General features: G+C 40.8%; 3 long non-coding RNA genes and 1 pseudogene across 3 annotated transcripts; 3 read left to right on the top strand and 1 right to left on the bottom strand.

The window, feature by feature from the left end:
• The first annotated feature begins 57,130 nt into the window (after positions 1-57,130).
• On the top strand, positions 57,131-63,345 carry LOC120096225 (uncharacterized). The gene is made up of 3 exons (XR_010056957.1): positions 57,131-57,710; positions 59,520-59,641; positions 61,038-63,345. It is a non-coding gene; the product is annotated as an uncharacterized LOC120096225 (long non-coding RNA).
• Positions 63,346-79,093: 15,748 nt separating this feature from the next.
• Positions 79,094-87,653, top strand: LOC120096224 (uncharacterized). The gene is made up of 2 exons (XR_005492382.2): positions 79,094-79,317; positions 87,199-87,653. It is a non-coding gene; the product is annotated as an uncharacterized LOC120096224 (long non-coding RNA).
• Positions 87,654-90,326: 2,673 nt separating this feature from the next.
• On the top strand, positions 90,327-112,443 carry LOC100911239 (uncharacterized). The gene is made up of 3 exons (XR_358814.5): positions 90,327-91,801; positions 93,796-94,290; positions 105,498-112,443. It is a non-coding gene; the product is annotated as an uncharacterized LOC100911239 (long non-coding RNA).
• Positions 112,444-121,798: 9,355 nt separating this feature from the next.
• LOC134481614 (uncharacterized) lies at positions 121,799-125,267 on the bottom strand (annotated as a pseudogene).
• Positions 125,268-144,179: the final 18,912 nt, after the last annotated feature.

Below are 144,179 nucleotides of genomic sequence, written 5' to 3'. Positions count from 1 at the left end.
CACTGAGGCATGTTTCCTATATGTACCAAAATGCTGGGTCCTCTTTACATATCTGTTCTATTAGATTACTGCAGAAATGAGTCCAATGTTGGGATGAGATGTTAGAGGTTTAATTAAATTTTTGTGGCTACATTATTTTGGGCTACTTCCAAGGCGATTCCTTTCTTGCTTTTTCTATGCTGTAATTTCGATCCTTAATGAAAGGGCACCTAAATTCTTTAAATAAACCTTAATAAAAATCAAAGCACACATTGCATCTCATACAATAATCATGGGAGATTTCAAAATCTCACTCTCATTAATGGACACATCATTGAAACAGAAACTAAACAGAGACATAGAGAAAGTAACATCAGTTATGAATCAAATGTATTTAACAGATATATTTAGAACATTTAATACTAAAACAAAAGAATATAGCTTCTTCAAAGCCCCTCTTGATGTCTTCTGCTCAATTGACCATATAATTGGTCACAAAACAGGCCTCAACATATACAAGAAGATTGAAATAATCCCTTGTCTCCTATCAGATCACCATGGACTAAGGCTGGTCGTCAGTAACAACAAAATGACAGAAACCCAAATACACATGGAAGCTGAATAATGCTCTACTCAATGATCATGCTATCAAGGAAGAAATAAAGAAAATGAAGACTTTTTAGGATTTAATGAAAATGAAGACACAGCATGAACCAACATATATGGCACAGGGAAGAACTGCTAAGAGGAAAACACATACCTAGGAGTGCCTCCAAAAAGAAACTGGATAGAGCATACATACATTACCAGCTTGACAGCACATCTAAAATCTCTAGAACAAAAGGAAGCAAATACTCCCAACAGGAGTACAAGGTTGGATATAATCAAATTAAGCCCTGAAATCAACCACTTAGAAACAAAAAGAACTATACAAGGCATCAACAAAATCAGGAGCTCGGTCTTGAGAAAATCAACAAGACAGATAAACCCTTACTCAGACTAAGGAGAGGCATTGAGATATTGTACAAATTAACAAAAATAGAAATGGAAAAAATAACAACAGACTTTGAGGAAATTAAAAAACAAAATCATCAGATCTTACTACAAAAGCTGATGTTCAAAAAATTAAACTAAAAAATCTGGATGAGAGAGAGCCCCTGGCCAGCACCCCACGAGCAAACCTGAGCCTCGGGACCACAGGTAAGAACAAATTTTCTGCTGCAAGAAAGCTGCCTGGTGAGCTTGGGACACACGGAAGCAGAATTTCTCTAGGACCGGGCACGTTCTGTGTTTACCGGAAGTCCCACACCTGCGGATCCCGGCCCGCAGCAGCTCTCTGCTCCCAGACCCGGTGAGAGAGAGACCCAACCGCCTGGTCAGGTGGGCACTCCTGAGGCTGCAGAGCGGAAGAGACCACCAACACTGCTCACCCCTGCCCACATCCCTGGCCCAAGAGGAAACTGTATAAGGCCTCTGGGCTCCCGTGGGGGAGGGCCCAGGAGCGGCAGGACCCCTGCCAGAGACACCGCCGGACCCTGAAGGAAACAGACCGGATAAACAGTTCTCTGCACCCAAATCCCGTGGGAGGGAGAGCTAAACATTCAGAGAGGCAGACAAGCCTGGGAAACCAGAAGAGACTGCTCCCTGCACACACATCTCGGACGCCAGAGGAAAAAGCCAAAGACGATCTGGAACCCTGGGGCACTGAAGCTCCCGGAAGGGGCGGCACAGGTCTTCCTGGTTGCTGCCGCTGCAGAATGCCCCTGGGCAGCACCCCACGAGCAAACCTGAGCCTCGGGACCACAGGTAAGACCAAATTTTCTGCTGCAAGAAAGCTGCCTGGTGAACTCAAGACGCAGGCCCACAGGAACAGCTGAAAACCTGTAGAGAGGAAAAACTACACGCCCGAAAGCAGAACACTCTGTCCCCATAACTGACTGAAAGAGAGGAAAACAGGTCTACAGCACTCCTGACACACAGGCTTATAGGACAGTCTAGCCACTGTCAGAAATAGCAGAACAAAGTAACACTAGAGATAATCTGATGGCGAGAGGCAAGCGCAGGAACCCAAGCAACAGAAACCAAGACTACATGCCATCATCGGAGCCCAATTCTCCCACCAAAACAAACATGGAATATCCAAACATACCAGAAAAGCAAGATCTAGTTTCAAAATCATATTTGATCATGATGCTGGAGGACTTCAAGAAAGACCTGAACAAACTTAGGGAAGCACAGGAAAACATTAATAAACAATTAAAAGCCTACAGAGAGGAATCGCAAAAATCCCTGAAAGAATTCCAGGAAAACACAATCAAACAGTTGAAGGAATTAAAAATGGAAATAGAAGCAATCAAGAAAGAACACATGGAAACAACCCTGGATATAGAAAACCAAAAGAAGAGACAAGGAGCTGTAGATACAAGCTTCACCAACAGAATACAAGAGATGGAAGAGAGAATCTCAGGAGCAGAAGATTCCATAGAAATCATTGACTCAACTGTCAAAGATAATGTAAAGCGGAAAAAGCTACTGGTCCAAAACATACAGGAAATCCAGGACTCAATGAGAAGATCAAACCTAAGGATAATAGGTATAGAAGAGAGTGAAGACTCCAAGCTCAAAGGACCAGTAAATATCTTCAACAAAATCATAGAAGAAAACTTCCCTAACCTAAAAAAAGAAATACCCATAGACATACAAGAAGCCTACAGAACTCCAAATAGATTGGACCAGAAAAGAAACACCTCCCGTCACATAATTGTCAAAACACCAAACGCACAAAATAAAGAAAGAATATTAAAAGCAGTAAGGAAAAAGGTCAAGTAACATATAAAGGGAGACCTATCAGAATCACACCAGACTTCTCGCCAGAAACTATGAAGGCCAGAAGATCCTGGACTGATGTCATACAGACCCTAAGAGAACACAAATGCCAGCCCAGATTACTGTATCCAGCAAAACTCTCAATTAACATTGATGGAGAAACCAAGATATTCCATGACAAAACCAAATTTACACAATATCTTTCTACAAATCCAGCACTACAAAGGATAATAAATGGTAAAGCCCAACATAAGGAGGCAAGCTATACCCTAGAAGAAGCAAGAAACTAATCGTCTTGGAAACAAAACAAAGAGAATGAAAGCACACAAACATAACCTCACATCCAAATATGAATATAACGGGAAGCAATAATCACTATTCCTTAATATCTCTCAATATCAATGGCCTCAACTCCCCAATAAAAAGACATAGATTAACAAACTGGATACGCAACGAGGACCCTGCATTCTGCTGCCTACAGGAAACACACCTCAGAGACAAAGACAGACACTACCTAAGAGTGAAAGGCTGGAAAACAACTTTCCAAGCAAATGGTCAGAAGAAGCAAGCTGGAGTAGCCATTCTAATACCAAATAAAATCAATTTCCAACTAAAAGTCATCAAAAAAGATAAGGAAGGACACTTCATATTCATCAAAGGAAAAATCCACCAAGATGAACTCTCAATCCTAAATATCTATGCCCCAAATACAAGGGCACCTACATACGTAAAAGAAACCTTACTAAAGCTCAAAACACACATTGCACCTCACACAATAATAGTGGGAGATTTCAACACCCCACTCTCATCAATGGACAGATCATGGAAACAGAAATTAAACAGTGATGTCGACAGACTAAGAGAAGTCATGAGCAAAATGGACTTAACGGATATTTATAGAACATTCTACCCTAAAGCAAAAGGATATACCTTCTTCTCAGCTCCTCATGGTACTTTCTCCAAAATTGACCATATAATTGTTCAAAAAACTGGCCTCAACAGGTACAGAAAGATAGAAATAATCCCATGCGTGCTATCAGACCACCATGGCCTAAAACTGGTCTTCAATAACAATAAGGGAAGAATGCCCACATATACGTGGAAATTGAACAATGCTCTACTCAATGATAACCTGGTCAAGGAAGAAATAAAGAAAAAAAATAAAAACTTTTTAGAATTTAATGAAAATGAAGATACAACATACTCAAACTTATGGGACACAATGAAAGCAGTGCTAAGAGGAAAACTCATTGCGCTGAGTGCCTGCAGAAAGAAACAGGAAAGAGCATATGTCAGCAGCTTGACAGCACACCTAAAAGCTCTAGAACAAAAAGAAGCAAATACACCCAGGAGGAGTAGAAGGCAGGAAATAATCAAACTCAGAGCTGAAATCAACCAAGTAGAAACAAAAAGGACCATAGAAAGAATCAACAGAACCAAAAGTTGGTTCTTTGAGAAAATCAACAAGATAGATAAACCCTTAGCCAGACTAACGAGAGGACACAGAGAGTGCGTCCAAATTAACAAAATCAGAAATGAAAAGGGAGACATAACTACAGATTCAGAGGAAATTCAAAAAATCATCAGATCTTACTATAAAAACCTATATTCAACAAAATTTGAAAATCTTCAGGAAATGGACAATTTCCTAGACAGATACCAGGTATCGAAGTTAAATCAGGAACAGATAAACCAGTTAAACAACCCCATAACACCTAAGGAAATAGAAGCAGTCATTAAAGGTTTCCCAACCAAAAAGAGCCCAGGTCCAGACGGGTTTAGTGCAGAATTCTATCAAACCTTCATAGAAGACCTCATACCAATATTATCCAAACTATTCCACAAAATTGAAACAGATGGAGCCCTACCGAATTCCTTCTACGAAGCCACAATTACTCTTATACCTAAACCACACAAAGACACAACAAAGAAAGAGAACTTCAGACCAATTTCCCTTATGAAAATCGACGCAAAAATACTCAACAAAATTCTGGCAAACCGAATTCAAGAGCACATAAAAACAATCATCCACCATAATCAAGTAGGTTTCATCCCAGGCATGCAGGGATGGTTTAATATACGGAAAACCATCAACGTGATCCATTATATAAACAAACTGAAAGAACAGAACCACATGATCATTTCATTAGATGCTGAGAAAGCATTTGACAAAATTCAACACCCCTTCATGATAAAAGTCCTGGAAAGAATAGGAATTCAAGGCCCATACCTAAACATAGTAAAAGCCATATACAGCAAACCAGTTGCTAACATTAAACTAAATGTAGAGAAACTTGAAGCAATCCCACTAAAATCAGGGACTAGACAAGGCTGCCCACTCTCTCCCTATTTATTCAATATAGTTCTTGAAGTTCTAGCCAGAGCAATCAGACAACAAAAGGAGATCAAAGGGATACAGATCGGAAAAGAAGAGGTCAAAATATCACTATTTGCAGATGACATGATAGTATATTTAAGTGATCCCAAAAGTTCCACCAGAGAACTACTAAAGCTGATAAACAACTTCAGCAAAGTGGCTGGGTATAAAATTAACTCAAATAAATCAGTTGCCTTCCTCTATACAAAAGAGAAACAAGCCGAGAAAGAAATTAGGGAAACGACACCCTTCATAATAGACCCAAATAATATAAAGTACCTCGGTGTGACTTTAACCAAGCAAGTAAAAGATCTGTACAATAAGAACTTCAAGACACTGAGGAAAGAAATTGAAGAAGACCTCAGAAGATGGAAAGATCTCCCATGCTCATGGATTGGCAGGATTAATATGGTAAAAATGGCCATTTTACCAAAAGCAATCTACAGATTCAATGCAATCCCCATCAAAATACCAATCCAATTCTTCAAAGAGTTAGACAGAACAATTTGCAAATTCATCTGGAATAACAAAAAACCCAGGATAGCTAAAGCTATCCTCAACAATAAAAGGACTTCAGGGGGAATCACTATCCCTGAACTCAAGCAGTATTACAGAGCAATAGTGATAAAAACTGCATGGTATTGGTACAGAGACAGACAGATAGACCAATGGAATAGAATTGAAGACCCAGAAATGAACCCACACACCTATGGTCACTTGATTTTTGACAAAGGAGCCAAAACCATCCAATGGAAAAAAGATAGTATTTTCAGCAAATGGTGCTGGTTCAACTGGAGGGCAACATGTAGAAGAATGCAGATCGATCCATCCTTATCACCATGTACAAAGCTTAAGTCCAAGTGGATCAAGGACCTCCACATCAAACCAGACACACTCAAACTAATAGAAGAAAAACTAGGGAAGCATCTGGAACACATGGGCACTGGAAAAAATTTCCTGAACAAAACACCAATGGCTTATGCTCTAAGATCAAGAATCGACAAATGGGATCTCATAAAACTGCAAAGCTTCTGTAAGGGAAAGGACACTGTGGTTAGGACAAAACGGCAACCAACAGATTGGGAAAAGATCTTTACCAATCCTACAACAGATAGAGGCCTTATATCCAAAATATACAAAGAACTCAAGAAGTTAGACCGCAGGGAAACAAATAACCCTATTAAAAAATGGGGTTCAGAGCTAAACAAAGAATTCACAGCTGAGGAATGCCGAATGGCTGAGAAACACCTAAAGAAATGTTCAACATCTTTAGTCATAAGGGAAATGCAAATCAAAACAACCCTGAGATTTCACCTCACACCAGTGCGATTGGCTAAGATCAAAAACTCAGGTGACAGCAGATGCTGGTGAGGATGTGGAGAAAGAGGAACACTTCCATTGTTGGTGGGATTGCAGACTGGTAAAACCATTCTGGAAATCAGTCTGGAGGTTCCTCAGAAAATTGGACATTGAACTGCCCGAGAATCCAGCTATACCTCTCTTGGGCATATACCCAAAAGATGCCTCAACATATAAAAGAGACACATGCTCCACTATGTTCATCGCAGCCTTATTTATAATAGCCAGAAAATGGAAAGAACCCAGATGCCCTTCAACAGAGGAATGGATACAGAAAATGTGGTACATCTACACAATGGAATATTACTCAGCTATCAAAAACAACGAGTTTATGAAATTCATAGGCAAATGTTTGGAACTGGAAAATATCATCCTGAGTGAGCTAACCCAATCACAGAAAGACATACATGGTATGCACTCATTGATAAGTGGCTATTAGCCCAAATGCTTGAATTACCCTAGATCCCTAGAACAAACGAAACTCAAGACGGATGATCAAAATGTGAATGCTTCACTCCTTCTTTAAATGAGGAAAAAGAATACCCTTGGCAGGGAAGGGAGAGGCAAAGATTAAAACAGAGACTGAAGGAACACCCATTCAGAGCCTGCCCCACATGTGGCCCATACATATACAGCCACCCAATTAGACAAGATGGATGAAGCAAAGAAGTGCAGACCGACAGGAGCCGGATGTAGATCACTCCTGAGAGACACAGCCAGAATACAGCAAATATAGAGGCGAATGCCAGCAGCAAACCACTGAACTGAGAATAGGTCCTCTATTGAAGGAATCAGAGAAAGAACTGGAAGAGCTTGAAGGGGCTCGAGACCCCAAAAGTACAACAATGCCAAGCAACCAGAGCTTCCAGGGACTAAGCCACTACCTAAAGACTATACATGGACTGACCCTGGACTCTGACCCCATATGTAGCAATGAATATCCTAGTAAGAGCACCAGTGGAAAGGGAAGCCCTGGGTCCCGCTAAGACTGAACCCCCAGTGAACTATTCTATGGGGGGAGGGCGGCAATGGGGGGAGGGTTGGGAGGGGAACACCCATAAGGAAGGGGAGGGGGGAGGGGGGAGGGGGATGTTTTCCCGGAAACCGGGAAAGGGAATAACACTCGAAATGTATATAAGAAAAACTCAAGTTAATAAAAATAAAATATTTCAGCCACTAGAACTAATAACAAAACAAGTTTAGTAAATGTAAAGATTAATAGCCTTTTAGCAAATGACACTGCCATTGGCGCTTCAGTTTGTGTTAGACCACCTTTCTTCTTTCTGATAAGCACTAATGTAAGCGATGATGCTTTAAATTGTAATAACTCTGATGTAGTCTGTTCTTTAGCTGAATGCGGGGATGGCACCAATGATACCGCAGTGATGGTCAAGATTCCTTCTTGTGTGCCTATCCCTGTGGAAGCAAATCCAGATAATTTTCCCATACTTACTTTAGTAAGAACCAAAGGGATTTTGGTATTATGGCAGCTATAATTTCAGCCATTGTACTATCAGCCGCTGCAGCAACAACAGCCGCGATCGCTATGACTAATAAAGTACAGACAGCTGAGACTATCAATCAGATTGTGGAAAGAACCACAGTGGCATTAGAGATACAAGAAGAATTTAGTGCCCACTTGGCATCTGGCTTTCTATTAGCTAACCAACGAATGGATTTATTTCAAGAACAAATTGAGGCATTATATCATATGACACAGCTGTCCTGTGTTTCCTCCCTTAGAGGCTTATGTATTACTCCTTTGCAATCTAACCTTTCTCAGCATTCTCAACAGAGCAAAGAAATCTCGAATTATCTGAAAGGAAACTGGTCCATGAAAGTGGAGCAATTATCGAGACAATTGCTGATGCAGATTTCTGTCCTTAACAACACTAGAATGGAACCCATCACGTTTGGAGATTTCACCTCGTGAATTACCAATGCTTTCTCCTTTTTTAAAGAATGGGCTGGCATGTTTGCCTGGGGGGCCATTGTCCTCTTGGGATGTGGAGGATGTCTATGGCTTTTTTGCCATTTACAATGAGAGCATGCCAGACACAAAGCGATTGTTTACCAGGCTATGGCTGCCATTGAAAGTGGTGCTTCTCCCAATATATGGCTGGCCTCTTTGAAAAATTAAGAGTTCGCCTTAGATCGTATTTTGTCACTGTCATGTAAAGCCATTGTATCCAGAGACGGGCAACTTTCCTCGGGCTTGAACCAACCTAAGACATGGGGCCCGGTGGCGATAGGGTTACCCAAGGATGGGTAAGTCCGAGTCTTGGAGAGGAACAACCTAAGGCAGGAGCAATGACAATATTGACGGCACACCCAGATCTAGACCAGTCATAGACAGAGGTGGCTACACCCCGTTTGAATATCCGGGCTGGTCAAATGCCCCTCTGCCAAGCTTCTCCCCCAAATTAAACACACACGTATAGCCCAGAACGGTGTGTTACAACATAAGTCATCTCTAGTCATTGGGGTCCAGTCCTAACTGCAAGAGTGGCTCGCCATGGCCGAGCTGGGCACTCTGTGAGGCATGTCTGATCTCTCTCCGACCACTACCTTCACCTAATGGTTTCATTTTTTTTTATAATACAATAAAGGGGGAGTTGTTGGGAGCGGCTAAAGATGGCGCTGACATATAGTGGTCGTTTGTGGTATTACAACCATTATAGCCGTGTCTTTGGCCTTCCTCTGGCATTTACAAGGCCAGGGTGATATGCATGCTAATAAGGTATTTCATACTCCACCAATCCCCAGAGGACAAGTTTACAGCCACTGTCTGTCTTGTATTTAAGGCGAGTGCCTTTGTTCCCCGGGGCCCCCGTATCAAGAATGAGGTGTTCCTGCAATAAAGGCTATTGAGAAGAAAAAAAAAATCTGGATGAAATGTACAATTATCTAGGCAAATACCAAGTGCCAAAGTTCTATAAGGATGAGATAATCATCTTAACAGTCCAATAACTCCTGAAGAAATGGAGCATTAATTAAAAGTATTCGAAACCAAAAAAAAAAAAAATCTCAGGATCAGGTGGGTTAGTGTAGAAATCTATGAGACCTTTTGGAAGACCTAATGCCAGTGGTGTCCAAACTATTCCACAAAATAGAAACAGAAGAAACACTACCCAATTCCTTCCATGAATCCACAATTACTCTTATAGCTAAATCACACAGACCTCCACAAATGGGATCTCATAAAACTGCTAAGCTTCTGCAAGGCAAAGGACTCTGTATAGGACAATACAACAGTCAAACGATTGGGAGAAGCCCTTACCAATCATACATCCTATAGAGGGCTAATATCCAATGTACACAAAATTCAAGAAGGTAGACTTCAGAGAGCTAAATAACCCTCTTTTAAATAGGGTACAGTGCTAAAGGAAAATTCTCAGCTGAGGAATATCGATTTCCTGAGAAGTGCCTAAAACAATGGTCAACCTCGTGAATCATCAGGGAAATGCAAATCAAAACAACCCTGATATTCCACCTCACACCAGTTCGAATGGCTAAGATCAAAAACTCAGTTGACGATTGTGGAAATCAGTCTGGTTGTTCCCCAGAAAATTGTATATTGTTGTAAAAGAGGACTCATTTATACCCCTCCTGGGCATATACCCAAATGATGCTCTAACACATAACAATATTACACTCTACCCTATGTTTATATCAGCGTTATTTATAACAGCCAGAAGCCTCAAAGAACACAGATGCCCTTCAACAGAGGAATGGATAGAGAAAATATGGTATATCTACACAATGGATTACTACTAAGATATCAAAAACAATGTCTTCATGAAATTCATATTTTAAATGGCAAAAATATGGAAGTAGAAAATACCAACTTGAGTGAAGTAACCGAATACCTAAAATATCCAAACATTTTATGCAGTTACTCTTAAGTGTATATTAGCCCAAAAGCTTGCATTACCCAACATAAAACCCACAGACCACATGAAGCTAAAGAAGAAGCATGACCAAAGTGTGCATGCTTCAATCATTCTTAAAAGGGGGAATAGATATACTCATAGGAGGAGATTGGAGATAAGGTTTTGAACAGAGACTGAAGGAATGGGCATTCTGATCCTTCCCCACCTGAGGATATAGGCCACACATTTACAAACACCAAACCTAGACAATGTTGATGAAGCCAAGAAGGGCATGCTTACAGGAGCTTGATATAGCTGTCTCCTGAGAGGCTCAGCCAGAACATGACAAATCCAGAGATGAATGCTAGAAGTAAACCATCGAAATGAGAACAAGGTTCCGGCTGGAGGAGGTAGAGAAAGGATTGAAATAACTGAAGGGGCATGCAACCCCTTAAGAACTAATATGTCCACCAACCGGAGTACCCAGCATTTGAACTAGCACCCAAAGAGTACATGTAGATAGACCCATGTATCCAGCTACATATGTAGCAGAGAGTGACCTTGTTGGGCACCAATGGAAGGAGAAGCATTTGATCCTGCCAAGGCTGAAGCCCCAGTGTTCCGGAATGTCAAGGCTGTGAAGCAGGATGGGATGTGCATTGGGGAGGAAGAATACCCTCATAGAAGAAGAGGGGAGAGGAATGGGATACAGAGTTAATGGATGGAAAACCTAGAAATGTAATAACATTTGAAATCTAAATAAAAACATCTAATTTAACAACCACACCTCAAAAGGAAAGGTTCATCATATTTATTCACATCATACATGCTATGTTATCACTGATAAGTAGATATTGGCCATAAAGTAGATTCACCAGCAATGTGCAAAGCAAATGAACCCTGATATTCCACCTAATACCAGTCAGAATGGCTAAGATCAAAAACTCACGTGAAAACAGGTCCTAGCATGAATGTCGAGAAAGAGTAATACTCCTCCACTGTTGGTGGGATTGCAAGCTGGTATAGCACAGTGAAAATCAGTTTAGAGTTTCCTCAGAACATTGGGCATAGGATTCCTTGAGGACCCAGATATACAACTATTGCACATATGCCTAAAAGATGATCTAATATAAAGTATGGATACATGTTCCACTAAGTTCATAGCAGCATTATTTATAATACCTGGAAGCTCCTAAGAAGACAGATATTCTTCAAAGGAGAAATGGATACAGGAAATGGGTACACTTATACGATGGCATTCTAATCAGCTATTAAAACAAATGACTGCAGAAAAGTTACAGGCAAGTGGATGGGACTTGAAAATATCACCGTGAGTGAGGTAAACCAGTCATAATAGTACATAGATGTTATGTTCTCCGTGATAAGTAGATATTAGCCAAAAAGAAGATTAAACTGTGAATGATACAACCCAAGGACCATATAAAAAACTAATAGAAAGAAGGTCTCCCCAAAATGTAGATGCTACAGCCCAACTCGGAAGGGGGAACGAATTAAATTGTGGGAAGTAGAGTGAGGGAGGCTTAAGGAGTAAGACAGGAAGGAGAGTGAAAAGGGAGGCTAGTTCAGATAGGGGAGAAGATCGGAGAGAAATAGAGTCTGATCAAGGCGACAATCTTATTTTTTCCCAAGGCTGAATTAATACCATAGAAGGGGTAACAGAAACAGGGGGAAATGGGATAAATTTACCCAGGTCAAGGACACAGTACTCATGTGGTCAGATGATGTCAGCAGGATGTTGTTTTTTCAGAAAGGTTACAGGTTTGTCATGTCAAGAGTCAGCAGGATGTTTGTTTCTCAGAAAGGTCACAGGTTTGTCCTATCATTGGTCATCCTGACATGAGATGAATTTCTCAGCAAGGTCACAAATTTGTCCTATCATTACATAATTAGTCAGCAGTATGTTGATTTCTCAGAAAGGTCACAGGTTTGTCATAACACTGGGCTTCATGACTGCCAGATTTGGATTACTCTTCTGCAGCTGGCTGGGGATTTGCCATGAACCCAGTCATACTTAACTCTAACTATACTATTAACATCAATAATGGAGGGTTTTAAGGGTATCACTCCCAACAAAACTCAGACACTATTGCTGATGCAAAAAGAAAAAAAAAAAAGAGCTTACTGAGAGGAGCCAGGTATACCTGACCCCTGAGGTATACTACCCAACTCTGACAAATGCAGATGCAAATGTCCACAGCCAAACTTTGAAATGACCCTGGGAACTCCAAGGAAGAAATTATGGCAAGGACTGTAGGAGTTGAAGGGTTTTGCAAGCCCATCAGAACAACAACATGAACCAACCAGATCCTCAAACCTTCCAATTACTAAACAATGAACAAAGGATTATATATTGGGGGATTAGTGGCCCCAGCTCTGTGTGTAGCAGGGGGATTTTTTTATTGAGAATCACTGGGAGAGGGGAACATGTTGGTCCTATGGAGGCTCATTGACCCAGGGTAGGGGACTGCTAGAGCATTGAGGCAGGCGTGGGTGAACAGTTGGGGAAATATCCTCATAGATTCAAGGGGCAGACATGGAGGGTAAAGGTGCTTGTGGAAATAAAACTTGTAATGGAGATAACATTTAAATGTAAATAAAATTACAAATAAAAATAGAAAAATAATGCTTTTTTAAACATAGTGGAGCACAGTTCCTTATTATATGCTGGATCATTTTTTTGGGTATATGCCCAATATTCCTAGGTCTTCAGGCAAAAGCATTTTCATTTTTCTCTAAGTGACAGATTGATTTCCAAAATGGTTTTATTAGCTTGCAATCCCACACACAATATGTGGGTGGTCCTCTGTTCAACAACATTGTCAGTATCTGCTATCACTTTAGTTTTTCAACTTAGCCATTCTGATTGGTGTGAGGTGGAATCTCAGGATTTAGTTTTGCATTTCCAACACACTAAAATTGATTAACATTTCTTTAGGTGCTTCTTGGCCATTCAAAATTCCTACATTAAGAATTTTTGTTTGGTCCTCCACCCTATTTCTTTTATTTATTTATTTATTTATTTATTTATTTATTTATTTATTTATTTTTTATTTATTTATTTATTTATTTTTTTGGTTTATTAAACTTGACATTTTTTTTAAATTAACTTGAGTATTTCTTATTTACATTTCAAGTGATATTGCCTTTCCCGGTTTACGGGCCAACATCCCCCTAACCCCTCCCTCTCCCCTTCTTTATGGGTGTTCCCTTCCCCATCCTCCCCACATTGATACCCTCCCCCCAACAATCACGTTCACTAGGGGTACAGTCTTAGCATCTACCTCCGGCTCCTGTCTGCTTGAACTACTTTGCTACATCCATTTTGTCTAATTGGGTGGCTGTATATGTATGGGCCACATGTGGAGCAGATTCTGAATGGGTGTTCCTTCTGTCTCTGTTTTAATCTTTGCCTCTCTATTCCCTGCCAAAGGTATTCTTGCATTTGGGCTAATAGCCAATTATCAATGAGTGCATACCATGTGTGTTTTTCTGTGATTGTGTTACCTCACTCAGGATGATATTTTCCAGTTCCAACCATTTGCCTACTAATTTCATAAAGTCATTCTTTTTGATAGCTGAGTAATATTCCTTGGTGTAGATGTACAACATTTTCTGTATCCATTCCTCTGTTGAAGGGCATCTGGGTTCTTTCCCGCTTCTGGCTATTATAAATAAGGCTGCTATGAACATAGTGGAGCACGTGTCTTTTTTATATGTTGGGGCATTTTTGGGTATATGCCCAAGAGAGGTATAGCTGGATCCTCAGGCAGTTCAATGTCCAATTTTTTGAGAAACCTCCAGACTGATTTCCAGAATGGTTGTACCAGTCTGCAATTCCACCAACAATGGAGGAGTATTCCTCTTTCTCCACACCCTCACCAGCATCTGCTGTCACCTGAGGTTTTGATCTTAGCCATTCTCACTGGTGTTAGGTGAAATCTCAGGGTTGTTTTGATTTGCATTTCCGTTATGTCTAAAGATATTGAACATTTCTTTAGGTGTTTCTCAGCCATTTGGCATTCCTCAGCTGTGAATTCTTTGTTTAGCTCTGAACCCCATTTTTTAATAGGGTTATTTGTCTCCCTGCAGTCTAACTTCTTGAGTTCTTTGTATATTTTGGATATAAGGCCTCTATCTGTTGTAAGATTGGTAAAGATCTTTTCCCAATCTGTTGGTTGCCCTTTTGTCCTAACCACAGTGTCCTTTGCCTTACAGAAGCTTTGCAGTTTTATGAGACCCCTTTGACGATTCGTGGTCTTAAAGCACAAGCCATTGGTGTTTTGTTCAGGAAATTTTTTCCAGTGCGCATGTGTTCGAGATGCTGCCCTAGTTTTTCTTCTGTTAGTTTGAGTGTATCTAGTTTGATGTAGAGGTCCTTGATCCACTTGGAGTTAAGCTTTGTACAGGGTGATAAGCATGGATCGATTTGCATTCTTCTACATGTTGACCTCCAATTGAACCAGCAACATTTGCTGAAAATGCTATCTTTATTCCATTGGATTGTTTTTGGCTCCTTTGTCAAAAATCAAGTGCCCATAGGCATATGGGTTCATTTCGGGGTCTCCAATTCTGTTCCATTGGTCTATCTGTCTGTCTCTGTACCAATACCATGCAGTTTTTATTACTATTGCTCTGTAATACTGCTTTAGGTCAGGGATAGTGATTACCCTGGAAGTCCTTTTATTGTTGAGGACAGTTTTAGCTCTCCTGGGTTTTATGTTATTCCAGATGAATTTGCAAATTGTTCTGTCTAACTCTTTGAAGAAATGGATTGGTATTTTGATGGGGAATGCATTGAATCTCTAGATCACTTTTGGTAAAATGGCCATTTTTACTATATTAATCCTGCCAATCCATGAGCATGGGAGATCTTTCCATCATCTGAGGTCTTCTTCAATTTCTTTCTTCAGAGTCTTGAAGTTCTTATTGTACAGATCTTTTATTTGCTTGGTTAAAGTCACACTGAGGTACTTTGTATTATTTGGGTTTATTACGAAGGGTGTCGTTTCCCTAATTTCTTTCTCGGCTTGTTTCTCTTTTGTGCAGAGGAAGGCTACTGATTTATTTGAGTTAATTTTATACCCAGCCACTTTGCTGAACTTGTTTTTCAGCTTTAGTAGTTCTCTGGTGAAACTTTTGGGATCACTTAAATATACTATCATGTCATCTGCAAATAGTGATATTATGACTTCTTCTTTTCCAATCTGTATCCTCTTGACCTCCTTTGGTTGTCTTATGCTCTGGCTAGAAATTCAAGAACTATATTGAATAAGTAGGGAGAGAGTGGGCAGCCTTGTCTAGTCCCTGATTTTAGTGGGATTGCTTCAAGTTTCTCTCCATTTAGTTTAATGTTAGCAACTGGTTTGCTGTATATGGCTTTTACTATGTTTAGGTATGGGCCTTGAATTCCTATTCTTTCCAGGACTTTTATCATGAAGTGGTGTTGAATTTTGTCAAATGCTTTCTCAGCATCTAATGAAATGATCATGTGGTTTTGTTCTTTCAGTTTGTTCATATAATGGATCACATTGATTATTTTCCGTATATTAAACCATCCCTTCATGCCTGGGATGAAGCCTACTTGATCATGGTGGATGATTGTTTTGATGTGCTCTTGGATTCGGTTTGCCAGAATTTTATTGAGTATTTTTTTGTCAATATTCATAAGGGAAATTGGTCTGAAGTTCTCTTTCTTTGTTGGGTCTTTTGTGGTTTAGGTATAAGAGTAATTGTGGCTTCAAAGAAGGAATTTGGTAGTGCTCCATCTGTTTCAATTTTGTGGAATAGTTTGGATTATATTGGTATGAGGTCTTCTATGAAGGTCTGATAGAATTCTGCATTAAACCCGTCTGGACCTGGGCTCTTTTTGGTTGGGAGACCTTTAATGACCATTTCTATTTCCTTAGGAGTTATGGGGTTGTTTAACTGGTTTATCTCTTCCTGATTTAACTTCAGTACCTGGTATCTGTCTAGGAAATTGTCCATTTCCTGAAGATTTTCAAGTTTTGTGGAATATAGTAAGATCTGATGATTTTTTGAATTTCCTCTGAATCTGTAGTTATGTCTCCCTTTTCATTTCTTATTTTGTTAATTTGGAGACACTCTCTGTGTCCCCTCATTAGTCTGGCTAAGGGTTTATCTATCTTGTTGATTTTCTCAAAGAACCTACTTTTGGTTCTGTTGATTCTTTCTATGGTCCTTTTTTTTCTACTTGGTTGATTTCAGCTCTGAGTTTGATTATTTCCATCCTTCTACTACTCCTGGGTGTATTTGCTTCTTTTTGTTCTAGAGCTTTTAGGTGTGCTGTCAAGCTGCTGACATATGCTCTTTCCTGTTTCTTTCGGCAGGCACTCAGCGCTATGAGTTTTCCTCTTAGCACAGCTTTCATTGTGTCCCATAACTTTGGGTATGTGTACCTTCATTTTCATTAAATTCTAAAAAGTCTTTAATTTCTTTTTTTATTTCTTTCTTGACCAGGTTATCATTGAGTAGAGCATTGTTCAGTTTCCACGTATATGTGGGCATTCTTTCCTTATTGTTATTGAAGACCAGCTTTAGGCCGTGGTTGTCTCATAGCACGCATGGGATTATTTCTATCTTTCTGTACCTGTTGAGGCCCGTTTTTTTGACCAAATATATGGTCAATTTTGGAGAAAGTACCATTAGGAGCTGAGAAGAATGTATATCCTTTTGCTTTAGGATAAAATGTTCTATAAATATCTGTTAAGTCTATTTGGTTCATGACTTCTATTAGTCTGTCTATATCTCTGTTTAATTTCTGTTTCCATGATCTGTTCATTGATGAGAGTAGGGTGTTGAAATCTCCTACTATTATTGTGTTAGGTGCAATGTGTGTTTTGAGCTTTAGTAAGGTTTCTTTTTATTATTATTATTAACTTGAGTATTTCTTATTTACATTTCGAGTGTCATTTCCCTTTCCCGATTTCGGGCAAACATCCCCCTAAACCCTCCCCCTCCCCTTCTTTATGGGTGTTCCCCTCCCTGTCCTCCCCCCATGGCCGCCCTCCCCCCAACAATCTAGTTCACTGGGGTTTCAGTCTTAGCAGGACCAAGGGCTTCCCCTTCCACTGGTACTCTTACTAGGAGTAAGATTTGCTTCCTATGAGGTCAGTGTCCAGGGTCAGTCCATGTATAGTCTTTAGGTAGTGGCATAGTCCCTGGAAGTCCTGGTTGCTTAGCATTGTTGTTCATAAGGGGTCTCGAGCCCCTTCGAGCTCTTCCAGTTCTTTCTCTGATTCCTTCAACGGGGTCCTATTCTCAGTTCAATGGTTTGCTGCTGGTATTCGCCTCTGTATTTGCTGTATTCTGGCTGTGTCTATCAGGAGAGATCTACATTCAGCTCCTGTTGGCCTGCACTTCTTTGCTTCATCCATCTTATCTAATTGGATGGTTGGATATGTATGGGCCACATGTGGGGCAGGCTCTGAATGGGTGTTCCTTCTGTCTCTGTTTTAATCTTGCCTCTCTATTCCCTGCAAAGTGTATTCTTGTTCCCCTTTTAAAGAAGGAGTGAAGTATTCACATTTTGATCATCCATCTTGAGTTTCATTTGTTATAGGCATCTAGTGTAATTCAGTCATTTGTGCTAATATCCACTTATCAATGAGTGCATACCATGTGTGTTTTTCTGTGATTGGACTACCTCACTCAGGATGATATTTTCCAGTTCCAACCATTTGCCTACGAATTTCATAAAGTTATTGTTTTTGATAGCTGAGTAATATTCCTTGGTGTAGATGTACCAAATTTTCTGTATCCATTCCTCTTTTGAAGGGCATCTGGGTTCTTTCCAGCTTCTGGCTATTATAAATAAGGCTGCTATGAACATAGGGGAGCACGTGTCTTTTTTATATGTTGGGGCATCTTTTGGGTATATGCCCAGGAGAGGTATAGCTGGTTCCTCAGGCAGTTCAATGTCCAATTTTCTGAGGAACCTCCAGACTGATTTCCAGAATGGTTGTACCAGTCTGCAATCCCACCAACAATGGAGGAATGTTCCTCTTTCTCCACATCCTCGCCAATATTTGCTGTCCCCTGAGTTTTTGATCTTAGCCATTCTCACTGGTGTGAGGTGAAATCTCAGGGTTGTTTTGATTTGCATTTCCCTAAAGATGTTGAACATTTCTTTAGTTTTTTCTCAGCCATTTGGCATTTCTCAGCTGGGAATTCTTTGTTTAGCTCTGAACCCCATTTTTTAATAGGGTTATTTTTCTCCCTGCGGTCTAACTTCTCAAGTTCTTTGTATATTATGGATATAAGGCCTCTATCTGTTGTAGGATTGGTACAGATCTTTTCCCAATCTGTTGGTTGCCATTTTGTCCTCACCACCGTGTCCTTTGCCAGTAAGGTTTCTTTTACGTATGTAAGTTCCCTTGTATTTGGGGCATAGATATTTAGGACTGAGAGTTCATCTTGGTGGATTTTTCCTTTGATGAATATGAAGTGTCTTTCCTTATCTTTTTGATGACTTTTAGTTGAAAATTGACCATTTGCTTGGAAAGTTGTTATCAAGCCTTTCACTCTGAGGTAGTGTCTGTCTTTGTCTCTGAGGTGTGTTTCCTGTAGGCAGCAGAATGCAGGGTCCTCGTTGCATATCCAGTTTGTTAATCTATGTCTTTTTATTGGGGAGTTGAGGCCATTGATGTTGAGAGATATTAAGGAATAGTGATTATTGCTTCCTGTTATATTCATATTTGGATATGAGGTTATGTTTGTGTGCTTTTCTTCTCTTTGTTTTGTTGCCAAGACGATTACTTTCTCGCTCTTCCTAGGGTATACCTTGCCTCCTTATGTTGGGCTTTACCATTTATTATCCTTTGTAGTGCTGGATTTGTAGAAAGATATTGTGTAAATTTGGTTTTGTCATGGAATATCTTGTTTTCTCCATCTATGTTAATTGAGAGTTTTGCAGGATACAGTAACCTGGGCTGGCATTTGTGTTCTCTTAGGGTCTGTATGACATCTGTCCAGGATCTTCTGGCTTTCATAGTCTCTGGCGAAAAGTCTGGTGTGATTCTCATAGGTCTGCCTTTATATGTTACTTGACTTTTTTCCCTTACTGCTTTTAATATTGCTTCTTTATTTTGTGCATTTGGTGTTTTGACTATTATGTGAATGGAGCAGTTTCTTTTCTGGTCCAATCTATTTGGAGTTCTGTAGCCTTCTTGTATGCTTATGGGTATCTCTTTCTTTAGGTTAGGGAAGTTTTCTTCTTTGATTTTTTTGAAGATATTTGCTGGTCCTTTGAGCTGGGAGTCTTCACTCTCTTCTATATCTATTATCCTTAGGTTTGATCTTCTCATTGAGTCCTGGATTTCCTGTATGTTTTGGACCAGTAGCTTTTTCTGCTTTACATTATCTTTGACAGTTGAGTCGATGATTTCTATGGAATCTTCTCCTCCTGAGATTCTCTCTTCTATCTCTTGTATTCTGTTGGTGAAGCTTGTATGTACGGCTCCTTGTCTCTTCTTTTGGTTTCCTATATCCAGGGTTGTTTCCATGTGTTCTTTCTTGATTGCTTATATTTCCATTTTTAATTCCTTCAACTGTTTTATTGTTTTTTCCTGGAATTCTTTCAGGGATTATTGTGATTCCTCTCTGTAGGCTTCTACTTGTTCATTTATGTTTTCCTGTGTTTCTCTAAGGGAGTTCTTCACGTCTTTCTTGAAGTCCTCCAGCATCATGATCAAATATGATTTTGAAACTAGATCTTGCTTTTCGGCTGTGTTTGGATATTCTGTGTTTACTTTGGTGGGAGAATTGGGCTCCGATGATGCCATGTAGTCTTGGTTTCTGTTGCTTGGGTTCCTGTGCTTGCCTCTCGCCATCAAATTATCCCTAGTGTTACTTTGTTCTTCTATTTCTGACAGTGGCTAGACTGTCCTATAAGCCTGTGTGTCAGGGGTGCTGTAGACCTGTTTTCCTGTTTTTCTTTCAGCCAGTTATGGGAACAGAGTGTACTGCTTTCGGGCGTGTAGTTTTTCCTATCTATAGGTCTTCAGCTGTTCCTGTGGGCCTGTGTCCTGATTTCACTAGGCAGGTCACTTGGAGTAGGAAGGTTTGTCTTACCCGTGGTCACGAGGCTCAAGTTTGCTTGTGGGGTGTTGCTTATGAGCTCTCTGTGGGAGATCTGTATGAGATCTGTGCTGCCCTCTCCGGGAGCTTCCGTGCACCAGGGTTCCAGATGGCGTTTGGTGTTTTCCTCTGGAGTCAGAGATGTGGGCCGAGTGTAGACTCTTCTGGTTTCCCAGGCGTGTCTGCCTCTCTGAAGGTTTAGCTCTCCCTCTCATGGGATTTGGGTCCAGAGAACTGTTTATCTGGTCGGTCCCTTCAGGTTCCCACGGTGTCTCAGATGCAGCAGATTTCCTGCTCCTGTGCCCTTATCCAAGAGAACCCAGAGGCCGTATACAGTTTCTTCTTGGGCCAGGGATGTGGGCAGGGGTGGGCAGTGTTGGTGGTCTCTTCCACTCTGCAGTCTCAGAAGTGCCCACCTGTCCAGGTGGTGAGGTCTGTCTCCCAAGGGGTTTGGGAGCAGAGAGCTGCTGCAGGCAGGGATCTGAGGGTTTGGGACTCCTGCTAAAACCAGAAGTGTCCAGTCCTAGAGGAATTTTGCCTCTGTGTGTCCTGAGTTTGCCAGGCAGGTTGCTTGGAGCAGGAAGGTTTGTCTTACCTGTGGTCCTGAGGCTCAAGTTTGCTCGTGGGGTGCTGCCTACGAGCTCTCCATGGGGGCAGAACCAGGAAGATCTGTGCCTCTCTTTCGTTGAGTTTCAGTGCACCAGGGTTCGAGATGGCGTTTGGTGTTTTCCTCTGGAATCAGTAATGTGGGCAGAGTGCAGTCTCTTCTGGTTTCCCAGGCATGTCTGCCTCTCTGAAGGTTTAGCTCTCCCTCCCACAGGATTTGGGTGCAGAGAACTGTTTATCTGGTTGGTCCCTTCAGGTTTCACATGGGACGTGCTGCTCCTATGCCCTTATCTCCAGGACCCAGAGGCCATAAACAGTTTCCTCTTGGGCCAGGGATGTGGGCAGGTGTGGGTAGTGTTGGTGGTTTCTTCCACTCTGCAGTCTCAGGAGTGCCCACCTGTCCAGGCAGTGAGGTCTCTCTCCCACGGGGTTTGGGAGCAGCGAGCTGCTGGGGGCAGGGATCCGTGGGATTTTTTTTTCCTGCACCCTATTTCTTAATAGCATTATTTGGTTTACTGAAGTCTATCTTCTTGAGTTCTTTGTTTATTTTGGATAATAGTTCTCTACTGGATATAGGATTGGTAAAGATTTTCTTCTAATTTGTAGGTTGCCATTTTGTCCTATTGAAAGTGCCCTTTGCTTCCCAGAATCTTTTCAATATTATGAGGTCCCATTTTTTGTTTGTTAGTCTCAGAGGTTGAGCAATTGGTGTTCTCTTGAGGAAAATTTCCCCTGTGCTTTCATTTTTGAGAATCTTTTCCCCTTTCACTTTTTTGTTTTTTTTTTTTTTTAATTAGATACGCTTTTACTGTGAAGGGGGGTTGAATTTTGTCAAATGATTTCTCAGCATCTAATAAAATGATCATGTGGTTTTTATCTTTTTTTATACTGGATATAGTTGATGGATTTCTGTATATTGTACCATTCCTGCTTCATTGGGATGATACCTGTTTGGTCATGATGGATGGTCATTTTGATGTGGTCTTGGATTCGGTTTTCAATAATTTTGTTGAGTATTTTTGCAAAGATATTCACAAAGAAAGTTGGTCTGAAATTTGTTTTTGTTGTTGGGACTTTGTGTGGTTTAGGTAAAAGTATAATTGTGGCTTCAGAGAATGAATTGGGTAGTGTTCCCTCTGTTACTATTTTGAGGAATAGTTTGAAATCTATTGGTATTAGGTATTCTTTGAAGGTCTGAGAGACTGCATTTAAACCAACTTGCCATTGTCTTTGTTGTTGTTGCTGTTGAGATATTCTGACTGCTTCTACTTACATAGTGTTTTTGGGACTGCTTACATAGTTCATCTGACCCTGTTTTGTCATTGTTACCTGGTATGTATCTAGAAAATCATCCGTTTCCTCTACATTTTCCAGTTTTGTTGAATATAGCATTTTTTAGATAAATTTGGCGATTTTTTTTAATATCCTCAGTTTCTGTTGTTAGGTCTCCCTTTTCATTTCTGAGTTTGATAATTTGGATACTCTCTCTGTGCCCTCTGGCTAGGCTTGCTAAGGTTTTATCTATCCTGTTGATATGATCAAAGAACTAGCTCCTAGTTTTGTTGATTTTTGTAGTCTTCTCTTTGTTTCTTCTTATTTGATTTCAGTCTTGAGTTTATTTCCTACAGTCTACTCCTCTTGGCTCTATTTGCTTATTTTTTTCCTAGAACTTTGAGATGTGCTGTTAAGTTGCTAGGATCTCTCCAACATCTTTTTCAGGCACTCAGAACTATGTGTTTTCCTCATAGCATTGCTTCCTTGTGTTCCATTAGTTTGGCTACACTGGGCCTCCTTTTTCATTAAATTCTAAAATGTCTTTAATTTCTTCCATTATTTCATCCCAGACAACGTTATCTTTTGGTTCATAGTTGTTTAGCTTCCATGCTTATGTGGGACTTTCTGGTTTTTTTTTTCTTCGTTTTTGTTATTGTTGTCGATGTTGTTATTGTTTGGTTGTTTGTTTTTCGTCATTGAAGTCCAGCCTTATTCTATGGAAGTCTGATAGAATACATGAAATTAATTCAATCTTCTTGTAGTTGTTGAGGTTTGTTTTGTGTCTGATTATATGGCTGATTTTTGAGAAGGTACCATGAGGAGTAGAAAGGAAGTGTTTTTTTTTTTTTTTGGTTAAAATATTTTGTAGATATCTTTCAAATATATTTATTTCATAACTTCAGTTACTCCACTGTGTCTTGTTTATTTTCTGGTACCATAGTCTGTGCATTAATGAGAGTGTTGATATTATAAAATAGAAATATCTCTCATGTTTATGGATAAGTAAAATCCACATAGGAAAAATGGTTATATTACCAAAACTAATCTATAGATTCACAGCAATGCTCATTAAAATTGTGACACAATTACTGAAAGAAAAATTCTAAATTTTCTAAGGAAAAACAAAAACCAGGTTTCTAAACAAATCTTAACAAATAAAAGAACTTCTGAAGGAATCACTATCCCTGACTTCAAGCTGTACTACAAATAAATAGTAATAAAATCTGTCTTGTAGTGGTATAAAAAAAACAATTTGATCAATGAAATTAATAGAAGTCCCAGAAATGAATCCAAATAGCTACATTATAGATGCTTATTTTAAAATAAGAAACCAAAACCACAAATGAAAATGAAAAGTCATCTTCAACACTCTTGCATTGCTGGTAGGATTGCTAACTGTTACAACCACTCTGGAAATCAATTTGGAAGTTCCTCATAAAATAGATCTACTTGAAGACTCAAGTATACTACTCTTGGCCATATAACTTAAGTTTGCCTCACCTTGTCACAGAAGCACATTCACTATGTTCACAATGGCCTTACTTATTGTAGGCAGAAGCAGGAAACTACCCAGATATCCCACAACAGAAGGATGGATACAGAAAATGTGGTTCAATTACTCAACGGAATACTACTCAGCTATTAAGAACAAGGATACTATGAATTTGCAGACAAATGGGTGTAACTGGAATATATTATCCAGAGTGAGGTTACTCAGACTCAAAAGTACAGGCATGGTATATACTTACAAATGAGTGGAAATCAGTCAAACATGTACAGAATAACCAGTATACAGTCTACAGAACTCAAGAAGTTTAACGAGAAATGTTCCCAAGTGAAGATTCATCACTTATAAGTGTGAAGAAAGCAAGCACAGGGGGCAGAAGAAATCAGCAACATGTGTGGAAAAGAAGACAGGGAGGAGAAAATGGAAACATGATCAATTATTGGGAGACAGAGGGCTGGAAGTAGGACTGAATCCCTGAGTGCCAGCAGAAAGAATGGAAATGGGCAACCCTGGGATGTAGGAGATGAGGAACCCTCTACAATGCTCTGAAGACTTCGAGATAAGAGACTGTCAGGACTCAAATGGAGGAACCTTGCATGAAATGCACCATAGTGGGGAGGGGGAACTTGTAGAGTCCACCTGCAATGGAACAACAGGACATCAACTGGAAAGATGTTATTGCCATCCCACATTCAAAAGCTCTGAGCAAGAATTCTTCTTGTTCGCATGGACAAACCTAGAGAAGAAAATGAGCTGATGAAGGTCCAATAACAGGCCCAAATGGGATCTAGCCCAAGAAGATGCCCTAGGGCCTGACACTGTTACTAAGGCTGTGGTGAACTTGCAGACAGAAGCCTAGCATGTCTTCCCTCTGAGAGTCCCATCAAGCACTTGAAAGAGTCAGATGCAGATACTAGCACCCAATCAATGGACTCAATCTGGTGACTCTGGCAGTTGACTTGGAGAAATGCTGAAAGAAGCTGTGAAGGAAGGTGGCCCCATGTGATGACCAGCAGTCTTTACTAAACAAAACCCCCTAAATCTCTCAGTCACCCAGCCACCTACAAGGCACAATACACCAGCTGATGTGAGTTCACAGTTACATATAAAGCAGAGGACTACTTGGTCTGGCTGCAGTAAAAGAAGGTGTACCTAACCCTCTTGAGACTTGAGGCCCCAGTTATTGGGAAGTATGATTGGGGTAAGAGTGGTGGGATGGGGCAAATCTTGAAGACATTGTGTAGGAGTATGTGTGGAATTGTGAGCAGTTGCAGGCAGACTGAGAGGAGTCTGAAGTCTGGATTGTAAAACAAAAGTATTAAATAATAAAAAAAGAAAAATGAAAAATTCTGACCTCAATGAGAATATGAAGTGAGTTTTAGACATCCTTAAGGTGAACTAATCACATTAGGTAAAGTATACTTACACACAGAAACAACATTGTTGAAATGCTCCAATATGACATCTCTGACAAAGCCCTCTGAGCAGAATACACACATTCCCACTCCTCCTTAGAGTACTCTATAATCACCTCCATGAAAGTCAATAGACCTTGTATTTAAAATTAACACTAACCCTTTGTGTTCATTGGCCAAGTTCTATATTTCACCAAAGAAAGATTTGTTAATTATAGAACTTTGTCTGCTATAATTAACTCATATGTATTTTTGTTAATTTAAGGTCTAAGTGAAAGAATGTTGTAACTTCTCTGCAAAGATTCAATATGCCAACAGGCCTCAACCTGTGGGTGGTGACCCCTTTGGACTTCAAATGGCATGATCCTGGAATATATCCAAAAGTATTTGGCTAAGGCACATGAAAACAGAGGTATTTATATTAAGCCTCACAAAGTAGCAAAATTACGGACATGGAAATAAAAATTAAATTATAGTTGAGATAACCACAACATGTGGACCTCCATTAAAAGGATAGGGCAGTAGGAAAGCTGAGAATTGCTGGAATAGGGACTCAGATGCAAGATGCACAAAACATGAGCCTTTCTTCATAGCTAAATAATAACACACATGACTCTCTGTAGAAATCAATTATACATTCATCTTTGTCATAATGTACCTTTGCTATCAGAAACTTTATAAGATTTTCTGATTGTGTTTTCTTTTCTTTTTCTTTTCTTTTTTTCTTCTGTACATATAGTTCTTTACTTACATTTCAAATATTATTTCCTTTCTCGGTTCCTAGCCATAACTCTCCATCAACTCCCTTTTCCCCATAACGGTGTTCCCTCCATCCACCCCCTTACTACCCCCACATTCCCATGCACCCGTGGTCCAAAAATGGCAAGGCCAAGGACTTCCCCTTCCTCTGGTGCCCCCAGAAAGGCTATTTTCTGCTACAAATGCAGGTGGAACCCTGGGTCAGTTCATGTGTAGTATTTCAGTAGTGGTTTAGTCCCTGGAAGCTCTGGATGGTTGGCATTGTTGTTCTTATAGGGTTGCAAGCTCCTTCAGCTCTTTCACTCCTTCCTCTAATTCCCCCAAGGGGTTCCTGTTTTCAGTTCAGTTGTTTGGTACTACCATTGACCTCTGTATTAGACATGCTCTGGATGTGTCTCTCAGGAGAGATTGATATCTGGCCCTTTCAGCATGCACTTTTTAGCTACGTCCATCTTATCAGGTTTTGGTTGTTGTATATATTTGCACTACATGTGGGGCAAGCCCTGAAGGGCCATTCCTTCAGTCACTGCTCTGAACTTTGCTTCCATATCTCCTTCTCTGGATATTCTCCCCCTTTCCATATTTTGGTCATACTTCTTCTTGAGCTTCCTGTGGTCTGTGAATTGCATTTTGGATAACTCGAACTTTTGGGCTAATATCCACAATGAGTGCATACCAAGGATGTCTTTCTGTGAATGGGTAACTTCACTCAGGAATCCATTTTCTAATTCATTCCATTTGCCTATGAATTTCATGGAGTCATTTTTTTAATAGCTGAATAATACTCCATTGTGTAGATGGATCATATTATCTGTGTCCATTCCTCTGTTGAAGAGCATCTGGGTTATTTCCAGCTTCTGACCATTATAAATAAGACTGCTATGAACTTAGTGGAGCAGGTGTCTTTGTTTTATGTTGGAACATCTTTTGGGTATATGCCCAAGAGAGGTATAGCTGGGTCCTCAGGCAGTGGAATGTTCAATATTCAAAGGAACCTCCAGACTGATTTCCAAAATGGTTGTACCAGTCTGCAATCCCACCAACAATGGAGGAATTTTCCTCTTTCTCCACATCCTCACCAGCATCTGCTATCTCCTGAGATTTTTATCTTAATCATTTTGACTGGTGTGAGGTGGAATGTCAGGGTTTTTTTGATTTGCATTTCCCAGATGATTAAGGATGTTGAACATTTCTTTAGGTGCTTTTTCTCTATTCGATATTCCTCGAATATCGTTTTGTTTAACTCTGTACCCCATTTTTCCAGAATAAGAACTTTATTATTGTTATAAATTTAGGGGATAAATTATAATCTTGAATAATATTGAGTGATATATTCAATAGATCATATAATACACCTTAATAATTTTTCGTTGTTAAATGACCTTCAGTTTATAAACCACAATCATTAAATATGTCTAAGGAAAAACATAGCTACATATACTGATAATATCAGCTAAACTTTTATTGTCTTGTCCAGTTGTTCTGTCCTGCAGGACAGTCAGTGAGGTTGTACAGGGTACCTGGAAGAGAATAGAGGACAAGACACGTGAAGAAGGACACCAAGAAAAGTGTCTGATCAAAGAGACAATTTTATTTTTTCCGAAGGCTGAATTTATATCATAGCAGGGGTAACAGAAGGATGGGGGATGTGTGAAACATCAAGGAAAGCCAAGGACACACTACTCATGTGATCAGCTGATGTCAACAGGATGTCGGTTTTTGAGAAATCTTACAGGTTTGTCATATCATTAATCAGCAGGATCTTGGTTCCTCAGAAAGTTTACAGGTCATGTCATTGGGAATCCTGCCATCAGATGTATTTCTCAGAAAGGTCGCAACTTTGTCATAACATGAGTCATCCTGATCACCAGATTTGTATTAGTCTTCTGCAGGTGCCTGGGGATTTTCTATGAACCCAGTAATACTTAAATGTAACTATACTATTAACATCAAAAATGGAGGGTTTTATGAGCACTGCTCCCAATAATATATATTCAAGTTGCAAAATTATCAAAAAGAAAATTAAACCCTTTACATTTCAAGACAAAATAGACTTAAAACATGATTCCATATAATTTATGAGAAGTCAAGAAAGTAGCTTGGTTTCATAGAAATCGTGGAAAATATTTCTTGTTAATTATGAGTATTTGTTTTTGTTTTGTTTCGTTTTGTCAGGCTCACTGGGAAGGTATCACAGGCAGAAAAACATTTAACAAAACTAATGGATTACAGACAGATCTTGATTTGGATGTGATCAGTCTCAAGGAAGAAGGTCTAGAGAAGGTATGTTAGCTTTTCATTTTGAATATTTAATCATTCTATGAACCTTTATAATGAAAAAAGAAGATATCTTTGTTAAAGTAACATTTTATGTTTCTTTAACTTCATTAAGTAATTCCCATATAATTCTTCAATATAGTAGTCCAATAACTGACCACAAAAAATTAAGATTAAAGGTTGCCGTTAAGTTTTTAAAAAAAAGTTTATTAAATATATTTCTTTACTTACATTTCAAATATTATTCCCCTTCCTGGTTTCCTGTCCATAACCCAAATCTCCTCCCTCCCCTCACTCTACCGGGTTTTCCCACATGCATCCCCCTTACTGCTCCCCTCCCCATATTCCCTAGCACTGGGTGTCCAACCTTGGCAGGACCAAGGGCTTCGCCTTCCACTGGTGCCTCCAAAATGCTATTCTCTGCTACATATGCACTTGGAGCCCTGGGTCAGTCCATGTATAGGCTTTCAGTAGTTGTTTAGTCTCTGGAAGCTCTGATTGGTTGACATTGTTGTTCTTTTGGGGTTGCAAGCACCTTCAACTCTTACAATACTTCCTCTAATGCCCCACAAGGGGTTCCTGTTCTCAGTTCAGTGTTTTGCTTCTTGAGATTTTGTATATTTTGAATATTAGCCCTCTATCAGACATAGTATTTGTAAAGATCTTGCCAATCTGTTGGTTGCTCTTTTGTCCTAATGACAGTGTCTTTTGCAGTTTTATGTGTTCCCATATGTTGATTCTTGATCTTAGAGTATAAGCCATTGGTGTTTAGTTCAGGAAATTTTCTACAGTGCCCATATGTTATATTTTCAATTCATTCACCTGTTTGGTTGTGTTTTCCTGTAATTCTTTCAGGGATATTTGTGTTTCCTCTCTAAAGGCTTCTACTTGTTTTCATCTGTTTTCCTGCATTTCTTTAAGGGAGTTCTTTATGTCCTGCTTAAAGTCCTCCATCATTATCAAAAAATGTGATTTTAAATCTAAATCTTGCTTTTCTGGTGTGTTTGTATATCCAGTATTTTCTTTGGTGGGAGAACTGGGCTCTGATGAAGCCAAGTAGTTTTGGTTTGTGTTGCTTAAGTTCCTGTGCTTGTGTCATGCCATTGGGTTTTCTCTGGTGTATGTTTGTCTTGATCTTTCTGAGAGTGAGTTGACCCTGCTGTAGGTCTCTTTGTCAGCACTCCTGTAAAACTTATATCCTGTTTTATTTCAGCATTTTCTGAGAACAGATGCTCTGATTTCAGGTGTGTCAGCCCTCCTGGAGACTGTCTTTCAGCTCTTTTTGTGGGCAGGAATCAAAGGGTCCTGCCCATGATTGCTCCTAGGTCTTTGCACCCAGTGGGCACAGTTGGCGCTATGCAGTTCTTTCTTGTGTCTGGACTGTTGGCAGAGGGTATTTTTCTCTGAATTCTCAGGATTATCCACATTTCTGAGGATCTAGCTCCCTTCCCCCACAGGATTTCTGTGTCGGGAGCTGTTTGTACAGTTCAGTTCAGTCCTGGGCACAGACCACAATACCGTATCCCATTTTGAATATGGTTATTTAGCTCTCAGGGATTATATGTAGGATTGGTAAAGAAATTTTCTCAGTCTTTTGGTTGTCATTTTGTTGTCATGACAGTGTCTTTTGCCTTACAAAAGCTTTGTAGTTTTATGAGGTCCCATTTGTCAATTCATGGTCTTAGAGCATAAGCAATTGGTGTTTTGTTCAGTAAATTTTACCCAGTGCCCATATGTTCAAGACTCTTCCCTACTTTTTCTCTATTAGTCTGAGTGTATCTGGATTGATGTGGAGGTCCTTGAACCATTTGGATTCACTTTCTGCTCCTCTGCCGGGATGCAGCCTCCACACAGGATCAGAGTTCTCAACTGGAAGTAGGGATATAAGGAATGTGCATAATAAATATACACAGACTACTTTTTGGGTACAATCTGACAGGCAATTCCAAAGCTTAAAGTCTCTCTCTCTCTCTCTCTCTCTCTCTCTCTCTCTCTCTCTCTCTCTCAGCTTGAGGCTACATAGACTCTGCATTCTCTTGCACACTCTGCTTTTTTCCATTGAACTTTTCTTTTCTAGAATTCCCACACTCATGTACACCTCTGTTCATTACCTTTCATTCTCACACACACTCTTCATACAGGCTAAACACCTATCTAACACATACCACATGCACTCTCCTTTCACACAAACACACACAGTCTTCATACACACCTAATATTCTCTCTTCACACACTGTACACATGCGAATCTTATGCTCTCCAAACTTTTTCTTGCTCATGTCTTATATTGATAATCCAAAAGCAGGTAGAAAAAAGACATTGTATAATCACTGCCAAATCAAATTCAAAATGATAACCATATCCCACAAAGACTTAAGTACAAAAAGGACCATAGAAAGAATCAACAGAACCAAAAGTTGGTTCTTTGAGAAAATCAACAAGATAGATAAACCCTTAGCCAGACTAACGAGAGGACACAGAGAGTGCGTCCAAATTAACAAAATCAGAAATGAAAAGGGAGACATAACAACAGATTCAGAGGAAATTCAAAAAATCATCAGATCTTACTATAAAAACCTATATTCAACAAAACTTGAAAATCTTCAGGAAATGGACAATTTCCTAGACAGATACCAGGTACCGAAGTTAAATCAGGAACAGATAAACCAGTTAAACAACCTCATAACTCCTAAGGAAATAGAAGCAGTCATTAAAGGTCTCCCAACCAAAAAGAGCCCAGGTCCAGACGGGTTTAGTGCAGAATTCTATCAAACCTTCATAGACCTCATACCAATATTATCCAAACTATTCCACAAAATTGAAACAGATGGATCACTCCCGAATACCTTCTACGAAGCCACAATTACTCTTATACCTAAACCACACAAAGACACAACAAAGAAAGAGAACTTCAGACCAATTTCCCTTATGAATATCGATGCAAAAATACTCAACAAAATTCTGGCAAACCGAATCCAAGAGCACATCAAAACAATCATCCACCATGATCAAGTAGGCTTCATCCCAGGCATGCAGGGATGGTTTAATATACGGAAAACCATCAACGTGATCCATTATATAAACAAACTGAAAGAACAAAACCACATGATCATTTCATTAGATGCTGAGAAAGCATTTGACAAAATTCAACACCCCTTCATGATAAAAGTCCTGGAAAGAATAGGAATTCAAGGCCCATACCTAAACATGGTAAAAGCCATATACAGCAAACCAGTTGCTAACATTAAACTAAATGGAGAGAAACTTGAAGCAATCCCACTAAAATCAGGGACTAGACAAGGCTGCCCACTCTCTCCCTACTTATTCAATATAGTTCTTGAAGTTCAAGCCAGAGCAATCAGACAACAAAAGGATGTCAAGGGGATACAGATCGGAAAAGAAGAAGTCAAAATATCACTATTTGCAGATGATATGATAGTATATTTAAGTGATCCCAAAAGTTCCACCAGAGAACTACTAAAGCTGATAAACAACTTCAGCAAAGTGGCTGGGTATAAAATTAACTCAAATAAATCAGTTGCCTTCCTCTATACAAAAGAGAAACAAGCTGAGAAAGAAATTAGGGAAACGACACCTTTCATAATAGACCCAAATAATATAAAGTACCTCGGAGTGACTTTAAAAAAGCACGTAAAAGATCTGTACAATAAGAACTTCAAGACACTGAAGAAGGAATTTGAAGAAGACCTCAGAAGATGGAAAGATCTCCCATGCTCATGGATTGGCAGGATTAATATAGTAAAAATGGCCATTTTACCAAAAGCGATCAACAGATTCAAAGCAATCCCCATCAAAATACCAATCCAATTCTTCAAAGAGTTAGACAGAACAATTTGCAAATTCATCTGGAATAACAAAAAACCCAGGATAGCTAAAGCTATCCTCAACAATGAAAGGACTTCAGGGGGAATCACTATCCCTGAACTCAAGCAGTATTACAGAGCAATAGTGATAAAAACTGCATGGTATTGGTACAGAGACAGACAGATAGACCAATGGAATAGAATTGAAGACCCAGAAATGAACCCACACACCTATGGTCACTTGATTTTTAACAAAGGAGCCAAAACCATCCAATGGAAAAAAGATAGCCTTTTCAGCAAATGGTGCTGGTTCAACTGGAGGTCAACATGTAGAAGGATGCAGTCGATCCATGCTTATCACCCTGTACAAAGCTTAAGTCCAAGTGGATCAAGGACCTCCACATCAAAGCAGACACACTCAAACTAATAGAAGAAAAACTAGGGAAGCATCTGGAACACATGGGCACTGGAAAAAATTTCCTGAACAAAACACCAATGGCTTATGCTCTAAGATCAAGAATTGACAAATGGGATCTCATAAAACTGCAAAGCTTCTGTAAGGCAAAGGACACTGTGGTTAGGACAAAACGGCAACCAACAGATTGGGAAAAGATCTTTACCAATCCTACAACAGATAGAGGCCTTATATCCAAAATATACAAAGAACTCAAAAGTTAGACCACAGGGAAACAAATAACCCTATTAAAAAATGGGGCTCAGAGCTAAACAAAGAATTCACAGCTGAGGAATGCCGAATGGCTGAGAAACACCTAAAGAAATGTTCAACATCTTTAGTCATAAGGGAAATGCAAATCAAAACAACCCTGAGATTTCACCTCACACCACTGAGAATGGCTAAGATCAAAAACTCAGGGGACAACAGATGCTGGCAAGGATGTGGAGAAAGAGGAACACTCCTCCATTGTTGGTGGGATTGCAAACTGGTACAACCATTTTGGAAATCAGTCTGGAGGATCCTCAGAAAATTGGACATTGAACTGCCTGAAGATCCAGGTATACCTCTCTTGGGCATATACCCAAAAGATGCCCCAACATATAAAAAAGACACGTGCTCCACTATGTTCATTGCAGCCTTATTTATAATAGCCAGAAGCTGGAAAGAACCCAGATGCTCTTCAACAGAGGAATGGATACAGAAAATGTGGTACATCTACACAATGGAATATTACTCAGCTATCAAAAACAACGACTTTATGAAATTCGTAGGCAAATGGTTGGAACTGGAAAATATCATCCTGAGTGAGCTAACCCAAACACAGAAAGACATACATGGTATGCACTCACTGATAAGTGGCTATTAGCCCAAATGCTTGAATTACCCTAGATGCCTAGAACAAATGAAACTCAAGACAGATGATCAAAATGTGAATAGTTCACTCCTTCTTTAAAAGGGGAACAAGAATACCCTTGGCAGGGAAGAGAGAGGCAAAGATTAAAACAGAGACTGAAGGAACACCCATTCAGAGCCTGCCGCACATGTGGCCCATACATGTACAGCCACCCAATTAGACAAGATTGATGAAGCAAAGAAGTGCAGACCGACAGGAGCCGGATGTAGATCGCTCCTGAGAGACACAGCCAGAATACAGCAAATACAGAGGCGAATACCAGCAGCAAACCACTGAACTGAGAATAGGATCCCAGTTGAAGGAATCAGAGAAAGAACTGGAAGAGCTTGAAGGGGCTCGAGACCCCATATGTACAACAATGCCAAGCAACCAGAGCTTCCAGGGACTAAGCCACTACCTAAAGACTATACATGGACTGACCCTGGACTCTGACCTCATAGGTAGCAATGAATATCCTAGTAAGAGCACCAGTGGAAGGGGAGCCCTGGGTCCTGCTAAGACTGAACCCCCAGTGAACTAGACTGTTGGGGGGAGGGGGAAAATGGGGGGAGGGTGGGGAGGGGAACACCGATAAGAAAGGGGAGGGGGGAGGGGGATGTTTTCCCGGAAACTGGGAAAGGGAATAACACTCGAAATGTATATAAGAAATACTCAAGTTAATAATAAAAAAAAAAAGAATTACAGTTGGACCCCCGAGATTAGAGGGGACCCGGTCAACAGCTCCCTGTACCCAAATCCCATGGGACGGAGAGCTAAACCTTAAGAGGGGCAGAAATGCCTGCGAAGTCAGAAGAGACTACACTCTGCCTGCATTTCTTTTCTTTTTTTTTTTTTTATTAACTTGAGTATTTCTTCTTTACATTTCGAGTGTTATTCCCTTTCCCGGTTTCCGGGAAAACATCCCCCTAATCCCTCCCCCTCCCCATCCTCCCGCCATAGCTGCCCTCCCCCCAACAATCTAGTTCACTGGGGGTTCAGTCTTAGCAGGACCCAGGGTTTCCCCTTCCACTGGGGCTCTTACTAGGATATTCATTGCTTCCTATGAGGTCAGAGTCCAGGGTCAGTCCATGTATAGTCTTTAGGTAGTGGCTTAGTCCCTGGAAGCTCTGGTTGCTTGTCTGCCCACATTTCTGACTCTAGAGGAAAACACCTAATGCCCTCTGGGACCCTGGTGCACAAGAGCCCTGAGATAAGGCAGGGCAGACCTTTCTGGTTGCCCCCCTGACGGAGCTCAAAAGCACTCCAGGAGCAACATGAGTCATGGGAACAGGGGTAAGACTAAATTTTCTGTTCCAACTGACCTTCCTGGTGGACTCAGGACACATGCCCACAGGAACAGCTGAAGACCAGTAGACAGGAAAGAATACACGCCTGAAAGAAGAACACTCTGTTCCCATAACTGGCTGAAAGAAACAGGAAAACAGGTCTACAGCACTTCTGACACACAGGCCTATAGGATGATCTAACCACTGTCAGAAACAGTAGAACAAGGTAACACCAGAGACTACCTCATGGCAAGAGACAAGAGCAGGAACCCAAGCAACAGAAATCAAGACTACATGGTATCATCAGAGCCCAATTTGACCAACAAAGCAAACACTGAATATCCAAAGACACCAGAAAAGCAAGATCTTCATTTTAAATCACATATGTTCATGATGCTGGAGGACTTCAAAAAGACATAAAGAACTCCCTTAGAGAAAAACAGGAAAACATAAATAAACAAGTAGAAGCCTATAGAGAGAACTAACAAAAATCCCTGAAAGAATTCCAGGAAAACACAATAAAACAAGTGAAGGAATTAAAAATGGAAATAGAAGCAATAAAGAAAGCACAAAGAGAGACAACCCTGGATATACAATACCAAAGGAAGAGATATGGAGCCATAGATACAAGCATCACCAGCAGAATACAAGAGATAGAAATGAGAAACTCAGGAGAACAAGATTCCAAAAAAAAAAAAACATCGATGCAACTGTCAAAGATAATGTAAAACGGAAAAAGCTACTGGTCCAAAACATACAGGAAATCCAGGACTCAATGAGAAGATCAAACCTAAGGATAATAGGTATAGAAGAGAGTGAAGACTCCCAGCTCAAATGACCAGTAAATATCTTCAACAAAATCACAGAATAAAACTTCCCTAACCTAAAGAAAGAGATGCCCATAGCATACAAGAAGGCTAAAGAACTCCAAATAGATTGGACCAGAAAAGAAACACCTCCCAACACATAATAGTCAAAACACCAAATGCACAAAATAAAGAAAGAATATTAAAAGCAGTAAGGGAAAAAGTCAAGTAACATATAAAGGCAGAACTATCAGAATCACCCCAGACTTCACACCAGAGACTATGAAAGCCAGAAGATCCTGGACAGATGTCATAAAGACCCTAAGAGAACACAAGTGCCAGTCAGGTTATTTTATCTAGGAAAACTCTCAAATAACATTGATGGAGAAACCAAGATATTCCGTGACAAAACTAAATTTATACAATATCTTTCTACAAATCCAGCCCTACTAAAGATAATAAATGGTAAAGCCCAACATAAAGAGACAAGCTACTCCCTAGAAAAAGCAAGAAACTAATTGTCTTGGCAACAAAACAAAGAGAAGAAAAGCACACAAACATAATCTCACATCCAAATATGAATATAGTAGGAAGCAACAATCACTATTCCTTAATATCTATCAACACCAATGGACTCAACTCCCCCAATATAAAGACAAAGATTAACAAAGTGGATATGCAATGAGGACCCTGCATTCTTCTGCCTACAGGAAACACACATCAGAGACAAAGACACTACCTCAGAGTGAAAGGCTGGAAAACAACTTTCCAAGCAAATGATCTAAAGAACCAAGATGGAGTAGCCATTCCAATATCAAATATAATCAATTTTCAATTAAAATTCATCAAAAAAGATAAGGAAGGACACTCCATACTCATCAAAGGAAAAATCCACCAATCCTAAATATCTATGCTCCAAATACTAGGGCACCTACACACATAAAAGAAACCTTACTAAAGCTCAAAACACACATTGCACCTCAAACAATAATAGTAGGAGATTTCAACACCCCACTCTCATCAATGGACAGATCATGGAAACAGAAATTAAACAGAGACATAGACTAAGAGAAGTCATGAACCAAATGGATGTAACAGATATTTATACAACATTCCATCCTAAAAAAAAGGACATACCTTCTTCTCAGCACCTCATGGAACCTTCTCAAAATTGACCGTACACTCTATCTCAAAACAGGCCTCAATAGATACAGGAAGATAGAAATAATCCCACGCATCCTATTAGATCACTATGCACTAAGATTGGTCTTCAATAACAACAAAAGGGCAGAAAGCCCACATATACATTTAAGGTGAACAGTGCTCTACTCAATGATAATCTGGTCAAGGAAGAAATGAAGAAAGAAATTAAAGATTTCTTTGAATGTAATGAAAATGAGGGTACAACATACCCAAACTTATCGACAAAATGAAAGCTGTGCTACGAAGAAATCTCATAGCTTTGAGTGCCTGCAGAAAGAAACAGGAGAGAGCATATATGAGCAGCTTGACAGCACACCTAACAGCTCTAGAACAAAAAGAAGCAAATACACCCAGGAGGAGAAGAAGGCAGGAAATAATCAAACTCAGAGCTGAAATCAACCAAGTAGAAACAAAAGGGACCATACAAAGAATCAACAGAACCAAAAGTTGGTTCTTTGAGAAAATCAGCAAGATAGATAAACCCTTAGCCATACTAATGACAGGACACAGAGAGTGTGTCCAAATTAACAAAATCACAACTGAAAAGGGAGACATAACTACAGAATCAGAGGAAATTCAAAAAATCAGCAGATCCTACTACAAAAGCCTATATTCAACAAGACTTGAAAATCTGCAGGAAATGGACAATTTCCTAGGCAGATACCCGGTATCAAAGTTAAATCAGGAACAGATAAACCATTTAAACAACCCCATAACTCCTAAAGAAATAGCAGCAGTTATTAAAGGTCTCCCAGTTGAAAAGAGCTCAGGTCCAGATGGGTTCAGTGCAGAATTCTATCAGAACTTCATAGAAGACCTCATACCAATACTATCCAAACTATTCTACAAAATTGAAACAGATGGAGTGCTAATGAACTCCTTCTATGAATCCACAATTACTCTTATGCATAAGCCACAAAAAGCACCAACAAAGAAAGAGAACTTCAGATCAATTTCCCTTATGAATATTGCCGCAAAAATACTCAATAAAATTCTGGCAAAACAAATCCAAGAGCACATCAAATCAATCATCCACCATGGTCAAGGACGCTTCATCCCAGGCATGCAGGGATGGTTTAATATATGGAAAACCATCAACAAAATCATTTATATAAACAAACTGAAAGATAAAAACCACATGATCATTTCATTGGATGCTGAGAAAGCATTTGACAAAATTCAACACCCCTTCATGATGAAGGTCCTGAAAAGAATAGGAATTCAATGCCCATGGCTAAACATAGTAAAAAGCCATATACAGCAAACAAGTAGCTAATATTAAACTAAATGGAGAGATACTTGAAGCAATCCCACTAAAATGTGTGACTAGACAAGGCTGCCCACTCTCTCCCTACTTATTCAATATAGTTCTCAATGTCCTAGCCAGAGCAATCAGACAACAAAAGGAGATCGAAGGGATACATATTGGAAAGAAGAAGTCAAAATATCACTATTTGCAGTTGATATGATAGTATATTTACGTGATCCCAAAATTCCACCAGAGAAATACTAAACCTGATAAACACCTTCAGCTAACTGGCTGGGTATGAAATTAACTCAAATAAATCAGTGGCCTTCCTCTACACAAAAGAGAAACAAGCCGAGAAAGAAATTAGGGAAATGACACCCTTCATACTCATCCCAAATGATATAAAATACTTCAGTGTGACTCTAACCAAGCAAGTGAAATATCTGTATGATAAGAACTTCAAGCCTCTGAGGTAAGACATTGAAGAAGATCTCAGAAGATGGAAAGATCTCCAATGCTCATGGAGTGGCAGGATTAATATAGTAAAAATTGCCATTTTACCAAAAGCGATCTACAGATTCAATGCAATCTCCATCAAAATATCAACCCAATTCTTCATAGAGTTAGACAGAAAAATTTGCTAATTCATCTGGAATAACAAAAAACCCAGGATAGCTAAAACTATCCTCAACAATAAAAGGACTTCCGGGGAATCACTATCCTGAACTCAAGCAGTATTACAGAGCAATAGTGATAAAAGCTGCGTGATATTGGTACAGAGACAGACAGATAGACCAGTAGATTAGAATTGAAGACCCAGAAATGAACCCACACGCCTATGGTCACTTGATTTTTGACAAAGGAGCCAAAAACCATCCAATGGAAAAAAGATAGCATTTTCAGCAAATCGTGCTGGTTTAACTATAGGTCAGCATATTGAAGAATGCAGATCGATCCATTCCTATCACCCTGTACAAAGCTTAAGTCTAAGTGGATCAAGGACCTCCACATCAAACCAGATACACTCAAACTAATAGAAGAAAAAGTGGGGAAGAACCTGGAACACATGGGCACTGGAGAAAATTATACCATCATAACAGCATAACAAGAATTTTACACGAGTTGGGGGAAAAACCCAAAATAAACAATTAAAAAACTCACTTAGAGGGTTTTGCAGTCATTTCCTGCTCATTCTTCATGTCCCTGATGGAGCAGCTTTCATGGGCATGGAGACGTAAATCACTGGTAGAATGCCTGCCTTGTGTACAGGAAAGTGAGTATAATCCTCAAGAGCCTTTCTCAGCATCAGCATGAGAGTCAGTTCATCCCTCTGTCTGATAACATTTAGTCTGGACCTCTGCTGTAGTATCTGTGGAATGATTTACTCTTTAAGCTAGAGATTCTTCAGAAGTAGACTTTGTTTTAGTCTAACCTCTAGCATGGTGTGTGATAGGCACACAGTAATGACTATTGGCTCATTATCTTTCCAGGGGTTGGTGACGAGAGACACTTATGTTTAACCTGTAGCTAGAGTTTCAATTCAGAAGCTGCTTGTCTCAGCTTGCTGTTTAACTTGATTAGGTGCCTCTGTTGAGACTAGCTTCTGACCCATCACCTTTATGTATCCAATTATTTCATTCATTAGGCAGTAATGGGGGGAGGTTGGGGAGGGAACACCAATATATTAGGGGAGGGGGAGGGGTTAGGGGGATGTTGGCCCAGAAACCAGGAAAGAGAATAACAATCAAAATGTAAATAAGAAATACTCAAGTTAATAAAGATAAAAAAAAGGTTCACTTCTTCTGCTACTATCATAAATGTTCATTTTTTATTAATGGCATGATTGTCAGTTAAAATTAGCATTTTACTCAAGTAATCAAATCCATTCTGTTTCTACACTATTGAACATTAGCCTAACAGTACTTTTATCTATTTAATGTACTGCCTTTGGGAATCGAAGTTTTAATTTAAATAAAGTTTCATTTCTCTCTTTCATATAAAAGAAAAATAAACAAACATAAGCAAAATATATCTTTAATGTCTTGACTATTTGCTTTCAGATTTATGTAAAAAAAAAAGAAGCCATTAAAATTATATATATACCCAACGTAGACACAGCTGAATATAAAGAGAATATAATAAGGTCTGGACATGCAAGTTGCGATACAACAGAGCTGGGGAACTTGAGTGTCCTATTCTCACCCACAGACAGACCATTCATACAGGAAGTTAGTAAAGTTAGTTGGGTTAGATTCCAGCTTTAGGAGAGATAGAACTGTGAGACAGAAGAAAATCCTGTCAGGCAGAAGCAGAGTACTCACTCTGCTCTAGCACAGTCTGTTCTCTAGGATAGACCAAGCTTTAAACAAGGCCTGAAACATTTAAAAGGGCTGAAGCACATCAGGTATCTTTCCCTCAGAATCATGTCAAGTGTCATTCCCTGTCACAATAGAATTAAGATAGAAAGCCACAGGAAGGCAGTCAGGAAGTTTATAATACATGGAGATGAAGCAATATGCTTAGTGAATGTGAGTCAAAGAAAACATTGGAAGGGAAATCAGGATAATGTCCCAAGACGAACAGAAATGGAAGCACAGCATACCAAAATTCATGAGGGAAGTTAACAGCAATAAATGTGTATTCAAACAAACAGACAAACAAACAAACCTCGGTAGCCCTAGCACTCAAGAAGGTAGAAAAATAGCAAATAATACCCAAAAGGGTGAGCAGGTTAAAATAGCAAAGATCAGAACAGAAATAATAAAAAAATATTAAGAATAATGGAGAAAAAGTTCTAAATTTGATCTTCTTGAAAAGAGATAAAATTGGCAAACTTTTCTAGTTAGGTTCCTATTGCTGACCAACATCGACTTAGGGAAGAGGGTGTTATTTTTATTTTATAGCTTATAGTTCATCCATGAGGGAATTCAGGGCAGACATTCAAGGCAGGAATTTGGGGCAGGAACTGAAACTGATTGTGGAGGAACTTTCCATTGCCTTGCTTCTCATGACTTGCCCATCTACCTTTTTACATACAGTTCAGACTCACCTGCTTAGGGATGAGGCAACCCTTAGTGTGTTGTCTCTTCTCACCTCAGTCAGCAACTAAGCAAATGTCCCACAACCATGCCCATAGGTCAGTTTGATGGAGGTGATTCTTCAATGGTCATTCTCTTGTCCCAAATATGTCTACGTTTGTGTCAAGTTGACAAAAAACAGCCAGCAAACAAATTCTTAACTTTATTGGCTAAGAAAAAAAAGATAACTGCAAGATACAGTCCACAGAACTTAAAAAGTTCAATAAGCTGAAGGAACCAAGTGAGGACGCCTCAGCCCCACTTCTTATGGTGGTGATGGCGGTGGTGGTAGTGGTGGTGGAATAGGGGAGAGAAAGCAACACAAGGGGGAGGGGGACAGGAGAGGGAAAGGGGATGGGAATTGGGAGAGAAGAACATGATCTTGTATTGTGTGGGGGAAAAGGTCTGAAGCCCTGAAGGTCAGCAGAAAGAAGGGAAACAGGCAACCCCAGGAGGAAGGTGATTGGGAGGACACTCTAGAATGTACCGGAGACCTGGGAAGTGAGCGACCCTCAGGACTCAAAGGGGGAGGACCCTAGATGAAATGTCCTACAGTGGGAAGAGGTAATTTATTGAACCCACTTCCAGCAGAAAGACAGGGCATCAAGTGAGGGTTGGGGTTGCTATCCCACAGTCAAGGCTCTGACCCATAATTCTTCCTCTCTTAAAGAAATGTAGGGATAGAAATGGAGAAGAGCCTGAGGAGAAGAAGATCCAGCAACAGGCCCAAAGTGGAATCCAGCTCAAGGGGAGATCCCAAGTAATGGAGCCTGATACCATTACTGAGGCTATGGGGAATTCACAAAACGGGACCTATCATGACTGCCCTCTAAAAGACCCAACCAGCAGCTCAAAGAGTCAGATGCAGATATGTGCACCCAACCAATGAACAGAAGCTGCTGACCCCTCTAGTTGAATTAGGGGAAAGCTGAAAAGGATGGGGATCCTGTAGGAGGACCAGCAATCTCAATTAACCTGGACCCCCAAGATGTCTCAGACCAGAGATCACCAACCAGGCAGAATACACCTGCTGAGATGAGGCCTCCAACATATGTACATCAGAGTACTCCCAGGTATGAGTTCAGTCAGAGAAGATGCACCTAACCCTCAAGAGACTGGAGGCCTCAGGAAATTTAGAGATCTGCTGGGGTAGGTAGGGTAGGGACATCCCTGTGGAGACTGGGGGTGGAGAGGAGCAGGAAGGAGGTATGGGATGTGGAACAAGGGGGGAGGTGTTGTGGTGGACCAGAAGGGGAATAAAATCTGGAGTGTAACGTTAATTAATTAATTAATTAATTAATTAAAGAAGAAAAAAGGAATAAAATCAGAAATGGGGGTGGGGAGAGTGCTCAGTTGGTAGGACATTTGCTATGCAAGTGTGGGGATACAGTTTCAGATCTTTAGCACCCACATAAAAAGCTGGGCGAGACATCTCACTTGTAATTCCAGTACTGGATGAGCAGATATAGAAGGATCACTTGGAGCTTCCTGACAAGCTGCTGTAGTGAGTTACAGGTTTAATGAGAGACCCTGGCTTAAAAATAAGGTGGGGGAGAAAAACCCTGAAGTGGAAAAAAAATCTTCTGAATTCATTTTGCGAGTTCAGCATTATCCTAATCCTAAAGCTAGATGTGGATACTACAAGAAATGAAAAGAATAGACCAATATTCCTGACAACCATACATAGAGAAGTCTTCAACAGAATATGAGCAAATCAAATTTGGCAACTCATTAAAGGGATCATTCCCTAAGACAAAGTGAGATTGGTCCCTCAGGTACAAGGACACTTCAAGTGTACCACATCACATTTGTAGTGTAAAAACACACATGTCATAAGTATTAGTTACATTTGCTTAGCTGGGACAAAAATGCCCTGCAGAAACAAGGAAGGAAAAGTTTATTCTGGTTAACAGTTTCATGACTCTCAGTCCAGAGTTGCTTTGCTCCAGGAGCTGGAGAACATGGTAGTGGTGGGGGAAGGTGGCAGAGGCAGCTGTTCATACTATAATACAGCAGGAGGGAGATGAGAAATGATCTAAAAATCTAAAAAATGAAGCAGAATCAAACCAATGCCAAAATAGGCATTAACAGGGCTAGGGTGTAGTTTGAAACATTTTAGGACATTCTTTATCCTATACGTTGAACCTAAACATAAAATATTAAGAAAATAGTCTATTGTTGGCCCTGGTTTTATTTGGTAATAGCTGGGATTTTTTTTCTTTGTTTTATTCTATCAACGAACAGATTCAAACCAAACCAAAAAAAAAAAAAAAATGTGGCTGATCCACAAAGGTGCCCGTAGTGATAGAAATGGCCAGTAAGTAGCATGAATATCTTGATTTTAGGTCACACTGTTCTACTACTGCTTAATTTTCTTTTCCTTTTCCTGACATTCTTCAGAAAAATTTCTACAGCTTTCCTTGGTAATGTGTCTTCACTAATCCTTGAGATACTAGATCTTATCTACTACACAAAACACAGTACTTTAGCGTTCAATTACTAGTTAAAACAATATGAGCCCCTAAAGGCTATGATGAGATTTTTCAAAATCCTGACTTGTTCTGAACAAGTAGGTCACCACAAGGTCTATGAACTGACATTGACCTCCAAATGTGTAACTCCATCTGCGAATGATTTGTCCACTGTTTACAAGACACCTTTATATTAGGTGTCTAGGCTGTCCTTGTACTCATGTCTTCTTTCTAAACTTTGTCACACTTCAAATTAGTCCAGTGAACATACTGCTTGTAAATAAGTGTAACAATTGTTTTTACAAGTCGAGTTTTGCCTTCAATAGTCATCCTTTCATTTCAACTCCTCTCTAACACTAATTCCTCTAAACATTCCAGTCCCTCCCACCCTCCAAGAGGATTCACTTTGGTATGCTAAATGTCCTGTTGTAAGATGTAGGGTGAACTCTGAAGGTACTTGGAAGTACTTTCACAAGTTCGTTTGGCCATAAAAGGGGAACAAAACAATCTTGAACTTGCCTTAGTACTTCCAGAACTTGTTCTAGACTTCTGAGTTATAATCAACTGACTTTTGAGTTACCACTAAACTCTCAAGGCAGCATACAGTAAATGTTTGACTGCAGTCAACTGAGTCATTGATTTTTGTGACCTATGGGACACAAAAGGAGGATTTTAATTCATCTCAATGACAGGCTAATTGCATCCAATTGCCTAAGAACTGACTAAAATAATGAAGCCCAGCATAACTGTATTAGAGACCATCAGGGCCCCACTACTAACAGGTCTGTCCCTGGATGTGCAGATGTGACCAAGGTAATCATTTCTTAGGAACCCTTAAACAAGAGTATCTCTTGACAGCCAGAAGGTCTTCCAGAATAAACCTGTCCTTACCATGTCCTTAGCAACCAGCAAAATTATTGCCACATCGAGTGACATTTCAGTGCTGTGTTCCTAATTCTTAGCTGGCATGAAAAACATATCACATTAAAAGAATGAGTGCCTCTACAGGGATACTTCCCACAAAGAGAGAGAGAAAGAAACCAGAAAGCAAGAGAAGAAAGGTAATGAATTCAACTGTTGGACACCTGACTTTGCTTGACTGTGGTAATAACTTCACTGTGTATATATACATATATCAAAACATCATGTTGCAAACCTTTAATGTATACAATAACATCTTAGTTATGGATTCCATTGCTGTGAAGAGGCACCATGCCCAAGGCAATTCTCATAAAGGACAGTTTAATTGGGGCTGGCTTTCAGGTCCTGATGTTCAGTCCTTTATCATCATGGTGGGAAGCACGGCAGTGTCCAGGTATGCATGGCGGTGGAAGAACTGAGAGGTCTATATCTTCATGCAAATGAAGCCACAAGCAGACTGTCTCCATGGCATCTAGGAGGAGGGTCTCAAAGCTCGTCCCCACAGTGACACACTTCCTCCAACAAGGCCACACCTCATAATAGTAGTAGCTAGGCCTAGCATATTCAAACCACCACAAATAAAGACCAAATTGTTTCCATTTTTGTCATCTTGTCTTGAATCAGGAATAAAGAATCTCTTGCTCTTATTTGGGAATCACTAATGTATACTGCAGCACATGGAACCTGTCAGATCAATCCAAAGTATTTCAGCTTTGCTGTATTTTGAAGGAGGCTGTGTCTTTCTCACTACTGAGGTATGCTGGCTGTAGTGATAAAGTCCTACATGCCTGAGTAGTGTCACCTACAAAGAGGTGGTGGTGATGTCATGCTGAGCATGTTGGGAAGACTGATGCAGGAGACAAGGGAAAGCCACGGAAATCTACAGCAGGAACATGCACTGTCCATGCCACACCCCAGGCTGTTCTGGGCACTTCTTCAGGAGGCAGGAGGATTGCCACAAGTTTGCACCATTTTTCAAGGAAGCAATCTTATCTCAGGCTAGAGAAGAGAGAAATAATGGAAAGGGCCAGGCTTGCTCTTTCTATGACAATCCAAGAATTGTCAAATGGGGTCAATGAGCAATTTTCAGACTCTCAATGACCTAAGAACCTTATGTCCCAAAGATTCCCCCACTTTTGAACGAGAACATTGTGAGGACCAAGGTTTTTAAATGATAGATGTTTCTTGGATTCAAACCATAGCAGAGAATTGGATACGGGAGTAGGTTAGCCCAAGGCATCCATGTTCTGTTGGTCTTTTTGTGTGTGCTTTACCTTTTGGCAATGGGAAGAAATTCCTGTAGGTCCAAGTGTTATACTGTAAGCCAGAAATCTCCGTAACCATCTCTAAGCTTCCTGATGATGTGGATTTGTCTAAGCCAGCTGTCTGCTATGCTGTGAAGAAAAGAAAGGATGAGGTTTGGGTAAATCCTCTTTCCTGTGTGTACGTGTATAAGAAAGCTATAGCTTAGTGTGTTAAGACCAACCAGGAATGGAAAGAGAAACTCCTAGCATGTAAGTGGCAAAGGCCTGTCAGATCTACCACAACCTGCTACCCATGCAAAATGAAACAAATGGACCGTCTCCAGGCTACTAGTTACTTCTTACAGTCTAAGTAATGACTACTTCATGCAATGAAAAGGTCAGACTCTAGAAATAGAATAGTAAATTCAAATCTATTTCAACACTTGCTGGTTGGATGATGTTAGACAAGTTGCTTCATATATAAAACAAAACTAAGTATTAGTGAGCTAATCAGGAATTTAGATCAGTACCTGGCACATTATATGACTAATTGATGCTAACTCTTATCATCATCAAAAGGAAATGGAGACTTGTGAGATAGCTCAGTGGGTAAAGGCACTTGACATGAAGCTTGGCAACCTCAATCTAATTCTCAGGATCTACATGTGTTAGGAAAGAGCCAAGTTCTGCAAGCTGTCCTTATATCTCCACATTCACACCGTGGCATGTTTGTACATGTGTGCACACACAGGGGTTACAGGCACATGTAGATAACATAACTAAACACTGTGACTGTTTTTAATAGTATCAGAAAAATCCTTTTCCTTAGAGTGGGCACAAATTTGATCACAATCTATCCATGGCAAATTAGTTAACATAGGTTAAAGAAAGAAGCTACCAAAACCAGACTCAAGACTTTAAGCCCTAACTGGCCTTGTTCTGTGCAATGACCCTCACTATGAATTGATAATTAATTCTAGTCAGCTACATCACCAAAACTTGAAGGTGTTAAGAGAGACTTTGGATCCTTTAAAATTCACCATCATTGTTGGGATAATTATTCAAGAAACATGCCCTTACGTGGTGGTTTGGAAACATCCTCGTCCTGCTTATCTAGGGGAATTACTTGTTGTCATGGAACACAGTATTGCTCTATTTAGGGAAATGTGACTTGATCAGATAGGGTCCAGTCAACCTGTAGGGAGCAGACAGCGACAGCAACCGCTGACTCCCCTACTTTGCTAATTGCTATAGGTCCATGATCTAGATGTAGCACTCTTGCTTTTGATTTTAACTACTGGCTTAAATATGGTAATCTTCTAATCTCCATCTTTCCTAAATTCTTCCTGTGTGTTTAAATTCCAATCTGGTAACTTGACCCTGACTGTCTACTACTGATTTAGGAGGCAGGCATGTGCCCCTCCCCACACACAGTGCATCAAAATGGCCTGTAGTGTGAGAAGGATGGAAATGGAATCCTTATTGCATTGACAGTCAACCTGTAATTAAACTTTCTTGGTTAAAGTCACACCGAGGTATTTTATATTATTTGGGACTATTATGAAGTGTGTTGTTTCCCTAATTTCTTTCTTGGCTTGTTTCTCTTTTGTGTAGATGAAGGCTACTGATTTATTTGAATTAATTTTATACCGAGCCACTTTGCTGAAGGTGCACATATTTTAAAGACCTGCTAAGCAATTAATGTGTTTGGATCATGTGACTGATTAAAAATAGCAACACTGGGACATTCCAGCTTTGTTCTTTTGCCAGTGTTAGAGGCCTATGAGAGGAAAGAATTTAATGATCCTAATGACTAGATAAAATCAATGCTTCTGTTGCATTAATCTACTTTGTCTCATTGAGTATGTATGAATCTGTACACAGAATCCAAATCAGGCATCACTGTGAGTGAGCATTCTCAGTTCAGTAGACTCTGTATGACTTTCTATTTAATATATTACCTAAATACACACACACACACACACACACACACACACACACACACACACACACACACATACACACACACACACACACACACACACACAAAATTATTTTTCATATAACTGAACTTGTAATAACACAGAATTCAGGAGGTGGCTTAAGAAAGTAAATCTTTATTTTTCAAGTTTACTATAATCTAAATTTTGTTTTCTCAAAGTTTGATTTTTTGTTTTATTTTGTCTACTTTTTTTGTTTTGTTGGTTGGTTGGTTGGTTGGTTGGTTGGTTGGTTTGTAGAGATGTAGTTACTCTGTGTAGCCCTAACTGCCTTGGAACTCAATCTGTAGACCATACTAGCCTCAAACTCAGAGATCCACTTGCCTCTGTCTCTTTAGTTCTGGAGTTAAAGATGTGCACACTGCCAACAGACTCCAAAATGTTTTTAATTGTATTGTATTCTGTGCAGATAGGTGGTTTTGCCTACATGTATGTCTGTACATCATGTTCTGTGTGCCTGGTGTCCTCCGAGGCCAGAAAAGAGTGTCCGATTCCCTGAAATTTTAGTTAGAGACAATTGTAAGCCACCAATAGGTGCTACTTTTTTTAACTGAAACTTCATCTGTCATATTTTAATTGTATTTACCAAATATTTAAAACTTATCAAAAACCAAAGGCCAGATAAATTAAGAGCTGAGTATTTTAAATACATACAAACTTTGGAAGATAACATAGGAAAATATATAATCTTAACATTAAATGAAAAGGACAAATGACTTAAGTTCAGAAAACAATTAACACTCTAGTCAATAAAAGACACCAGTCAAACGATAGTGGTTGAATTAAGCCTTCCACAATCTAATTTCCTTCCTTAGGTAGGGCTGGTGGGGCTTGTGGCTCTGTGACAGGGCCTCTGTTTGGTATACATAAGCTGTAGGTTTCACAAACCCCAAAACAAAACAAAATAAAACTAAATGCTTTGCTTTTGCAGAAGCTGATTTCTGTGAGGCTATTTCCTCTCAGCTACTTTATTTCCAGGGGTGTTGACCACAACCAGAGTGGGTGGGAGATGCACATCTCCCTGTTGGCGGAGATCTGAACTGCTTACAAGGTATAAGTTTGAGACATAGGAGTGAAATTCAGTTGTTGGCTTCTCAGGAACCCATTGGAGGGGTGGGTTTTCCCTTCTCTACTGGACTTGGTGCTGGAATAATATTAGGCAGGGTCATAAAAAAAACCCTTTTATTCTATTCATCTTAGAATAAAAGAATATGGTAGGAGTGAAGCTATTGTTCAAGAACAAAATGGGAACACCATAGAGATAAGAATTGGGTCTGTTGTTGCATGGGGGGCACAGCTGGTAGACACTTGTGGGGTTGGGGGAGTCATTGGTGGTAGGGAAGAGAGGTAGAGGAGAAAGGGTAGGGGGAATGTCAAGAGTCTTGATGGCATGATTTGAAGTGTGACTGCAGAGGTACCTGATACCACTCTATCCCTTGGCTTTTTAGCTCTGTATAAACAGATACACACACACACACACACACACACACACACACACACACACACACACACACACACACAGACCCAGTACCTGGAGATTGAAACAAAGGCGGCTTTGGATATAATGTTCAAGTGCTCTACCATTAAATTGTATCAACGACCTCCCCGAAAGTCACCTCCCACCTTTTTTTTCATTTGTTGGTTTAGATCCTTTGGTTTTGGTTACTTACTGTTTTGCTGTTTGTTGTTTTCTTTCAGTTTCTTTCTTTCTCTCTTTCTTCCTACCTTCCTTCCTTCCTTCCTTCCTTCCTTCCTTCCTTTCTTTCTTTCTTTTCTTTTCTTTTCTTTTTCTCTTTGAGTACTAATTTTCCCAGGCATAATCCTCCTGTCTTGGCTTCCTGAATCTGGAGCTCACAGTACTCCACCTAACAGTTGGTTGTTCTCTGTAACTCTATCAGCTGATGGAGGAAGTCTCTTTGATGACAATTGGACTAGGCACCAATCTATGAACAGAGCAGAATATCATTAAAAATCATATCATTATTGAATTTTATTTTATTTTATTTTATTATTTTATTTTATTGCCAGTCATGTTTGTGTCTACCTAGGTCTCTGGGCTATCCAGCCTCCGATTCCTGGTCACTCAGGCAGTGTCGAACCCTGCCCTGCGTTTATGTGGGTCCTGGAGAAAGACCTTGGTGATCACGATTATAAAGCAAGTAACTGACCAAGTGGGCCATCTTCCCAACAACCTAGACTATTTATGTATATACTGATATAGTTGCTAGTGATTCATTTTGTTCTGAAATACTAAGTGAGACCTTGGGTGGCATCTCAGAATAAAAGAACATGGTAGTATTGATCAAGCTCACTCATAGATGGATAGGCAGAATAGTTCATGATATAGAAGTGAGACTGAAGAATTATCACTTCTGAGCTGACCAGGGCACGTTCTGTAATCTCTCGGAAACCTAGGGCTGATGTAAAAAAAAAATAAGTCAATGCACATAAAGAGATGGCTAACACTAAAGCTTGAGGACCTGAGTTTGGATTCATTCCCTTTAAATATAAGATAGACATGGTGGTGGACAGAGACAGAGAGGTCTCTGGGGCTCACTGGCCAGTCAGTCTAGCCAAAATGTCAGCTCCTGGTTGAGTAAGAAATCCTGTCTCAAAAAACAAGGAAGAGGGAGCTGATACCTGCCTCAGTGGGTAATGGCATCTTACCCCAGCACAATGGCTGACCTGAATTCAGTCCCTGAACTCCCAGGTTAGACAGAAAGACCAAACTCGTGCAAGTTGCTCTCTGAACTCCCCATATATACCATGGTACATGCATACCCATATACATACATATACACACACTAAAAATAGTGATGATGTTGTTGTTGTTGTTTTTGATGATGATGATGATGATGATGATGATGATGATGATGATGATGATGATGACGACGATATGGTAATCAATAGAGAAAGATACTTGCAATGAAACTTTGGCCTCCACATGCACAAAATTTTAATTTTTTAAAATTTACGCACCCACCTTCTACTAAATAGAAAATAAACTTCAGTTATTCTCACTTGTATTTTAACACATATTGATTGTTTTTCTATGCCATGTGTCTGAATGTCACTTACAATTCTGGACAGTTGCTATTATACAAGTGACAAAGAAACCCTAGATTTTAAGCTTGACCTTTCATTTGCAGGAGGGTTGGGGGAGGGAAACTTTAATTATGCATATTGAGATGAGCAATGGTGAGTTCATTTATGAGGATAGTTAAAAGTACTTAATATATACTGAAAACATGATGTGCAGTTTCTGAAATACGTCAAATATTGAGAAATTCACATATGAATCTTTAAGATGTGTAGGAAGCAGGATATGGACCAAGGGGAGGTATATGTGGGTTGGTAACTGTGAAATACCCATAGCACAACCTGAACTTTGACCCGAGATGAAGAGAGAGAAAAGGGGGACAGAAAGAACACGAGTGAAGGGACAGTAAAGATGACAGTCATAGCTGTATTTGCTTGCCTGAAGCAACCCAGTTTTGACAGCTTGCCACCTTTTAAAAAGTAGGAGTATTTCGTAGAATTACTGTGATGATTAATCTCCACTGTCAATTTGATTGGATTAAGAAACACCTATAACATTAATGAGACACTCCTTTGGGTGTGTCAGTAGTGGAGAAAGCGCCCACTACCCACAAAATGTTGGGGTCAAGAACCCAATAAAAAGAGAAAATGGAGAAATCTGGCTGAGATGGTGTTCCCCTCTGCGTCTGAATTCACCACTTTGTGAGCAGATTCCCACCACCTCATCTATGACCCTAGCTCTAGACTGTAGTCATCGTTAGCCACAATAAATCCTTCCTCCCCTAAGTTTGTCAGGTATTGGGTCACAGCAACAAGAAAACAACAAATAAAAACACTAACTTGTGATACTAGTGGAGAACTCACAAAATAATTCAGCTCTCTGGATCTGGAGAGCTATCCCAGTGTAGATGAGTACTGGCTGCTCTTCTAGAAGATGCAGGTTCTATTCCCTGCACCCACATGGCAGCTCTCAACCATCTGTAACTCCAGTTCCAGGGAATCTGATATCTTTTCTGGCCTCTGTGGGCAGTGCACACTCATGGTGAACAGACACATATGCAAACAAAACACCCTCACGCATAAAAAATTTTGTTTAATGTATGAAAGAATGTGGAGGTTCTGAGACAAGTTCACTCAGAACAGCACTTCACTTTAGATCCCAGGGACTTGCCTGTGCTGACGACTTCTCTAAAGTGAAGGTGCATTATCTGTACAAGCCAATGATGATAAAGAAAGAGAGAAAATTGGCTCTTCTTTGGAGACTGGTTTTGTTGGAGGCAAAGTCTCTCAGTGAAATCAAGACTGACCAAAATCACTGTATAAACTAGATGGTCTCCAACTTCAGGTCCTCCTGCCTTGGATTCTTGAGTGCTATGATTACAGACATGCCTCAACATACCAATTAGGAGCTGGCTCTGATCTTCCCCCATGATTACCCAGCACACCCTCCAGCCTGCTCAACTAACAGAAATTCGGCTATGTTTTCCACTGTCCCAGAACTTCTTGGTAATGAAGAAACCACCAACAGAAGACACTGTGGTTCTTGGAACCTGCAGGCTTTTTGTTGTTTTCCTATTCTTCTTCTTCTTCTTCTTCTTCTTCTTCTTTTTTTAAGTATATTTGCTAAGGCAACTTTGGTTGCTTTTTTTCTGATTCTCTCTGTTCTTATAAATGGGGTTAATAATTATATCAAATTCCAGGGTGTGTGATGTTACACATTTATTGGCATTGCAGTGTGGTGAGTGAGCAAGCAGCGGTCATCATTGTGCTCGGGCTTTTCCTTGCAATTCCTTGCTTTCTTGGATTCACGTTCCTGAAAAGTGAGACTTTTTATTGCTACCTTAATACAATCTTCTCCAGCAACTGCAGTTTCCCTGGCTGTCTTTGCAGGTGGTAGCTACAGTTACTGAAATGTTCACAGCAGAGTCATCAGGGCTTAGTATATATCGTAACCTAGCTATTCAAAACAAAGGCACGATTTGACATCTAAACATAAGACAAATGCTGGAAATAACTAAAAATGCAAATTAGAGAGACTTAAAACAATGACCAGTTATTGACTATTTCTTCAGTACCCTCTGTTTAGAGTGGCTGTGAAAAACCTTGGATGGCAAGGGTGACTAAGAAGAGCGATGCTTTCGATTTATATCTACTCTACTAGAGATGGGAAGGTAAGGAGACACACGTTAATACACAGGCTACATGGGTGGCAGAGAGCACTGCAAAGACCTAATTCCTACTGAAGCCAGTATCTTTCATTGTGAAGACAGTTGAAACTTCTACACTTCTACAGAAGACAAGGTGAAGTCCACTGAGCGAGACATTCAGCCACGGTACAATGAGACAAGGGCATTAAAAGAAAGTGTACCTAAAATGCTGTATGAATATCAAAGGCAGATTCATTGATGGTTTGGAGGTGGGGAATAGAGAGGGACTGTGGTCAGTGAAGAGGAGGGCAATAGAAAAACATGACCTTGGGCTCTAAGGGAGAATAAAGATTCAGTAGGCATAGAAATAGAGATGGAGAAAGCTGAACATTCCAGGGAAGGGGAGATCATGAGGTGAGCTTTGAAGGAACAATGGGGAGCATTCTCGGGTAGGTAACTCTATATGGATGGGAGGTCAGAGGTAATTATAAAGTTAGGCTTGGCTGTAGGATGAAGGGGATCATATGCTAACTAAGGAATTGGACCAGAACTTTTCTTGAAGGCTGTGGGGAACTGAAGGTCTAATCCTCTAAGTGGTGTGATCAGAAGGATGACTGAGCCAGAGTCTTACAACTTCATTCTAGACTAAAACGGCCAGAAAGGACAGAGGCAAGAAGAAAGCTTCTCTTCAGAGGCAGAACCAAGAAGGGAGGAAATAAGGAAGAAGGTCACACCCATCCTGGACATCTGAGAGGATAATGGGTTCTGAGTGAGCCAGGAGAACAGGTAGAGATTTCTAACAGAAATCCACAGGAAGGGGTTACACTGAATACTCAAGTATGTTGAATTTTAAGGCACCTCTCAGGAGAATTACTATGATCTGTTGGAGATAAAGTCCTCGAGAAAAAGTCAGGTGTGAAAGTCCCAGGAATGTATAAGCTAGCCTAGAGTAGGGGAGAGGAGAAAAGGAAGAGAGAATGCTTAAGAACTTAACTTCTGAGGGACAAATAAAAGGAGTCAATTGGAAGAGACAGAAACCAGATACAAGGGTGTTATGTGACAAAACTTTACCTGAGGAGATGCAACCCCCATGTCTACTCATCCCAAAGAGGGAAAGCATGACAGACCAAAGTACAGATACCACAGAAAAACAACTTCCTTAGCCAATGGGTTTTATTGGGGTTATTTACAGGAGTATAGGTGAGGGGTTACTTACAGGAGCAACAGAAATGACTTAAAGACAGCTGCATCATCAAAGGCCAACCCAGATGGATGACATCTCACAATGCTAGGAACCTGGAACACATTCCACAGCCTACAGAAAGATCAACATATTGAAGAATCTTTCAGGTTTCTCAGTTGGTCTAAACCTTTTCCAGGAAGATTGGCTGCTTTCTGTTTCTTTCAGGAAGACGGGTGGCTTAGATAAGTCGTCAGGTTATGCCTGGAGGGAACTCTCAGCTTTTATGGTCAGGAGGGAGGGACCTAGTGAATCTGGTCAGTTCCAGAGACTTTCTGAAACTAGTTTGAGTTGTTTTCCTTCCTGCTTCAGGAGCTTCCTGTGGAACAGAATGCTTTAACCTCAGAGGACACTGCTATAACACAAAGGGTGACTAGGAGCAGTAAAACCACACTTAGCAAAGAAGTTGCTTTTCTGGCAGACAGATGAGTATAATCATTAGCAAAATTGAGAAAGGAGATGAATAAAACTAACTGGTGATTACTGTTGGTACCAAAAGAATATTCTAAGCTTCTGTAGAAAGAGCAGGGAGAGGTGGCAGAACTCAGGTCGGGGTGGATTAAAGAGCAAACAGAAAACAGCAAGTGGTCTAAATTTTGTAAAATCCCACTAAAGAACAGGAGACCTGAAAACAAATCTGATGGTGCATGTCTTTAATCCTAGCACTTGGGAGGCAGAAGTAGGCAGATTTGAGTTCAATGCCAGCCTGGTCTACAGAGCAAGTTCCAGGGCACCCAGAGCTATCCAGAGAAAACTTGTTTCAAAACAAAGCAAAGCAAAACAAACAAAATCCATCAGTCTATTAGTTAATTCGCTCAACAACAGAAGATTCTGTTCTGAGGGGCAGATAAAAGGAGTCAATTGGAAGAGACAGGAAAAGCGGCTATTTTAGTTGTCACCATTCTATTTTGTTTGCCCTTCATGGATTGCCAGAAACAAAAGGATAAATCAAAAACATGAGTGTAAGGAAAACAGCTGTGCAAGTGAGATCTTTCAGAGGACAAAATTAAGTGTGTTTTATTAAACAGTAGAAATCTTTCCAATGGGATACTGGTAAGACCAGGTTTAAGTTTCTTGGTGCAAAGATGACCTGGAAAGTGAACCCAAAGGAGGTCATACCTTCTGACCTTTGAGAAACAAGAGGCAAGAAATCCCTGAAAGACAAGAGAGAAAGCATGCTGAGAGAATGTGGTTAATAAATACCATTGCCTTGTTTACTCATTTAAAAGCATTGCTTCACTCTCTCTAGTGCGATAACAAAAGTCTTATCTCAAAAACATGCAGTTTGATATGGCAGTGGAGAACTCAGGCTAGTGACATCTAGCTATAGAGGCTATGTATAGCATAACCAATAGCTACTTACATGGCATTGCTCAGCTGTTGGAGCACAGCCACCCCTGAGCATAACTTTACTTTTAAGTAACTCTGAGGTAAATACTAGGTATAGAATTTTGAATTTATTTGATATAAATTTTAGTACCTGGCACATATCCCATAAAACAAAACCACTAAACATGCAAAAACATACTAGACTTTTTTGTACTACATGATTGTCGTAGTTAGGTTTTATTGCTGAGATCAGACAGCATGACCGAGGCAACTTTTATAAGGACAACGTTTAACTGGGGCTAGCTTACAGGTTCAGAGGTTCAGTCCATTATCATCAAAGACAAAACATGGCAGAGTCCAGGCGGGCATAGTGCAGGAGGAGCTAAGAGCTCTACATCTTCAGCCACAGGGAGCCAGGAACAGACTGTGCATCCTCAGGCAGCTAGGAGGAGGGTCTCCAAGTCCACACCACACCGTGACATACTTCCTGCAATAAGGCCACACCTTCTAATAGTGCCACTCCCTGGGCCAAGCATATGCAAACCGCCACAATGATGCATACACAACCTAGGAAAAGAGCTCCCATGTCTGTCCAGCTTGTTAGAAATCTGAAGCACTGATTACGTGCTCTGCTGTGTGCCGCCTGGATGTCCTGAACGAATGAGCCAGACAGGGTCATAAAAGAAAAAAACATCAGTGAGACAAACTATCACTTAGAAAGAATTAAGATAGCCATATTGTATGATCACCATCAGTTCATCGCCCTTCCTCCCTGGTGTCTGTCCTCTCCAGAGGCTACTTAATTTCATTGAAACAGGACAGCCAGTCTAATTGATACAGAAAACAGAAACAAAAGCTCTTTGATCTCCTATCAAGCACAGTCAGACTGAAAAAAGGGATCCAGGGAGAAGATGGCATTCCCAAGGAGGATGGGAAGGAAGTCTGGAAGCAGTGACATCTTATTTTGAAATTTCATGAATTTGGTTTGCTCAAACAAGAATGGAAAATTAATATATTCACCCCAATAAACGAGTGAGGTTTGTTGGCTCTTGGTGATAGAGCACAGGACATAACAGTTCTGAAACCTCTCAGACAACGAGCTTCTGGTGAGACTTGTAAAGAAGTCTCATGATGCCTTTTAACAGGTGAAGGAAAGGGATTAAAAAAATCAACATCAGTCTTCACTGATATCATGCATTGTTCCAGAAGAAAAAAAAACAAACTTCTGTGAAAAGGACTTATTATGTTGTGATACAAATAGTACTTTATATGGCTTAAAATAGGCAGTCACAAGTGAAAAGAACTGGTTCTCCCCTAATCAGAATATCTGTATTTAAAAAACTAACCAATCATTATTCAGGTGTGAGTGAAACCATAGAAATGTATATTCTGCACCCTAATGGAAAAGGCAATTCATAAATTACATCTGTTATTGCTTACATATTTAGGGTAATGATGGTTTCAAAGAGTAGTCCAAGCCTCTGACTATATGAGTAGTATTAAATTAAGCAAACTACAGTCTTTGAGGGAAACTATTAGAACATTACTATTGAAAGACCCTCTCCCAGAAAGGGAATTGTACGAGCCCAAGGCCCTCAACTATAGAAGTAAAAAGTAAGTTTTTAGATATGTGGGACAAGCTGACCCATCATTTAGACGAAACAGACCAGAAAAGAAAACAAAATGCAGAAACCAGACTAAAGTATGGGCACTGCTCCATGGGCCACCTGGCAGGAAAAAGAAACAGTCCCTGAGCCCCCGGAAGCCCTGACCACCATGTACTTTTTGCTAACTCACTGTTATGATTATAGCCAAAATAGGTAACATACACGTATGCCTCATTTACTCCACCAATCACATCCCTGTAACCATGCATCTGCTTCTGTAAGCCTGCTTCTGCACCCAATGCCCTATAAAAACCCGTCCCTGGTTCTGCTAGGCGCGCCAGTCTTCCGAATTGACTGGGACGCCCACAGATACCTGTGTATCCTGATCAATAAAAATCCTCTTGCAGATTGCAGCCTGTGGACTCTGTCTGGTCATTGGGCTTGAGGATCTCCCTCCTGAGGGAAGATTCTCTCTGAGAGTCTTACATTATGGAGGCTCGTCCGGGATCGGAGATCCACTGCCTAGAGACCACCGACCACCCACCGGAAGGTAAGCTGGCCAGTGTTTGTCTTGTCCTGTCTTGTCTTGCTTTGTGACTTGTTCTGTAAATGCTTAGTTACTTGGCTTGGGTCTATACCGTTTTTATTTGGGCGGGCCAGAGAAGCAGCTGACGAGCTCAGACTTCTCCCCTGCAGCCCTGGAAGACGTTCCAAGGGTGTTTGGAGCCCGGTTTTTCGGGGCTCAGCCTGTATCAGAAGGATACGTGGTTTTGGGTTGGAGGAGAGAGGAGAGAGCCGGATCCACTGAAGGATCCGGACCCTCATCGCCTCTGTCTGAATTTTTGGTTTCAGTTTGACACCGAAGCCGCACGGTGCATCTGTCTGTTGCTTGTTTGACTGTTGAAATTGTTTGTCTTCTTTGTGTACTAATTTTCTTTGAATATCTGTGGAAATTGGTTATAGGATGCTTTGTCTTGGTCTTGTTTGTCTGGTTTGTTTTCTGTGGTATTGTCCAGTGTCTTTTTGGCTTTTGTTTCGTTTTTGGACTTTGGACAGACGACTGTGTTTAAAATCTTGGACTGACGACTGTGTTTGAAATCATGAAACTGTTTGCTTTGTTTGTCAAGGAGTTTTACTTGGTCCTCTTGGTGCTTAACTTGGAAATAATTTGCTTGAGAAAAATTGTTTTATCTTTCTCTCTTAGCCTCCTCCCCAAGGAGAGATGCCCCTCCCTTTGCTCCCCTTGTCCAGTCTAGCTGCTGTTAACAGTTGTGTATGAAGAACTCCAGGTTAGTGAGTGACCCTGTCTGAAGCAGGTATTAACAAGAGCCTGAAAGCTTTACCTTAGATCCTGAAGAAAAATTCTCCCTGTTGCTTAAACATTCACAGCTTCTAAGGAAGGGACAGCACAGAGTAGAAAAATATAGGGGCTGAGGGTGACAAGCATGCAGGCCTGCTAGCAAGCTGCAGGCTGCATGTGGGCAGTGGCGCAGCTCTGGCCAAGTCAGCGTAAGAGGAGTTTCAAGGAGATGAGGCCGGCCAAGGTTGACGCTTTGACAACAATACGATAATATAGAGTTAGTGGTTGTTTTATGAGACGTTTGGCCCTGTGAAAAAATAATAATTCCAGTTGCTGCCTTCAGTGACCAGACCTTCAACACTTGCTCACAGAAGGAGAGTGTTCATTAAGAGAAATTCTTTAAGGGAGCCTGCCATATCTGCTGGCCCTATTCCAAGAGAGGAGTTGATCTCCAACATTAAGTAACCTTCCCTGTTAGTCATCATTGACATGGAGAGTGCCTTTGATCCTATCCCCACAGCAGCCAGTTACTGCCCCTGTGGTCAAAATGCCCCAGGTTGGGGGACAGAGAAGCCCCTAAAATAGTTTCAAAAAGAATCTACAACAAACTGTGAAGAACTTTGTTTTGCCAGTCAAAATTTAGAATTCAGGCTTTGGCTGTGGCCAAGGTCAGGATTAATGTTTTCTTTTCCATGGGCCTTTAGCCCACTGAGACAGTTTGGTAAAGGGCTGCTACTGAGGTCCTGAAAGTCCCAGGTGAACCGGTTACAATTCTTTTGTCAGCCACTTGGCATCTAGCACCCAGGTCCTAACCATCTCTCCATCCTTTTGTTATTAGTTCTTAAGTCCAGAGAGATAGTCGGTAACAGATCAGCTCCCTCTCTGCTTGCCGTTCTGTTTCACAGACACAAAGCTTGTGCTTATTTTTACAACGGCCTTTTTGTCCCAAAAAGTCCTCCTGGTTTAGCTGTGTGACTAAATGCTATTTGTCCTCTTCAGTGGACATCTATTTTCAAGATTCTCTTGTTTTCTCACCATCCCATTTGAGATGCTTGTTAGTAACTGTTACAGGTCTTCTTTACCACTGAAAAAAGATGGAATCCTACTAGAGGCCAGAAAGAATGTTCCAGACACGGATGGAAGACCCTCACTCCTTACTGTTGACTTGAATACCCCTGAAGGTAGGGAGTGCTCCGGGTCTGCCACCAGGCTCCAAGGGTGGGTCTCCGAGGGGCTGGAAAATGCCCCACCAATCTGGCTAAGATAAGGAAAAGATATAAAGAGAGAAAGTTACAGAAATTTGAAGGGTTAAGCTAAGTTGCTGAGGGTTAGTGTAAGTTGCAGAGAAAGTAAAGTTGAAGTGTAGTTACATAAGTGGACAGCATCTAATAGCTGTAGAGGAAGGTGCAGAAGATATAAGAGAGAGACTGAGGAAGAGGAAGAGGAAAGAAGGTAAAAAGAACAGGAAGCTAAGGAAGAAAAGAGACAAAAGGAAAAAGAAGATAGAGAGCTAAAGAGACATAAAAGACAGGAGAGGAATATATACTAGCCACAGTAGTTAGGGAACCTAGGAAGACAGTACCTGGCAACAGAAGAGAATTCCTAGCTAAAGATCAGTGTGCCTATCACAAGGAAAAAGGACACTGGGTCAGGGACTGCCCCAGGAAGAACAAGAGGGGCCTCTCCAGCAGCCTGGAAGGCAAGCCTCTTGGTCCTAGAGTGCTTGCTATGCGCTAAGATAGAAGGGAAGCCTGCCCAGTTGTTTTGTGAATACGGGGGCCCAACACTCTGTGCTCCTATGCCCAAATGGGCTAGTGTCCAGCAAAAGACCTTGAATATGGGGACTACTGACAACAAACGATACTCATGGACTACCCGAAGAACAGTGGACCTTGGCGTGGGCCGGGTATCCCACTTGTTCCTTGTGATTCCAGACTGCCCCTACGAGTCTAAACCCTGCAACCCTGCTCCCGGACCCCGACCTAGACACCCTGCTTCATGACTGTCAGCAGGTGCTCACTAAAGCACAGGAGTGGCATAAAGATCGGACTGATTAGCCAACAGAGGGGGTAGATGCCATCTGGTTCATAGATGGGAGCAGCTTCTTAGAGAAGGAATAAAAGATGGGCTGGGGCAGCAGTGGTAGATGGAAACAGAATCATATGGGCTCACGCCCTACCAGAAGACACTTCTACTCAGAGGGTAGAGCTCGCTCCCCTCACCAAAGCCCTTGGGCTGAGAAAGGGACTTAACATCTATGTGGACAGCACGTATGCCTTTGCTACAGCCCATCAGCAGAAGGGCCTGCTGATATCTGAGGGCAAGAAAAAAAAAGATGCAAACTCATCCAGACGTTTTCAAAAACTAAATATTATGTCACAGGTCTCAAGTATCTCGTGTAACAGATCGTGCACTGATGTATACCAGGCCAAAAGGTAACTGTTTTCAGGAAGGTTGACTGTGGTAAGAGGCTCCGTGGGGAACGGCCTGGATACTACTGAGAAGTGGACTTCACAGAGATAAAACCAGGAAAATATGGTAATAAATGTCTCCTAGTGTTTATACATATCTTTTCAGGAATAGGTAGAAGCTTTCCCCACCAAGCAAGAGACAGCCTCAATAGTCATCAAGAAGATACTAGAAGAAATCTTCCCCCGATTTGGAATGCCCAAGGTAATCTGGTCAGACAACATCCCTACTTTCGTTGCCAAGGTAAGCCAGGGTGTGGCCAAATATTTAGAGGTCGATTGAAAATTACGTTATATTTACAGACCTCAAAGTTCAGGACAGATAAAATAAATAAATAAGACTCTAAAAGAGACCCTGACCAAATTAACCATGGAGACTGGCACAGACTGGGTGACACTCCTTCCCTCTTGCTCTCTTCAGAGCAAGAAATACCTCTTCCAGATTCAGCCTTACACCCTTTGAGATCTTATATGGGGCCTCAGCTCCCCTGACTGTATCAGATGATGTTACTGAACCAACATGTCATAGTAATAATAATTTATATGCCAGGCTAAAAGACCTACAGGCGATACAGAAAGAAATCTGCACACAGCTGACAGCAGCCTATGCCCCGGAGACCCCTGAGACATGTCATCAGTTCCAGGTTAGAGACTACAGCTACACTGAGCCCAGACACTCGAGCCTCGCTGGAAAGGACCGTACCTGGTGCTGCTGACCACCCTGACAGCCGTCAATTCTCAGCCCTCACCAGCAGCGTACTAGCTGTTGGGGCTGAGAGCTGGGACCTAGAGGGACACTTAGATCTTCAAAAAGCTCCCTAGACCTAAGTGACTGGGAGGTTGCTATAATGCTCACTTGAGGAGTGTGTTTTAGAAACAAGAATTTCACGTTTGCTCTTGGTTCCCTCAGAATAGGTGTAGGGATAGGCTTGATTTTTATTGCAAATGATGTAACATTGCATATGTTAGTACTCCTAACACTTCTTGGGACTGTGCCTCAGGGATCACAACCTATATAAGTTTAGAAGTTCTAAAAGACCTTGGTGTATAGGTTCAGATAGTGTCCAGATTAGAATCCTGATGCTAAAGACTTAATAAGAAACAAAAGAGAGTTGAGAATTATTTAAGGCTATCCAGGTGCTAAAAGGGCAGCACAAGGACATCTGCTGTTGCCTTACAATGCAAGGCTTATAGAGAATTCAGAACTGCCATTGACTCAGATATATATAAAAAAAAAAAAACCAAAAAACAGAGGTACCTTAACCAAGTTGAGTGGAAGATTCCACTCAAGGACAAAAAAAGAAAATGGGGGAATGAAAGACCCTCTCCCAAAAAGGGAATTGTACAAGCCCAAGGCCCTCAACTATAGAAGTAAAAAGTAAGTTTTTAGATATGTGGGACAAGCTGACCCATCATTTAGACAAAACAGACCAGAAAAGAAAACAAAATGCAGAAATCAGACTAAAGTATGGGCACTGCTCCATTGGCCACCTGGCAGGAAAAAGAAACAGTCCCTGAGCCCCCGGAAGCCCTGACTATCATGTACTTTTTGCTAACTCACTGTTATGATTATAGCCAAAATAGGTAACATACACGTATGCCTCATTTACTCCACCAATCACATCCCTGTAACCATGCATCTGCTTCTGTAAGCCTGCTTCTGCTCCCCAATGCCCTATAAAAACCCGTCCCTGGTTCTGCTAGGTGCGCCAGTCTTCCGAATTGACTGGGACGCCCACAGATACCTGTGTATCTTGATCAATAAAAATCCTCTTGCAGATTGCATCCTGTGGACTCGGTCTGGTCACTGGGCTTGAGGATCTCCCTCCTGAGGGAAGATTCTCTCTGAGAGTCTTACACTATTGGCAACACAGATGATTCCTTTTTAAAAAATGTAACATACTCTCTAGTGCTTCTGCCAACTAGACCTCATTCGTGATGTATGTGAAAGGATATTAAAAGAATAAGCTTCAAAATTCACAGCCTCAGAGCTAAACACTGTCCTGCCCTGCTGCTAGGACTAACAGACCATAAAGATAAAGAAAAGGAATGCAGGAACCAGCCCGAGTTATCAGGATTGACTCATAAACCATCTGGCAGGAGGACATCTCCCCCAGCTTACTAAGAGTCATACATTAACCAGATGTCCTCCAGACCCTGATAAGCCCCTGACTTCTAGCACATACTCTCCTGCTATGTTGTAATCTCACTGCTATGTTTGAATGAGCCAATTGTGTGTAACCGCGCCAAAATCCCCTAGCTTTCCCTATATAAACTGCCGACTTTTGAGTTTCAGGGTCAACTCCTCTGTCTCCTGCGTGAGACACGTGTGGGCCCGGAGCTCCGTTATTATTAAACTGCCTCTTGCTTTTACATCAAGACCGGTCTCTCGTGTTTCCAGGGGCACGCCATCCTGAGACTTGATCGAGGTTCTTTCATATGTTAAAAATTTTAAAATATAAGATGTCAGGAAAATACATTGTTCATCTGTGTGACATTTTCTTTTTTTCTTTTCTTTTTTTTTTTTCCAGAGCTGGGGACCAAACCCTGGGCTTTGTGCTTGCTAGGCAAGTGCTCTACCACTGAGCTAAATCCCCAACCCAACTGTGTGACGTTTTAAAAAATCTTTGTGTGTGAGTGTGTGTGAGTGTGTGTGTGTGTGTGTGTGTGTGTGTGTGTGTGTGTGTGTGTGCTTGTGCTTGCATGTGTGTGCATATGTGGATATTTGAATGATTGCTCTCTGGGTGGATGTATATATGTGTCTGAGCATGCATGCCAAAACACGTGTGTGTGTGTGTCTCCTCACCTCCTACCTTGTTTGACACAGTGTCTCTTGTTGTATATACCCCTGTTTAGAGACTAGCTGTCCTGAGAGCTTCCAAGGATCCTCCTGCGTCTGCCCCACTGCCTCAATGGCTTATAGGCACTTACAAGAGCATCTGGTTTTTACTTGGGTGCTGGGTTTCTGAAAGAGCTGTAAGCACTTTTCACCCAAAATTATCTGCCTAGCCCCAAATGACATTTTAAAAGTTGGAGAAGTAAGAAGGGATACTTGAAACCATGTCGGGAAGAAATCGAGTCAGAGTACAGACTGACATCTTTTTTCTTGCCATAGACAGCATTAGGATAAAAAATAAATGAAGGCAAACAAACATCTGTGTGGATAAGTCTGGGAAAACATGGTTGTTGGATGAAACACATTAGAGGACAGTCTTATAAGTAAATCGTAGTCCCTTGGAGATCCTTCTTTAGATCATTTAAAAGTCCAAACTTCCAGGCAGCACACACCAGCCGAGATGAGGCCCCTAACACCTATACAGCAGAGGACTCCAGGGTCTGGGTTCAGTCAGAGAAGATGCACCTAACCCTCAAGAGACTGGAGGCCCCATGAAATTTAGAGGTCTGGTGGGTTGGGGACATTCTTGTGGAGATGGAAGGGGGTGCGGGGAGGGAGTACGGGATGTGGACTGGGAGGGGAATAAAATCTGGAGTGTAAAAATAAATAAATAAAATAGGTAAATAAAAAGAAACAATATACATTAAAAATAAGTAAATAAAAGTCAAAACTCATACCAGCACAAGAGTTCAGACTAGTAGGTAATCAAATATATGTTAAATATATGTTAACTGAATATTAATCTAACACACTCAGATCCCACCTTTCATATGGGTGAAATCAGAGGGTTAGAACATTGCGGCCTCCAACCACTCTGATCACAAGCTTTCCCCTCGTGTTCTTAGAACCTGGTAATGGTAATGGCTAGTGTGCTTTCTGTGTTCTTCCACAGTTTAGGCTCCTTATGGTCGAAAAAAAAGTCACCTCCCATGGGGATCTGTATGCTTTCTCCCAGGTGTTTTCTATTATGTATACAATTTTCAATTTTGTTCTGATCTTCTTTAAAATATGTGTTTATAAACTGCAAATTCTGTTCTTCTTTTTCCTTTTTTTTTTTTCATCTGTGATTTCTCCTCTGGTAACCTGAACGGATTCCAGGAAACCCAGAAACAGTATCTTATAAGCTCTGAGCAGAAGAATCACAAATACTTTCCAGTGTCAGTTTAGGGAGATATTCAATCTTTCGGTGTGTTCAACAAATGGGTTTAATAAGGCACATTGAAGTATAAAACAATTCACAACAGAAACATTTGATACTCAGCTCATTTATCTTGGGGAGTATACAGCATGGCCATTTTCAATAACTTTTCCTATTAATGACTTCCTCCTGCTCAAACAACAGAGATGTGTAGGCTGTTTTTGTCAAGAAATATAGTATACTATGATACAAATGCAGTAAAGAGAAATCAAACAGAAAACATCTTTATCCCTTTAGATGGATGTTATAGTGTCTTCCTCCAGGCAATGGGTCTGAAAAGTTCCCAACCCAAATATAAGGCTGCCTTATATTTAGAACCTGTACTGAACTTCAAAATACATTTATCTTGAAAGCATGACAAAGTATAGGGAAAGAAAACCACAAACACAACTTTACTCTTTGGAGACCAGTTTCTTTTAGTTTTATTACTCTGAGAAGTTGAAGAGTTTCTTTATGCAAAAATAACCCTGTGTTTAGTATAAATTTCCATGTGGTTTTATTACATATTCTAATGTGTCAATCTGTATGGCTTATGCAGATAGTAACTTTTACTTTGTAAGACCTGATAACATTTACTTATTAAAACATCTTCAAACATTCTGAATGAATGTATATATGTATGCCATCGGTTTAATCAATGAGCCTTTTCAATGAGCCTTCTTTTTTTTTTATTTAGTTAATAGATAGCATTAAAGATATATAATGTATGTAGTACAGAGGTAAGGGTTCATTCCCCAAGAAAGAGTTGACACAGTTTATGATTATGATTTATGGTTAGAGGTACCACAGAGAGATGTCATGAATGCAGACAATATAGATTAGTGATGATTATCCTGTTTATATCAACAATAGCACGGAGCCGTATTGGATTTGGGCCTAGCCACTTTTTGACTGCATGGCTCAAAGTGACTAGGTGACTCTGGGCTGTTTGGCCACAGATATTCACCCCTAAGATGACTGCCATAAGTCTTAAGATTGTTGGACAAAGCTTCTCCCATGAATTTACGGCACAGGAAGATAACATTCAAGGGATGCCTCAGCTCGAGCAGATACCAGTTATCTCCTCAGTCAACACCCAGTGTCTCCACCACCTGACCTCATCGCCTGACCTCTTTGCCTCCAGCTATCACTCCCTATACCCTCATCTCCCCCTCCTTTATGTTTCACAAAGGTCACTCCCCCTACCTGAAAGCCTTAAAGCTGTAACGTTCATCCCAATAAACGAGACCTTGACAATAGAATCTTACTTGGTCTCCTTCTTCTCTTGCCCCCCATTTAGGCCCAAGGGTAGCACCCCTTCGGGACCCTGAAAAACTGGGTCCCCGCTGGCAGGGACAAAGAATTAAGAACTTAATGCCTGGAAGGATGTTTTACAAAGTGCCTGAATACGGGCCAAGGAGAATTCTCTGTATGTAGAATGCTTGTCAGGTGAACACAAAGACCTCAGGTCTATCCCCAATGGTCAATTTCTAAAAACCTGGGCACAGGGGCACACATCTGTTACCCTGTATTCAGAAGCTGAAGAAAGGAGGGCTGTGATGCTTGCTGGCCAGCTCCTCTAGCCAACTAAGTGAGCTCCACAATCAATGGGACCTCTCATAACACAAACAGAGAGATCAGCCTCTAACCTCACACATGAGTAAAGATATGCACATTATTCACACACACACATCCAACACCCTTGCACACACAAGTACTTGAAGACAATCACATTAAGACACTACCTCTAGACTATTGTTTATGGCTTTGTCTTCTCAGTGCTGATTAACTGTGCCTGATTCCTAAGAAGCAAAAAATCCAGGGAGCATTGACCTCCTGAGCATGTGTTATAAAGAAGAGGCATGGGACATAGTAGAAAAAAGAAGGGGAGGAGGACATTTCCACTGAACATGTCTTTGATTCCCTCCTACAGTCTCATCATCATTGAACTTGCATACCAATAGCATTATTTCATGGATGCCCCTAAGGAGCTACAAGCCTGACAACTGGTTATGGCGGATTTTTCAGTTAGCCCAGGATTGTTGATAAGACAAGGCAGTTCTCTAAAGCAGCAGCTGCTGCTGATATAACCCACATATGGGCCCAGAGTGCTGCAGTGGTATTTCTGATTACCTTGATAAGCAGGTTTTGATGAAGGGCCTCTAAGCTCTGATAAGTTGAAGGAGTCAAATGTTACCCAAGAAGTGAGAGTTGCTAAGGCCTTGGTGCTGACTGTTAGGGTGGCAAACCAGGTCATTTCCCTCTGGAAGTCTGTCAATGAGCACAGAAACATTGAGGGAGGGAATGGGTAGAAAGTTAGTGGACCCCAGACTCCAGCATGGAGAGAGGGCATAGAGGAAGAGGAGGAGAGGCTGAATCCACAGAAGGGAAGGTGGGAGAGAGGGAAGGAGGGTAAGAGAGAGGAGGGGAGGGAAGGGACAAAAAGTGTGCAGAAGGCATGGTGGCCACACCCAGTGAACACAGAGTACCATGTAGTAAAGCCTGGGCCAGGTGCCTGGAACAAAGACAGTATATTGCTAAGACTGGCAGCTGGGGAGAGGGGGAGGGGGTGTGAGAGTGGATGAATAAAGATCGTACTTCCCATGTGCTTCTGTGTACTGTCGTGTAGATGCCTTATATGCATCAGCTCATAAAATCCTCAGGGCAATCACACAAGGCAGCAGCCTTATGAATTACCAACTCAGGCAGAGAGGCAGAGAAGCTAAAGGAACGTACCCAAGTCCACAAAGCTAACTAGTGACAGAGCCTGGGTTTGACCAAAGTCTTGCTTTCTTGATCGTGGGAGGACCTGGCAGGATAAGGTGGTGAACTGAGTCTAGCCACTTCTAGCTTCTAAATGTTCCCATTCTTCATATAAGGAGAGGTAAAGATTTACATAAAATTTACATTTCTTATGCACACATTCCAGGATACCACTAATTTCACTTAATGGAGTCATCTACCTACTTTATAGTCTTAGTCATTTAGATCTAATTTCATCCCCAGAACAGGAAACTGTCCTCAAGCAGTAAGTTTAACCATCACAGCAGAAGGCATTATAAGGAAATTTGTTGGAGATAAAATAACTAACTATAGGGGGAACTGTACTAAGGTTTATATTATGATTATTTATAATTAATCAACTGCTACCCAGCCAATGACAGGCTAGTTAAAAGACTTTCAACAGGAAGAGGACTTACTTATTCATTTACTTAACAAATATTTATCTAGAGCCCATGATGTACCAGAAATTGGTTTTAGTGATACAAGAGTATTTACAGTAAAGTCCTTGTGAGCCAGAATTCAATCTAAAGGGAGAAGGTGGAGGCAGATATGAGATAAATGCACGTGCGACCCTGTAATGTGTCAGATAATGATAAGTGCTAAGGAAAACATAAAGTTAGGTAAATGACATGGATACAATTTACATACAGTGGCCAGAGCACATCCCTCTGATGACTGTGTTTATGCACAGGAGCACACACATCTGTATGTGTGCATGCACGTGCGCCGCTGAGAAAGGAATTCAGAAGCCAAGCAAATACCAGGAAAAGCTGTCCTTTACTAGTCCATCATTTAAGTAAAAACACAAGGAAAACAGCTTTGGAGATGCGTAGGTGAAGAGTATTTCAGCCTGAAGGAACAGCAAGTGCAAAGGCCCAGAGGCATGATGAGCTAGGCAGGTTCGACAGGCATCAAGATGGCTGCTGTAGAACCAACTAATACATGAAGGGAGATAGAAAGAATGGAAGGAAAAGTGGGGTAGGCTTAGAGCAAGGAAGGCCCTGCTAACCACAGAAAGGACTTCAATTTCTCTCTGAGAAAACCAGGAAGAAAAGTTCGTTGCTATGTTTTAGAATAAGTAAGCAAAGAAGGCAGTTTTTAACTTCACGAAATGGTTAGATGCGAGTGAAGCAGGCTGGGAAGAAAGGAAAGACTACTTTGGGTGTGTTAGGTTTGAGCTGGGTATTATTTATGTAGAACTAGCAATTAAGCTCCCGGTCCTAACTGTTTAAATGGAAATATACACTTTGGAGCACTAGATGCAAATGATATTGAAATCTGAAGAATGAGAGGAGTCACAGGAAATAGGAGAGTAGGAACAGAGACCAGGTAGACTACCACAAGTTGAAAGTTAGAGGAGGAAGAGTTACTAATGAGAGAGGAGGGGTTTTGTGGGGAGAGCATATGAGAGTGAATAGATAATTCATCTGATACACACACACACACACACACACACACACACACACACACATATATAGTTCCAGGTGATTTGGAACTTGCTATGTACCTGTGCTGATTACTTCCTGTCAATTTGCCTGGAAATTAGGATCACCTGGAAAGAGTGAACCACACTTGAGGACTTGTGCCTCCATCAAACTGCCTCAGGTGGGCCTGTCTATGGGAAATCTTGTTTGTGATTTATGTGGGACAGCTAAGCCCACCGTGGGTGGTGTCATCCCTGGGCAGGTGGGCCTAGGTAGTGAAACAAGCCTGTTAGCAGTGTTCCTCCATGGTCTCTACTCTGTCCCTGCCTTGGCTTCCCTTGGTGATAGACTATAACTTGTACGCTAAAATAAAATTTTTGCTCCCCAAGTTGTTTTCCCATAGTCAGTATTTTATTACAGCAACAAAAAGCAAACTAGAACCCTTAGCTTGTCCTTGGACTCAAAATGCCGGGATTGGAGACATGAGATACTGTAACTGTCTCTTCACTTTTCTCAGTGACCTCAAAGAGAAAAAGGATTGTGACAGTCAAGGGGAAGACGTGAAATGAGGGGAGAGAGTATTAAAGAGTATTCTAGAAAGCCAGAGAGAGAACCAAATCCCCACAGACATTAATGCTCCCTTCGGGTTCTGAGCTCTTCTCCAAAGGTACTCTTGGGACAAAGAGTGAGGACCTCATGTGTAAGGTGGCTCTGAAACACAAAACTCAGTTTCTGACTCCCACAGCTTCAATGTCAAACAGTAGATGGTAGATGGGGGAGGGGAAGAACTGAAAAAGTTAAGAGAAGGGATGGGGCTGTAGAATTCTGACCCAGCAAGCTTGAGGTCCTAAGTCAGTCCAGTCTGAAAGTGGGGAGAGATCAGCTGTGGAAGCATCAGCCTCCAGCGCCTGGTCAGGATGATCGATCAACCAACAGTGCTGCATTAGCCAAAATGTCGTTTCTAACAGTGGCCCAAAGCAACTGGAAACAGGCAAGAGCTTATGACTACCTGAAAGTTGAGCAGAAAAGCCAGCAATGAAAGTTAACAGAGTAAGAAGAGTCATTCATTCCTTCAAAAGAGTTACAAATTCAGAAAATAAGAACAAGTAGGAAATGGAGAATGAAAGTAGTCAGCACTAATCTAAGGCAGAAGTGATGGATTCCCTCAGGATAATGGAAAGGCATTCTTATTAACACATGACTAATTGAGGGGAGAGTCTTCGTGGAAGCAAATGAGTTTGAGGACAATTCCACTCCTGATTGTTGAGTTTTACAAGGTAAAACCACCATGGGTGAGGCAAAGAGGAAAAGCTGGCAAAGTATGACACAAAGAATTCAGGCCGAGGAGTAATGTAGGTCACATGCCATGCCAGCTGGGTCAGGAAGACTCTGGGGTTCAGAACCAAGAGCCCCACTGGAAGTTCAGAACATGAAGATGGACAGACTGAGGATGGTGATGGACATCCCATCTGTGACCACTGCTCCAAGAATCAACTCTCTCCTAAATCTTAAATCAGTTACGGCTTTGGCTCCATAGTAGGGTTTGAGCTTTGTTCTCTGGGTTCCTTCTTACCTAGTGTGAGGCTATGAGTCAAACTGAGTCAGCTTCATGAACATTCCTTCACCATCCTCTCATGCTCCTCACAAGGGAGGCCACTGTAGTGCAACTAAGAAGTGAGAGATGATAGCATTGGACCAACAAAATGGAGCTGTTTAGCTACTGCCATAACATAAAATCTAGGACAGGAAAGGAAGGTGTGGCCCAGAAAGGCAACTTACTCCCGAGGAGGAAATTATCTAAGAGTATCTATGATTCTTATGACATTAAATCTTCCAGTCAACTGACGTGCTGGTCAATGAGTCTAGGCTAAGACTTAAGCAATAAAGTTGAAGTCTCCAGGACTGGTACACAAAGAGCCTGCCATCTTTGATACTCTTGTGTGTATGGTTCTGTAAGTTTTATGGCACCTCTCAGTTGAGAAAAGAAGTCAAGGAACTGTGCAGTAAAGGTACCTGATTCCCACAGGTAGGGAATGAGTGTGTGAGGAATGAGGTCAGAGTCCAGGGTCAGTCCATGTATAGTCTTTAGGTAGTTGCTTAGTCCCTGGAAGCTCTGGTTGCTTGGCATTGTTGTACATATGGGGTCTCGAGCCCCTTCAAGCTCTTCCAGTTCTTTCTCTGATTCCTTCAACGGGGGTCCTATTCTCAGTTCAGTGGTTTGCTGCTGGCATTCGCCTATGAATTTGCTGTATTCTGGCTGTGTCTCTCAGGAGCGATCTACATCCGGATCCTGTCAGTCTGCACTTCTTTGCTTCATCCATCTTGTCTAATTGGGTGACTGTATATTTATGGGCCACATGTGGGGCAGGCTCTGAATGGGTGTTCCTTCAGTCTCTGTTTTAATCTTTGCCTCTCCCTTCCCTGCCAAGGGTATTCTTTTTCCTGATTTAAAGAAGGAGTGAAGCATTCACATTTTGATCATCCGTCTTGAGTTTCGTTTGTTCTAGGGATCTAGGGTAATTCAAGCATTTGGGCTAATAGCCACTTATCAATGAGTGCATACCATATATGTCTTTCTGTGATTGGGTTAGCTCACTCAGGATGATATTTTCCAGTTCCAACCATTTGCCTACGAATTTCATAAACTCGTTGTTTTTGATAGCTGAGTAATATTCCATTGTGTAGATGTACCACATTTTCTGTATCTATTCCTCTGTTGAAGGGCATCTGGGTTATTTCCAGTTTCTGGCTATTATAAATAAGGCTGCAATGAACATAGTGGAGCACGTGTCTCTTTTATATGTTGAGGCATCTTTTGGGTATATGCCCAAGAGAGGTATAGCTGGATCCTCAGGCAGTTCAATGTCCAATTTTCTGAGGATCCTCCAGACTGATTTCCAGAATGGTTTTACCAATCTGTAATCCCACCAACAATGGAGGAGTGTTCCTCTTTCTCCACATCCTCGCCAGCATCTGCTGTCACCTGAGTTTTTGATCTTAGCCATTCTCACTGGTGTGAGGTTAAATCTCAGGGTAGTTTTGATTTGCATTTCCCTTATTACTAAAGATGTTGAACATTTCTTTAGGTGTTTCTCAGCCATTCGGCATTCCTCAGCTGTGAATTCTTTGATTAGCTATGATCCCCATTTTTTAATAGGGTTATTTGTTTCCCTGCGGTCTAACTTCTTGAGTTCTTTGTATATTTTGGATATAAGGCCTCTATCTGTTGTAGGATTGGTAAAGATCTTTTCCCAATTTGTTGTTTGCCGTTTTGTCCTAACCACAGTGTCCTTTGCCTTACAGAAGCTTTGCAGGTTTATGAGATCCCATTTGTCGATTCTTGATCTTAGAGCATAAGCCATTGGTGTTCTGTTCAGGAAATTTTTTCCAGTGCCCATGTGTTCCAGATGCTTCCCTAGTTTTTCTTCTATTAGTTTGAGTGTGTCTGGTTTGATGTGGAGGTCCTTGATCCACTTGGAATTAAGCTTTGTACAGGGTGATAAGCATGGATCGATCTGCATTCTTCTACATGTTGACCTCCAGTTGAACCAGCACCACTTGCTGAAAATGCTATCTTTTTTCCATTGAATGGTTTTGGCTCCTTTGTCAAAAATCAAGTGCCCATAGGTGTGTGGTTTCATTTCTGCGTCTTCAATTCTATTCCATTGGTCTATCTGTCTGTCTCTGTACCAATACCATGCAGTTTTTATCACTATTGCTCTGTAATACTGCTTGAGTTCAGGGATAGTGATTCCCCCTGAAGTCCTTTTATTGTTGAGGATAGCTTTAGCTATCCTGGGTTTTTTGTTATTCCAGATGAATTTGCAAATTGTTCTGTCTAACTCTTTGAAGAATTGGATTGGTATTTTGATGGGGATTGCATTGAATCTGTAGATTGCTTTTGGTAAAATGGCCATTTTTACTATATTAATCCTGCCAATCCATGAGCATGGGAGATCTTTCCATCTTCTGAGGTCTTCCTCAATTTCTTTCCTCAGTGTCTTGAAGTTCTTATTGTACAGATCTTTTCTTGCTTGGTTAAAGTCACACCGAGGTACTTTATATTATTTGGGTCTATTATAAAGGGTGTCGTTTCCCTAATTTCTTTCTCGGCTTGTTTCTCTTTTGTATAGAGGAAGGCAACTGATTTATTTGAGTTAATTTTATACCCAGCCACTTTGCTGAAGTTGTTTAACAGCTTTAGTAGTTCTCTGGTGGAACTTTTGGGATCACTTAAATATACTATCATATCATCTGCAAATAGTGATATTTTAACCTCTTCTTTTCCCATCTGTATCCACTTGATGTCCTTTTGTTCTATGATTGCTCTGGCTAGAACTTCAGGAACTATATTGAATAAGTAGGGAGAGAGTGGGCAGCCTTATCTATTCCCCGATTTTAGTGGGATTGCTTCAAGTTTCTCTCCATTTAGTTTAAAGTTAGCAACTGGTTTGCTGTATATGGCTTTTACCATGTTCAGGTATGGGCCTTGAATTCCTATTCTTTCCAGGAATTTTATCATGAAGGGGTGTTGAATTTTGTCAAATGCTTTCTCAGCATCTAATGAAATGATCATGTGGTTTTGTTCTTTCAGTTTGTTTATATAATGGAGCACATTGATGGTTTTCCATATATAAAACCATCCCTGCATGCCTGGGATGAAGCCTACTTGATCATGGTGGATGATTGTTTTGATGTGCTCTTGAATTCGGTTTGCCAGAATTTTATTGAGTATTTTTGCGTCGATATCCATAAGGGAAATTGGTCCGAAGTTCTCTTTCTTTGTTGTGTCTTTGTGTGGTTTAGGTATAAGTGTAATTGTGGCTTCGTAGAAGGTATTCGGTAGTGATCCATCTGTTTCAATTTTGTGGAATAGTTTGGATAATATTGGTATGAGGTCTTCTATGAAGGTTTGATAGAATTCTGCACTAAACCCGCATGGACCTGGGCTCTTTTTGGTTGGGAGACCTTTAATGACTGCTTCTATTTCCTTAGGAGTTATGGGGTTGTTTAACTGGTTTATCTGTTCCTGATTTGACTTCAGTACCTGGTATCTGTCTAGGAAATTGTCCTATTCCTGAAGATTTTCAAGTTTTGTTGAATATAGGTTTTTATAGTAAGATCTGATGATTTTTTGAATTTCCTCTGAATCTGTAGTTATGTCTCTCTTTTCATTTCTGATTTTGTTAATTTGGATGCACTCTCTGTGTCCTCTCGTTAGTCTGGCTAAGGGTTTATCTATCTTGTTGATTTTCTCAAAGAACCAAGTTTTGGTTATGTTGATTCTTTCTATGGTCCTTTTGTTTCTACTTGGTTGATTTCAGCTCTGAGTTTGATTATTTCCTGCCTTCTACTCCTCCTAGGTGTATTTGCTTCTTTTTGTTCTAGAGCTTTTAGGTGTGCTGTCAAGCTGTTGAGATTTGCTCTTTCCTCTTTCTTTCTGCAGGCACTCAGCGCTATGAGTTTTCCTCTTAGCACCGCTTTCATTGTGTCCCATAATTTTGGGTATGTTGTACCTTCATTTTCATTAAGTTCTAAAAAGTTTTTAATTTCTTTTTTTATTTCTTCTTTGACCAGGTTATCATTGAGTAGAGCATTGTTCAATTTCCATGTATATGTGGGCATTCTTCCTTGATTGTTATTGAAGACCAGTTTTAGGCCGTGGTTGTCCGATAGCACGCATGGGATTATTTATATCTTTCTGTACCTGTTGAGGCCCGTTTTTTGACCAATTATATGGTCAATTTTGGAGAAAGTACCATGAGGAGCTGAGAAGAAGTTATATCCTTTTGCTTTAGGATAGAATGTTCTATAAATATCCGTTAAGTCCATTTGGCTCACGACTTCTCTTAGTCTGTCCACATCTCTGTTTAATTTCTGTTTCCATGATCTGTTCATTGATGAGAGTGGGCTGTTGAAATCTCCCACTATTATTGTGTGAGGTACAATTTGTGTTTTGAGCTTTAATAAGGTTTCTTTTATGTACGTAGGTGCCCTTGTATTTGGGGTATGGATATTTAGGATTGAGAATTCATCTTGTTGGATTTTTCCTTTGATGAATATGAAGTGTCCTTCCTTATCTTTTTTGATGACTTTTAGTTTAAAATTGATTTTATTTGATATTAGAATGGCTACTCCAGCTTGCTTCTTCTGACCATTTGCTTGGAAAGTTGTTTTCCAGCCTTTCACTCTGAGGTAGTGTCTGTCTTTGTCTCTGAGGTGTGTTTCCTGTAGGCAGCAGAATGCAGGGTCCTCGTTGCGTATCCAGTTTGTTAATCTATTTCTTTTTATTGGGGAGTTGAGACCATTGATGTTGAGAGATATTAAGGAATAGTGGTTATTGCTTCCTGTTATATTCATATTTGGATGTGAGGTTATGTTTGTGTGCTTTCATTCTCTTTGTTTTGTTTCCAAGACTATTAGTTTCTTGCTTCTTCTAGGGTATAGCTTGCCTCCTTATGTTGGGCTTTACCATTTATTATCCTTTGTAGTGCTGGATTTGTAGAAAGATATTGTGCAAATTTGGTTTTGTCATGGAATATCTTGGTTTCTCCATCTATGTTAATTGAGAATTTTGCAGGATACAGTAACCTGGGCTGGCATTTGTGTTCTCTTAGGGTCTGTATGACATCAGTCCAGGATCTTCTGGCCTTCATAGTTTCTGGCGAGAAGTCTGGTGTGATTCTGATAGATCTGCCTTTATATGTTACTTGACCTTTTTCCCTTACTGCTTTTAATATTCTTTCTTTATTTTGTGCGTTTGGTGTTTTGAAAATTATGTGACGGGAGGTGTTTCTTTTCTGGTCCAATCTATTTGGAGTTTTGTAGGTTTCTTGTATGCCTATAGGTATCTCTTTTTTTAGGTTAGGGAAGTTTTCTTCTATGATTTTGTTGAAGATATTTACTGGTCCTTTGAGCTGGGAGTCTTCACTCTCTTCTATACCTATTATCCTTAGGTTTGATCTTCTCATTGAGTCCTGGATTTCCTGTATGTTTTGGACCAGTAGCTTTTTCTGCTTTACATTATCTTTGACAGTTGAGTCGATGATTTCTATGGAATCTTCTCCTGAGATTCTCTCTTCTATCTCTTGTATTCTGTTGGTGAAGCTTGTATGTATGGCTCCTTGTCTCTTCTTTTGGTTTCCTATATCCAGGGTTGTTTCCATATGTTCTTTCTTGATTGCTTCTATTTCCATTTTTAATTCCTTCAACTGTTTGATTGTGTTTTCCTGGAATTCTTTCAGGGATTTTTGTGTCTCCTCTCTATGGGCTTCTACTTGTTTATTTATGTTTTCCTGGAATTCTTTCAGGGATTTTTGCGATTCTTTTTTGTAGGCTTCTACTTGTTTATTAATGTTTTCCTGTGTTTCTCTAAGGGAGTTCTTCACGTCTTTCTTGAAGTCCTCCAGCATCATGATCAAATATGATTTTGAAACTGGATCTTGCTTTTCTGGTGTGTTTGGATATTCCATGTTTGTTTTGGTGGGAGAATTGGGCTCGGATTCCATGTAGTCTTGGTTTCTGTTGCTTGGGTTCCTGTGCTTGCCTCTCGCCATCAGATTATCTCTAGTGTTACTTTGTTCTGCTATTTCTGACGGTGGCTAGACTGTCGTATAAGCCTGTGTGTCATGAGTGCTGTAGACCTGTTTTCCTCTCTTTCAGTCAGTTATGGGGACAGAGTGTTCTGCTTTCAGGTGTGTAGCTTTTCCTCTCTACAGGTCTTCAGCTGTTCCTGTGGGCCTGTGTCTTGAGTTCACCAGGCAGGTCACTTGCAGCAGAAAAGTTGGTCTTACCTGTGGTCCTGAGGCTCAAGTTCACTCGTGGGGTGCTGCCCTCGGGCTCCCTGTGGCGGCAGCAACCAGGACGATCTGCGCCGCCCCCTCCGGGAGCCTCAGTGCATCAGGGTTCCAGATGGCCTTTGGTGTTTTCCTCTGGCGCCCGAGATGTATGTGCAGAGAGCAGTCTCTTCTGGTTTCCCAGGCTTGTCTGCCTCTCTGAAGGTTTAGCTCTCCCTCCCACGGGATTTGGGTGCAGAGAACTGTTTATCCGGTGTGTTTCCTTCAGGTTCCGGCGGTGTCTCAGGCAGGGGTCCTGCCGCTCCTGGGCCCTCCCCCACGGGAGTCCAGAGGCCTTATACAGTTTCCTCTTGTGCCAGGGATGTGGGCAGGGGTGGGCAGTGTTGGTGGTCTCTTCCGCTCTGCAGCCTCAGGAGTGCCCACCTGACCAGGTGGTGAGGTCTCTCTCTCTCACGGGGTCTGGGAGCAGAGAGCTGCTGCAGGCCGGGATCCACGGGTGTGGGACCTCCGGTAAACACAGGACATGCCCGGTCCTAGAGGAATTCTGCTTCCGTGTGTCTTGAGCTCACCAGGCAGCTTTCTTGCAGCAGAAAATTTGGTCTTACCTGTGGTCCCGAGGCTCAAGTTCGCTCTCGGGGTGCTGCCCACGGGCTCTCTGCGGTGGCAGCAACCAGGAAGATCTGCGCTGCCCCCTCCTGCCAGTCATGTCGTGACACGAGCTAGTGTTACCTGAACAAAAGAGTTCCATTGAGAGAAATGCCTCCGTAAGATCCAGGTGTAAGTCATTCTCTAAACTAGTAATTGATGGGGAGGGTCCAGTTTATTGGGGGTTGTGCCATCCCTGGTCTGGTGGTCCTGGTTTCTATAGGAAATCAAGCAATGTGGAAAGCAAGCCAATGAGCAGCACTGCTCCACAGCCTCTGTATTAGTTCCTGCTTCCGGGTCCTGCCCTGTTTTGAGTTCCTGTCCTGACTTCCTACAGTGATGAACAGTGCTGTGGAATCACAAACCAAACAAACTCCTTTACTCCCCAACTTGAATTTTCATCGTGGTGTTTCATCACAGCAATAGAAACCCAAATACATCATCAAAGACTGAACTCAAAGAAATAGGAAAACATACCAGAAGTTTTAAAAGGCAAGTTTGGAACCCAACCCATGCCCAAACACTTTGAAGAGGGAGTACGGAATAGGAAATACAGTGTTTTCAATTAGGCCAAGAAGATATGACAAAGGTTAGGAAAGATACTTGCACAATGATAAACTGAGACATTTGAAGGTCAAACAAGAAAAGGGGGAGATGGCATGGTACCTGAGGAGGAGCCTTTCTCGGGGGCAGTACATTGGAATGGTGTTAGGACAGATTTCAGAAAATACATCTAAATAAAAGGTCAGAATGGGTAGTCCTCAAGCCACTTCAACACTGTCAGGAAAACAAGCTTGGTGCCCTGCAGAAGTAAAAAGCATCCAGAGGAGGAGGCTAAAAGATACGGAGTAGACCTGGGGGAACTCTCTCCTCAATCCTCACTTGCCTTCTGGGGTGCTTCTCCTGCAGTGAACAGAGGTTCCAACCTAGCAATAATAATAATAATAATAATAATAATAATAATAATAATAATAATAATAGCAAGAACAATAACAATAATTATTATTATTTCTTCCTATGAAATGGTTAGCTGACCCTAGAAAAAGAAAAGTAACAGTTTAAAAGACCCCCTCCCAGAAAGAAAATTGTACAAGCCCAAGGCCCTCAACTATAGAAATAAAAAGTAAGTTTTTAAATATGTGAGACAAGCTGACCCATCATTTAGATGAAACAGACCAGAAAAGAAAACAAAATGCAGAAACCAGACTAAATTATGGACATTGTTCCATGGGCCACCTGACAGAAAAAAGAAAAAGTCCCTGACCCCTCGGAAGCCCTGACCACCATGTACTTTTTGCTAACTCACTGTTATGATTATAACCAAAATAGGTAACATACACGTATGCCTCATTTACTCCACCAATCACATCCCTGTAACCATGCATCTGCTTCTGTAAGCCTGCTTCTGCTCCCCAATGCCCTATAAAAACCTGTCCCTGGTTCTGCTAGGCGCGCCAGTCTTCCGAATTGACTGGGACGCCCACAGATACCTGTGTATCCTGATCAATAAAAATACTCTTGCAGATTGCAGCCTGTGGACTCGGTCTGGTCACTGGGCTTGAGGATCTCCCTCCTGAGGGAAGATTCTCTCTGAGAGTCTTACATTATGGAGGCTCGTCCGGGATCGGAGATCCTCTGCCTAGAGACCACCGACCACCCACCGGAAGGTAAGCTGGCCAGTGTTTGTCTTGTCCTGTCTTGTCTTGCTTTGTGACTTGTTCTGTAAATGCTTAGTTACTTGGCTTGGGTCTATACCGTTTGTATTTGGGCGGGCCAGAGAAGCAGCTGACGAGCTCGGACTTCTCCCCCGCAGCCCTGGAAGACGTTCCAAGGGTGTTTGGAGCCCGGTTTTTCGGGGCTCAGCCTGTATCAGAAGGATATGTGGTTTTGGGTTGGAGGAGAGAGAAAAGAGCCGGATCCACTGAAGGATCCGGACCCTTGTCGCCTCTGTCTGAATTTTTGGTTTCAGTTTGACACCGAAGCCACGCGGTGCATCTGTCTGTCTGACTGTTGGAATTGTTTGTCTTCTTTGTGTCCTAATTTTCTTTGAACATCTGTGGACATTGGTTATAGGATGCTTTGTCTTGGTCTTGTTTGTCTGGTTTGTTTTCTGTGGTATTGTCCAGTGTCTTTTTGGCTTTTGTTTCGTTTTTGGACTTGGACTGACAACTGTGTTTGAAATCTTGGAATGACAACTGTGATTGAAATCATGAAACTGTTTGCTTTGTTTGTCAAGGAGTTTTACTTGGTCCTCTTGGTGTTTAACTTAAAAGTTAAAAATAATTTGCTTGAGAGAAATTGTTTTCTGCCGGGGAGTTTTATCTTTCTCTCTTGAGCCTCCTCCCCAAAGAGAGATGCCCCTCCCTTTGCTCCCCTTGTCCAGTCTAGCTGCTGTTAACAGTTGTGTATGAAGAACTCCAGGTTAGTGAGTGACCCTGTCTGAAGCAGGTATTAACAAGAGCCTAAAAGCTTTACCTTAGATCTTGAAGAAAAATTCTTCCTGTTGCTTAAACATTCACAGCTTCTAAGGAAGGGACAGCACAGAGTAGAAAAATATAGGGGCTGAGGGTGACAAGCATGCAGGCCTGCTAGCAAGCTACAGGCTGCGCGTGGGCAGTGGCACAGCTCTGGCCAAGTCAGCGTAAGAAGAGTTTCAATGTGATGAGGCCAGCCAGTGTTGACGCTTTGACAACAAAAAGATAATATAGAGTTAGTGGTTGTTTTATGAGACTTTTGGCCCTGAAAAATAATAATTCCAGTTGTTGCCTTTAGTGGCACTTGCTCAACACTTGCTCACAAAAGGAGAGTGTTCATTAAGAGAAGTTCTTTAAGGGAGCCTGCCTTATCTGCTGGCCCTATTCCAAGAGAGGAGTTGGTCTCCAACATTAAATAACCTTCCCTGTTAGTCAGCATTGACATGGAGAGTGCCTTTGATCCTATCCCCACAGCAGTCAGTTCCTGCCCCTGTGGCCAAAATGCCCCAGGTTGGGGGACAGAGAAGCCCCTAAAATAGTTTCAAAAAGAATCTACAACAAACTGTGAAGAACTTTGTTTTGCCAGTCAAAATTTAGAATTCAGGCTTTGGCTGTGGCCAAGGTCAGTATTAATGTTTTCTTTTCCATGGGCCTTCCACTGAGACAGTTTGGTAAAGGGCTGCTACTGAGGTCTTGAAAGTCCCAGGTGAACCGGTTACAATTCTTTTGTCAGCCACTTGACATCTAGCATCCAGGTCCTAACCATCTCTCCATCCTTTTGTTATTAGTTCTTAAGTCCAGAGAGATAGTCGGTAACAGATCAGCTCCCTCTCTGTTTGCCGTTCTGTTTCACAGACACAAAGCTTGTGCTTATTTTTACAACAGCCTTTTTGTCCCAAAAAGTCCTCCTGGTTTAGCTGTGTGACTAAATGCTATTTGTCCTCTTCAGTGGACCTCTATTCTCAAGATTCTCTTATTTTCTCACCATCCCATTTGAGATGCTTGTTAGTTACTGTTACAGTACTTCTTTATCACCGAGGAAAGACAGAGTCCTACTAGAGGCCAGAAAGATAAATCCAGACATGGATAAAAGACCCTCACTCCTGACTGTTGACTTAAATACCCCTGAAGGTAGAGAGTGCTCCGGGTCTGCCACCAGGCTCCAAGGGTAGGTCTCCGAGGGGCTAAAAAATGCCCCACCAATCTGGCTAAGATAAAAAAAAAGATATAAAGAGAAAAAGTTACAAAAATTTAAAGGGTTAAGCTAAGTTGCTGAGAGTTATTATAAGTTACAGAAAAAAATAAAGTTAAAATATAATTACATAAGTGGACAACATCTAATAGCTATAGAGGAAGATACAGAAGATATAAAAGAGCGACTAAAAAAAATAAAAAGAACAAAAAGCTAAAAAAAAAAGAGACAAAAAAAAATAAGCTAGAGAGCTAAAGAGGGATAAAAGACAGGAGAGGAATATTTACTGGCCACAGTAATTAGAGAACCTAAGAAGACAATACCTGACAACAGAAGAAAATTCCTAGCTAAAGACCAGTGTGCCTATCACAAGGAAAAAGGACACTGGGTCAGGGACTGCCCCAGAAAGAACAAGAGGGGCCTCTCCAGCAACCCATAAGGCAAGCCTCTTGGTCCTAGAGTGCTGGCTATGCGCTAAGATAGAAGGGAAGCCTGCCCAGTTGTTTTGTGAATACGGGGGCCCAACACTCTGTGCTCCTACGCCCAAATGGGCTAGTGTCCAACAAAAGACCTTGAGTACAGGGGACTACCGACAACAAATGATACTCATGGACTACCCAAAGAACAGTGGACCTTGGCGTGGGCCGGGTATCCCACTTGTTCCTTGTGATTCCAGACTGCCCCTATGAGTCTAAACCCTACAACCCTGCTCCCGGACCCAGACCTAGACACCCCCCTTCATGACTGACAACAGGTGCTCACTAAAGCACAGGGGTGACATAAAGATCGGACTGATCAGCCAACAGATGAGATAGATGCCATCTGGTTCATAGATGAGAACAGCTTCTTAGAGAAAAAAAAAAGATAGACTGGGACAACAATGGTAGATAGAAACAGAATCATATGGGCTCAGGCCCTACCAAAAGACACTTCTACTCAGAGGGTAGAGCTCGCTCCCCTCACCAAAGCCCTTAGACTGAGAAAGGGACTTAACATCTATGTGGACAGCACGTATGCCTTTGCTACAGCCCATCAGCAGAGGGGCCTGCTAACATCTGAGGGAAAAAAAAAAAAAAAAAAGAGATTCTGGCTATGTTAAGGCCCCTCCATGACCCGGCCAGGCCGAGGAAGAGACTCTGGTACACCTCAACGAGAAAGAAAATCCTGCTACAATTTTTACAGGCAGAGGCCATGATAAAACAAATGCATCAATAGACTCACTTCGGGGTAAGCAAACTCATCCAGACGTTTTCGAAAACTAAATATTATGTCACAGGTCTCAAGTATCTCGTAGAACAGATAGTACACTGATGTATACTAGGCCAAAAGGTAACTGTTTTCAGGAAAGTTGACTATGGTAGGAGGCTCCATGTGGAATGGCCTAGATAGTACTGAGAAGTGTACTTCACAGAGATAAAACCAAAAAAATATGATTTCAAATGTCTCCTAGTGTTTATAGATATCTCTTCAGAAATAGATAAAAGCTTCCCCCACCAAGCAAAAGACGGCCTCAATAGTCATCAAGAAGATACTAGAAGAAATCTTCCACAGGTCTGGAGTGCCCAAGGTAATCTGGTCAGACAACAGCCCTACTTTCGTTGCCAAGATAAGCCAGGGTGTGGACAAATATTTAGAGGTTGATTAAAAAGTACGTTATATTTACAGACCTCAAAGTTCAGGACAGGTAAAATAAATAAATAAGACTCTAAAAGAGACCCTGACCAAATTAACCATGGAGACTGACATAGACTGGGTGACACTCCTTCCCTCTTGCTCTCTTCAGAGCAAGAAATACCCCTTCCAGATTCAGCTTTACCCCCTTTGAGATCTTATATGGGGCCTCAGCTCCCCTCACTATATTAGATGATGTTACTGAACCAACATGTCATAGTAATAATGATTTATATGCCAGGCTAAAAGACCTACAGGTGGTAAAGAAAAAAATCTGCTCACAGCTGACAGCAGCCTATGCCCCAGAGACCCCTGAGACATGTCATCAGTTCCAGGTTAGAGACTACAGCTACACTGAGCCCAGACACTCGAGCCTCACTGAAAAGGACGGCACCTGGTGCTGCTTACCACCCTGACAGCCATCAAGTCTCAGCCCTCACCAGCAGCGTACTAGCTGTTGGGACTAAGAGCTGGGACCTAGAGGGACACTCAGATCTTCAAAAAGCTCCCTAGACTTAAGTGACTGAGAGGTTGCTATAATGCTCACTTTAGGAGTGTGTTTTAAAAACAAAAATTTCATGTTTGCCTGTTTGCCCTGGGTTCCCTCAGAATAGGTATAAAGATAGGCTTGATTTTTATTACAAATGATATAATATTACATATGTTAGTACTCCTAACACTTCTTGAGACTGTGCCTCAGGGATCACAACCTATACAAGTTTAAAAGTTCTAAAAGACCTTGGTTATAGGTTCAGATAGTGTCCAGATTAGAATCCTGATGCTAAAGACTTAATAAGACACAAAAGAGAGTTAAAAATTATTTAAGGCTATCTAGGTGCTACAAGGACAACACAGGGACATCTGCTGTTGCCCTACAATACAAGGCTTATAAAAAATTCAAAACTGCCATTGACTCAGAAATAAAAAAAAAATAAAAAAGACTTTTTAGCTGACCTCCAAGAACACCTAACCTCCCTCTCAGAGGTAGTCCTTCAAAATAAGAAAAGATTAGACCTAATATTCCTTTAAAAAAGAGTCTGTGTGCTACACTAAAAAAAATGTTGTTTCTATACAGATCAGACAAAAATAATAAGAGATATAGTCTTTCAGTCATTCAAACTTTTGTGCTGAGACAACAGTATCAGATGGTAAAACAACAAAAAACAGAGATAACTTAACCAAGTTGAGTGGAAGATTCCACTCAAGGACAAAAAAAGAAAATGGGGGAATAAAAGACCCCCTCCCAGAAAGAAAATTGTACAAGCCCAAGGCCCTCAACTATAGAAATAAAAAGTAAGTTTTTAAATATGTGAGACAAGCTGACCCATCATTTAGACGAAACAGACCAGAAAAGAAAACAAAATGCAGAAACCAGACTAAATTATGGACATTGCTCCATGGGCCACCTGACAGAAAAAAGAAAAAGTCCCTGACCCCTCGGAAGCCCTGACCACCATGTACTTTTTGCTAACTCACTGTTATGATTATAGCCAAAATAGGTAACATACACATATGCCTCATTTACTCCACCAATCACATCCCTGTAACCATACATCTGCTTCTATAAGCCTGCTTCTGCTCCCAATACACTATAAAAACCCGTCCCTGGTTCTGCTAGGCGCGCCAGTCTTCCGAATTGACTGGGACGCCCACAGATACCTGTGTATCCTGATCAATAAAAATCCTCTTACAGATTACAGCCGGTAGACTCGGACTGGTCATTGGGGCTTGAGGATCTCCCTCCTGAGGGAAGATTCTCTCTGAGAGTCTTACAAGTTTGTGACAGGAATATTGACTTATACTAAGGCTTATCAATTCTTTGAGAAATGCAAAGTGCACACAGCAGGTGACTTCCCTGGTCCTCACTATGAGGTTTCACTATGTTTACCTCAATAGCTGAAGGAAACTGGGGGTCTGAGTAGTCACTAGATGGAGCTAGACTTTCAGTCCCCAACTATGTGCTCTAAAGTCCTACATTTCCTGTCCTTGTTCCTTAGAGCAGAAAGGACCAATTGGAGAACGGGAACACAGATGTGGAGGCATACCTTCTTCCACACATTCTGAAAAGGGCTTCTGATTAGCATTTTCCACAGCCCCCTGCCATTAAGGACAACAGAAGCTCATCAGATTCACAACTTGTTAAGACATAGAGATGCAGCTCCCAGGCAGGGTATAGTAAGGACTGGTGACAGGTGCAAGTAGGGGCTGGAATGCTGCCCTTGAGAAGAAAATGTTTTTCTCACTTGGCCTTAAACTATGTTCTGCTGTGTCCTGTTTCTGTGGAAGCGGTTCTCAAACTCTCTTGGTAAAGACAAGTATACTTTGATGATAAGAAGAGGGGTGATTTGTTATGTGAATATTTTGAGAAGAAACCTTTGTTTAGTAGTATTTCTTTGTTTAGTCTTGCCTCAGTTGTTCCTGGTATCATGGGAATAATGATCTTATGGTATCTTGCCAAAATGGAAATTGTAGTAATACATATTCATAGCTATATAAGGATTAATAAAGCTTGCAACTGTGTGCAGTCGCTTCTGCCTTTGCTCTGCACCCCATGTCCTGGTTGTGTTTGACCATACCCAGGGCCCCCAATGCAATAGATGTTGACAACAACTCTCCCACCACCTCACAGACTCTCTGAAGATTGGCTGCCACCATTGCTTTTAATAGTCCGCAGATGTGATGTCCCCTAAAGTTGTGCTTCATGATGCCTTGAAAAATCTCCATGCTCACCTGAGAACTCTAAACCTCCAGACTCTGGTTCTGGGTGCACTGCTGCCTTTTATCAAGTGTTATTAGCGATGATTGGTTCATTTATTACACTTGTCTTTAGACAAATAATTAAAGGTAACCTCTTTCTTCTAGATCACGGAAAAGAGTAGTGTCTTTATTCCTGTTTCGTCCTTACAAGCCAGACAGTTAAGTTTAATGGGGGCACAATATAATTTGCATTTGAAACTCAGGAATCTCTCTTGATTGCTGAGACTGGAGCTTCAGTCTATGGGGTTTACTGGTCTTCAGAGAATTTATAAAAACAGGTGTCGAATGATGGTGTCATGTGTTGACCGGCTAGAGAGGAACACAGTGCTTTCAAGCTATACAAACTAAAGCAATCCTTCTGGCTACTATCTCTTATTAACAAGGACCTGAAGGTTGGATGGCATACAACTCCAGATTGAATTGTGGTCAATTCCAGATTTAACTTCAGGTCTTCTGGTACCCAGACAGTGACCTACATCACATCTCTGTATCTTCTCTTCAAAACTGTTTGTTTCCTCTCTCCCAACTATTTTCATTTAATCTTCCGGAATGATTAGCAAAGCAGGCTAAATAGATGAAGTCAATGGAGGCCAGCAAGGTTAAATGACTGGTCCCTAGGTCTACGGTGACTCTTACAGAGGAAGGAAGATTTAGGAATAAAAATGGATGTTTGCTGCTTTAGAAGTCAAAGATTCTATATTTTTGGATTCTCTATAGTCATGTTATTGGCAAATTAAACCAGCAGTATTTTCAAGTTCCTAGCTATATAGTAGCTGATTTACTTTAGGGCTTAATATTAACTTTTTCAAAGAAATGAGTTTGGTTGCAATTTTGACGGACAGAGAATGGAGATATTTACATAAAACCATTACCTTTTAAACAAAAAGGCTTCAAGGACCAATACCTATAAAACTTATCAATCTCACACCTCCAAGTAGCAGGGGGACCTGGTTCTTTTTTCTGTGTAAGGATCTGCAGTGTTGGTTCTTGATGTTTCCAATGTCACCGTAGACATGTCATAACTATTCCAGCCTGTTTTGTGCCTGCTTGATCTGGAAACAAGCTCACAGGAACCATGGCTGCATCCATTGATCACTTACTATGGCCAAGACATAAGCAGGAGGCGAGACTTGTCAAGACAAAGTGGATGCTCTAGTACTCTATGTGGTAAACCATAGAGCATCAAGATTTTAGTGGCATAGAATGTCTTCAAGGGGTCTGGTCAAAGAAGTGTCATCTAAGTAAGGGACAGTCAAAGGTTTTCAGAAGTAGCTAAGCTTTGGAAAGGTGGCAGGACTCAGAGAAGAGGGATAAAAAGAAAAGGGACCGTGAGCAGAAAAGATGGTCTTTAGAGATGCTGAAATCAAAGAAATGCTCCTTAGACTTTGTTAAAGCTTTCCACGATTTTAAATTTATTTATTTTTTTCTTCTTGTGTATTTCCCTGAGAAAACAGAAGCTGTCCTGAAGAGAGAAGATACCAAGCTACTTTTCCAGTAGGCAAAATCTATGAAATCCTTGCCAGCCACTGTAGCTGGGAACTGGGCTACAAACCTGTGAAGGAGTTTGAACAAGTTTATTTCCTTGCTCAGTTGAGAAAAGACCCTGGAGTAGGCACATGGTCCGATGGGACAGAAAACAAGAAAACAGGGGCACGGACAGCTTCTTCCTCCACACCTTCTGAAAGGGTTTTCTGATCAGCATTTCTAACAGTGTGCACATTTTTCATGTCCCTTTAAGGTGTGCTTCATGATGCATAGAGTCTCTATGCTCACCTGAGATCTCTAGCCCTCCACAGACTGGTTCTGGGTGTGTCGCTGCCATTGATCATGCTTTATTCATGATGGTTGACTCACTTGCCACACTTAGTCTCAAACAAATTTATTAAAGCCTGATCCTTTAAAAACCAAATCCTCTCCTTTATCTGTGTACAAATCTTTTGTGCCACAAACAGCTATTGTATTCTTGCTACCTGGTGTTTCAAGTTTTGCAACAGACTCTATACTATATTATTTTCAGGAAAAATCCAGACTAAGACAACACAAAATAAGTCCCATGAATATGGATACACACTCTATGCAGCCTTATTTAATAAGGCAGATTTAATTGCAGAATAGAAGAGGCACAGAATTCCATTCACTTTGAAAGAATGGGGTTGCCTGGACACACTGTACCTAGAGCACCAGGGCTGCATCTCTTGGCCCAACAACCTCAGCATGTGCCTCCTTCCTTTGCCCCTGCTGCCAAGCCATTCACACTCATTTTTTCCTGGGTGGCTTCTTTCTTTCCCTTCCTACTTCCCAGATCCCATTTCATCATACTGTATCTTCCAGGTTCACTGCTGCATCTGAGGATGCTACATCAGGGCCGCATGACTTTTAGATCAACCAAAAGCAGCTATGAAGACACAATCACTGGCCACATTTTCAGTCAAATTTCAGACAATTAGGTTGGTGAAAACTGTCAATATTTACTGGAAATTGCAGGTACATGTTTTCAGTGTTACCATCATGTCTTTTAAGTGGATTTTCGTAATTATTTTCCAAATCATTTGTAAGTCTAACATGGGTGCTGAAAGGACCTAAGGAACACGTCTGGAGCATGTAGTAACAATATGCCAAGAATATTTACACACACAATGAGAAAGGGTGACAGTGGTGCCTATCAAAAAGAAAAAGCAAAACTGGAAGGGACAATTACACAAATTGAATATAGTGCTGACATGCTGCACAAAGAGAATTACAGAGCTGTAGAACCAAGAAAACAGAACCTTCCCAAAGAGAATAATATCTGAGGGCTTTCTTCCTTAACTTTTATAAGCTACTACCTGGTATGTTTTCCCCTCTTTCTAGCAAATATGAAAACCTTTCCAATTAAGCTGCTCAAATGCAATTCATTGGATCAAAGGTTACAATAAAGAGAAAAATCCTGACAATCTCCACATCACCTGGAATGTATTTAGTTAATAGCTTGAATTTTAAAATTATTTCAGGTTCAAAATTTCTCAAAAATTAAAAAAGTGGGTAAAAGAAATGATTCTTCTTAAAATATTCAACAAATTTTCAATTTTACATCTGAAGGGAAACTTAAAAAAATACCTTAGAAATGTCCTAGGTAGAAAGAAGACTGAATTAAAATGTGTTGTATTACATTGTTTCTAACAAAAATCAATTTCCTGGTAAGAAATTAATAAAAATAGACAACCTTCACAGATGTATAGGAATTGAGCTAAAAAGTAAAGTAACCCATTCCAAAGTTATTAAACCAGACATGCTGTTATCACAATAGTAAATAGATGGATTTTACAGACAAAAATACATTTTCTATATAAATAGATCTTCAATTAAAATAATTGTAAAATGAATCACAAGACCACATTTCCAAGTTTCTGAAAAGATAGTTTATAACTCTGAAACCAGTTAAAAACCAGAGATTACTCAAAATCATACACTCCATTCCTTCTATTTTTTAAATTACTAATTTCTTTAACAAGTTTAAAATTATACATTAGAACTTTATAAGTTTTAATCTTTATTCAAGGGAAAACAAAAAGTTAAAGAGTTCCTCAAAATTCTTCCCACATGATGCATATCCATTATGTAATACTAAACTCCCGGTTTAGAGATAAATCCATAAATTCTAAGTTTTAAAAACCCACAAAGATGATTTTGATTTGCAACTGTGGAATATGACAGGCAGTATAAAAACACAGGGTCCAGTCAGGAGTCTTGAAGGCTGTGTTTTCATGTGGAGGACATTCCTCCACAAAGGAGTCAGACTTTGGTTCACAGTTTGTAAGCTCTGCAAAACTTTTGTTATGATAGGTTGCTACCCACAGAGGAAGTTATTCATAAACAAAATAACCTTGTAGTTTATGATTTTAATGCAAGCCATTGTAACTCTTCTTTGGGTCTGAATTTTTAATCAGCTGGTACTTAATGTGAACTATAACCAGGGAAAGTGCATAATGCTAAATTAACATAAAATATAAGTTATAGCAGAAGAAAAATAAGAGGACACCAAGAGAGTTGAAATCTGGTTCATTGTTTGGGGGTTGTTTTTGTACATTACCCAAGAGATCTTGCAATCTAAACCATGACATTTCTAATCTAGTTGGTAACAGTTGTTTTCTAACACCATAATTAAAAATAGTACACAGTGTAGTACACTCTTCTGTTAAAAGATATTTACCACTTATTATTTTTTGAGTAAATTACTTACTTAAATAAATGTGACACCATGTGCTTATTCCTACAGTTATTTATTGACTATTATTTTTAGATAAGCAAATACATTGTTTTAAAATGCGTTGATAAGTGTGAACAGGGAGCTATCACTGTATCTTCAGCTAAAGGCCTAGTGATTGGGAATGATACTTTTATAAATATAAAATCTAATAATTTGCTTTGCGTATATGAATGCCTGAAACCATTAGACAAAATTTGCTCAGAAGCTGGGTTTTATTTTAGAAGATGTACTCAAACACAAAATGTGCTTTATAAGTTAAGTTTAGAGGCACATCATTATCCATTTTTATTACTTAAAAAGACACTACAACACATCTGTAGTAAAAAAAAAAAAAAACAAACAAACAGTTTCCAGTTTTCTATAGTAACTCTTATCCCTTTAACTTTGCTTCATTTTGTAACAGGATCAATTTTTAAAAGGAAAAAAAAATCTATCATGAAATTAGTAACATGCTCTAATAAAATACAAAACATTCTTACAAGCAATATTTCCAATTTAAACAGAATTTTGTTCACATTTCTACAAAGTGCAGTAATTCCCCCTCCTGTATTTTCTCTCTCTTTCTTTAACATGTTTAAAAGTTTCAAGTTCTACAGATAGAGATTTGGGGAAACATCGAATTATTTTCAAAGATGTCTATTTTCCTTTACTCCTTGCACAAAGGGGAACTTTCTTCCCCTTCTCCAAAAATCTCATTCTTACCTGAAGTAATTGCATCCAACTTTTCCTCAGGTAAAAGAGACAGTCTTACAAAATTTCAAAATCACCAATGAAGCACTTAAAGTAAGCACTCTTCTTTATGCGTGTCCCTTACTTTGCAGTTTTTTTTTTTTTATTCTGAAATGGAATCTTTTTAGCTCTCCACAAATACCTTGGTGAGCCCTCAACACTTCCTAACCACTTAATAATTTTGACCCAGTCAGCCTCTTCAAATAGATCTTTAACCACAAGAATGCTTGCAATCCCCCGAACATAGCCTCTGTCCAAAAGGAAAAGATAGGATTTTGTGAGGCCTAAATGAAGTGAGAGAAAACAAAATAAATGTAGCTGAAGCTGAGAGTGAAAAGTGCTTGGACAGATTGGTATTTTCTTTTCTGCACTGCATCCTGCCAATCTTCTTCCCCCATACCCCACTCCTTAATTAGGTCCGAATTTGGCATGTAGGAAAATGTTATCTACCACCTCAAGTCCCCCCATAATTACTAATGTTTTGTTTTAATGGGTCTTCATCCGACTGATATACTGCCCCCGCTTCACCCTGTCAACACCCCAACTCTGGGAGACCTTAGTTGTAGAAACCCTGCGGACCCCCGACGACTCATCCCACCGGATCCCTTTCATATGATTTTTTTTTTCAGTCGTGAGATTCCCCCACTGGAGAGGTTGCAGTGACAACCAGAAATTTTCATTTAACTCTCCCCTGCCTTCCTGGGCCCCAATTTTGACCCGATCGCTGTGGAGCAGCACAGCAGGGGCCGGCCTGGCTCCTTTGCTCCGGAAGGGTTTAATTGCACACTCGCCTCCCGGTGGGTTTCAGGCCCCAAGGCTCGAAGATCCCCGCCCAGCCGCGGAGCCTCCTCTACTTGGATCCCTAGCCTCAGCTAGAGACTCGAGGACCCTGAGCCTCCCCGGCCGCCCAGAGGGCGGCGCCCTCCGGGGTACCTCCGCCCTTCGCTGCTGTGCCCACCCCCTGCCGGCAGAGCGCCTCTCGCCTGGGCCGCAGTAGTCAGTGATCTGCTCCATTGGGCGAACACCTTCGTTGGCCGACATACACTCCAGCTTCGCAGGAGGCGGGCGCCGCTAGACCGCAGGTAAGGGGCCATGGGCTCTGGTGGGTGGGCTGAGGGGCGGGGGAGAACCCCGGCAAGGATCGGGGTGGGTGAGAGTAAAGGGGTGTTTGGGGCTGTGTGGCCCCTCGGGATCTGTTTGGGTTAACTCCTTAGTTGAGAATGGTTAAGTTATGGGGGTCAGCTGGGGTAAGCTAGAGGTCTCAAGAGGAACCTTCCACACCGAGGACACCCTGACCCCAGAGTCCTATGCCAGCTTGAACAGATTCGTGCGCAAAATAGCCACATGTTCATTTCTCATCGAGCTTCCCCAAGCTGACTCTACTTGGACAGTCACATTTAAAGTGGAACATGGACTGTCTGGGTGGGATTCCATGCTGGAGAATGCTTCCGCGCCCCCATGTTTATTTCGCCTGTGCAAGTTCCCTCTGTAGCCTCCAGAGGGAGGTATGGGCCTCATCTTCCCCACTAAGGAATAAAAGATTTGCCCAGCCTTCCTGCTGGCGACCCCACGGGCGCGTTATGCACGGAGGAGTGCACGGAGCCCGCCTGGATTGAACCCCGCAAGCATGCATGCTTGCTTCGCGCCCCAAGTTTGCTTTTCTTATTTAAAGCTTTGCAGTTCAAATGCACACCCTGGGCAAGAGCAGCCAGGGGCTCAGAGGCGCACTAGTCCCGGTGCATATGGACATATCTGCCCGGGCGCATCTGCGTTTGCGCGCACACGCGGGTCGCGGTCCCGCCAGAGGCCTCCCATCCCTGCGCTGGTGGCGACACTTGCGGCCTTTGGCAAGGCTTCAGGAGAGGATCTTGAAGGGTTTCCTTGAGTGCAAAGACAGAGAGCAGAGACAGAAAGCATGAGGCGGCTGCAGCCTTTGTAGTCGCGGAAGAATGTGGAAATGTTGAAGCACTATGTAAAACTTTTTTTGAAATGGAGTCAAGTCACATTCAGCCAGCTTGGGAAAGCAAAAACAGCGACAAAAAAAAAGTGGAGGAGGGGAGGGTGCTAAGGACAGCCGCTCCTGTCTCGGGCGTTCAGGCCGGCCCGGCGGGGTGGGGGTGGGGCTGCCATCTCCTGGAACCTGGGCTGCACTGGGCCAGAGGGGGAGGGGAGGCGCCAAGGCCCCTGCTTCTGCTACCTGTGTGGCCCTGGACCAGGCTCGGACCCCCCAGGCGAAGGCTGGGGCGTCCTTTCCACAGCTTTTTAGGACAGCTCTCCAAGGAGCCAGGAAAGGCTCTGCCTTGGCCGCGCGGTGCTATGCCAGCACCCAGTGGTGGTCGCGCCATGTGTTCTTTAATTCCAGGCTGAAGAGCTAGAGCGGGAGGAGGGGTGTGGGGCAGGTAAAAACTTGTGGACCATTCCCTACACGGGGTGCGATGACCAAGGTCCAGCCCAGACTAAGGCCTCCGTGGGGCAGGGCTCACTCGGTTATCCCTAAACAACTGAACGGGGAAGGGGCTCCCGACCACGCATGGACCTGGCCTCCGTACTTTGGGGAACCGAACAACCCTCTCGGCTACCGACCTTCAGCTGCCCAGGAATACCAGGGGTGGTGACACAAGGGCAGTCCCCTCTCACACTCCAGAGACCTACTTTTACTCCCCCCACCCCCACCGGCATAAGGGCAGCTGATTTTGCGCGGGTTGAAAACTTTTGGACCAGTTCGGTTAGCTAGGTAAGTCCGGAGGTTACTTTTTCTGGACAGGACGAGCCTTCCCCACACCCTTGAGATTAGTGTGTGTGGGGGGGGGGGAGGGCGGGGGAGCACTTCTCCCCTTCCAGGGCTCCTCGCTTTCCCATCTCTAGTAGCCCCAGCCCTCCCATACCAGATGGTCTGAAGACTGCAAGAGCCCTGCTGGGGAAGAAAAAGTAACTTGGTTTTTCTCCGAGTAACCCCGTCGGATTAGGCAGCCTGGGAGAGTAGAGGGGGTGGAGGAGGGGAGCTGGTAGAACATGGTGAAGTCTCCCAGGCAGACTGATCTCACTTTCTTCTTGTCCTCCCATCTCTTCCTCCTAGGTTAAGAGATTGTGGCCAGACTATATAATCGCTCCGGAGCGGGAAGAGGAGGGATCAGCGCTCTCCTACTGCGGTAGCGCAGCGATTTGGCTAGGCTGAGTGTGTCTGCAGCTATGCCCAGCTTGCTCCGGCAGGCGAGGAGATAGGTCCTTCCAGCCTGGAGGCTGCAAGTGTGACTCCTAGTGTCCTCTAGACGACACCTCTAAGGAAAGAGTGCGCACCGGGGTTCCAATGTGCCTCGCCGCTGGCAGCCTCCAGCCAGCACTGAGAAGGACAGCCTGAGCCTCAGCCACCAGTAGTGTGAGTGCTTGGCATAGATCTGGGAAGGCGCCTACAGGAAGTCTTTCAAGAGTGAAGACCTGAAGAAAGGCTGCGGCTTCGTGGCTCCGAAGAGCCTCCAAGTGCAGACCCGCAAGGAGGCCATGCCACTCTTCACCATCCAGGAGGTGGCTGGCAAGAGGACCTGGAGACCTTTGAGCACCCCAACGTGGTCAGGTGAGCCTGGAGCCCTGGCTATGGGTCTTAGAAGGTGGTGGGCAAGGGGCAGCTGGTGACCCAACTAGAGTAAGAGTTGAGTTCCCCCAGGTAAAACCTATGATTCTGCTAGACAGGGCAGAAAAAGAGACCTATGGTGAATTCCCAGCAGCTAAGCAATTCTGAAGAGCTTTTGCTCTGCTTGTCTCAAGGGATCCAGGGGCCTTGGGTGTCTTTCAGGGAGGAAACCAAACACCCCCAGAAACGTCCCTCTGGCCTTTATTTAACTTTTCCCATTCGTGGGGGAATTTTTGACACACAGAGTGAGATTGTTATCCAGCTTGTGATAAAGGGTGGAGCATAATGTAAATAAAGTTTAAGAAAATGCAGAAATGTGTAAGAATATGTTTGCCAATCACACCCACATCGGTGGCTATCTTTATAGTTGTAGAATGACTTCTGATGGTCATAGAAGTTCAGAAGTTTCACCTGTGACTACTAGTGTTTGACATTGTTTGAAAAATGTCTTTCGAAGCTGGGTACTGGGAATACTGCACCAGGAAGATCCAGAGTTCGAAGCCAGCCTGAGCTACAAAAATCCCTGTTTGAGAAAAGAAAAGGAGGGAGAGTTAGGAGGGAGGGAGAGAGGGAGGGAGGGGAGGCAGGCACTTGTTTCGAAAATAGTTATCTGATTGTCTGTACCGTTTAGTATATGTGGAGGGACATTTCTGGTGGCTGACTTTGACTGCCTCTCTTGGGGATTAGATGTGAGTCTGTGCTTTAGATTTTAAGGCCTGTTTCCCTGGAAGAGTTGTGCAGGTGGGTGGGGAGGCATTCGTAACCAATTCTCCTGAGATTGAAGATAATGGTGTTTTCTAGAAGATGCTGGGACTTCCCCCACTGTGCCTTTTATCCTTCTCTCTTTTTTTAAGCAGTTGCATTGATGAAAGTTAAAAGGGAATGTACACACCTTTCCATAAATTAGGTGATCAGTTTACCATTCGCAGCTCTTCTTTACGGAGGGATGATCTTGGAGTCTGCATCATGGCTTCTCATTCCTGTAGGGATTCTTTACAAGAAAAACGTGCCTATTCTATGCCTTGGGGATGATATTATGTAAATAAGCACAGCTAAATATTTTTGTAGGAAGTCGAACAATGTAGCATTAGTCAGGGGAGAGGGGAAAGGCTAAAACTTTATGTTTCTTGTTTGGAGTTTTACCCTGGCCTGCAGCCTTAAGCTGGGGACTCTGCGAGGGTGTCAGCTCTCTCAATTTTGTCTCTAAATCACGAAGAGCTATAAGCAATTGTACCTGCTCTTTTCTATTCTCTACCATGTGTCTCAAGGATGTCACATCAATGGTCAGCTGGCAACAAGCATCCGAGACAGGGGTTGAATCAAGGACTGCATCTATGAGGCCATAAGGTGGAGGGGGAAAAGATTAGGGAGAGCGAGTACCAGCTCCAGTACTATCTGTGGCCAGCGCTATAGTGGCTGCTTTTGTCGCAAAACGAGCAGCTCCTGCCTCTAATTTAACCTCCTGCTCAAGAGAAGAAACACCACCTTTGCCTAAGTCTTGAAGAGAAGGAAAAAGTTGTCTATTAGGTTGGCATTCTGATGTATTGGGTGGAGCATTGGACATAATCTTTTCATCAGAGAAAGGTCTAGCAGGGATAGGATCAAAGGCACTCTCTATATCAATAATGACCAATGGGGAGGAAGGCAACTTAATGCCAGAGACTGACTCTTCTCTCAATATGGGGTCAACAGGTGAGGGGAGGGGAGCAAGCTCCCTCAACGAGCTTTCCTTCAGTGAATGCTCTCCTTCCTTGACTAAATGCTGAAGATCTGGCCATTCAGAGGTGGTTCTAAGGATATCATTAATAAGAGACCAATAACTGAAGGCAGTGACTGGAATTTTCTTAGGACCAAGAAACTCATAATAATCTTTAAAACAATCTCCAACTCTGAGCCACCTTTTTTGATCAATTGTTCCTTCCCGGGAAAACCAGGGATATATATCTTCTACCAAATCTAAAAATTTTATTAAATCCTTCTTTTTAACTCGAATTCCTCACGTCTTGAGTGACTGCTTCAGTCCTGTCACAAATAGTGACTGCTTTGAAAATGCTTGTCCCATCACTTACTAACCTTAAGATCTGTGCCGCGCTATGAACTCCTCCCGGACAGTCTCAAGGCGGGTGTTCTGTGGCGTCCTAACGATCCAAAGTCACTCTCTGGTGCTTCAGAAAAGGGCAGACAAGCCTGTCCTTACTGGTGAGTGGTGTTTTCTCCTCTGTGACTCCCAGGGGGTCCCTATTCAGGCACCAGTTGCCCCGACCCGCAGGGCAGTCGACCAGGGTCTGGGGTCCACCTAGGAGAGAATGGGGGACAAGAGACGAAAAGAATGGACAGCAAGTCAAGAAGTCTGATCAAGCTGACAATTTTTAATTTTTCTCAGGCTGAAGATATACTAGTAGAAGCAAAATGTGGGGAGGGGTTGGGTGACCACAAAAGAATGGGCCTGGCTTAATAACCAGAATATTGGCTGGGTAAATCGGCCAAGCGGGGGAACAGCAGGGTGGGTTGCTTAGTGACCTGACCACCAGTGCCTGACCACCAGTACTCAGTGATCTGATACCTAGATTTATGCTATCTATTGAATTTATGTAGAGCTGCAGGTGCTGCTTTGATCTAACCTAAGGCTATTGCATTTTGTTCTATCATAAGGCTAAAATACAATTGCTTTTTAACATGAAGACTATTGTTTATTATTCTAGCATAAGGCTAGAATACAATTGCTTTTTAACTTGAAGGCTGCTATCCCCATCTCAAGGCTGCTCCCAACAATCTCCTGAGAGGCTCAGCCTGAGCATGACAAATGAAGAGGCAAATGCTTGCAGGAAACCACTGAACTGAAAACAGGGTCCCCATTGGATAGTTGTAGAAAGGATTAAAGGAGCTGAAGGGGTTTGCAACCCCATAAGAACAACAATGCCAACCAACCAGAGCACCCAGGGACTTAACCATCATCCAAAGCATATATATGGACAGACCCATGCCTCCAGCTGTATATGTTGCAGAGGATGGCCTTGTTGGGCATCAATGAGAGGCGAAGCCTTTGGTCCTGCCAAGGCTGAACTCCCTGTCACCCAGTCTAGGGGAATGTCAGTGCAGGGAGGTGGAAATGGGGGTAGTTGGGTGGGGGAACACCTTCATAGAAGAAGGGGGAGAGAGGATAGCATAGGGAGTTTATGGATGGAAAACTAGGAAAGGGAATAACATTTGAAGTGTAAATAAAAAAATAATTCCATTAAAAAAAAGGATACAGGCATTACTCCATTCACAAAGTGCTAGACTTTGTGACACTATAACCTTGCAAAGATCCTGCCTCTCAGCACCATTGCATTGGGTCTTACTCTCCCAATACATGGAATTTGGAGAACAGACTCATACCATAGCAATCACAAAGGAGAGGATACAAAGGTATGTACTGCACAGCACCACTAATTCCAGGAAGTGGTGTGGATGACTGAGAGATAAACAGCCCCAAATCTCTCTAATGTAGATGTTCAGCACTTTTTATCACAGGAAACTATTTACAGTCAGGGAGAGTCAGGTTGCAATCAAGCCACAGTTCTGTAGTCTCCATGATAGGGCATAGAGCTTAACCTGTGCAAAGGATCTTCACTGGGACTAACAGTGAAGCCTGTGCAGAAATACTTCTGAGCAGTCTGCCCTGTCTGTAATACAGAAAACCGTGTGTCTGATTATTTCCCAAAGCTAGCATGGCCTAGCAGGGCTATTTCTTATGCATTTTTGTTTCTCTTTTCACCACAGAGTTGGTTCAAAAGAATTGAATGGCCAACTCATGGTTAAATAAAACACGAATAGACTGAGTTTCAGAGTTAATACATTACTCAAAACTAGAAAAAAAAAAAACTAGAAAGCTGCATATATGCATGAAAATAGAAAATGTGAATTATGTATATTAAATTTGAATATCGTGAAACCCAAACAAGAAGAATATACCTCAGAAGGTAGTGGGAGAGCAAAACACAAACAATACACCTTGCAGGTTAAGGGTTTGGTTTGCAGTTGAAAATATGTTCCTGGCTGGCCTGTGTTAATTCCTTGCAAGTTAGTGTTTCCATTTGTAATTAAGAATAAATTCCTTTTCCTTAAGTCTGATGTAAACTACAAAGGAGGTTTTTCAACCTACACTAAGCCCATTCCCATGATGTATTCCTTAACCTTGTTCCTTTCTTTTCATTGTGTCCTTTGAATAACATGTAAGAGCCAGCTTTCTCACCCATGTGACATCTATCTCTGTATAAAAGAGACATCAAGAGGATGATGGGCTACTCTCTCTAATCCCTATTTAGGATGAGGCAGTCAGCTGGTCAGTCCTTGTGCATCCCAAAATACAGCTGGCTTTAACTGGGCAACCGTGGATTTGTTCTTCTCTCCTCAAAATTCTCATGTTACTGAACTTTCAAAAAAAATGCAGCTCTATTTTACTCCAGTTAACATTTTGATGCACTCAGTAGGGAAGGCATTAAATTAAGTGTTGTAGGGATTAGTAGAGTTTGGGTCTGCGCTGAGACTTTGGTTTCAGATAGGATGGGTGTAGTTTTTGCTTACATTTTAGCTGTATGATATACAACTAATTATTTATGCTCTTTTTGTATACCTTCTCTGAAAAACAGGATAGTAAAATGTCTTATTGGAAAAATGGGTTTTGCCATAGTGAAGCATTCCCCACTACTCCAACAATGGAGGGGCCGAGATGAAAAATTATACTATGGAGAGTCATGGTAGTGTTCGAGATGTCAGTATGGAGATAGGGCAGAACATAGTTGAACTGGGACAAAAAATAGAAGATCTTGAAGTTCTGGGGACCATTCAGAAAAGAGAAAATGGAGTCAGTCAATTCAACAGTGTGAGTCAGGGTCTTCATTTTTCTTTGATGCATTTAGATGTTAATTACTAGAGTGGAAGGCAGATCATTCTGAGGTCTGTGTGCACCTGGGCCATGTGTAGTTAGAAGAGGCAGAGAAGGAGAGGACAGTTGTTGATTGGAATCGACAAGGATGAGTAAGATACTGTGTGTCTACAAGGAGCTTCGGTTGAACAGTAAGGACTCAGACATATGTGTACTAAAGCCATTTAAATACAGATGGGATGGATTTAGAATTACAATTATTGAACAAATGCTTAAAATGTAGAAACGTGGATGCCTATTCCTATTTATACAGAAATGTGAAACAATTTGGTTTGGAAATCTGATGCCCTTTCTTGCACACCTCCCCTGTCCCTAGGGCATTTGCATGCATATAAGTGTAAAGGTACACAGATGGACACACACACACACACACACACACACACACACACACACACACACACACATGAAGGGTGTAGACAAAAATAGTAAAACATGAAAGGGGTTAAAACATGAAGCAGGAATAGAGAAAATCATATACAAACGAGCCAGTAAGCATTAAATAAAAGTCTGGCTCTTTGTAAAACAGATTTCCCATCAATAGCTTAATTAATATTTCCTCTTTCAAATCATCTCAACCTGAATAATGAGAATGCATCTTTATCGATGGAATTTTAAAACATAGTGTAAACAGTTTTGGACAAGAAAGATGCCATCCTTCTGAGCATTTGCATTCCAACTCTCTGCTGAGATAAATTCTCTGCCAAGATTGAAATTACTCCAGGGTAATGGATTACATGTGTCGTTCTGTAAGATCAAAACATCCCACAGGCATTTAAACTAACATGGCTGTCTAGGATCTCTAGATTATTCTGTTTGTCTTGGCCACTTCTGTCCTGTTTTGTCGTCAGCCTAATTCCCATGGGAATGCAGGATTCCTTCAGGTCTGCAGGCAGCAAATTTCCTAAGCCATTATTCTGTTCTTTGCCACAATTTTTTATTGTAATAGGAAATATGACTCAAGGAGTCTCTCTAGATTTAGTTAGGCAATTTTCAGAGAAAGTAAGTTGCCTGGAATAATATCTTTCAGACTGTGAAGTCATTATAAGGGAAGGAAATTAAGTTCGCTTTTTTGTTAGTTTGCAGGGTCTTAACTGTTTGAAATTCACTGGACAAGTCTACTGTTTTAATCAACCAGAACTCTATGTAGAATTCTCATATGCAAACAAAACAACCACAGGCAACTTTCCTGGTAGAGACCTATGTCCCCTTGGTGACTGTCCCAGCTAGGTCTACTTGACACAACGTAGTTATCAGTGTTGGGGACCAGAAATCACCTTACAAACCACATGAACACCAATTTCACCCAGACTGGGATTGGTTTTGAGCATGTACTCCAGGACTGATCAATCAGAGCCAAAGTCCATATTTGGGAACTGTAATGTGACACTGAGTTACGATGCTACAGCGTTTTTAATCCTAAAATCCACAAACATCTGTGCCAAGTTATTCCACCAATCATGATTTAGGGATAGGAAATTTCCTTAGGAACATGTCATTGTACATTTATCCTGTTCTCTTTGATTGGGGTATTCAGTTGTGGCAGGGAGCTTGCCTTGTCTAATATTTATGTCTGAATTTGTCCATCAGGATGTCAGTTACCCACATACTTGTTTCCTTCTACCAATTCTCAGGTAGGTCTTGGGAACTTAAACTTTACAAGATCATTACTCAAAACAAAAGTTGCATTCCAAATGATTCCTTATATGCAGGTGTCTCTCTTAGGTTGTGGTCCATTCCAGGGGCAGTGTATACCATAAAAGCTTATACACAGGTGTAGGAAATACTGTTGGGTTGTCGGTTCAGGTCAGGCTTATTGTAGGTAATGATACACAACAGTTCCAAGGGCTATGATTGGTTTCCAAGAGCACAGAATATAATAGAATATGTAATCATTCTTGGCACTGGAAAGGTTTCTAGTAACAGAAGAAACATGAGAAAGTTTTTTTACAATGGCAGGCTAACCAGGTAACTGTTACCAGACCTTAACATTTTACCTATGGCTTAACATTCCATCTAGGTCTTAATATTTTACCTAAGCCCTAACAGTCAGAGAAGAGGAAGCCTTGATTGAGAAAAATTCCTCTATACGATCTGGATGTAGACAAGTGCAGCATTTTCACAATAAGTGATTGGTGAGGAGGGCCCAGCCTGTTATGGATGGTACCATCACTGGGCTGGAGATGTGAGTTCCTATAAGAAATCAGGTTGAGCAATCTATGAAGAGCAGGCCAGTAGTTCTCCATCACGGCTGCATCAGCTCCTGGCTCCAGGTTCCTGTTCTTTCTGACTTCCTGTCAGAACTTCCTTTGGTGATGAACAGTGATGTGGAAGAATAAGCCAATAAATCCCTTTCCTCCTCAACTTGCTTTGATTAGGGTGACTCATAACAATAGTAACCCTCAGTAAGACAATGACCTCTGTAAAAGTATCTTTAATTCACCTTATGTAACTGTCCTCTGGAGGCTTCCTGCCTCCATCTGCTAAGGGTCTTGTCCTGCAAACTTTCATCTGTACAATTTTATCTGTGCCTAGAATATTTTCAGCCTCTGAGATTTTCTACTGAATAAGCTCATCCTTTCTACTTCTTTCTGAACTCTGGCTGGCTGATTTAAAGTTGCCATTCTGGCTCGAACACCCCTCTAAGCTGACTGATTCAATCTGACTTTCTCACTTCTGACTGAATTGCTCTTTGGCCTCAAAGTAATTCTTGCCATCCATTCTCATCTTCTGGCTGCTTCTCATCCTCTAGCTCAATCTGTCTTTACTTGTGTCTAGATTTTTCCCTCTTAAACCTGTCTCTGTGTAACTCTCCTAGTAAAATGGCCTCCTCTCTTAAGTCATCTCTCTTCCCTCTGTTCCAATGAGCATTAGGCATCTCCTATTCTGTCAATTTTTTCTCTGATTCCTCACTTTGTCTGCTACTTAATTTGGAACCACTTTCAAACATGAGTGCTTCCTTCCACAAACTAAGTTTACCTTTATTGTTTGGGATTAATGATGCATAATAAGGGCATATTTGTATTCCTGTCAGAGGAATTTAAGATATGTGTTAAAGACATCCCTGTATTCTTGCTAGAGTGGCCATGTTGCTGGATTAAAATCCCTCCACAGACCCTGAGTATAACTATGGGAAGATGTAAGATTTGTGTAATTGTGGAGGAAGTAGAAAGGACATTGGTTTATTGACTCCTGGGGTCTGCAGAAAGCTTTGGCTCTGCCCTGTGGTCCAGAACCAGCTCCACAGAGGAGTGTCCACATCCACAGCAGGGTCTCCATGCTCCCTGCTGGGCTCCTGCTGTCAGACTAGGGAGGATTTAAGGTCACCCCGCATATTCAATGATGTAATCCCTGTGCCAGGCCAGAGGCCAGAAGTCAGACACTACTTCCCCCTTCCTATACCTCCTGGGCATCTAGGGGCAGAAGTAAATGGCATCTACCTCCAGCTTTGGTACGGATGCTAATATAAAGTTGGGTTCAGGTTGTGGTTGGGGAGCAGCTGTAGTGTTTGTAAGCAGGTTGCATGTGTCTTCCAGACAGTGCAATTTCTAAACGCCATTGCAGAATTTCCCTGGAGAGGAGAGGCTTCGATGTGGAATTCTGATGGTTTTAAGTTTAGACTCAAGCGTTCTACACTTCATACAGCAAAGGAGCTCGGCATTGTGTCAGATTTGTAACTTTAGGGACACCCCCCCTTAGGTTGTTGCATATATAGGGCATTATTAGGAAATAATGTATGTGAAACGTTTGTGAGTCCATACCCTACGCACCACCCCGGCTCCCAGTCCATGGAGAATGCTCTTTTGTTGCTGTTTTGTTTTCATTCTGTCCGACAGTTATTTATTTTGCTAGAGGTTGTGCATCTTACAAAATGATGTGGAGGTGTCTAGCCTGGATCTCTTTATTCTCTAATACACTGGCGAAATTTTTCCATTTTTATTTTCCAGATTAGAAGTAGGGTGGTAGAATCATCTGGTCCCTTTTCAGGAGATATCCAAAGTCTCTCATCTTAACAACAAATCCGATGCAGAAATGTACTTCTTAAAAATAAACAAACAAACGAACGAATCTCTCCACTTAAATGCTGCATCAAAAATTAGCTGATTGTGGCACCCCAATGCAATGATTATGTGTTTTCTTATGTGTGTTCACTTTCCAACTCCCAGACAGAAAGGGACAGAAGTCTTCCTCCTTGAACCTTACTAGTTACAATTACCAAGATGTCAATGGCATTCAGTAAATTTAACGTTCCTTAAGAAAACAGGTTATTTTAGAGAAAGATGGAAGGCAATTGTTCGATATTTACTTTTTAAAAATTGTCTTGGGCTAGTTAACTTGCCAGAGTTTACAAATTCAGATCAACAATTTGTTTTTATAAGGACATTGTATTTATACCCTGATTTGCAAATACAGATTGGATTTAAGAAAATGATCTTTTCTGATAGAAGAGTGTTCTCCTGTGTGAGTGGAGAGGTTGAGTTTGATATGAAAGTAGTAAGTACTGTGGGGAGGAAGGGTCTACTGAGAAGGGAAGTATGAGAATTATGAGGACAAACAGTAGGACATGTTTCTAATGAAGAATTCTCGGCTCCCAAATCCCGTGGGAGAGAGAGCTCACTACCGAGACAGGTGGGCACTCCTGAGACTGCAGAGTGGAAGAGACCACCAACACTGCCCACTCCTGCCTATATCCCTGGCCGAAGAGGAAACTGTATACGGCCTCTGGGTTCCCTTGGATGAGGGCACAGGAACAGGAAATCCGCTGCCTCTGAGACACTGCCAGAACCTGAAGGGACTGACTGGATATACAGTTCTCTGCACCCAAATCCCATGGGAGAGAGAGCTAAACCTTCAGAGAGGCAGACTCACCTGGGAAACCAGAAGAGTCTACACTCGGCCCACATCTCTGACTCCAGAGGAAAACACCAAACGCCATCTGGAACCCTGGTGCACGGAAGCTCCTGGAAAGGTCGGCACAGATCTTCCTGGTTGCTGCCCCCATGGAGAGCTCATAAACAACACCCCACGAGCAAACTTGAGCCTCGGGACCGCAGGTAAGACCAACGTTTCTGCTGCAAGCGACTTGCCTTGTGAACCCAAGACACAGGCCCACAGGAACAGCTGAAGACTGTAGATAGGAAAAACTACATGCCCGAAAGCAGAACACTCTGTCTCCATAACGGGCTGAAAGAAAACAGAAAAACAGGTCTACAACACTCCTGACACACAGGCTTATAGGACAGTCTAGCCACTGTCAGAAAGAGCAGAACAAAGTAACACTAGAAATAATCTGATGGCAAGAGGCAAGCACAGGAACCCAAGCAACAGAAACCAAGACTACATGGCATCACCGTAACCCAATTCTCCCTACCAAAGCAAACACGGAATATCCAAACACAGCAGCAAAACAAGATCTAGTTTCAAAATCATATTTGATCATGATGCTGGAGGACTTCAAGAAAGACATGAAGAACTCCCTTAGAGAAACACAGGAAAACATAAATAAACAAGTAGAAGCCTACAGAGAGGAATCACAAAAATCCCTGAAAGAATTCCAGGAAAACACAATCAAACAATTGAAGGAATTAAAAATGGAAATAGAAGCAATCAAGAAAGAACACATGAAAACAACCCTGGATATAGAAAACCAAACGAAGAGACAAGGAGCTGTAGATACAAGCATCACCAACAGAATACAAGAGATAGAAGCGAGAATCTCAGGAGCAGAAGATTCCATAGAAATTGTCAACTCATGTTGTGGTTTGCCTTGGAGTTCTCTCTGAATTTGTAAAATAAAGGCAAGAGTGTGAGATTTGGGCAGAGGGAGGAGACGGGAGCGAGAGGGGGATTAGATTCAGAGAATAGGGTTAGAGAAGACAGTTGGCAACAGTCGAGCCAGTAGAACCTGAGCAGGGGGGAAAGCATTGAACAGTTGGTATAGTTGGGAGAGTGAGAAAAGAAAATAGGTGGGAAAGGAACGGTTTAAAGACACGATGGGGAACTGAGAGAGGTTAAGTTGGGAGAAAAGTTAGAGGAATCAGGGGAGGAGAAAGGAAAGAAGCGAGGAGAGAGTCGTCGTGGAAGAAGAAGAAGCTGGAGACCTGGCAAATAAAAGGTGCAAGGGATGAGGGATTTGGGAGCTAGGAATAGGACAGTGTAGGGTAGATCTGCCCAATCTAGACGCTAGATTGTTTCATATTAATTGAGTTGCGTTTTCTTTGTACAGGCAGATTCGGGTTGGAGAGAACAGTGCAACAGACTCAACAGTCAAAGATAATGTAAAGCGGAAAAAGCTACTGGTCCAAAACATACAGGAAATTCAGGACTCAATGAGAAGATCAAACCTAAGGATAATAGGTATAGAAGAGAGTGAAGAATCCCAGCTCAAAGGACCAGCAAATATCTTCAACAAAAATCATAGAAGAAAACTTCCCTAACCTAAAAAAAGAGATACCCATAGGCATACAAGAAGCCTACAGAATTCAAAATAGCTTGGACCGGAAAAGAAGCACCTCCCGCTACATAATAGTCAAAACACCCAATGCACAAAATAACGAAAGAATATTAAAAGCAGTAGGGGAAAAAGGTCAAAGGTACACCTATCAGAATCACACCAGACTTTTCGCCAGAGACTATGAAAGCCAGAAGATCCTGGACTGATGTCATACAGCCTCTAAGAGAACACAAATGCCAACCCAGGTTACAGTATCCTGTAAAACTCTCAATTAACATACATGGAGAAACCAAGATATTGCATGACAAAACCAAATTGACACAATATCTTTCTACAAATCCAGCACTACAAAGGATAATAAATGGTAAAGCCCAACATAAGGAGGCAAGCTACACCCTAGAAAAAGCAAGAAACTAATCGTCTTGGCAACAAAACAAAGAGAAGAAAAGCACACAAACATAACCTCACATCCAAATATAAATATAACAGGAAGCAATAATCACTATTCCTTACTATCTCTCAACATCAGTGGTCTCAACTCCTCAATAAAAAGATATAGATTAACAAACTGGATACGCAACGAGGACCCTGCATTTTGCTGCCTACAGGAAACACACCTCAGAGAAAAAGACAGACACTACATCAGAATTAAAGGCTGGAAATCAACTTTCCAAACAAATGGTCGGAAGAAGCAAGCTGGAGTAGCCATTCTAATATCAAATAAAATCAATTTTCAACTAAAATTCATCAAAAAGATAAGGAAGGACACTTCATATTTATCAAAGGAAAAAGCCACCAAGATAAACTCTCAATCCTAAATATCTATCTAAATAAATATCCCAAATACTAGGGCACCTAAATACGTAAAAGAAACCTTACTAAAGCTCAAAACACACATTGCAGTTCACACAATAATAGTAGGAGATTTCAACACCCCACTCTCATCAATTGACAGATCATGGAATCAGAAATTAAACAGAGATGTAGACAGACTAAGAGAAGTCATGAACCAAATGGACTTAACAGATATTTATAGAACATTCTATCCTAAAGTAAAAGGATATGCATCCTTCTCAGCTCCTCATGGTACTTTCTCTAAAATTGACCATATAATTGGTCATAAAACGGGCCTCAAAAGGTACAGAAAGATAGAAATAATGCCATGCGTGCTATCAGACCACCACGGCCTAAAACTGGTCTTCAATAATAATAAGGGAAGAACGCCCACATATACATGAAAGTTGAACAATGCTCTACTCAACGATAACCTCGACAAGGAAGAAATAAAGAAAGAAATTAAAGACGTCTTAGAATTTAATGAAAATGAATGTACAACATACCCAAACTTATGGGACACAATGAAAGCTATGCTAAGAGGAAAACTCATAACTCTGAGTGCATGCAGAAAGAAACATGAGAGAGCATATGTCAGTAGCTTGACAGCACACCTAAAAGCTCTAGAACAAAAAGAAGCAAATACACCCAGGAGGAGTAGAAGACAGGAAATAATCAAACTCAGAGCTGAAATCAGCCAAGTAGAAACAAAAAGTACCATAGAAAGAATAAACAAAACCAACAGTTGGTTCTTTGAGAAAATCAACAAGATAGATAGATAAACCCTTAGCCAGTCTGACGAGAGGACACAGAGAGTGTTTCCAAATTAACAAAATCAGAAATGAAAATGGAGACATAACTACATATTCAGAGGAAATTCAAAAAATCGTCAGATCTTACCATAAAAGTCTATATTCAAAAAACTTGAAAATCTGCAGGAAATGGACAATTTCCTAGACAGATAGCAGGTACCCAGTTAAATCAGGAACAGATAAACCAGTTAAACAACCCCATAACTCCTAAGGAAATAGAAGCAGTCATTAAATGTCTCCCAACCAAAAAGAGCCCAGGTCCAGAAGGGTTTAGTGCAGAATTCTATCAAACCTTCATAGAAGACCATACCAATATTATCCAAACTATTCCACACAATTGAAAAAGATGGAGCACTACCGAATTCATTCTATGAAGCCACAGTTACTCTTATACCTGAAACACACAAAGAACCAACAATGAAAGAGAACTTCAGACCAATTTCCCTTATGAATATCAACGCAAAAATACTCAGTAAAATTCTGGCAAACTGAATCCAAGAACACATCAAAACAATCATCCAACATGATCAAGTAGGTTTCATCCCAGGCATACAGGGATGGTTTAATATACGGAAAACCATCTAGATGATCCATTATATAAACAAACTGATAGAACAAAACCACATGATCATTTCATTAGATGCTGAGAAAGCATTTGACAAAATTCAACACCCCTTCATGATAAAAGTCCTGGAAAGTATAGGAATTCAAGGCCCATACCTAAACATATTAAAAGCCATATACAGCAAACCAGTTGCTAACATTAAACTAAATGGAGAGAAACATGAAGCAATCCCACTAAACCCAGGGACTAAACAAGGCTGCCCACTCTCCCTCCTTATTCAATATAGTTTTTGAAGTCCTAGCCAGAGCAATCAGACAACAAAAATAAATCAATGGATTCAGATTGGTAAAGAAGAAGTCAAAATATCACTATTTGCAGATGATATGGTAGTATATTTAAGTGATCCCAAAAGTTCCAAAAGAGAACTACTAAAGCTGATAAACAACTTCAGCAAAGTGGCTGGGTATAAAATTAACTCAAATAAATCAGTAGCCTTCCTCTACACAAAAGAGAAACAAGCTGAGAAAGAAATTAGGGAAACGACACCCTTCATAATAGACCCAAACAATATAAAGTACCTCTAAAAGATCTGTACAATAAGAACTTCAAGACTCTGAAGAAAGAAATTGAAGAAGACCTCAGAAGATGGAAAGATCTCCCATGCTCATGGATTGGCAGGATTAATATAGTAAAAATGGCCATTTTACCAAAAGCGATCTACAGATTCAATGCAATCCCATCAAAACACCAATCCAATTCTTCAAAGAGTTAGACAGAACAATTTGCAAATTCATGTGGAATAACAAAAAACCCAGGATAGCTAAAACTATCCTCAACAATAAAAGGACTTCGGGGGGAATCACTATCCCTGAACTCAAGCAGTATTACAGAGCAATAGTGATAAAAACTGCATAGTATTGATACAGAGACAGACAGATAGACAAATGGAACAGAATTGAAGACCCAGAAATGAGCCCACACACCTATGGGCACCTGATTTTTGACAAAGGAGCCAAAACCATTCAATGGAAAAAAGACAGCATTTTCAGCAAATGGTGCTGGTTCAACTGGAGGTCAACATGTAGAAGAATGCAAATGGATCCATGCTTATCACCCTGTACAAAACTTAAGTCCAAGTGGATCAAGACCTCCACATCAAACCAGATACACTGAAACTAATAGAAGAAAAACTAGGGCAGCATCTCGAACACATGGGCACTGGAAAAAATTTCCTGAACAAAACACCAATGGCTTATCCTCTAAGATATAGAATCGACAAATGGGATCTCATAAAACTGCAAAGCTGCTGTAAGGCAAAGGACACTGTGGTTAGGACAAAACGGCAACCAACAGATTGGGAAAAGATCTTTACCAATCCTACAACAGATAGAGGGCTTATATCCAAAATATACAAAGAACTCAAGAAGTTAGACCGCAGGGAGACAAATAACCCTATTAAAAAAATGGGGTTCAGAACTAAACAAAGAATTCACAGCTGAGGAATGCTGAATGGCTGCGAAACACCTAAAGAAATGTTCAACATTTTTAGTCATAAGGGAAATGCAAATCAAAACAACCCTGAGATTTCACATCACACCAGTGATAATGGCTAAGATCAAAAACTCAGGTGACAACAAATGCTGGCGGGGGTGTGGAGAAAGAGGAACACTCCTCCATTGTTGGTGTGATTGCAGACTGGTAAACTATTCTGGAAATCAGTCTGGAGGTTCCTCAGAAAATTGGACATTGAACTACCTGAGGATCCACCTATACCTTTCTTGGTCATATACCCACAAGATTCCCTAAAATATAAAAAAGACACATGCTCTATGTTCATAGCAACCTTATATATAATAGCCAGAAGCTGGAAAGAACCCTGATGCCCTTCAACAGAAGAATGGATACAGAAAATGTGGCACATCTACACAATGGAATTTTACTCAGCTATTAAAAACAATGCCTTTTTGAAATTCAGAGACAAATGGCTGGAACCCAATCACAGAAAAACACACATGGTATTACTCATTGTAAGTGGCTATTAGCCCAAATGCTTGAATTACCCTAGATGCCTAGAACAAATGAAACTCAAGACGGATGATCAAAATGTGAATGCTTCACTCCTTCTTTAAAAGGGGAACAAGAATACCCTTGGCAGGGAATAGAGAGGCATAGATTAAAACATACACAGAAGGAACACCCAGTCAGAGCCTGCCCCACATGTGGCCCATCCAATTAGACAAGATGGATGAAACAAAGAAGTGCAGGCCGACAGGAGCTGGATGTAGATCGCTCCTGAGAGACACAGCCAGAATACAGCAAATACAGAGGCGAATCCCAGCAGCAAACCACTGAACTGAGAACGGGACTCCTGTTGAAGGAATCAGAGAAAGAAATTGAAGAGCTTGAAGGAGCTCAAGACCCCTTATGAACAACAATGCCAAGCCACTAGAGCTTCCAGGGACTAAGTCACCACCTAAAGACTATACATGGACTGACCCTGGACTCTGACCTCATTGGTAGCAATGAATATCCTAGTAAGATCACCAGTGGAAGGGGAAGCCCTTGGTCCTGCTAAGACTGAACCCCCAGTGAATGTGATTATTGGGGGGAGAGTGGCAATGGGGGGAGGGTGGTGAGGGGAACACCCATAAAGAAGGGGAGGGGGAGGGATTAGGGGGATGTTTGCTCGGAAACCGGGAAAGGGAATAACATTTGAAATGTAAATAAGAAATACTCAAGTTAATAAAAAAATAAGAAAAAAAAAGATAGTATACTGAAAGAAAGAAAAGGTGGTATGGAATATGTGTATAGCAGTTTTACAAAGAGTGTTTTACAGAGACTGGTTACAGAGATATCAAGCTAGATACAGGTGAAGACAGAGTGAGCAAGAGAATGAGAACAAGACAGAAAATTAAAAAATATTGTCAAAGTTAGTATGGAGCCAGGCAGAGCAATTCAGTCAGAAACCCAGAGAAGCCAGACTGAATCAGTCAGCTTGGAGAGGAGTTTTGAGCCAGAACATCTGAGTTGAGCAGACAGCCAGAGTTCAGGAAGAACTAGAAGGATGAGCTTATTCAGCAGTAACCCTCTGAGGAGAGGATTACATTTGGCATCCAATGTAATTGGAGAGAAAGAAAGCCAGCCCATCAGTGTTGCAGACAGCAGAGTCTATCTGAGAGAAAATCACAGAGGACAGGAGACATATGAGAGAAAGCTACAGAAGAGAGATTCACCTAGGATCATCTCCAAAGAAGGCATCTGTTCTTCCAGTTCAGCTAGATGGCCAGAGAGACTTAGAAGACTCTGGAGCAGCCGGAGCTTCAATTCCAGAGTAATGAATGATACAGGAGCCTCTGAGAGAGTGAATCACAGTAAATCATCCACAAAGACAATTTTAACAATACAGACAGACTTTTCCTGCATTAAAAATGGGAAACTCCATTTCAGATCCCTGAAGATCAAGAGCAGGAATTGAAGGCATAGAAAAAATACTTGAAAAAGCATTGCAGTATTTATTGCAACTGGGACCACTGGAGTAAATCTTTCCCCACTTTCAATTGAAATATTTATATATTTCCTCTTTAAAAGGTGATATAGATATATTATTCTTGTATGAAGTTCTCAAAAAATAAAATTAGTGAAAATAAATCGTTAAAAAATAAAAAAGAATTGTCACATATATATATATATATATATATGTGTGTGTGTGTGTGTGTGTGTGTGTGTGTTGTGTGTGTGTGTGTGTGTGCGCGCGTGCGTGTGACATGAACTTTGGGAAGATATAGATAGGGAGGTAGGTAGATAGATAGATAGATAGATAGATATTCCATTATTTGTTATGTCATTTAAAAATAATGAAAAGACAGCAAGGACAATGAAACTAGAATTTTGGCGAGGATGTTCAGCGAAAGATTGCTTTGTTACTGTTTTGAGTGAAGTTGAGTTTGTGAGGAAGAGAAAAAACCCTCATGGGTGCTTATCACTAATGTTATTCATCAGAAGAGGGCTATTTGGGGGACTCCATAGATGCTCAGTTCACTTTTGTATGTGTTGATTCATTTAGAAGATATTTATTCGGAGGATAAGTCATATAAAGAAAAACAAAATCTACTTGGGATAGATCTAGCACAAACTATAATATTTATACACCCCACCCCAACCCATCCCACCCCCCATCCAGGGGCAAAACTTTTGCTCATTTTGTTTCATTTGTATTGGAATTTCTCTTGAATATTCTGTGGCATGATTATCATTTACCATGGTGTTAATCATCTGAAGAGAATATAGGGTCTTGGTAAGTAATTTTCAAGCTGATAGGCTTAATATATGTACCATTAGTGCTTGATTTTATATTTATTATTCAATGATGTATATGTTAATAAAATGTATATAAAATAGAAATCTTCACAGAATAAGATTGGTACAGTTGAGAGTTTATACTGTGTTCTCTCATTAAACCCTATTGGATGATTTGCCTGCTTATTAATAAAGCTTGTTATAAAACTTGGCTGATTGTAATGTGATAGTGTTCTGTCCTGTTATCCAGCAGAGGTGACCATGAGCATCTGAAAGGGAAAAAAGGTTGAATTGTACAAGTTAGAGCTTTCTTCCTTTCTTTCTTTCTTTCTTTCTTTCTTTCTTTCTTTCTTTCTTTCTTTCTTTCTCTCTCTCTCTTTTTAGTATGTATAATTTTATTGATTACTTGAGAATTTAGTACAGTGTATTTTGATCAAATTCATAATCACTCCCCCAACTTCTCTTAGATGCACATCCCATTCTATAACCATTCAACTTTGTATTCTCTCTCTCTCTCTCTCTCTCTCTCTCTCTCTCTCTCTCTCTCTCTCTCTCTCTCCTGTCTCTCTCTCTCTCTCTCTCTCTCTCTCTCTCTCTCTCTCTCTCTCTCTCTCTCTGTAACCCATTAAATTTAATTAGTGTTGCTTGTATTCATTTGATTAAAGAGCAGTCATAGGAATTCTCTCAACATACCAGCTTTGGGTTTTGTTGTTTTTGTTTTTTATCCTTTGTCTGGTTCTCTTTGTTGCATTTGGTTGGTTTAGTCGCAGAGATTTACTATTTCCTATCTTCTCTTGGGTGTTCTTGGTTCCTTTTGTTCTAGAGCTCTTAGCTGTGCTGTTAAGTAGCTAGTGAAGGATTTCTCCAATTTCTTTACCATCCTGCTTAATGCTATGGATTTTCCTATTAGTATTGCTTTTATTGTTTCCCATAAGTTTGGGTATGTTATATTCTCATTTTCATTGAGTCCAGAAAATCTTTATATTTTTCCTTTATTTCTTCCTTGACCAAGTTATTATTGAGTAGAGAGGTGTTCGCTTTCTATGTTTTATGTGGATTTTCTGTTGTTTGTGTTGTTATAGGAGACCAGTCTTAGGGCATGGTGATCTGATAGGAGGCATGGTATTATTTTAATCTTTTAATGTTGTTTAGCATTGTTTTATGCCCAATTATATGCTCAGTTTTAGAGAAGGTAGCATGAGGTACTGAGAAGAATGTGTATTCTTTTCTTTTAGGGTGAAATGTTTTGTAAGTATCTGTCACATCCATTTGATCCATATCATCTATTCGTTTTTCTGGCTCTGTTTAGATTGTATTTCAATGTCCTGTCCATTAGTGAGAGTGGGGTTTTGAAGTGTCTCACTATGTTTGTTTGGGATTCAATGTATGTTTGAGCTTTAGTAAAGTTTCATTCATGAATGTGGGTGCCCTTGCCTTTGGACAACGAATGTCCAGAATTCAGATTTTATCTTGTGTATTTTTCCTTTGATGAATATGAAGTGCACTTCCCCATCTAATTTGATAATTTCTTGTTGAAAGTCTATTTTATTGGATATTAGGTTGGCAACTCCAGTTTGATTCTTATGATCATTTGCCTGCAAGATCTTTTTTCAACCTTTTATAGATTTCGTGTCTGTCTTTGTTATTGAAAGTGTTTTCTTGTATGCAGGAAAATATTGGCCCGTCTTTGACCATCCGGTCTGTCCTTTCATGTCTTTTTAGATTTCAGTTGAGTCCATTAATTTTAGGATATTAAGACAGATGACAGCTATTTGATGTTATGTTTCCTTTTGTTGTTGGTGTTATATGCACATGTTTCTCTCTTTTTCCCTTTTTTATGAGATTATTAATATCTTTTTCCTTTGTTGTAGGCTCCCTCCTTGTGTCAGAGTTTTCCTTCTACAATCCTCTGTTGGTCTGAATCGGTAGATAGATACTGGTGATTTTGTTTTTTTCTAAAATAGTTGTTTTTTTCCTCTTCAATGATTGAGAGTTTTGCTAGGTATAGTATTCTGGGCTGGCATTTGTGTTCTCTTAGAGTCTGTATGACATCTGGCTAGGCTTTTAGTGTGTGTTGAGAATTCTGGTGTAATTCTGAAAGGTCTGCCTTTATACATTACTTGACTCTTTTATGTTTGTAATTTTCTTTGACAGTTGTCAATCTCTTCTATGGTATCTTCTAGGCCTCAATTCACGCTTCTATGTCATGGATTCTGTTGCTGATGCTTACACTTGTAGTTCCTGACCTCTTTCTTATGTTTTCCATTGCCAGAGTTGCCTCCATTCATCTTTTCTTTTTAGTTTCTACTTCCACTTTTAGGTTTTCAGCTGCTTTATCCAATTCCATCATCTCTTTGACTGTGTTTTCCTATATTTCCTGAAGAGATTGATTGGTTTCCTCTTTAAGGGCATCTACCTGTTTACCTGCGTTATCCTGTATTTCTTTCAGTGAGTTATTTATATCCTCCTTAAAGAACTCTACTATCTGTGAGATAGAATTTTAGGTCAGCTTCCTGCTTTTCAGGTGTGTTTGTGTGCTCTGCGCATGCTATGATAAGAGAACTTGGTTACAGCAGTGTTCTGAACTGGTGAGCCAACACGCCATCCTTACAACTATTGATTTTAAATGTGTGTCTGTCTGTGTACACATGTCCATGCATGTTCATGAGCATGTATGTGTACTTGTGAATGCATGTTTATCTGCGTGTGTGAATTTTTGCATATATGTGCATGTGCATGTGTGTGTACAAGTGCAGGGATATTTATGTGTGTGTGTGTGTGTGTGTGTGTGTGTGTGTGTGTTCCACATAGCAAGAGAACCATGTTGAAGAGGGAAAGATCTTAAAGGAATATAGAAGGAAGACTAAAATCGAGTAATGGAATACAAGCCATATGAAAGAGGTACTGGCAATAGGAGTATTGTAGCATGGGGAAGTCAGGGAGAATGGGAGCACAATAAGAATAAAGACATATATGAATGGAATGCTACAATAAAGCATGTTACTTTATCCACAATTTTAAGAAAATAGAAGCAGAAACGTAGGATCCTTTCAGAGTACTCTGTAGACACTGTTGACAGTGATACTTTCAAAACATTTAATAACTTATTTGGAAGAGGGGCTAGGAACTGAACCGATGTTGCTATAGATTATAGATGTAAGGTTATTAGACAACTAGCCAATGGGCTATCTGGGGGGTGGTAACTAAATCCAGCACAGCAGCTTTAAGGTAGATCACAAAGGAACCTGGACTGTGTCCATGAGAGAACTTTCCTTCCCAGGTTCATTGTAATCGTGTTCTATTCATTCATTTATCATTCAGTCTTCTGAGGGGAAGAGAGGCTAAACATGACCTCAGGCTCTGTGCTGAAAGCTTGACCATTTCATCATTACTGTCTAAAGCAGATGATCTCACACTTTGGATTCCACCCCATCACATGCTTAACCTAAGACCATTGGAAAACACAGTTCTATATATCACAAATTAAAACAATAGCACAATTAGTTAAGAAACTGTAGGGGAAATAGTTTTTGCTTGGGAGGGGATCACCATAAAGTAGAAAACTATATCAAAGTGCTGCAGCATTAGGAGGATGGAGAACTACTGCTCTAAAGAGTCAATATTTGGCTTACAGTCGTACATACTTTCTGTCCCCTCTTCCACAATTTTCCCCAAGCCTTAGTTTTAATGCAGATACATCAGATGGGGTTGGGTAACTCAGGAATGTATTCCCTCATTTATCATAGGTTGTAGATCTATGTAATAGTCTCATAGGTTGCAAAAGCAAACTTTTTTGATGAAGGTGAGAGATACATTCATCTGTGGTACAAGATTATTTATTTAGAATATAGTAAGAAAGTATTTTGGTTTAGGAAGCTGCCAATTATAGGTCCATTCCTACAATCTGTGATGTTTCCAGTCATGGATAGTTTAATAGGTTTATAATATAGGAATGAATATCCTCCTTTTAAGTGGGCCTTAAGTCCAATTATACAACTGTCAGTTGTAGGGAGCCTTATTGGATTTGGGCCTGGCGCTTTGTGACTGTATGGCTCAAAGTGGCTACATGACTCTTGGCTGCATGGCCACAGATATTCAACCTTGAAATGACTGCCATAAGTCTTGAGAGTGTTGGACAAAAGCCTCTCCCATGAATTTACGGCACAGAAAGATAACTTTCAGAGGATGTTTCAGTCTGAGCAAACACCATACGTCTCCGGCATCTCCATCCATGACCTCTTCACCTTCTGCTCTCGCTGCTGGAATGCCCTCCTCCCTCCATCCTTTGTGTTTCACAAAGGACACTCCCCCTACCTGAAAGCCTTAAACGCTGTAATGTTCACCCCAATAAATGAGACCTTGACAACAGAACTTTTGCTTGGTCTCCTTCTTCTCTTCACCCCGATTTGATACACAGGTAGAAGGCCTCTTTGGGACCCTGAATAACTGGACCTGCTAGACAGGTCAGTCAGTTATCCCAAAGGCAAAAGCCTCACTATTGATCTTTGTGAACATTTTCATGCTTGTGCTTCAAAATTTGCAGCTGTGTAAGACTTCTGGTTGCTCCTTTCCCGTGAGAACTTGACTAACACTTTCTCACAATATGAGACCCATTTCTCATGGAGGAGACTTCTATGTTTGTTCTGGCTTGATATTTCCAAGTCCAGCATCCAAAGTCTGTGGTGCCTTGAGTAATAGGTCTTACCTTCTAATTCTGGAAGGGAAGTCAACTGCAATATTGAATTCTTTGAAGTCTCTTGTATTCTTCTGACCAACAGTTAGAGAAGAGATTTTTCATGCACAGTCTTGGTGATTTCATTGGATGATCCCTGGCTCTTAGGGGAGCATTACTGCCTCAAGTGCATTATGTACAATTAAAGTATACATCACATATGTCTTCTTATGTCTTCTCAGACATCTGTAGTATTATTTATGCTCCTCCCTCATCCATGTTTCCTGTGGAGGGCCGTCCTCACATTCTCCATTGTAAGATGGCGCCGATATCCGGCAGGATGCACCTAATAAAAGGGCAATATGCAAGCGCCTGGTAAATTCCTCACTCAGGGGGACACGTATGCTGTGGTACGTCATCTGGCACATCTGGCAGTGACCAGCCAGAGAGTGACACGTCCTAGGCGAGGATAGTTTCCTATATAAGGGATGGTCTTTCCCTCACTCGGGGTCTCCGTATTGTAAGCTTGTGCTCTCGCTCTCAAGATGCATTAAAGCTATTTCTGCAGAAGGATCCTTTGTGTCCTGTGTCATTCTTGCTGGCGAGATGTAGCGTGGGACAGTTTCCCACATGAAGCTCTTCTTCTTTCCCATTCCACCAACTTAGCACCTGTTCCTGCTGTTTCCATCTCTAGATTCAAGGCAAGAAAACAATTCTTTAGGTTTGTGTTCACTTCCTCTATGTACAAAGAGCATTGTGACTATCTCCCTCTGCTGTCTTCTTTACGCATTGACATACATTTCTTTTTTCAGAAAAAGCTGCAATTTGAGACCAATATTCTCCTTAGAGATTCTACTTAGTGCTTATTATTATTTTGTCTTTTTGCTTTTGTTTTTTTTATCTTTATTTTCTTATGTTATATCCTTTTATATTGGATGTTTTTTATATTTCAAATGTTATTCCCTATTGTGGTTTCCCATCCATAAGCCCACTATTTGTCCCAGTTCCCCGACTTTTATAAGGGTGCTCCCCCTCCCCAAACACCACCCTTCCCTGACATTCCCTCCCCTACCTGACATTCTCCTACATTGGAGGTTTCCTTCCACTGGTGCAAACATGGCCATCCTCTGCTATATGCAGCTGCGTCCATTGGTCAGTCCATGGTTAATCTTTCAGTAGTGCTTTAGTCCCTGGTATTCTGGTTGGTTGGCATTGTTGTTCTTATGGGTCTGCAAGGCCCTTCACCTCTTTCAAGACTTTCTCTCATTCCTTCAATAGGGACCCAATTCTCAGGTTGATGGTTTGCTGCTAGTGTTAGCCACTGTGTTGGTCTTGGTGTGGCTGCGCCTCTCAGGAGACTAGAATATAAGGCTGCGATCAGCATGCACTACTTGGCTTCATTAATATTGTCAAATATTGGTGGCTGTCTATGTGTGTGTGTGTGTGTGTGTGTGTGTGTGTGTGTGTGTGTGTGTGTCTATGTACGTATGAATGTATGTATGTGCTGGATCCCCACTTAGGCCATGATCTGAAAGGGTATTCTTTCAGTCCCTGCTTCAAACATTGTCTCCATATTCCCTCCCATGAATATTTCTCCCCATTAGAAACCACACTATACTTGTCTTTTTTTTTTTTTTTTGAGCTTTTTGTGTTCTGTGGATTGTACTTTTAGTAATTTGAGTTTTTGGGCTAGTATGCACTTATCACTGTGTACCTACCATGAGTGCTTATTTGTAATTGGTTTACCTCACTCAGGATGACATTTTCTAGTTTCATCCATTTACCTGCGAACTTCTTGATGAAATTTTTTGATAGCTGAGCAGTACTCAATTGTGTAGATGTACCATATTTTCTGTAAACATTCCTCTGCTGAAGGAAATCTGTATTCTTTCCAGCTTCTGGCTGAGTGTATTTCAGCTCTAGGCACAGGCAGAAACCTTAAGGGTGGTGCCCCTGACTGCTCCTAGGTTCCTGTCCTCAGGGCTCACAGATGTCTATAGGCGATTTCCTCTTTGGTCAGGAATGTTGGCAGGAAGTAATTGTCTCCCCTGGATTTTCAGGAATGTCTGGACTTCTGAGGATTTGGGGGCAGGGAGCTGTCTTACTCATTCAGTTCATTTCCTCTGGCAGCCAGAAAACAGCAGGTTCCTGCAGGTGTCTCCTCCTATTATTCCTATCTTCAGATGTAGTGGGCAGTATCCTCTGGGGCTGTTAATATGGGCAGAAGTGGGCAGAAATGGGCAGAATTGGGGGTGTATCCTGAGGTCTCAGGATTACCTGCATTTCTGGGAGTTCGGCTCTCTCAGCCAAATTATTTCACAACGTTTTCATTTCTATTTATGTGTCCAATCTCTCTCTCTCTCTCTCTCTCTCTCTCTCTCTCTCTCTCTCTCTCTCTCTCTCTCTCTCTCTCGCCATGTGTGTGCTTACACAGTGCACATTTTTTTCCAGTGCAAGAATAAATTGGGCGTTAATGGAAATACACCAATAATGGAATGGAGGGAGTTGTGTGGAAGCTGGGCACCAGAATGCCTTAAAATCTCCCATGCAGACCCTACTCCTCTTGGAGGCTACACTTCATTTGCAATGGGTTTCCTTATTTTCTTGCTCTATAGCACAGAGGACTAGGTTGGGAACTAGGGCTTTGAGCAGATTGGGCAAATACTGTAAAAATGAATTACATCCAGAGGCTGGAAACCTATTCATCTTCTACAACAATTACAGGGCAGGCAGTATGAAGACAGTCACCTGACAATATGGCCATCTTAAGATTGGGACTTAAGAATATGACTCTCACACTACTCAGAAGACCAGAAAAGTTTTGCTATTTGGGAGATAAAAGAAGGCCCCACCTACTACACTGTACTTTACCTACTCTTTATTCAGTTAAGTGCTGATATGAACTATTGTCTCATGTCACATGGGCCATTTAAAAAATCAATGATATTATGTGCATCTGGTAGCATTAACAGAATAAACCACACACTGTTGTGAACACTGGGACAGGAGTATGCTTAGGAAGATACTGGCCTCTTCCACGTTCTAAGATAGTCAAGGAAACCCCCAAATGCAGTAGTATTGTGATACTGTGATGTAAATCTACTTATATTTAGTTTCTATCATGATAAGGATGGATCTCTCTCTCTGGGGCAGGGTCAGCTCTTAATGTCTACAGCACCTAAGCCAGAGAGTAACCAAAGTCTCTACCCTGCTTCTGTAGCTAATCTGTGGTTAATACTGTTGCTCTATGGCAAGAAAAATTGAAGCACATCATTCTCGATTAGGATCACTTCTATATTCCTTTGTGAATGTTGTCATTTCCTCAGCAGCTGGACAACAATAACTGTATAATACTCAGCATCTGGTGGACATGGTCAATAATGAATGTGTGTAGTAGACTGATATATACTAGGATTACCAAAACCCATGACTGCATGGATAAAGTATGGTAGTGGTTACATCATTAATTGTGTGTTCATGGAAAAAGGCCCATTATGCTAACAAAAGACACTATTACTCTCTGTACCCCTTAGTGGCTTTGAATTCACTCTTTTGAACAGGCTGCATGAAACATGTGGGAATCCATCTGTAGTTGTGAGTTCTAGGTCTACAGGAGGGGACAGAAGCCTTGAATAAGGAAGATGGTCTTAAGAGTCAAGAGTTACAATTCAATTTTTATTCCTAAGCAATACAATGTTCAAAAAACAGGCATTTAGTGGACAGTTTAAATAAAAAGTTAAAAGTGTTATCAAAACTGGAACAATAGCATATAACTAATTTTACCATGAAGAAAAACTAAATAAGTAAAAAATTATTCAACGAAAACCATAAGAAAAAATATTTCTACGTAGCTGCCTCTTACTAACCATTTAGAAGCACATTCCTGGAGCCTGTTTCTCGCCATAACACTTGTTGACAAGACAGTAAACTCAGTGTTCCCTGAAGTTGTGGTGTCAGTTCATGAAAGGAATTAATTCCTAATGAGACAAGCTAGCTTATTGACACATAAAGTTATGGTCTCTAAACACTGATGAAATGACCTAAGAGGAAGAATATTCATCCAAAAAATGCTGTGTCTGTTGGTCAGCAGGGAATTCCTGAGAAAGCAACACATTCTTTAAGAGGCTGCCTTCCTGGAATGTGTCCAATTCCAGCTCTCTTGCATCTTTTGAGACCTGGGAGAGGAAGGCAGTTATTTAGAAACTGATTTGGTAGAGACATGCATGCCAGCTGTCAAATGGCTGACTCTTACCACCTCAGTTGTAGTGGACAGTCAACCTTGACCTTTAACTTCAAATCATGGCTGCTAACACTAGAGGCAGGGGAAGATATCCACCAACCCTCACAGAAACGTGGGCTGACAAGCTGCTTCTCAGACTTCCTCCAGTGGAAATCAAGAAAAGGGCAATGGGAGAATACCTCATTTTTGGGTTGCAGGAAGAAAGAAGAAGGCCACATGCCACCCAGGTCAAAGAAACAAACAAGCACACAGTTGACATTTGTTCTTGGTTCGTATCCCTAGATGTTGCTTCAAACTTAGGAAGATATATGATACCTGCATGACCTTTGTCCTAGGCCCTAGAATTTGTTCAAAGCTCTGCATTGCATCCAGTCTATCTAAAGGGCATGCTGTAATGTTACATGTTATTCAGCTCTCACCATTACTGGACTGCAGTTCAAAAAGTGTAGCAAGGTATACTTGCCAATTATTCAGTTTCTCACAGGTGGCTAACATCCCAGGACACATGTGCATAGACAGAGCAATGAAAAGCTACATTACAAGAGGTGGTTGGCTGGTTGGGAGTGTAAGTTAGGAAGGTGGTAAGGGAAAGTAAATATGTATCAAACTCACCAGTGGTATCAGACAATGTTACTATGACTCAGCTGCTTGTCCCTAGCACAATTCGTTGGGTCTGAAGGTTGCTGGTCTCTCCTGTTTGTCATTATTTCCAAGGTTCAAGTCAAGGAGGTAGTTCTAGAGAACTGCACAATCAAGCTGTACCATGTTGCTCTCCTGCTTCAATGTGACCAACGTCTTCTTCATGACACTCTTCTCCATCTGGATCCAGCTGTGCAGGTTGCCAGAAAAAACCTCTGCATAGTAAGATCCTGTAGTTTCTTCAGCCCATTCCTGCTACCAAGACTCACTATTGCCACCAGGACCCAGATACCCATAAAGACTATATAGAATACATATAGATACATATAAGGCTGCTGCCTAAATAGCAAACAACCAAGTGAGGGAAGAATATGTTGTTTCTGCCACTCAAACACCAATAAAGGTATATATCTCTTCAAAGGAACAAGGGATCTACATCTATCAGTGACATCACAACGCCTGGGGCAATGTTTATTATTATTTGTCAAATACCTTCAAAGTAGGTCAGTAGAACCAAGGGGAGGTCATGCTAACCATGTGGTCCATCACAATCTGGTCTGTAAAACAGGGCCTGAGCCCAGAGGCCCATGTCAACCTAATAACCCCCTTGTGACCTGTATCATTAGTGTTCTATGTAAAGCTTTCTGAAGTTGCTTAGACAGTGCTGAGATGAGGAAGAATCTATTATGCAATTGAGTAGTGAGACCAAGAGTCCCAAAGAACACTTATGACTAAACAGCAGAATAGTTGCAACCAGAGCTGCACACTCTCTAATCGAGAACAAAGAAAGATAGAAATAGCCATTCCACAATTGATGTCCTTTCTGTCCAGTGCTTACCAATAGAAACTATTCTCCTTCTTGAGCTCCTGTAAATTTTGAAGAATCTCAATGCTCTACAACTGTAAGTTGTATACTGATGACATGACATCCTTCTCCTTTATCTTCAATTTTTCATAAAATGGGTTTGGCCTAAAGTAGGGCTTGGACACAGTAAGATAAGTCTCAATGAACACGGGCTCTTAGGAATACCTGAACATAGGATAGGCACTGTACTAGCTCAGCCCTGGAAGAACACTTTCTGAATTCTACACAACGGGAACTTCTTCAGCTTTGGAAACTTGTTATTCTGGGCCCAGGACAGCAGAAGTGAGGAATCCAGATGGAGGGTGCCCTGGATCCCTTTTTTTAATCAGGAGGGCTGGATGGACAGTCATACAAGTTCTGGTCTCATGAGCCTTAGGCACAGCCCTTTGTCCTCCAGAAACCTAGGACTTCATTTTTCCTATTTTTAAATAGGAATTCTACAGCCTGAATTACTAACACTTCAGAGACAGACATTACACATGATTCTGGAAATGAGACCAGCTTCCTAATCTGCCAGGGCTTTACCAGTGTACAGACAAATGTGAGCATAGAGGAAAAGAACTGTGCTGTTTAAGAGGAGCTCAGAAAACTCATCACTAATGTCTCCATAAAATTGTCATACAGGTAAATGATGAGGGTAAAATACAGACCTGTGGATTCTAGGGTTGGAGGAATTTACAAACATAGAAAAGGTGTACATATGCATGTGCATGTATGCTCACACAGACACAGACTGGAACAACAAGAAGAGAAAAGTAAAGTGAGTGAGAGAATCGAAAGAGAGACAAATATGGAAACAGAGAGCATAAATCAGAAGGAATGCAGGCAACATTACAGTCTCGGATTATAATGCACAGAGACAAAAAGGAACAGGCCTGAGCATCAGGCCTTAACGAGCATTTGAGATGAACAGTGTTGGCCCAGTCCTGTCAGGCTGCTTTCAGGAGATTCTAGCACTCGTTTGACTGTGAGGCAACTACAAAGTCTCTTCACAAACTCAGTACCTAGAACCTCACAGAGCCAACACCTATCAAGGATTTTCCAAATGCACACTGGTAACTCACTCTTCCCTGCCTCTATTCTTGTATTTTTCACTAAGAACAGAAGATAAGCTTTTCAGTTTGAGGAAGCCGAGGAGTCCATTTCTCTTCTCACCCCTGACCAAACTTCAGGTTCTGTCTCTCTTCTGAGAAGTATTCTGGGACATGAATTTGAGCACAGGTATGTTCTGAAGTCACAACTTTCTAGAACTCATAATCTTAAAACGATGAGATGAGGGTGACAGAGCAGGCCTATGACTGACACCACATGGTTTGGAGCAATGTATACATCTTGTTCATGGATCCCTGTGTTACATAGAGCAGGCGATCTCTCAGCTCATTTCTCTCCGTGGTAACCAGCTGCAGCTCTCTGATAATCCTCTCTTCTTCCTTCTTGTACTGCTCCTTACTTAGGAGCGTTGCAGGGGTAAAAGTCTCTTTGACAGCCTGTGTAGTTAGTAGAACTGATGGGAACCTTCATCGGGAGATTTCATAACCGCACCGTAGGCCACACTGAGGCCCAAAGAGAAGCAGAACATGGCTGGAACCTAGTGTAACCACAAAAGTTTGGTCCAGGGTGGAAATGCCTGGGGATCTCAGCTCTTCCATCACTCCATAGAGACTAGGAGATGTCAGGAGCCAGCTATTTCCTCTGTCTCCCTGCACATGCTTTTGAATACCACAGAGATGGCTACTCCTGGATTATCAACTTCTCAGGGTACAACTTGACTTCCGAGGCCTGAGTCTTGTGGATTTAGAAGGCAGATGATAAAATCACCAGCAATTCGTACTTGAGTGCTTAGAGATGATCAGATCTTTTACCCTGTTACGTTTGGATTAAAAAGCTACACAGGGGGAAAACATGGTCAGGAATTTCTGCTACCAAAACACCAAACAACGCAGAAGTTCCCTTTGTATCCAATCCGTGTCTTGGTCCAACTCTGATGTTTTTGGGGACTCTAGAAAAATGTCTGTCACCCACAAGCTCTGATAAAAAAATTTTTGGTTGGCCCTCCCAGTGTAAAAACGGTCAGGGAAGTTCTAAGAACACACTCTAATTGCCAGGACCACAATTATCTCCCAGTTCCTACACTCAGATAGCCAATGACTTTAAAGCAGCAATGGGAATGAAGTGTATTGATGCCCTGCCACAAATTCAGATAAGTTAGACTCTCCATGGCTCCTAATACTCTTATTAAACCCAATATACCATCACCAGCACTTTAAAAATAAAGGCAGGAAGTATACAATTTAACAGTCTTGTCATTGCTGTATTCTTCCTTAGGGGATAGAGAATGTCATCTTCTGAAAGCCTTGATTTCAAGAACTGAAATCCTAGAAAATCATTCATTTTGCAGTGGCTCCTGTTCCTGTGCCCCATTGCTAGAAAGGTCAGCTCAAGCCCACCCCTGAGAGGGTGCTCCACATACCCTGCCCAGGACTTACTGCACATTCCCCAGGACCACCTCCTTCCTCTTCCATTACTGTGAGTTGAAAGTCCACCTTACTCTGCCTTCACTCTTGTCTCTCCATAATCTACCTTCACCCTACCCAACCGCCTGCACAATCGGTCAAACATGACTGTGGATGAATCCTTGATACAGTGACTGAGAGACCTTAGTAAACTGCTTGTTACTACAACACTGGTGACATCACAGGAGATGCCAAGAACTCTCCAGGAGAAAATAGAATGCTGGAAGGAAGAAGTGCTGATGTCATGGGGAACAGACTTTGCCTCCCTGATAACATTCACCCTGTGCTTATCAGAAACTGAAGGGCCCTTTCCAGGAGACTTTCCTGGGGCTTATCCCCAGCGAACCTCCTGCTTCCAAATCCAGATTTGCTTTCGACTTGATTGGCTTGATTGGCAAAACCTATATAATTCCTATATATCTAAAAAAGTGTTTGGTTTGCAAACCCTGCCCAGTATTGCTCCATTCTAACTCAAATTCTCCTCATTCTGCACAATTGGGCATTAAAATCTGAGATATCACACCTGTTTTTATATGCAACCAAAAAGTTCTCCTGTCTCACTATGTACAGGTGCATGAGATCACATGCAACAATAGCCTGCAGTGTAGGAGTCTATGTCGGTGTGTGTTAGGGGGTACAGTGATGAAGCCTTGTGCTTAGCATTAGTGGGAGAACTGGACTCTGATGATGCCAAGTATTCTTGGTTCCTGTTGCCTAGGTTCTTACTCGTGCTTCTCTCCATCAGGTTTTCTCTGGTGTTAGCTTGTCCTGGGGTATCTGACAGTGGTTTGACACTCATTTAAGCCTGTGTGTCATCACTCCTGTACTCCTGTCCTCTCTCAGCTCTATCTGGGAACAGAGAGATGCTCTTTGGAATTCTGTGTCTAAGGACTCCAAAAAGTTAACATGGAGCAGAAAACTTGGTCTTACCTCTGCCCCCAGGTACATAGGACGTGCTCCTAGTGACTAGCTTTTGGCTCTTGGTGCTGACAGAAACCTGAAGTGTCCAGTCCCAGATGACTTCTGCCTTTGTGTGTCCTGAGGCCATCAGTCTGGTTTCTTGCACTAGAAGAGCTGGTCTGACCTTTGCCCTCAGATTTATGGGTGCTTCTGGTGACTGGCTTTTGGCTCTCCTATCAGGCCACTAATATTTTTTGGTACATACCACTGAGGTCTAGGCTCTGCAGAATTTTTAAAGACAGAAGAACAGTGGATGAGAATTTATTTCATTGTTTCTGCATGAAAAGGAAGCACACTTCTCAGATCCCCTCTATTTCTTGGAAACTCTTGGATGCCACGCTCAAGATGTTGAGGGTTTGAGTGTTGTTTCAGCTCTTCCGTAGGTTTTCTTAACTGCAAGGATGAATGAAATGAGAATTTCTGATAAAAGAAGAAATGGAAAATACAGGACTGACGGTAAATGCTACCTAGGACATCATACCCATGAGGACATGTAGCTGAAGTAATACTTTCCCTAGCTCTATTTTATAGATAATGAAGACATCCTACTTTTAAATGAGGGGAATCCAGAGATGGTATACAATTTTCATTATAAGTCAGGAGCTTCTCTTCTTTCACACCTTAGTGGAAATCACCATCAACCTATTAGCCTTACATCTTGACTTGTAAGAGTAGTATATTTTCAAAAATCTTAATAGAATTATTTCCAAGTTCAGTAGCATTACCTATGCAACAAAAAAATATGTGAAGCCATGCGTGTGATACTTTTGTTTGGATAAAACTAGAATGGTCACAAACATTGACAGTATCTCTTAGCAAGAAATAATAGAGACATGATGTGGGCTAACCCTAATGAGCTCACTTCTGTCTCCGGACACACATGATGGAAAGAGAACAATACCTGCAAGTATTACCTTGATTTCTGCATGCCAACTGAGTCAGCACACATACACACACATACATACATACACACACACACACACACACACACACACACACACACACACACACACCACTAATAAACAAAGAGGAAGAGAGAGAATATCCAAATAATGTCCTTCTATTAGCAAATTGAAAAAAACCAAAGGTCAGGTTTCCATTCTGTAAATGTATGAAGGTTTTAGCTACTATTTCAGATACACTGGGTAGTGTTTGATAGCACTTGTATAAAGTTTAAACTGTTTTCTTGTCTATTATATCATTAGTGGTGGAAAAGTAGGTCTCTTATGGCAATAGCTGTGAATGATACATTCTTCTCTGCTTTCCACTTAACAACTGCCTGGTAGATTCTTTCATTAAATGGAGTTGTGAAAATTTAAATGACAGTTATTTTAATTCCCAGTGTATTTAAAGCTACTAAAAGCTTGTCTAAGTTTTCAAATTAATTTACCACATTTGTGTGAGACTGTATTGAGCTGAATACTGTGTATAAGGTCATTCACCATGAGCCTGACCCATTACAGCAAACATTACCTCCATACTTACATTCAACTCTTAAGACAATAATCACCATGGATTGTTTACTATAAACCAATACAGTAAAATGCATACTTTATAGCTTTTTTGCACTTGATCCTGTTGGAAACTTTATAATTTCAGTGCATTATTTTACCACTGTGTAGGAAGGGGGAACTGAGGCAGAAAGTAAGGAGTTGCATGGCCAAGGTCAGGAAGCCAGCTAGAGTAGCAGCCCAGTAGCTCATCCTCATGAGCTTCTTCCTTCTTCATTACATTGTATGGTTTGCCTAATGAGGGCCACAACTATGTCATCAGCTAACGCCATCAGCAGAGTAGAGTTTATGTTTGTAAATCTTTCAAGACGATGTAGTGTCAAGACCATACAAATCCAGGGATGAAAATGCATTAGTTCCCAATGCCGTTCATACTAAGTCCTCAAAGTGACGCTGTTTTCTGAGGTTGCCATGTTAATTGTGTTGTAACAATTCAAAATGTTTCAGTGATATTGTTGGCAACTATGTTCAATAACTTCTCAAAGATTTTCTCTAAAATGGACATAGACGAAACATTATCTCTTTTTTAAAAATATAATTTGGGTTTATATTATATTGTCTACTGTGTTTTTATCAAAAAGGACATGTCATATACGATTGAAAATGATAATATAGGGTTGAACTTTCTCCATTTTTGCTCCCTGTCTTGTCAATCCTAGAGTCTGCGGAACCCTACAACTTAAAATGGGTTCTTAGAAAGAATATTGCAGGCAACTTCAAAATAGTTTAGAAATTCTTTGTTCTTTGTGAATTTTAAATGAATTCTCTCTCTTTCTATATTCTGGGTTTATTAAATATCAAATGCTTTGAGAAATTAACATCTATTTTAAATATGGTACATAAATGCTTATTCATATTAATGTATTTTATTGTTTATTTACACATTGTTGCTTTTTTAGTTTTGTAACGCCAAGCTTACACCTTTAATTCTAGCCTCAGGCAGGCAATCTTTGTGAGTTCAAGGCTATCCTTGACTATGTAATAAGTTTCAGGACCACCAGGATTCCATGGAGAGACTGTGTCTCAAAAAATTTTGAGAATGTTGGAGTTTGTGAATCTATGAATGAGTATAAATACACATAGCGGCCAAAGATATCACAATCTCTGTATCTGGAATTTCAGGTAATTTCAAAGTACCCAACATGAGTGCTGGACACTGAACTCAAGCTCTCTGCAAGAGCACCACATCCTTTTATCCGCTGAGTCATATTTCCAGACACATTAGTTCTTTTTACAAAGAGGAAACTTCCAGATATTGAGGTCCCCTTCTTGACCAGAGTACCAGGAGTCTTTGGGAGAATTTGGGAATCCCTATGCTCCTGATTTGATAAATACGTTCTGGTTTTTTCAATTTGAGTTATTGTAAATGACTGTTAGTCCCTTAGATTTTATTTCATACTAATGATAAGAAAATCTAACTGCTTTTAAATGCTTAGAAAGGGGCTCTATACTCTTTCTAAACAATGGAATCAATAAGGCTTCCATGCTCCTTTTCCCAGGTTCCCTGAGGATCAAAACTGCAGGATAAAGACATCCGAAGCACACAGAAAGGTCATGAATGTGGAGACTTCTCCCCTTCCACACTCTTTGATGTAGTGCTGTTGCCTCCCTACTTTTCATGGAAAAAGCAGATCAACAGGAATCCTATTTCTCTGAGAACTAGGGAAAAAGAAGTATACCATGGGGGATAAGTCAAGTAACTTGACCACCATTTTTTATAGAGAATTGAAATACACCAGGGACACTTGGAACTCTCTTCCATTTGAAGTCACACAGGCTGCTAATGTGACTTAACGGAGGCAGACACTGTGACTCAATTTTCTTTCAAGCTCCTTCTTTCAGAGACTCAGGTCTCAGAAAAGCTTCTACATGACCGTCATGTCCTCTCATGAAACTCCTAAGAATTGATTAATGAATGGTTTGAAAAAATAAATAAGTCAGAATGAAAATGAAATTTGATGTGTGTTTGGTTGTTTCAGAATCTTTCCTATTCCTGGTATTTTTCTGAAAATGTTTAATTTCCTTAATTTATTTATATGAGTATACAGTTGCTGTTTTCAGACACCCAGGAAAGGGGCTGTGAGCCACCATGTGGTTGCTCAGAATTGAACTCAGGACATTTGGAAGAGCAATCCATGCTCTTAATCCCTGAGTCACCTCTCCAGCCTATTCCTGGGATATTTTAAAATTAAGTTACTTACATTTACTCAAACAGTAACTTTTCTATGATGCTTATTTCTTAATAAATCTTTCTACAGCTTTGTATAATTCGATGAGAATCCACCATTTAAATTTTTAATGGCGTAAGACAATTGACTTGAGTCACTGTCCTAAATCAATCTTGGTCACCCATGAATATTCAGAAGTAGGATCTTGCATGATACAAAAATAGATCATGGAAATGACTATAACCATGCAAATCCTGCATTCAGTATCTAGGCATGGAACTTCCAGGACTCTAAAGAGTTGGTGGCGCCCCAAAAATTCACCAGAACACTCCTAGCCTGATAAACAACTTTAGCAAAGTGCCTGAATATGAACGTAAATCTACTCAAAGGGTGAATGGGCTAAAAGAGAAAGTACGGAAGCAACAACCTGCACAATAATCACGAATCATACAAAATATTTTTGTGATACTAACAAAACAAGTAAAAATTCTGTATTACAGGAACTTCAAGTTTCTGAAGACAGAAATTGAAGAAGACCTCAGAAGATGGAAAGATCGCCCCTGCTCATGGATGGAAGAATTAACATGATAAAAGTGACCATACTAAAAAAAGAGATCTACATATTCAATGCAATCCCCATCTCATTTCCAACTTAATTCTTCATAGAGTAAGAAAGAGCAATTTGCAAATTCATTTGGAATAATGTAACACCCAGGATATCAAAATCTATTCTCAACAATAGAATAACTTCTGGGGGAAATCACCACCCCTGACCTCAAGCTATACTACAGAGCAGTAGTGATAAAAAAAAATGTAAGACTTAAGTGAAACTTAAGTACTGGGAGGACCCTCCTGCCCTTCTGCCATGTGAGACAAGAGAATGGAATTCCATGATCACACAAGAAGTTTATTTTTTATTCAATTAAAGTGGCAGAGGTTTACCAGTTACCTAGATGGCTACCCATCTAGGATCCTGGGGTGTCGTTGTTTTCTTTGAGGGCCTAAATCACAGGGCAAGGACAGTCTTGGCTCCCAGGCCTGGTAAAGCTGAGAGACCTTCTTGTGGAAGAAAAATTTTGGATACTGACCTGACTTCGTCTTAAGCAATATAATTCCTGTCCTCTGGTGTCATAGTCTTTCCTGCCTGAAAAGTATTTTTTTCATGAAGTAGATCCACTGATTGAACTGAATACACAGATGATGTGTACTCAACATTTGTCTGACTTCCAAAGTCTTTATTTTCCTTACTTTACTTCGTATGTACAATTATGGTACATAATTTGTAGTTTCTTTCTTCCTGGAGGCAGGTTAAAGATACCGTCAAGCTTCAGTGACTATAAGTCTTATTTTCACTTCTGTATTAATGTTGCTAGTGTTTCTCTGGTTGCCTTCAAAATCTTTTCTTCTCATAAATTCAAATATGGCACACCTATGCATATAGATTTTTGACAGGCTTGTTGTTTTGGTTACAGATGTAGCTGGTTGGATATCTGATTTATAGGGCTTTATATTTTTAATTTCCCGATCTATTTGTCTTTTTAATATTTCATGAATTTTTAAGTTATGTAGCTGATGGTAATCTTAATTTTTAAAATTTATCAGAAATTACTTTTTCAACTATTTCTTTCTTTTTATATTAAAGGCAGCTTTATTGTGCAGATGCTTGCTGGTGGAAAAGTTCACTGGCCCCAAGGACCAAGGCCAGGGACATTGCCATAGGGAAAGGGGGTGAGTAGGAGAGAGAAAGGGGCATGTGCACTGAGAGAGGAGAGGAGAGAAAGAGGTCTTTTTCTTCAATTCTTTGTTATGTTCCTTTATATTCCTACTGTGACTTGTGTTCTTTTAAAATATCTTCATCCCAAGGAGCTTACTGTGTGCTCTTAGCACCTATGGGATGGTAACAAGCCAACCCAGGTTATTTCCTAATGTCTTTTAATGCTTGACTTTTCCAGTCATGTATGTATGTATGTATGTATGTATGTATGTATGTATGTATATATATATATATAAAATATTTAAATTTTTATGTCACATTCTACCAGAATATAAACTCAAAACACACTTTTTATGAATTGACCAATCTCTCTCTCTATGTATATATTTATCTATATCTATATCTATATATGTTTGTGTGAGTGTGTATGAGTGTGTGAATACGTGTGTGTGTGTGCGTGCGTGTGTGTGTGTTTGTGTTTGTGTGTGTGTGTGTGTGTGTGCGCGTGTGTGATGTAAGGTTAATTTCGGTATAGAAGCAAATGGGTATGACCTGTCTTAATTTGATGAGGAAAACAGTAGTCATTCTGCACATTCTGAGTTTTAAGCGTCTCAGTTAAAATCAGAAGCTCTGTGACTTTTACAAGAGTAGGGAGCACAGATGCTAAGAGCAGAGAGCACAGTTGCCAAGACAGCTGCCTGAAAGGCTAAATGGCCTAGCAGTAGGAAGTACTAGATTTCTGTGTTCACAAAAAGAGCTCCTAGGAAAGATTTATAGCTTCTGTGTTCATGCAGCCAGCTATGTGGAAAGACTTATATACACATCTGAACCACAACATCCAGGACAATGGCGTCTGACAAGCCTGTCTTTCCAAACTTCATGATTTTTCTTATCATTCAAGTCTAACCAAAGCAGAAAAATGGGAGGTTCAAACTCGAACACAAGCAACCCATACACAGTTTGGACATTTTTATGGGACAGACATTGAGTTGATTCAAAAATGAATGTACCCTCCATTAATTCATCTCACCAATACTTACCCACAGAGTTCATAAGTCTTCGACATCAAAAATCAACTTACTATAAAATGCTTCTAGCACAGTTACTGAAAACATGACCATGGTTCCTGTCAGTTACAATCTATCTTTAATCTTTATTTTTTGAAATAAAAATGGATTTCAAGAAGTTGGTGGGAATCTATTAAAATGAATTACCAAAACTTTAGTCTACCATATCCAGAGAAAGGATGGTTAAGTGCCTGACTCAGTAACACAATCAAGAAGAGGCATTGTTATTTTTATTCAAAATAAACAATGCACCAGGGGATTGCCTTCAGGGCCATTTGCCTTATGTGTTCTTTTGTAACACACCTCTTGGGGCAGGCTAAAGGCCATGATCCTGATATAGCTACATTCATTGTCTAGATGGCAACTCTCCATTTGTCAAAACCCTAGGTGCGCTCTGAGACTCAGGTAAATGATGATTGGCTCTCACTAAACCTGACATCCCTTATCCAAAGCTGGACTAAGTTTGGCCAATGGAACCTGGAAGGGATGATATCTGCAGGAGAGCCTTCATGAATTATTCTATTTACTTAGGTGCATTAAAAAAGTCCATGAGAGGAAACTGCCTGTCTAAAGCCACCCTTGTCAAGATTGGATGCTGTCCTCTTGGTGTATAGCCCTGGACAAAACCCATCCAGAGCCAAGCACAGTGAGAAGACCTACTCCTGGTTCATAATAAATCAGAGAGATCAGGGAGCTACTGCTGGGCCTCGCCCTTTATCACTACTCCTAGATCTTTTGGCTTGTGTTTTCCTTTATAGTCATTTAATTGGGGTTATTCTCCTGTCCTATCATTTCACCTGATAACACAACTCCTTACCTATGACCCTAGGTGTCTTTGGTAATCAAATTAACATTTGTAATGATGGTAGGAGAACTATTCTACATCAACTGTTAATCCTGAAATTGACCAGAAAAACCAGCTCCACCATTTTGAGCCAAATTTAAAGAAATGTTTAAATATTAAATGTTGACCAAGGGATAGATTTTGCTAAGGACTATTTCCTGGAATTTTCCAGGTGAGAATGGTCTTGAGCCATGTGTTGCAGTAGTTTTTAAGGACAAAGTTATAGGACACTTATTTTCCCATGGGACTCTGTTATTTTCTTTTCTTTCTTTCTTTCTTTCTTTCTTTCTTTCTTTCTTTCTTTCTTTCTTTCTTTCTTTTTCCCCCGGAACTGAGGACCAAACTCAGGGCCTTGAGATGTTATTTTCTAAGAACTACAACTTCCTTCTTCCTGGTCCCTGGGCAGATGAGGCATACAGGCAAATTTCGGGTGTTACACAAACTTGATCTGTTGTCATCATAATCCTTTCTCCTTTCTCCACCGTTTGCAAACCTAGCACACTATGATAGTTAATAGAAATTAGAATACTACCTAAATTGCAGTGTCTTAGAGTTGGAGTAAAGGATTGAATTCTTCATATCTCCCTAGCTAGGGCATACTGCTGATACCACCTTCTCCCAGATTCCTTCAAAGGCTCTTTTCTTCCCTTAGAGCTTCCTGATATTTTTCTTTTATCCTAGAGAAATGTCTCCAGCAGTCCCATTCCTTTTTGCACGGTTGTGTTTGATCTACTGTGCATAGTTATTTATTCTTATTAATGCAACTACAAAATGTAGTTTGTAGTTTAGTACTCTCAGGTCACCTTTCTTGGGGAAAGATGCCTTTGATGTTTTTCAACAAATGACAGACTCCCAAGCTGATGCTCTCAGTACAGCTTGTTCACCAAAAGAGCCATCCCTTGAGCAAAGCCTAGATGATGCATGACATGTTTTTAAAAATAATCTTTAAACACTGACATTGTAAACACAGACACTTGCTGGAGGCTTGTCCCTGCCTTAGGGGAACAGTAAGACTTGGATGAAGGTTAAACAACTAAACAATCTCTGGCTTTATGATCTTCTCGGTTGTGCTTTAATAACATCTTGTCTCTTACTCTCTAGTTTTCTCATTATTTGTGCTTTAGAGAGTACTTGCTTTCTTAGTATTTGTGCTTAAATAAGTGCTGATTACTTACTCTAACTCTCTTATTATTTGTGCTTTAGTAAGTGCTGCTTTCTTATTGTTTATATTTAAATAATAGTGTATGCTGTTTAGAAGCAGGGAATTAAGAAAAGGCTTAGTTGCTAGTGTTCCTTTCTCTGTCAGGCCAGCCAGAGTCCCCTTACTGCCAGGTCAGGAGGCTCAGAGCTCATAAACTCTTATTGAAATTGTATTGAGAGAAAAAGAAAGAAAGAAGTCACTTACACAGACAACACACACAGTAGATGAAGCTGGAAATGGCTACATTTCCTTTTTTAAAATTACTTTTAGCTTTTAATAGTTTTTAGACAAAATGTTCTCTGTGTAAGAAAGAATTATCTCATAGATAAAATGTTAAAAGGAAAGGAAAATAATTAAAATTCTTTACATAGACAAATATGAACATACACACAGACATTCATATACACACACCCACACACATTCTGCTTGGGCCTGACCACCTCTTTCATCTACTCCACAAGTGTTCATGCATACCTACACAAACACACACACACACACACACACACACACACACACACACACACACACACAGAGTCAAGGAAGGAGATGAGCCCCAAATGCCATACACATTTGAATGGATGGATGGGGCAGAGACCCCAAGCCACCACCTCATTTCTAGTCTCTGGCATTTTTATAGACAAAAATCATTAGAAACTTACCTCATAGATAAAATGTTACACAAAAGGGGAGTTAGAAAAGGATGCTGATATTAAGTTCAAATCAGTGTTCATTGTGTATGCTCATTATAAGTTCGAAAGTTTCACTTTATCACAGTGTACACCTGTGGTTTCATCGTTTGCTGAGGACCATTTCCTGGAATTTTCCTGCTTAGAATGGCCTCGAGTCATGTTTTGCATTAGTTTATTAGGACAAACCTATAGGACACTTATTTTCCGATGTGACTTTTTTATCTTCTAAGAACTACAACTTCCAGCTTCCCAGGAAGTTACCTGGTCCCTGGGCAGATGAGACATCCAGGTTAATTTTGGGCATTACACAACCTTCATCTGTTGTTATCATAATCCCGTCTCCTTTCTCCGTTGTTCCTTCAGTAAGTAGTATGTATTATAAATGAGATATTGCATATCAAGTAAAGAGTATAAACACAATTTCCACAGTTATGATCCATTATGAGCTGGAGTCCATTATCAATATATGTAAATGAAAGTTCTCTCTGTCTCTTTCAGCATATATATAATATAATAATAATACAATAATATATTAATAATATATATATAATATTAAGCTCTTATATTAAACTGACAAGATGATTTCTATTTGAATAGATAGTCATGTTTTATTTGGAAAACACATGATTTTCCCATATTTTCAAAATTCTACACTAATAGGCTAGTTTAATAATACATATGCGAAACCTTCTATTTAGGAAAAAACATAAGATCTGGCTGATTTATTAAGGCAGCCTGTCCTGGTAAGTTTAACTTCTCATTCCTACAAGACTCTGTGATCTGACTTGGGGCCTGGTTCTCTCAACCATAAGGCTTGATGCCTTTCCATATCTAGCAAAAATTTTTTAAACATCTATGACTTACAAAGCAACAAGTGGAAATGGAAGTAGAGGGTGCCTTTTAGGAAGAACCAACAATCCTTTGAGGAAAGTAGAAAAAAGAAAATTTGGGATTTGAGACCTACAGTGTTACTGGAATTTCCAACCCCAATAAGCCCATATAAAAAAACACAATCAAATTATTATAATTATAAGCTATATGCCTAGATTGGGCAAATACAACAACATGATACTAACTTATTCTCCAGGTATAAATTCCTTTCCTACTTGTGGTTTCCTACTTCTGGTCACATGATTCTGGTTCATCATTCTTCCTCCTCCTTCATCCTTTCTCCTTCCCCTTTAGTCCTCTTCTCCTTCTCTACCTGCCCCCACCATTGAACCTTCAGCCCCAACTCTTCCCCTCCACTTCCCAATCACAGACTCTAGCCTTTACTATTCAGTTAAAATAGGGAAAAGAGTCATAAGAGATCACCTGAGTACTTGATCGGCTGGCCTTGGGTAACACTCAGAAGGAAGCAGAATTAATATCAGAATGCAATCAGCTTCAGGCCAACCCACCACAGGACTGAACCAAAGGAGAGTTGGAAAAAGACTGCAGTGGGCAGGCAATTACTGAATGCAAGAGGGAATGAGAGACTTCACAGGATGTCCTGGGGCTTAGAGGAGAGAGATTTCAGATGGAGAAGAAAGAAATGAGCAAGTGAAGAATGTTAGTGCCTTTAGGCTCCTTGTGCACTCTAGGCAGACAAGAGGAGGCAGCCCTGTGTGGGTGGAAAACATAACCGAAAGCAGAAAAGCCACTTCCAGATGGCTTGAAGGGCTTTGAACGCCTCAGCAAACACTTGGTTTTTTTTTTTTTTTCTTTTTTTTTTTTTCGGAGCTGGGGACCGAACCCAGGGCCTTGCGCTTGCTAGGCAAGCACTCTACCACTGAGCTAAATCCCCAACCCCCTCAGCAAACACTTGGGATTTCTATCTGTAATTCATTCTGAGTCTGGGAGCACCATGACTTGTTCTGCCTTTCCTAGGAGAGATCCTGGGAATAGAAGGAAATCATAAAAATAAGTAAATAGTTGAACAAAAAATTTAAAAATAATTGAAGAGGGAAAGAAAGTTAAGTTTCTTTATTATATAAAGAAAAAGCCATCACTACTGGAGAAACGAGAATCTGCTTTAATGAAAAGGATGCCATACATGCATGTGGTATGGCGAGCCTACATATCTAGAGCTTGGGAGGCTAAGGCAGAAAAGTGGAGAGTTTGAGACCAGCCTGAGCTACATACTTAGACCTTGTCTCAAAATAAAAGAGAATGAGCAGAAAAGAGAAGAAGGAGTCAAGAGAGGGAAGAAAAAAGATGGGAGGGAAGGGGACTGCTTTCAAGTGGGGGTAGATAGCACTTATAAATTAATGGTTGGAATTAATTTTAAACAGTGCCAAAGACTACAGAAACAGTTAAGAACATGAATACTAAATAGAGATTGCAGATTTGAACATAAACAAAAAGAGATTTGGCTTCTGTTTGACCTCACATACTTCTTGTAACAGGCTGGCTCTGCTGTAGTTTGCAAGGACCAATACCTAGCGCTTGTAAAGTACAGAATATGTTTTGGAAAGCAAAATGCTTTCCTTGAATGATTCTGACTCATAAACATAATTCTGGGGAACACATCATTTGACTGTTCTATTAGTTCCTTATTAGGGAAGATATTCTTTGTAATAAAAAAATCATTTGTTTCATGTTACTATCTTAAATTTATTTTTCTATTTGAGTTCATAATATATGATTTTATTAGAAACTTGAAGATAAAATGTTCTTTTAATTATGAAGAAAAGATACCTGATGGAAGATAAAAGTAACAGATATATAGTTACAGAGAAACAGCATCTTCTACTTTAGCTGGACATCTACTAGAACGGGTAGAGCTAGAAATAAGAAATTGGGGACAAAGGGTATTGCCCCACTTCTACAGGACCATGTGGGCCTTGGTCTTTACTCTAATAAAGCTGCCATGTACACGTCATTACAGACTGCTTTGCAGATGGTGCACGGCACATGCATGTTTCCACTTCAGGAACCCAACAGAGATTATCTGTCATTATAAAAAAAAAGTCACATAAATTTCCAGTACTGAAACACTGGAAATACTAAGTCAGGGTGCTAGGTAAGGTGTTTGCTGAGGTCCACAGATGTCCATTCCCAGACTAAAATCTTCTTGCTGTGTTCCCATGGCAGAAGGAATACCGGAGCTCTCAGGTCTCTTCTGAGGACAGAACCACACTCATGAGTACTCCATGAGGAATACATACTTGTGATTTGATAATCTGCCAAAGACTCATAATCACATCATTCTGTGGTCCCACTTACCATACACATTTTTCAGGAGGAACTAAACATTCACTCTACAGCACAGATTATCTAGTATTTCAGTGGCTCAATCTCTACATTGAGAAAGAAATTTGAGTATCTAAGTCTTTGGAGAAGACTGGCTTAGGGGGTAATGATGACATTGTAGAAGCACCAGATGGGTCCCTGGTCAAGGTTTAGGCTGGGCAGATTGTTCCATGTTTGTTCCTAAAAATATAGTTTTAGAAAGCTATGTGAGGGCCAGCAACATGGTTCAGAAAGAAAAAAGAAAAACATTTACCACATAAACCTACAGACCTGAGTACAAGTCCCAGAGCTCATGCAAAGGTAAAAAGATCCAGTTCCCCAAAATTGTCCTGATCTTCACACATATGCCATAATATGTATGTGCCCACAAATCTATCATACACTATACACATAATAGAAATTAATAAGTTTTGTCAGAAACTTTAAAAATAAATGTGATATGAATACCATATTTTAGTATATTGGATCTTATACAAATTGCACTACAGATAACAAACATTAGTGTGGCAATCTCTTGCATGTTATTTAGAGTAATACACATATTGGCCAAAATGATGTGAGTAGTATACTCCATGTTGTTAATATGAGAAAAGTGACACACTCAGAAGACGAATGGAGGAGTGACATACCAGCATCAGAGGAGACTATAGAAGAGCCTGAGTTCCACCTTTTTGTGGTTAGAGAAGAAGGAGATATCAACATGAGAGATGAGTAGCAGAGCTAGTTGGCACCCAATGGATAGGAAGTAAGGGCTACAGAAGCTCAAAGAAGTGGGACCAAGGTAAATGTAGAACACAACCTGAGCAATGTAGGTATTCCCTTGAAAGCTGTATGAGATTGGTGTCATGACTAGCTTAGGGACAAAAAAAGCCCTCAGCACCGTTTTGTGCTTTCTTTCTCATTCTCACACCTAAGATGTAAACCATTTCTTTGTCTGTATACAGTCTGGATATATCACCCACCTATGTGTTGCTCCATCCCTATCTCTGTCTCAAATCTACTGTCACTGCAGCTCTGTGTTCAGATTACCCGTCCATAAAAGCCCATTGCTACCACAGTGCTTGTGTATTCTAGCTACCTTTATCCTACTATGGAATGGCATTGCTACCACTGGGCTTGTTCTTTCTCACTACCTTTATCTTACTGTGGAGGGGCATTGCCATCTCACATCATCATAGAAAGAGCAGTGCACATAAAAGCGCACATAGAACACGTTGCTACCACAGTGCTTGTGTTTTCTGGCTACCTTTATCTTACTATGGAGTGGCATTGCCATCTCACATCATCACAGGAAGAACAGTGCACATAATATTTTAAGGGAAAAACAGCCTGTTTGTGTTACTTTTACTGTAGCATACAGTTAAACATGGCTGTTAGCCTGTTACTGTGTTTAATTTATAGGCTAAATTTTATCAACAACATTCATATACAGAAAAACAGCATGCATAAGGCTCGATGCTATTCCACTGGAGTCTTGCCATGCATTTGCCATGGTTAAGGGACTTTTAGTACTACTGAAGGACAAAACACAGTACAAAAATACACTTGTCAGGATTAATGTGTTTATGTATGCACACAGTTCAAAAGGAGACTATGGAAGCCATCATTTAATCAAAGCCTTCTTAGTAAATGTGCTTTACACATATGTACAATTTTCAGCCAACTAAAGCTTAAGCACCAAAATATTTTAGTTAAAATTGTTTTATATGGGAATATTTCTACAATAAAATAATCCCTGTAAAGTATGGAACGTGATTCCTGGCACACAGAGTTCAGTAAGTATTAGTAATTTTTTTTTGGTTCTTTTTTTTTTTCCGGAGCTGGGGACCGAACCCAGGGCCTTGCGCTTCCTAGGCAGGCGCTCTACCACTGAGCTAAATCCCCAACCCCAGTATTAGTAATTTTTAATGTTAAGTGTATTATATAAGTGCTTGCATTAGGAATCAGAATGAACAGAGTATAATTACTCCTCTTGATGGCCCATGCCCATCATATAACTATTAATTACTTAATGAGGCTATGAGCACAAGGACATCTTAGAAATTACCAGGAACTCTGGGGTTGTTGGCTCCTGCCCAGCTCCAATGTGAGGTCTGGCTAATGGTGGAACTGGCAGTCAGCTAGCTACTACTAACTCTATCAAGCTGTCAGTTCTTATGGATGTCAGTGTCCCTGCACTGGCTATTTTCAAACTTTCCTACCACTAAACGTCTTTGAGCTGAGATATTGAGCTGCGACATTAAATATTGGAAATCCATACAAGCAAGGACTGTTCTATTTAACCTGCCTCAACCCATTTCCTTATTTTTCAGAAACACTGACGTTCCCAGAGTGAAGTCTGTGAATCTATTCTGGTTCGATGCTGGATACCTACAATAATAGCAATAAAAAGGCTGAGGCAGGAGGACTGCAAGCTTGAGGCCAGCCTGAGGTATATTGTGATACTCTGTCTCAACAAATAAAATAAAGGAACAGGTAAGAGGCCCACCTGCTCTCAGAATTTTCCTAAGCCCTCAGTTGGGATCCCAGGAAAACCTAACTAAGAAAGTCCTCCAAATTAAATGGGTAGTGCCTTAGTTGGGGTTTTTACTGTTGTGAAGAGACACCATGGCCATATAAACTCTTATAAAAGAAAATATTTAGTTAGGGCTGGCTTACAGTTCATATGTTTAGTCCATTATCATCATGGTGGGAAGCATGGTGGCATTCAGGGAGAGGTAGCTGAGATTTCTACATCTGGATTAGCAGACATCAAGAGGAAAATTTACCAACTAGGCCTGGCTTGAGCATTTGACATCTCAAAGCCCATCCCACAGTGACAAACTTCCTCCAAAAAAGCTACACCTCCTAATAGTGCCACTCCTTATGGGCTTATGGGGACCATTCTCATTCAGACTGTCACAGGTAAGAAGAAACTGGACAGCTTTAAAGTATGTATGTGATTATTAACCATTGTCTAGGTAGGGGAGGTGGAGGGAGGCACGGTGTGGAGAATTTGCAGACTGAATGTTTCTGGGAAGTATGACTTCAAGACTAGAAATACTTTCTTAAGTAAATAGTTTGCTCAAATGCCCATACTTCTCTTCCTTTGTCCCTATCCTTTAGAATGCAGAGTTGACATTTAATCAAGATTCTAGAGAAATCAATGCCCCCATACTGCTGTGCTGGACTTGTGGTAGTTGCTTTCCTAGCCTATTCTTTTTCTCTTATTCTTCCAACCACTACCTTAATCACATCATCTGAGAAAAGACTTATGCATTTGATTCTTCTGATATCACACAGGTGCAGGAAAGAAGGAAGAAGATCCATGGTGGCTGCCAGTAGAGTCGTCACTTCTGTTTCTTCTGAGGATGATATTATAAAGAAAATTCTTCCTCATGACTGAAGGAGATTTTCACACATAAGACATAGACCAGCAGCTAGTGTATCAGTGATATGTCATGGTGTCTCTCTGCACATTGGGATAGGGGAATTAAACATTGTAGATGCAGAAAAGGGACTGTTGGTAGGTTGTGGGCATGAGAATCGCAGTCTCTTGTTCCCACCAGGATCTCTCTCTCTATTTTTCTTACACAGCACTGAATGACTCATCCCCACTGTCATTTCCTTTGTTGAAGTTTATGTTTTTTCCTGTTGAACTAGTCTAATAGGGTGCAGCATTCTTAGGGAAGTCAATTTTCTAGTATCTCCTTGTGTCCAGGACACCTTAAGTAGGATACATGTGGAAGACAGTACAGAGGGTGCTCCCTGGTGGTTTCTACTAAAATTTCATATAATGAGTTGGTAAAAGTTTGAGGAAGGTGCTATACTGTGTACAGTAAATTTCCTTTAAATAAATGTTCATGTGTAATGCTTATTTTCTTAGAAAAATTTATAAAAGTATTCATACTAATTAGTTATATATTCTATATAAATACATATAAAAATAAAAGATTTAAAGTAAAAATTATATTTAAAAATATTTTCATGATCTTTAGTTTTAAAAGAAAAATTGTTTCTGGATGAGTGAATCTTTGAAACACACTTCAGTAGCCTATGCCCAATGTGATCAGTACTCTAGCTGGAGGACAGGATGTGCAAAATTGCTCAACTACATGTATTTTACATGACTGTCCTCCCACACAAAAGAGAATATTCTGATCTGTAGTTTAGGTGCTAATTAAAGCATCTAGGTAACACACACACTTTTCTTCAGATAGCCACAGAGTCCTTTGCCATCTCAAATAAATTTCCCCTACCTTCTTATGGAGGGAGACAAAAATTCTTCTCCCTTTTTTTGGTGAGGGTTTTGTATAATTCTTAATACAATTTCCCAGTATCACTATATCTGTAATTTAGTTAATGTACTTAAATTTAATTTTCCAATAATGAACAAATTTATAGTAGATCAAGATTACTAGATGGAAGAAATATGCATCACACTTCACAATAGTTTTCAAAAGCAGACTCTGTTACCTGTGAATGTGTGCATCTGAAAACTGTTCTCCTAATTGGCTGATACAAAATTAATTGCTGAGGACACTCCAGAGAAGTAACACTTTTTAAAAAAGATTTATTTCATCTATACACATGTACACAATAGCTATGTTCAGACACACCAGAAGAGGGTGTCAGACCTCATTGCAGATGGCTGTGAGCCACCATGTGGTTGCTGGGACTTGAACTCAAGAGTCTTTGGATGAGCAGTCAGTGTTCTTAACCACTGATCCATCTCTCCAGCCCTGAGAAATGACACTTTTTAATTTAATGTTTGCTAGTGCAAATTTCATGAAATAAAAATTTGAAAAGGTACTTTTTCTGTATAATATACTTCCTGTGATTTAGATGTTCAAGAAGGAATACTGAACAGCCACAAAAACATAGTTAAACTACACTCAATGTATGTAAAATTGTGCAGAAATAGCATAGAACCCAGACACATCTTCCTTACACTGTAAATCAGCTTAGATGTTTTGCAATACTCAGTATAATGTTGATTCTAAGAAAACACATTGAATTACTAGGAAGTGATCTCTGCATACACATTAAAGATCAGAATTCATTACCTGTTCATCAGACAACATTACCAAAGAGAAGTGGTGCAAGACTTCAGCGTTCAATCACAGTTCATGCTTCGCATGATGAAAAAGAACACAGGAGGGAAAGCTTTAAGGAAAGCCCTCAGGACTTTTCTTTCCCTGCCCATCACTAACATAGCAAAGGCACTCTGGTCATTGTGTGTTCCTCCTATGAATCTTTCAAATTCTGAAGAAGCTTTGAATTAAACATTTTGAAAACTAATAGTTACATAACTGGAATCTTTCTGGAACTGCTTCAAAGTGTCAGCAGCAGATCCCATGTTCTGATGCTCCCTTGAATGGCAAGGAGGTGGACGTGGTGGATAGTCTAGAAAGACTGCCACGTGAATCTTAAAAATACTCATCTTTACCCTGTCCAATATGTGTCTGTGTTTAAATAAACACTAGTGTTAAATGAAATAAACACTACCAGAAGCTAGAAGGAAGAACCTTGGCATCCTGTCTTACAACATATAACAAAATGGAGTTGGTACACTCTTGCCAAGGATCATTGAATCTGCTAGAGCATCTCCTGGAGTCCTTGTCTGGCTTGAGAGGGCCTTTATGATGCTT

Source organism: Rattus norvegicus, chromosome 13, assembly GCF_036323735.1.
Source record: "Rattus norvegicus strain BN/NHsdMcwi chromosome 13, GRCr8, whole genome shotgun sequence".
NCBI classification, from domain to species: domain Eukaryota; kingdom Metazoa; phylum Chordata; class Mammalia; order Rodentia; family Muridae; genus Rattus; species Rattus norvegicus.
This window is presented reverse-complemented; position numbering and strand designations above follow the sequence as displayed.